Source organism: Lagenorhynchus albirostris, chromosome 5, assembly GCF_949774975.1.
Source record: "Lagenorhynchus albirostris chromosome 5, mLagAlb1.1, whole genome shotgun sequence".
Classification (NCBI taxonomy): Eukaryota; Metazoa; Chordata; class Mammalia; order Artiodactyla; family Delphinidae; genus Lagenorhynchus; species Lagenorhynchus albirostris.
This window is the reverse complement of record NC_083099.1, coordinates 25112447-25233268: the sequence shown is the minus strand read 5'-3', so window position 1 is coordinate 25233268 and position 120822 is coordinate 25112447. Positions and strand designations below refer to the sequence as shown.

The 120822-nt window shown below is 47.7% G+C and overlaps 1 protein-coding gene across 6 annotated transcripts; it reads left to right on the top strand.

The window, feature by feature from the left end:
• Positions 1 to 21709: 21709 nt before the first annotated feature.
• Positions 21710 to 90025, top strand: PXYLP1 (2-phosphoxylose phosphatase 1). Of its 6 annotated transcripts, XM_060149723.1 has the most exons (9): positions 21713 to 21769; positions 22159 to 22373; positions 22943 to 23193; positions 54222 to 54265; positions 58087 to 58218; positions 73368 to 73526; positions 74884 to 75010; positions 82832 to 82971; positions 87658 to 90025. In XM_060149723.1, the coding sequence occupies exons 5-9, from the start codon at positions 58140 to 58142 to the stop codon at positions 88593 to 88595; spliced, it is 1443 nt and encodes a 480-aa protein (XP_060005706.1). In that variant the 5' UTR covers positions 21713 to 21769; positions 22159 to 22373; positions 22943 to 23193; positions 54222 to 54265; positions 58087 to 58139; the 3' UTR covers positions 88596 to 90025. The 6 variants fall into 6 exon arrangements, with proteins under 6 accessions (XP_060005705.1, XP_060005706.1, XP_060005704.1 ...); XM_060149722.1 differs by lacking the exon at positions 54222 to 54265 and having other exon boundaries at positions 21710 to 21769; positions 22228 to 22373; XM_060149721.1 differs by lacking the exon at positions 54222 to 54265 and having other exon boundaries at positions 22943 to 23091.
• The last annotated feature ends 30797 nt before the right edge of the window (positions 90026 to 120822 follow it).

Here is a 120822-nt window from a genome sequence, read left to right as displayed (position 1 = left end):
GAATCCGAATTCTTAATAGCTCTGCAGGTGACGGAGATCCTTATCCCGGCTTCGGATAATTGGTGAACAGGAGAAAAGGTGTGGTTTGGAGTCAGACCCAGGGGCCAGTCTCAGGCCCATTCTTTTCGAGCTGTGCTGCCCTGGCTGCCCTGGGCAAGTCACTTCATCACTCTGAGTCCCAGGGTCCCACCTACAAAATAGGCATGAAAAACTCTCCCAGAGGATGGCGGAGGTTGTCAGCATGGTACCAGGCTCACAGCAGGTACTTAGCAGATGGAAGATTAAACCTGAGAATGCCAGGGGCCTTGATTGCCATTACCTACTCCACACACACAGCCTGTGAGTTGATAATAAGTCTCCCGAAGAAGAACTGGCTGGAAGTGACGTTGGGGTGAAAGAGGGAAGTCCCCAGGAAGGGCCTGCTGCCGCCGAGCTAAAATGCCAACGCTGAGATTTGGCCTGGCTCTTCCTTTGCCTGTGACACCATCCCAGCTGGCTGGCGCCGGAAGAAATGGTGGGGCAGATGGGGCTTGTCCCTGGGGCCTCACGTCCCTTCAGGGGTTCCTCCTCCCTTTTGTCTCAGGCAGTCCAGGCCTAGCTCCCAGGCACCTTCACCCATGCAAGTTTGTGCATTCGTCCTTTTTTTTGTTTTTGTTTAAATACATTTAAATGATCACACTGCCGCCACATCTCATTTGCATGAAATTCTGCACCACGTATGCTAATCATAGTAAAGTTACCACCCCGCTTCCCGGGGAGGGGAAGACTACTCTGGAAGATAATTTTCACTGAAATCTAACCAAACTTCGTTAAGTGGACTGTGACAGGATTATAAATGATATGAAAAATAACATTTTCACATTTGGCCATCAACTTAAGGAAGTGGTTTGCCTATACACATTTTTGTAATTTTTAATATATTCTATCGTCGTAGCTCGCAGGCACTCTCACCTCCCCGTCTCCCCTTTCGTCTCAGGCTTAGCTCCCAGGATCGCTGCCTGCGTCCAGCAGTTTCCCAGCATCCCAGGACCCCGAGAGCTGTAGGTGGTCATGGAGCAGCGGTTTAGGGTGGCCTGAAACAGGACCTAGAAGCAGTGTGCATCCTGAGATGCAGTGGCAAGGCAGGTATGATAGGATTTTATCACTGGCTGGGTCTAAGGAGATAGGAGGGAATTGAACGTGACACCACGGTTTCTAGTCTGGACAAAGGGTGAGCCAGGAAGGGAGGTGGGAGGGAGGGGTGGTATGGCACACAAGACGAGCAGCAAGTTTGGGAAGGGAGAAGGTCATCAACTTAATGGGCAAGAGGAAGAGAGATGTATCAGGATGCCTGCTGACTCCCTATCTCCACAGATTCAACAGGGACTTAAACACACTGCACAAGTGTTCTGTTCTCTGTGTTTGTTTTCCTCTCCCATCAAAGAAGTCCTGGTGGGCATGCAGGGCAGGTGTTGAGGCTCTACCAAGTTATCCAAACTGCTCCCGTCTTTTTAATCTACCACTTGGGGCTGCCATCCTTAAAATCGCCTCATGATCCAAGATGGCAGTGGAGTCAGGCATGACATCTCCTTCCAGTCTGTGAAAAGGAGGAAGTGGGAAGGGTAGGCGGGAGGTGACCCCGCGTGAAGTGAGCTTTTCTCAAGTAGTCTTCTTAGAAATCCCGCATAACACGTTCGCATCAGCTGGACCGAGTCACATGGCCACAACCTCAGGCAGGGGAGGCTGGGAAATGCCGTCTTTATTGCGGACCACCACGTACCCAGGTAAATATCGGGGATCCGTTACTAGGTAAAAAGCGGAGAATAGATGCAACCCGCAGTCCTGCTATAGTCATCATCCCCAAGATGCCAGCACTTTCCAGAGAGAGGCGTGGTGTGACAAATGATGGTTATGACATCAGCCTTGCTCAGCGAGAGCACCCAGAGTGGGAAGGTGCCTGAAGACGAAACCGGGCAGAACTACCCTTTCAGGGGCGGGCGGGGGGGGTGGGGGAAGGACCACGTGGAGGGGCAGCCGGAGCTGAGACGCAGGAGGGAAGCCAGCGGGGCGAGGGTAAGGCCCCAGAGCCCGAGGACCCGGGTCTGGAGCGCAGGGCATGTTCCCAGCATGGAACGCAGCGGAGAGAGAGAAGCGGGGCTGCGGGGTGGGCACTGGATTTCGCAGCAGAGAAGTCGCCCGTGGTGTAAACGGAGCAGGTTTCTGTGGAATGGAGAGAGCGGCACCCCGATGGGAGACCTGGGGCTGGGGATGCCTGGACCATGAGCAGAGACGACTTTTCCAGATCTTGGCTGAGAACTAGGGCAGCAGCTGGAGATGGAAGACGAGATTTAAAGAGGGTTCGGGTGGGCTTGGGGCTTACCTGGTGGCGCAGTGGTTGAGAGTCCGCCTGCCGATGCAGGGGACACGGGTTCGTGCCCCGGTCCGGGAAGATCCCACATGCCACGGACTGGCTGGGCCCGTGAGCCATGGCTGCTGAGCCTGCGCGTCCGGAGCCTGTGCTCTGCAATGGGAGAGGCCACAACAGTGAGAGGCTCGCGTACTGCAAAAAAAAAAAAAAAAAAAAAAGGAGAAAAAGGGTTTGGGTTTTTTTCTTTTTTTTTCCTCCCCCAAAGACTGAAAGAGAATTGAGAGTCTTTAAATCCACATGGAAAGAAGCCAATGGAGATAGTAGTTCAAACGCAGACAAAGAGGAGAAAATAGATGAGGGAGGAGGGAGCAGGCAGGAGAGGTGAGAACAGAAGACTCAGGCAGTTTGATTCCAGGGAGATGAGCATCTCTTCCATTAAGGAGGACTGACTGGGGGAAGGGGTGGGCGTGTTGGGGGAGTGGGACATGGGAGACCTGTGTCCCAGGGAAAAGAGTGGTTTTCTAAAATCAAAACTGGAGACTGCCACACTGCCAGATGGAGAACCCTCACACTTAGTCTTGGAGGATGGTTGAACTAGTATAGAATTCCTTCAGCTCTCTGAAGATGTCATGTCAGTTTTTCCTAGCATTTATTTTTTGCTAATGAAAATTCTTCTGCAAGTGCAATTCTCTGACTATCTCCAGGTGGTGTCAGTGGCTCCTGGAAGCTGTAGAATAAGCTGGTCCTCAAACAATATGATCTCACAGAAAGAGAGAAAAACATCTCTTCTTCAGCAGCCTTATCCATCCCTGAGAAAGATTCAGATTGGCTTTGTTGAGCCATGTGGCTGACAGGGTCTTGGTGCTCCCGCCTGGTGACAGGCCTGAGCCTCTGAGGTGGGAGAGCCAAGTTCAGGACATTGGACCACCAGAGACCTCCCGGCCCCATGTAACATCAATCAGCGAGAGCTCTCCCAGAGATCGCTGTCTCAACGGTAAGACCCAGCTCCACCCAATGGCTGGCAAGCTCCAGTGCTGGATGCCCCATGCCAGTCAACTAGCAAGACAGGAACACAACCCCACCCATTAGCAGAGAGGCTGCCTAAAATCATACTAAGTTCACAGACACCCCCAAACAAATCACCGGACGTGGTCCTGCCCACCAGAAAGACAAGATCCAGCCTCATCCACCAGAACACAGGCACTAGTCCCCTCCACCAGGAAGCCTATACAACCCACTGAACCAACCTCACCCACTGGGGGCAGACACCAAAAACAACGGGAACTACGAACCTGCAGCCTGTGAAAAGGAGACCCCAAACACAGTAAGTTAAGCAAAATGAGAAGACAGAGAAATACGCAGCAGATGAAGGAGCAAGGTAAAAACCCACCAGACCAAACAAGTGAAGAGGAAATAGGCAGTCTACCTGAAAAAGAATTCAGAGTAATGATAGTAAATATTTTGATCCAAAATCTTGGAAATGGAATGGAGAAAATACAAGAAACATTTAATAAGGACCTAGAAGAACTAAAGAGCAAACAAACAATGATAAACAACACAATAAATGGAATTTAAAATTCTCTAGAAGGAATCAATAGCAGAATAACTGAGGCAGAATAACGGATAAGTGACCTGGAAGATAAAATAGTGGAAATAACTACCACAGAGCAGAATAAAGAAAAAAGAATGAAAAGAATTAAGGACAGTCTCAGAGACCTCTGGGACAACATTAAACGCACCAACATTCAAATTATAAGAGTACCAGAAGAAGAAGAGAAAAAGAAAGGGTCTGAGAAAATATTTGAAGAAATTATAGTTGAAAACTTCCCTAACATGGGAAGGAAATAGTCAATCAATTCCAGGAAGCACAGAGAGTCCCATACAGGATAAACCCAAGGAGAAACACTCCAAGACACATATTAATCAAACTATCAAAAATTAAATACAAAGAAAAAATATTAAAAGCAGCAAAGGAAAAACAACAAATAACATACAAGGGAATCCCCATAAGGTTAACAGCTGATCTTTCAGTAGAAACTCTGCAAGCCAGAAGGGAGTGGCAGGACATATTTAAAGTGATGAAATGGAAAAACCTACAACCAGGATTACTCTACCTAGCAAGGATCTCATTCAGATTTGATGGAGAAATTAAAACCTTTACAGACAAGCAAAAGTTAAGAGAATTCAGCACCACCAAACCAGCTTTACAACAAATGCTAAAGCAATTTCTCTAGGCAGGAAACACAAGCGAAGGATAAGACCTGCAATAACAAACCCAAAACAATTAAGAAAATGATAAGAGGAACATACATATCGATAACTACCTTAAATGTAAATGGATTAAATGCTCCAACCAAAAGACATAGACTGGCTGAATGGTTACAAAAACAAGACCCGAATATATGCTGTCTACAAGAGACACACTTCAGACTTAGGGACACATACAGACTGAAAGTGAGGGGTTGGCAAAAGATATTCCATGCAAATGGAAATCAAAAGAAAGTTGGAGTAGCAATTCTCATATCAGACAAAATAGACTTTAAAATAGACTATTTCAAGAGACAAAGAAGGACACTACATAATGATCAAGGGATCGATCCAAGAAGAAGATATAACAATTGTAAATATTTATGCCCCCAACATAGGAACACCTCGATACATAAGGCAAATGCTAACAGCCATAAAAGGGGAAGCTGACAGTAACACAATAATATTAGGGGACTTCAACACCCCACTTTCACCAATAGACAGATCATCCAGAATGAAAATAAATAAGAAAACACAAGCTTTAAATGACACATTAAACAAGATGGACTTAATTGATATTTATATGACATTCCAACCAAAAACAACAGAATACACTTTCTTCTCAAGCTCTCATGGAACATTCTCCAGGATAGATCGTATCTTGGGTCAAAAATCAAGCCTTGGTAAATTTAAGAAAATTGAAATCATATCAAGTATCTTTCCTGACAACAACACTAGGAGACTAAAAAAAAAAAACCTGTAAAAAATACAAACACATTAAGGCTAAACAATACACTACTAAATAACCAAGAGATTACTGAAGAAATCAAAGAGGAAATCAAAAAATACTTAGAAACAAATGACAATGAAAACACGACGACCCAAAACCTATGGGATGCAGCAAAAGTAGTTCTAAGAGGGAAGTTTATAGCAATACAATCCTACCTCAAGAAACAAGAAAAATCTCAAATAAACAACCTAACTTTACACCTAAAGCAATTAGAAAAAGAAGAACAAAAAACCCCTAAAAGTTAGCAGAAGGAAAGAAATCATAAAGATCAGATCAGAAATCAGTGAAAAAGAAATGAAGGAAACAATAGCAAAGATCAATAAAAGTAAAAGCTGGTTCTTTGAGAAGATAAACAAAATTGATAAACCATTAGCCAGATTCATCAAGAAAAAAAGGAGAAGATTCAAATCAACAGAATTAGAAATGAAAATGGAGAAGGAACAAGTGACACTGCAGAAATACAAAGGATCATGAGGGATTACTACAGACAACTATATGCCAATAAAATGGACAACCTGGAAGAAATGGACAAATTCTTAGAAAAGCACAACCTTCCGAGACTGAACCAGGAAGAAATAGAAAATAAAAACAGACTAATCACAAGCACTGAAATTGAAACTGTGATGAAAAATCTTCCATGAAACTAGGCTTCCCTGGTGGTGTAGTGGTTGAGAGTCCGCCCTCTGATGCAGGGGACACGGGTTCATGCCCCAGTCCAGGAAGATCCCACATGCCACAGAGCGGCTGGGCCCGTGAGCCGTGGCCACTGAGCCTGTGAGTCCGGAGCCTGTGCTCCACAATGGGAAAGGCCACAACAGTGAGAGGCCCGTGTACCGCAAAAAAAAAAAAAAAAGAAAAAAAAAATCTTCCAAGAAACAAAAGCTCAGGACCAGATGGCTTCACGGGTGAATTCTATCAAACATTTAGAGAAGAGCTAACACCTATCCTTCTCAAACTCTTCCAAAATATAGCAGAGAGAGGAAAACTCCTAAACTCATTCTACGAGGCCACCATCATCCTGATACCAAAACCAGACAAAGATGTCACAAAAAAAGAAAACTACAGGCTAATATCACTGATGAACATAGATGCAAAAATCCTCAACAAAATACTAGCAAACAGAATCCAACAGCACATTAAAAGGATCAAACATCATGTTCAAGTGGCATTTATCCCAGGAATGTAAGGATTCTTCAATATATGCTAATGAATCAATATGATACACCATATTAACAAATTGAAGGATAAAAACCATATGATAATCTCAATAGATGCAGAAAAAGCTTTTGACAAAATTCAACACCCATTTATGATAAAAACTCTCCAGAAGGTAGGTATAGAAGGAACTTACCTCAACATAATAAAGGTCATATATGACAAACCCACAGCCAGCATCATTCTCAATGGTGAAAAACTGAAACCATTTCCTCTAAGATCAGGAACAAGACAAGGTTGCCTATTCTCACCGCTATTATTCAACATAGTTTTGGAAGCTTTAGCCATGGCAATCAGCGAAGAAAAAGAAATAAAGGGAATCTAAATAGAAAAAGAAGAAGTAAAACTGTCACTGTTTGCAGATGACAGGATACTATACATAGAGAATCCTAAAGATGCTACCAGAAAACTACTAGAGCTAATCAATGAATTTGGTAAAGTAGCAGGATACAAAATTAATGCACAGAAATCTCTTGCACTCCTATACACTAATGATGAAAAAGGTGAAAGAAATAAAGGAAACACTCACATTTACCACTGCAACATAAAGAATAAAATACCTAGGAATAAACCTACTTAAGGGGACAAAAGACCTGTATGCAGAAAACTAAAAGACACTGATGAAAGAAATTAAAAACAATACAAACAGATGGAGAGATATACCATGTTCTTGGATTGGAAGAGTCAACATTGTGAAAATGACTATACTACCCAAACCAATCTACAGATTCAATGCAATCCCTATCAAACTACCAGTGGCATTTTTCACAGAACTAGAACAAAAAATTTCACAATCTGTATGGAAACACAAAAGACCCCGAATAGCCAAAGCAACCTTGAGAAAGAAAAACGGAGCTGGAGGAATCAGGCTCCCTGACTTCAGACTATACTACAAAGCTACAGTAATCAAGACAGTATGGTACTGGCATAAAAACAGAAATATAGCTCAATGGAACAGGATAGAAATCCCAGATATAAACCCCCACACACATGGTCACCTTATCTTTGGTAAAGGAGGCAAGAATATACAATGAAGAAATGACAGCCTCTTCGGTAAGTTGTGCTGGGAAAACTCGACAACTACATGTAAAAGGATGAAATTAGAATGCTCCCTAACACCATACACAAAAATAAACTCAAAATGGATTAAAGACCTAAATGTAAGCCCAGACACTATAAAACTCTTAGAGGAAAACATAGGCAGAACACTCTATGACATACATCACAGCAAGATCCTTTTTGACCCACCTCCTAGAGAAATGGAAATAAAAACAAAAATAAACAAATGGGACCTAATGAAACTTAAAAGCTTTTGCACAGCAAAGGAAACCATAAACAGATGAAGAAGCAGCCCACACAATGAGAGAAAATATTTGTAAACAAAGCAACTGGTAAGGGATTAATCTCCAAAATATACAAGCAGCTCATGCAGCTCAATATCAAAAAAACAAACAACCCAATCCAAAAATAAGCAGAAGACCTAAATAGACATTTCTCCAAAGAAGATATACAGATTGCTAACAAACTAATGAAAGGATGCAGAACATCACTAATCATCAGAGAAATGCAAATCAAAACTACAATAAGGTATCACCTCATACTGGTCAGAATGGCCACCATCAAAAAATCTAGAAACAATAAATGCTGGAGAGGGTGGGGAAAAAAGGGAACACTCTTGCACTGCTGGTGGGAATGTAAATTGATACAGCCACTATGGAGAACACTATGGAGGTTCCTTAAAAAACTAAAAATAGAACTACCATATGACCCAGCGATCCCACTACTGGGCATATACCCTGAGAAAACCATAATTCAAAAAGAGACATGTACCACAGTGTTCACTGCAACACTATTTACAATAGCCAGGACATGGAAGCAACCTAAGTGTCCATCAACAGACTAATGGATAAAGAAGATAGAGTACGTATATACAATGGAATATTACTCAGCCATAAAAAGAAACGAAATTGAGTTATTTGTAGTGAGGTGGATGGACCTAGTGTCTGTCATACAGAGTGAAGTGAGTCAGAAAGAGAAAAACAAATACTGTATGCTAACACATCTATATGGAATCTAAAAAAAAAAAAAAAAGGGTTCTGAAGAACCTAGGGGCAGGACAGGAATAAAAACGCAGATGTAGAGAGTGGACCTGAGGACACAGGAAGGGGGAAGGGTAAGCTGGGACGAAGTGAGAGAGTGGCACTGACATATATACACTACCAAATGTGAAATAGATAGCTAGTGGGAAGCAGCTGCATAGCACAGGGAGATCAGCTCGGTGCTTTGTGACCACCTAGAGGGGTGGGATAGGGAGAGTGGGAGGGAGATGCAAGAAGGAGGGGAAATGGGGATATATGTATATGTATAGCTGATTCACTTCGTTATACAGCAGCAACTAACACACCATTGTAAAGCAATTATACTCCAATAAAGATGTTAATAAATAAATAAATAAATAATAAATAAAGTCAAAACTGGCTGTGGCTTCTTCCCCACCACCACTCTCTTATACCGGAGGGTCAGAGGGGGAAGGAATTTCTCTCCTTCTCCTGAGCCTGGCAGAGACTGGGGTACTGCAGAGACTCACAGGAGGTGCCCATTGCTTGGCTGAACATGTGGTCTTTGGCCACGTAAAAGGAGGTCTGGGGTGATTTAAGTGTAGAGGCTGGGGAGGGCAACAGTGCTCTGAAAAAGAAGTGGGGGAGGAGTGTTGCCATTGCTGGGCTGTGAACAAAAGCGAAGCAGAGGGCAAGGGAGAGTGGCGCCCCGAAGACGTACTCGAATTGGCACAAGTCAGCTAGACTGAGGGAATTTTACAAACAGGAAATTCTAACGTTCAATTTTAGGTTGTTTGTACTTCTATGATCTAAACTCCATTGGTGGCCAAAATGATCAGTAAAATCTACCATACCCATGATGCTTTGTATGAGCGGTATGACTTCCCTCTCAGATCCCCAGAGTTGGTATAAAGATTATTTTAAATTGAAAGCATTTGAGCAACAGAAGATGTGGAAAGAAACCTTATCTGACTAAAGTAGAGCCGCCCCAAAACACAGCTGCTGAATCCCCTCCCAGGGAGTTTCTTGCGAATATACAGCTGCCTAGAAGACCAACTGCCCATTCCCCATAGCATCAAAAAGCCCGGTAGAGGGACTTCCCTGGAGGTCCAATGGTTAAGACTCTGTGCTTCCACTGCAAGGGGCACAGTTTCGGTCCCTGGTCAGGGAATTAAGATCCTGCATGCTGCTCGGCACGGCAAAAAAAAAAAAAAGCCCAGTAGAATTTCCCACCATACTTTCCCACTGAAGCACTAACTCCCACTTTTGTTAAGTATATATATTTTTTAGTTTGAACTATTTTGTGAGTTTTTCCTTTACTAGAATCTCCTGCTTTCACGTGTGAAAATAAACCTTGTCTTTTCTCCTGTTGGTCTGGCTTTTCTCAGTTAATTTGCAGGCCCCCAATCATAGGACACAAGTTGGAAGAGGAAAAGTCTTCTTCCCAACAGTGGTTTTATGTGGGCATTAAAAAAGGGGAGGTATGGAGTAGGGAGGAGGGGGCAGTCAGCCGGAGGGATGGGAGTAAGGCTGAGGGGCCCACTGAGGCAGGCACTCAGGACCAGAAGGGATGGGGGGATATGAGCCCCCAGGTATATGCAGACAATTTTTGGGTGAATGTGGGAAGGGGGTTAACATTTGATGGTGTGCCGGCCGGATGCTGAAAGACCACCCCTCCTTAGAAGTGGGGGCGAAGTCACCTGCTGAGAGTGTGAGGGGAGGGGCGGGGCTGGAGCTTGGAGAGGTTTACAAAGACCTGCTGTGGCACTTTGGGGGCAGAATTCCTGCGGCATTGAGGACCCAGCTGAGTTGCATCCATGGGGTTATATGCTGCCAGCCAGAGATTGTGGGACGTTCCCCCAGAAACTCTCAGCCACAGGGAGGTGGGCACAGTGGAGCAGACACTTGGATTCCTTCAGAACTGGGGATTTGGGGGGTTGAATAAGATTACAGAGGGGCAAGGAGGTGGAGGATACCGTGAGAGGGAGGAAAGCTTGCGTGAAGGGCTGTGAAGCCTGGCGGGAGTCTACTAAATGCTTGCAGATCTCGCGGAAGTGAGGGGCAGGTAGGGGGGAGGAGGGAGGGAGAGCTGAAGATGGGCTGGGTTTAGAACGTGTAACGGGGATTCAGGGTGCTCATCGTGGAGAGCAGCTAAGGCTACGTGACGGGAGGTGTGCAGTGTGGCTATGGGAATGGGTGGCTCAGGTAGGAGAAGGTGAAGGTCCTGGGAAACATAGCCGTCTAGGACCTGAGAGGCTAAGATATTGGGAGGGTCAGCCCTGTAGGCACTGGAGCCCCCGGGCTAGTGACAGTACCTGGAAGAAGGCAGCCCGGAGGGTAACACAAGTCAGCCCTAAGCAGGGGTAGAGGGCGATGTGGTTGTATGGCAGAACCCCAAGGAGAGGGGATTTCATGCCAGCTGGTTTGGGAGTGCCAGGAGGAGTAGGAAGACTGGGGTTATGAGGCACGAAGGAGGTGAGTTACCTGCAGCGAGGAAACCTGCATGGGAGCAGTGGCCCAGGGGCTAGACAGTGAAGGCAGATGCTGGAGGAGGACTTGGGTTAGAGGGGAAGGACGAGGGGTTGTTTTCTGTGAAGCAAGGGTTCCCGGGGGCTCAGTTTGAGGAACTGGCTGGTCCCCACTGCCACGTGATTGCCTGACTGCTCTGTCGTTTTGGGGTTTTTTAACTTATTTATTTATTTATTTATTTGCGGTACAAGGGCCTCTCACTGCTGTGGCCTCTCCCGTTGCGGAGCACAGGCTCCGGACGCGCAGGCTCAGCGGCCATGGCTCACGGGCCCAGCCGCTCCGCGGCATGTGGGATCCTCCCAGACCGGGGCACAAACCCGTGTCCCCTGCATCGGCAGGCGGACTCTCAACCACTGCGCCACCAGGGAAGCCCTTTAATTTATTTTTAAAATTTTAATTTTGTTGGGGTATAGTTGATTTACAATGTTTGTTAAGTTTCAGGCATACAGCAAAGTGATTCAGTTATACATATATATATATATATATATATATATATATATATATATATATATCTTCATTCTTTTGACAGACATGACTAATGGATCATTGCACTCTTCTCTGGTGAATCCTGAAGCGGTCTCAACCTAGTTTTCCCAGAAAGTCACCACCAATGGATTGGATCAAGGGTCAGCAAACTACAGTCTGCAGACAAATCTGACCCACTGCCTGTTTCTGTAAATAAAGTTTTATTGGCACACAACCACACCAGCTCATTTATTTATTGTCTGTGACTGCTTTCCTGGGGCAAGGGCAAGGGTGAGTCATTGTGACAGAGCTGGTATAGCCCAGAAAGCCGAAAATATTTACTATTTGCCTCTTAAGAAAACTGTAGCTTGATTACAGCCTGAATGAGAGATTAAATACACTTATTCTTCCTGGATTCGAGGAATACTCTGCTCAGGACTAACTGCATTCTTTAACTTTTTCCCTATCTTGTTTTCTTTTGTGACGTTGAAAAAGGGTGACTTGAATTAAATTGCCAAGAGTGCACTATTTTTCAATGTACGGCCAATGAATTTTCACATATGAATACATTCATGTCGCCACCAGCCACATCATGATAAAGTATATGTCCAGCCTCCAGAAGGTTTTTCTGTGCCCTTTCTCAGTCAGTATCTGCCACCCTGAGGTCACCTCTACTCGGACCTTTCCTTTTCTTCACGGCAATAATTTACTAATTTACTTATTAATAATTTATTAATTTACTTATTTACAACTAGAAGGGAATGTCCATGAAGACAGCAAACTCTCTGCCTTGTCTACCAGTGTGTCCATGTCACTTAGAACATCGGTAGGGGCTTGTATTAGTTATCTACTACTGTGCAACAACTCATCACAAAGCTAGTGGCTTAAAACAACACGTATTTATTATCTCTGTGTTTGTGTGGGTCGAGAATCCAGGCATGGCTTAGCTGAGTCTTCTGCTCCAGGATATCTCATGAGGCTGCAGTCAAGGGGTTGGCCAGGGCTGGAGTCTCATTTGAAGGCATGATTGGGAAAGAATCTACTTCCAAACTCACGTGGTTGTTGGCTGGATTCAGTTCCTTCCGGGTTGTTGGAATGAGGGCCTCAGTTCCTATCTGGATGTTGGTCAGAGTCTGCCCTCAGTTGCTTGCCAGAGGGGGGTCTCTCCATAGTGCAGTTCACTATATGGCATCTTGCTTCATCAAAGCCAGTGAGGGAGAGAGTCAGCTAACAAGACAGAAGTTACGTCTTATGTAACATAATCGCAGAAGTGTCATCTCATCCCCTTTGCCCTATTCTATTGTTTAGAAGCAAGTCACAGGTCCTGCCATCACTCAAGGTGAGGGGGTGACACAAGGGTGTGAATCTCAGGAGGTGGGCATCACTGGGGGACGTTTTAGCGTCTATCTGCCACATTACTTGCTCAATAAATGCCAAATATTACTAAATCCAACGTTAAACGATGGCGCTGGGCAGGAGAGCTGTAAGAGTCAATATTCTTGCAGTTCCTCTCTTACACAATGTAGAACTTCTGTGAAATTTACTTGTTTTTCTCCCCCCAACTTCCTTCTGATACTTTGTCACCGGCCTGGTCTGCTAGCCTGTGTGGGCTGCCCCAGGTTTTGAGGATTCACTCAAGGGAAGTGACCCACACACAACCCAGGCCCTTCAAGAATCTACAACCCGAAGATCACCATTCACAGAGCTTATTCTTTATACGCCAGGACCTCTGGAATTAATGAGTTGTATCTTATTTATTCTGTGCTGGAAGCGGTGTTCTTGAATGGGCACTTTGCATTTATGAGGTCTTGTTGCTAGCCAAGTTAATAATGCATCTAATAAAAAAAAGAAAGAAAGAAACATCATTCAGTTGGGTAGATCTTATTAATATGATTCAATTTTAAAAGGGCCATTGCTTCAGAGTCTTGATGTCTGGGATGCCGTTAAAGAAAAACAATTTTTCAAGTCACCATGACAACAGAGAGACCCCCCCCCTTCTACACCCCTTTGAATCAATTACAGATTTGTCCATGTAAGAGATTGGAACACATCCAGCTTCTTGGAAATTCTTTTCTGCCTCCTTTGGCCAAAGCCCTGGCTTGTTGTCCAGAGTGAGCAGGAGCCTCAAATCCATCAATATTTACTGATGAAGTCGTTGCCATTCATGAACAGGAACAGGAACATGAACAGGAACTTGATCAGCAGACGTTTATTGATCACGAGAAACTCTGGGGGATTCAGCGCCATCACCATCTGAGAAGCTTACAGGCCTACTGCAGTGACGAGGCACAGCCACGCGAGGCAGCAGGAGCTGCATGGGGCCCGCCTCTGGGTTGTACAGACCCTGCTGAAGGACCTGGGACCTGCACAAAGGACCCTGGTGAAGAACCATGATGTCGTGACATGCACGCTGGACAGTTCTGCCCTGCGAGGCGCATCTTGATCTGTGGGGGAGGGCTGCAGTGATGCGAGGGTTGGGGAAACCTACCCTGGGCCTTGATGTTATACAAACTCAACCAGCAGATTGCTGGGTCACCCAGGCATGCCCTTTAACCTCTCTAGCCATTACTTTTATCCCTTACCTAAAATGGGATTACATTTTTTCCTGCTGAACCCACAGCGATCACATTGCGATCTGTTGCTTGTTTGGCCAGATGTCTCCCCAGACAAGCCTTGGAGGCTGTTCCGGCAGTGACGATTCACTGTTGTCTTCGAGGCCCCCAGCACAGTACTGGGCATGTCCTAGGCACTCAATAAATGAATGCATGGGGAGTGGAGGCTTCTTGCAACCTCTCCATTCTTTGCCCACTCCTCCACACTGCCCTTATGCTGGCCTCTCACTCTTCCAAAGGGACTTGGGTCCATCCCCCCTTTGGTTCCCCAGAACAGCAGGGAGCACCCCAGTTGTCCCAGGCCTGCTTTCCACTCTACCCCAGATATGGTTCAACTCAGCTTCTCTGCCTTGGACCATTTTGCAACCCAGGGAGGCTCCAAGGGCGTGGGATAGGGTGTTGGAGGCAGGTAGGATGGATAGAGAGAAGGGGCAGAGGAGGGAGGGTGAGGGCTGTGTAGCTCCTTGCTCCCTGTAAGATGTATGAGAATATACTGGGTGCTCTGGTATTGAGGGAGCAGCTAGATCTAATAAGTGCTTTAGTTTCTTGGGAAACTAAAGAGTGGAAGGACTCTTTTGAGCTCTCATCAAAGTCAGGTGGAGAGGTTTTTCACTAAGCCCTCAGCAGGAGAAATGAAAGGAAAACTACATCAAAGCAAATCATCATCTAATTGCTTAAAAGCAGTGATAGAGTGAAAATTATAAAAGCAAGCAGGAGCAAAAAAGACACATTACATAAAGAGGAGGAGAGAGAAGAATGACAGCAGATTCTTGTCGGAAACAATACAGATCAGAAGACAGTGGTGCAACATCTTTAAAGGACCGAAAGAAACAGACGGTCAACCTAGGATTCTATACCCAGAGAAAATATCTTTCAGAAACAAAGGTGAAGTCAAGATATTATTCAAACATAGAAAAGCTGGAAGAATTTATCACCATAAGACGTATAGTACAAGAAATGTTAAAGAGAGTCCTTTAGGCAAAAGGAAAATGATAATAGATGGAAATCTGGGTCTACACAAAGAAATGGAGAGCGCCGGAAATGGTGAATACGTATGTAAGCATAAAATGCCTCTTTCTTATTTTAAAAACCACCTTAAAAGATTGTTGATGTTTTAAAGCAAGAATGATAACAATATATTATGGAGTTTGTAACAAATGTAGATGTAAAATGTATGAAAACAATATTGCAAAGAGCAGGAGGGGGAAACCGAAGCATATTTTAATAGGTTTCTGATACTGACCATCAAGTGGTAAAACAAAACTAGCATGACTGTGATAAGCTAAAAATGTATACTATAACCCTAATACAGCCACTGGAAATAAAAAACCAAAGAGATATAACAAATAAGCAGAGAAGGTAAAAAGAAATAATAAAAAATACTCAACAAAAAAGAAGCAAAAAAATATAGAATGGGACAAACAGAAAACAAATAGTAAAGTGATACCATTAAACCCAACCAAATTATTAATCTCATTAAATAAAAATAGTTTAAACACCTCAAATAAAAGGCAGAGATTGTCGGATTGAATAAAAAAGCAATGTACAACTTTTTGATGCTTACCAAAAAACTACTTTAAATATAAAGACACAAATAGATTAAAGGGAAGAGGGAAGGAAAAGGATGTACCATACTAACCAAAACAAAATTAGAGTGGCTATGTAAACATCAGATGAAGTAGATTTCACATCAAAGAATATTAAAAGGGATAAAGAGATAAAGGGGCAATTCATCAAGTGTACATAAAAATCCAAAACATTTCTGCACCTAATAAAAGCTTAAAAACACATGAAGCAAAACTTAATAGGTCTGAAAGGAGAAATAAATTAGTTATAGTAATTATAGTAGACATCAACTACTCACTCAATAATTTTTAAAAATTAATTAATTAATTTTACTTTTGGCTGCATTGGGTCTTCGTTGCTGCACGTGGGCTTCCTCTAGTTGCAGAGAGCGGGGGCTACTCTTCGTTGCAGTGCACAGGCTTCTCATTGCGGTGGCTTCTCTTGTTGCGGAGCACGGGCTCTAGGCACGTGAGCTTCAGTAGTTGTGGCTCGCGGGCTCTAGAGCGCAGGCTCAGTAGTTGTGGTGCACGGGCTCAGTTGCTCCGCAGCATGTGGGATCTTCCCGGACCAGAGCTCGAACCCGTGTCCCCTGCATTGGCAGGCGGATTGTTAACCACTGTACCACCAGGGAAGTCTCTCACTCAATAACTGATAGAAAAAAAAATTAGTGAGGATCTGGAAGAGCTGAAAAACACTACTGAATTAATTTGCCTTTGTATGACATTCCACCCAATAATAGCAGAATGTACATCCTTTTCCATTACTGTGATTGATTTGGGGCAAATCGATTACCCTCTGTCTCTCTTTTTCTCTGAACATAGAATTCGACATTGGCAATGACTTCCTTTCAGCATTCTAAGGCTGTTTCCTAGCTTCCATCTTTTCTGTTTTGGGTCCTAACAGGAAGTCTGGGGTGTCAGCTGGGCCTCACTTCTCTCATGGACACTGACCTCCCGTGTTTGGTCTCCCAAGCGGCCATGAGATCGCAGAAGGCTCCACCAGATTCCCACTCTCCTCCTGTCTCCTTTCTGCTTGGCTTCTAATTGTAAAATGAGAGGGATGGGCTCCTGGCCCATTCATCCATGCATCCAATTTCTATACGTCAGTTTTTGGCACTTTGGGCACTGTTGTAGATGAAATAGACAGCCGAAATCCTTGTTGTCCTTTTACGATTTCTAAATAAGATCTGTGTGAGTTCATCTAGTGCTTGTTTGTTTCTTTTCTCCTTAGAAACATCTTTTGGTTGGGCTCAGAGGTCAGAGGACAAAAATGAATATTTAGACCTATGAATCAGCGGATGACTTCAGTTCTTTGTGATTTTTAAATTTTATTTTATTTTTTTATTTTTGCTGTGTTGGGTCTCCGTTTCTGTGCAAGGGCTTTCTCTAGTTGTGGCAAGCGGGGGCCACTCTTCATCGCGGTGTGTGGGCCTCTCACTATCGCGGCCTCTCTTGTTGCGGAGCACAGGCTCCAGACGCGCAGGCTCAGTAGTTGTGGCTCACGGGCCTAGTTGCTCCGTGGCATGTGGGATCCTCCCAGACCAGGGCTCGAACCCGTGTCCCCTGCATTAGCAGGCAGATTCTCAACCACTGCGCCACCAGGGAAGCCCCTCTTTGTGAATTTTTTGGCTCAAGGTCAGGTTTGAAGCCATCTCTTATTTTTATTTAACGTGGTTATTTTGTGTTCTGTTCTTCCAGATTTGCCTTTCTAATTAGATTTCACCCAGATAGATGGTAAAAGGAGTTTGCGCTCCCTGGCTGCTCTTAGGAGGGGCAGGGGCTTGTATAATAAGCCTGCTGGGGTGGGGGAAAGAGGTTGCAGCTGGTAGCAAGTACAATGAATCATGCACACATAAATAATAGAGCACAGACCACCCTGGAGCTGGGAGGCCAGGATTGCAGTTTTGAAAAGTATACGTGTGGTAGCGAGAGTGCAGGATTTTTGAAAGAACCTAAGAAATGACTCCTAACCTTTTGCAGGATATTTATATCCTTGAGGCCCTGGGGTCACCAATGGTGAAATGGAAACATGTATGGATTAGTCTTCTCATTTTAAATCTTAGTTTGATGTTTACTATATTATTTGACACCAATTTATTGCAGATAATTAAAATTTTCATCTTTATGTGTACTTAGTCTTTTCCCAAGTTTTCACAATGAATGGGAACTTTTATAATCAGAGAAACAAAACCCATGGTACCTGGAACTTAAGAATAACATTTGTCATCTAGATATTGCGGTGGTCACAAAAGAAATGTTTTGTACAGACGTATAACTCTGTCGGAAGGCAGGGCTGTGGGCAGCACAGACCTTTGGAACTTAGAACCTGGTGCTAATACACCACTTCACCTGGGCCCCCAGGGGCCTCCCTGGTATTGTTAAGTGACCTCAGACTCTGTCTGAGACTAACTGTCTTCCCCCAGTCAACCCTTTCAGGGTGGGAGCAGTAGCCCATTGTTCCTCTGAGTCTACAGTGCAGGACAAAGGAGGCTGTACAAATATTTGTTCAGCTTTTTTTTGCTCAACGGGTTGAAACTGAATTGAAGATGGCATCTGCTCCCAGCAGCTCAGGCAGGGACTGCTTGCATCAAACGACAGCAAGTGCTGCCTGCCAGAATATTCATGACTTGGCTGAGTCTGGGACTTTTTTTTTTTTTTTTTTTTTGCGGTACGCGGGCCTCTCTCTGTTGCGGCCTCTCCCGTTGCGGAGCACAGGCTCCGGACGCGCAGGCTCAGTGGCCATGGCTCACGGGCCCAGCCGCTCCGCGGCATGTGGGATCTTCCCGGACTGGGGCACGAACCCGTGTCCCCTGCATCGGCAGGCGGACTCTCAACCACTGCGCCACCAGGGAAGCCCCTGGGACTATTTTTATAAGATGGGAGGGTTCGACTTTGAACAAATTTTGAGTTTCCCTGGGGGGCCAAGATGTGTGTGTGGCAAGGACAAATGCTGGGAATAGAAGGGGAGACTAAGGTTTGGAACCAACGGCACTGCGCTTTTTCCTTTCTACTCTGTTTTATCGTCATCGATGGGCATAGCTTGCTCCTGTATCCGATGAACAAAGATGCTGATGGTTACTCTTTGGCAGGGACCAACGTGCCAGGAGCTGTGCTATGGGTTTGTGCTACTCAGGACTCTTGGGTGCAAGTGATAGTAGAACCAATTCCAGTTTGCTTGGGGAGAAGCAAGGATGTACTGGACATGTACTTGAAAAATCCAGGTCCTAGTTTTAGGAGCAACAGGAAGCTGCCTGTCTCTGGACTCTGTTTTCCTGTGTCGGCTCTGGCTTGGCATCCCCTGGTGCTGGTCAGAAGGCCACCAGCTGCTTCAGGCCCCATCTTACCTCAACAACAACAGAGGAAAGAGGTTTAATGGGGGGAACGGTTTTGAGATGCTGCCCAATATATATTTTCCCTGTGGAAATCTTTTTCTTTCCTGTAGCCCCTTCCTCCTTTAAGTTTCAGCCAAGAAGTGTTACTGTCCCAGGGGCAGGGAAGGGTGGGTACCGCTCCAAACCCAAAATCCACAGGGAGGAGGGAGAGGACACCTCCTTCAGAACGGAAGGGGGGATTAAGCCATCAGAGAATAGGGAAAGTGAGGAAAGAGATTGAGAGAGTGAGTCTAGGAAGAATATGACGTCTGGTTCCCTGAGGGGCCTGAGGCCATCTCCGTACCAAGTCTTGACTTACGGAGGGGGTATGATACAAAGACAGAAATCCCAGATAGGCTGAGGAGGAAGCTGTAAAGAGAGAGGGCCTGTGCCCCACTTCTTGTTTGGAACAAAACACCCCGTGCCAACACAGGAGGGCTGCAGCTAGGTGAAGCGTATTGTGGTATACTTTGTGGGGAAATGGTTAGCAATGGTGTCCCGTGTCACCTTCAGTCCCACTGTGACAGAGAAGGGATCCAGGAGCAGGCACTGGTTCCCTGTGGAGGATGAGAAGGTAGCAGAGAGGGGGCGCTCACAGTGTCTGGGAGAACAGGATGGACAGGTGACCCAGTCGTGCCAAGCAGAGTCGGGACACAGGCCTGCGGGAAGGGTGGGCAAAGAGAAGCCGTTTTTCTGCTGGCCTTGCTGCTGCGAGGTTGTGAGCCTGGATCTGCTGGGGTCTCGCATGGAGCCTGAGAGTATAGCTCACATGGAAGGAAGCAAAGCTGGGAGATGGAGAGTCCTTGAGGGCTTTGGTTTCCAGGGCCTGAAGCAGACAGTGCCCTGAGCTTTTAATTTACGTAAGTCAATCAATTCCTTTCTGTTTAAGTGAGTGTGAATTGGGTTGCCTGTCATTTAGAGCAGGAAGTGCCCTAACTCATGTAGGGAAGAGGGAGGCAGCACCGGGGAAGGGGTAGAGCCTGGAATTAGTGAGAGGACAGCCAGCGGGATCGTGGAGGGAAGGAGGAGAGGTGTTGGGTGGGGGTGGGGTGCGGTGGACTGAGAAACAGGTGGGAGAGTCTGGGGCAATGCTGAGGTGGACAGTGAAAAGATTTTGTGCTGGGAGGTGCGGTTCATGACTGGGAAGGGGTTGTGTCAGTGGTCAGGGCAGGAAGGAGCTGAGCACAGTGTGGCATCCCAGAAATGGGGAGAGAAAAGCAGGTTATCAGGATTTAGAAGCAAAGCCTCCCTGGACATTGAGCCTTCAGCTGAGGAAGGCAAACCAGGGGGCTGCATAAACGGTGAGACCATAGAGCAGATGCAATTGGGAGCTGGCAAGAGATAGAATTTGGTGCTGGGAGTGCTGAACTGAGATGGAAAGTTCTAAGCAGAAAACCAGAGAGTAGGTAGAAATATGGGTAAAGCATCTCCGTGTCGAGTGTGGATTAGGGAGCCATCAATACAGGAGTGAAAGCAGAGGCCAAGTGAGAAACTCCTCCAGAAAGTGCGCCCGGGAGGTCAATAGTAAATATACTTAGGAGCCTGTTTTCCGCAAGACCAGTTGCTCTAGGGCACGTAGGGGTCACTGCAGTTCCTGAACTGACACCAAAGTCCTGTCTGACAGTCGCAGTTGGTCAGATCATCTCACGCAGAGAAATCAGGTAGGAATCACCACCAGCTGGGACCCAACATTTGAAAGGAATGACCCCCAATACGGTATCATATCAAGTTCAACTGCACGTCTCTCGGGTGTCTTAACAGGGAGTTACAGAAATCAGTCAAGTGCTCTGTGGCTCTCCAGTAGCTCCGAGAACGCTGAGAACCACGGGACGGGAAAGGGGTGGGGAGAGACGTTGCCCGGGCCGCGACCTCCCCAGGGCGCCTGCAGGCCATCCAAAGACAGCAGGGTGACGGTCTAGAGTTGACACACAGGGCCGGATGTGGTGGGAGCCGGAAGAGAAACGTGGAGTAGCCTGCGGGGCGGGGGGGGGGGGGGGGGCAAGGTGGCGAGAATCGTGACAGTTTGTATCAGTCACCGGCAATGGTGGACCCAAAACACTCGCGTCCAGCTCAGCACCGGCCCCCGGGTGGCGCCGGGTCAGGCACACGGTCCACAGGCACCCACACTAGGGCTCCGGGCCGTTTCTGTGTACCCGGCCTAGGCGTGCGTCCATGCATCCCTGATCCCGAGTCCCGCGTCGTTACGCGCGCAGAGGCCCTGCGCTCAGGTGGCCGCGGTCCCCGCGCACTCAGGGTGCCCGTGACCGTGACTTTCACACGCTGGGATCTCTGAAGACTGGCCCATCTCTGGGGCCTGTGTTTGACCTCCTCCAATCAAGTGTCCTCTCCGCAGTCCCTCTGCTCCCTTCCGGCCGGCCGGGCCGCACCGCATCGCCGCCTCCGGGGCGGAGCTCGAGGGCGGCGAGGCCACTAGGGGACGCTGCGCACCGTCGCGCTGCCCCGAAGTCGTTGCGCGCCGCCCTCGCCTCCCCCTGCGCCGGGCGGAGCGGGCGGCGAGCGCGGAGCCGGGCGCGCTGTGGCGGAGCCGGGGCCGGGCCGGGACCATGGGCGGTGAGCGCGGCGCGGGCCGCGGTCGGGGTGGTTACCTTTGAGGCTGAGCGGAGTCTCCCGCGGAGGCTCGAGGCGGGCGGGTGTCCCGGGGTGCCGGTCTCGGAGGCCGAAGGGGTCCTCTGGACGCGCCAAGGCCGGGACGACCGGGCAGTGACTCCGGTGGGAGAGGGGTGGGGGGTCGGGGGCGCGCTTGCGAGCTCCGGGTCTGAACCCCGTTACTGAGCTCCCTCCTCCATCCCCGCCCCTTCCCCAAACCCCAGCCCCCGACTCGCTTCCACTCCCCCACGCCCACGCGCCCGGATCCCAGTCCCCGCCTTCTCATCCACCGCCCCCTCTCCTAGCCCCAGCGCCCCCTAACCCGGCCTACGATTCCGCCGCCCTTTCCCCAGGCCTTTGCCCCGCAGCCTCCGGTGGGTGCCTCCCTTCACCCGCGCTGCGTCCTGCTTCTCCACCTCCAGCCCCGCACCTCGCCTGCCTCCATCCGCGGTCCCGCCCCTCCAGCCCGCTCCTGCCCGGCCCCCGCACTCCTGCCGCCTGATTCCTGCCGGAACTGGAGCTCGCAGGATCCCCCTTCCCCGGCCGTGGCGAGCCAGCTGGTCTCCAGGTAAGGAGGCTGCGGTGACGGCAAGTTCTCTGCCGTCTTCCTCGGGGGTGGGGCCGGCTCCTGCCGGCAGCTACCTGCGCCCGGTAGTCCCGGGGCCCAGCGGAGGGGGCCGCTGCGTGCGCAGGTTAACATTCCGGGATGCTCAGGTTAGGACTGCGTGGTTTACACCCCCGGCGTTGTTTTTGCTCGTGAAATTGCTTAGGTCGCAGTCTTTTAAAGAAGCCGGCTTTGTTACACACACGAAATTGGTTGTGCTTAGAGCTGGTGGCCTTCTTGGCGGCTGCAGCGGTCTTTCAAGGTGTTAAGTGTGGGTGGTTAAAGGATTAGCAGTGCCGGAGGACGTGGAGCCATATATTCCCGCTTCGGCGGGGCGTTTCGAGGGGAGGGAGGACATCCCCGCCTGGGTGGCCAGTGGCTTCGGGAACACAAGGATGCTTTGTAAGCATTCGAAAAGTAAAATCAGGAGAGATGTGGAATCAGATCGCGTGCGAATGGGCAAGTGTGGGGTGGACGGCCAAGGGAGCCTCAAGAAGGCTCCACAACTTGGGAACATCTGTTGCTGTTTGCAGAAGTCCCGCGGGTGAACCCGAGTGTGGAGCAGGCAGTGCCCAGCCAGCCTCACAGACGTGACGTGACTGCGGACGGAGCTTGGCAACAACTCCTCCTCGGAGGTGTTGGTGCCCCGTCAGGACATCTGTGCGAAGAGGATCTAAAGCAGGTGGTTTGAAAAGCCTCGTGTTCCCTGGAGAGAGGTGGAGATGCAGGGTGACAGCCAGAAAGCCAGTGCATGAACCTGCCCCATCCCTTCTCCTGGCTTTCAGTAAGTCTTGGATTAAGTTAATTGCCTATTTTAGAGAAGGGGCTTGTAGGAGTTGTGTCTCTTCTACAGATTAGCTCCTGGCCAGCCCACCCTCACTGATGATGCTTAGGATGCTACTTTTGGGCACCAGGGCCTAGATGGGCCACCTGACCTTTGGAGCACTGCATTTGGAGCATTTGCGGAACTGCGATATCTGCAACTCTTTCTTTTTAGTGATTGGCTCGAAGAGTAATTAACTCAATATTCGTTCACTGTTGAGTAGTGAATTAGTAAGTAATTAGCCCAAGGTCACACTGGGGCTGGGTAGGCTCCCTCTGAGTGCCTACACACTCCTGTGGGTATCCCCTCAACCCCCGCCAGGTTGCTGTGTGATGACTTGTTGAATGTCAGATGCCCCACTGCCCAGGATAACCTTCAGCTGTGGGGTGGAACCATCTTTGCGGCCCCAGACCCAGCCTGGCGCCCTCTAAGTGACAGGTACTCAGTGTTTGTCTAGTAAAGAAGTGGGTGTCTTTCCTGAATCCGGGTTGAGTGCATTACCCATGGTTTTCCATTGTGCTGCACTGTTTCCAAAACATCATCCTTCGATTGATCAGATTTTAAAGAAATACCTTATCTCAACAGAGACATTCATTTCTGTGTATATTGGGGGCAGAGAGCTCAATTTATGGGTCAGGCTTTGACAGCTGGGTCTCTGACCTCAGAGGGCACTCCAGAATTTCCGTGAAGCAAAGCAGTTGTCCTTATGCCACAGCTAGGGTGAGGTGAGGGGCACGGTGGGCAGCTAAGGCTTCCTGCTGAGGGGTGCGTCCCTCACAGCTTAGCCTCTAGGGCCCTGAGCTGTGGCCGCGGCCCCCTTCAGCGTCCCTCATCCCTGCGCATGGTGGGGGAAGCCACTTGCAGAGCCCTGCTGGCTGCTTCAGACCACAGCATCTTCCCTCCAGTGGCTGCTGCCCACACCAGGGAGAGCTGGGAGCGCCTCTTCTTGCACTTTTTGGGCAATCTGATTTGCTGTGCTGTTGCGGGGGAGGGAGGCTGGTGTTTGGGCAAGATGTTTCTGTCCGTGGGAAGTGGCCGTGACCCACTGGCAGGTAGATCAAAGTCTAGCTCTTCGGCCTCTGTCAAAGGCCAGCTCTGGAGAGAACGGCCAGAGGCTAAAGGGGTGGGAGCAACCTGTGTCCCCTTTTCTCAGGAGTATGGAAAGGGCTGGAATTCAGAATGTCCCTTTGATGTGGGAACCTGCACTGCCCACAGGTTCACAGCTGTCATGGGCTTATCTTCCTCACCTGGACTGTCTGTGTTTCCAGGTCTGGCTCATACCCAGGATAACTGCAGCTGGTGAAAATCTGTTTTCTAGAAGACGTTTAATTAATGCCTGCAGTTTGTGAGTGAGAAAGAAAGGGGGGGGGAGCGAGAGAGGAAGAGAGAGAGAGAACTTCCTCTGTGGAGGGGGGTAGGAAAAAGGGTAGCAGAATAGCCAAGGTCCTGAAAACTCACGGAGGTAGACTTCAGCCCCGGGACGAGGCTCTGGGCTGGTGGATGAGGACGTGGGCCCACATGCAGGTGGAGGGGTTGCCATTCGGAGCAAAGTCACTGTGATTGGAAAAACGGCCCCACAGTTACCTGGAATAAGGTGTGCTGGGCCCACTGTTCTGCTTCCTAGAAAGCCTTGAAAGCCAGGTGAGGGCTGGGAGAGCACTGAGCCATTTGAAGGTTTGGATGAGGGTTGTGCCCCTTTGGAAAAGGTGGCTTGAGTGATGCCATGGGTCTGGGATCTGGCCTGGGGGAGGCAGCTCACACCTGAGATGCTGAGGGGAGCGTTCAGGCCGGTGGCCAAAAGAGATGCGGCTGGGAGGGTCTGTGCCCCTGCACTTAGGGGGTGGAGAAGCGGTAACAGCTGCCTTCTGGTAGGATGGTGGGCCTGTTGGCAGAAGCAGCCTCCCGCACACTCTTCTTGAGCCTGCTGGGCAGCCTTGCGGCTGGTGTAGGGCCTGCTAAGGCCCCTCAACCTGGAGATCCTGCAAGGCAGCCACGAGGAGGCACCCGTGAACCGGGAATGACCTGTAGGTCTGCTCTGAGTCCAAAAGGCAGGAGGGCCAGGGTGGCCTGAGCCGCAGACTCCAGGATAGTAAGTAGCCTTCATCCCTAGAACCAGGAGGCTGCTCTGAATCTTCTTGGGCCTTGGTTAGGGAGGCCACTGGCTTTGGAAAAGAAACAGGGCTATCAGTAACGAAGAGAGGAGACATTGCAGGAGCATGGAGGATGTTAATGATTAAAAAGGCATTGAGGGCTTCCCTGCTGGCGCAGTAGTTAAGAATCCTCCTGCCAATGCAGGGGACACGAGTTCGAGCCCTGTTCCGGGAAGATCCCACATGCCGCGGAGCAACTGATCCTGTGCACCGCAACTACTGAGCCTGTGCTCTAGAGCTTGCGAGCCACAACTACTGAGCCTGTGCGCCACAACTACTGAGCCTGCGCTCTAGAGCCCACAAGCTACAACTACTGAGCCCTCGTGCCACAACTACTGAAGCCCACGTGCCCTAGAGCCTGTGCTCCACAAGAGAAGCCACCGCAATGAGAAGCCCACGCACTGCAATGAAGAGTAGTCCCCGCTCACCGCAACTAGAGAAAGCCCGCGTGCAGCAGTGAAGACCTGACACAGCCAAAAATAAATAAGTAAATAAATAAGATTTATTAAGGAAAAAATAAAGGCATTGAGAAAGGACTTGGAGGAGCCTAGTTATGTGGTTTCTGCAGCCAGGAGGCAGCCTTCACCCATATCCTCTACTCCGCAAGGAGTATCTGGGATTCATCCCTGCATTCCGGGCCCGCCCTCCCTCCCTCCTGGTCCCTCTGCCCCACCCTCCTGCACTGCACACATTGATCGAGCCACCTCTGTACTGGTACTAGGGTGGAGGAGAGGTTGGGCAACTCAAATATCTAGTGGTAGCAACTTAGGAACTTGTAAATTCTGTGTGTATTTGCGTAGTCACTTCCCCAACGTATGTGTTCATGTTTCTGTATTATGAGGCATCCTTTTGTCATCTGCTTACCACTCTCTCTGTCTCTGTGTATAACCAACTTCCTTAGAGCCACAATCAACAGCATAGAAACCAGAGCTTTAACGAACAGACTAAGATGAAAATTATTGCACCAGGTTCTGATACCGCCTGCCCCCTCCTGTCCTCTCCTCTCCTGTTTGTGGTCAGACTCGTCATTTACACCCAATTTACAAATAGTTGGAATACTATTTGAACTACCCCTCAATTACATGGAGACATGTGTCTTGCCAGCTAACAGAAACCACAGCTTACTTTCCTAGACCCACCTCATTCTTGGACCTAACACCAAACTTCAGGCCTTCAGAGATAGAGCAGTATCATGTTGAGCTTTTTAACTATAAAGCTCAGATGAAGCTCTGTTTGCTAGTTGTGTCGGCTGCTAATATAGGAGAATTTGAAGTTAGAATAAGACATTTACTGCCTTGTTAACTATGCTTCTAAAATGAAAGGAGCAGTTGGATTAAGGTAGGGGATGTAGAAATGTCTGGAAACTCAGAAGTGATAACAGAGGGACACAGTCTTACAGAAATAAATTAAGCTGTAAACATTGTTACTGAAATGTGGAGAGATAGAAATAGGAACTACGGTAGACGTATATGCAAATACAGAATTCTGACAAGTATAGATTGATAGGTAATAGAAATTGTGGTCTGTCATTTTATTGAAATATATTAATTTTATGGTCATATATTATGCTTATGTAGTAGCTTACCATTTAAATAGGCAACTATGTCCATGATCTTGTTCAGTCCTTCTAGCAAGTCTGGGATCTTCTTAGAGATGGGGACATGGGACCACAGAGTCTTTATAAGAGCTCCCCTAGAATTCAGGTCTCTTGAGTGGAGAAATACTAAGTACGTGGATTTCCTGCTACAGTTGCTTGATAACTCAATGTGGTTACATAGTTATTTGAAAATTACAGAACATCTTTACAATGAGCCGAACAAACAAAAACAGTGTATGCTTAGCGCCATCAGAAACTGTCTGGAAGGATTTTTCAGGGTTTGTGGATGTCAGAGGTTCTCTCTTTTGATTTTAATTTAATTTTTTTTAATCGAAGTATAATTGATTTACAATGTTGTACAGAGGTTCTCTTTTGATGACTTCCTAATACAAAAGTTCCTGTGACTGTGTCCTCAGCACAGTGTAGTGGTTCAGCGTGTAGGCTCTGAAGCCAGATTGGCTTTAAATCCTGGATTTATCATTATTAAACTTGTACCCTTGGACAAGCTACTTAACCTCTCTATGCCTTGGTTTCTTCTCTTCTGTGAAATGGAGGTGATGATAAAACTTACTTCATGGTATTGTTGTGAAGCTGAAATGAGATAGTGCATGACAAGGACTTAGAACACATAGTGCATGCTTAAATGTTAGCTGTTTTTTGTTTGTTTGTTTTTTACTATTCATTCATTCCTTAACATATTCATCCAAAAAACATTTTTGGTACCAACCAACTGCACTGAGATGGTGGGTGTAGGATGACGGGTAAGATACACATAGCCTCTGTCCTCATGGAGCGGAGGATATCACACTTAAGTTCACAGCGAAGGACAGGAATAATAGCGCAGGCATTTCCCAGGCACGCACCTGGCTCCAGGCCACCTTTTATGGCCATGAGAGGCTAGGGTGTAGCCTATGAAGGGTTCACCATGACTGGGGGTGGTGGCGGGGGCTAGCACATGGTCTTCAGCGGGTACACAGTGGTGACGTGGCCTTGCCAACTCTTGAAGACAGGCACTCATTTGACTGGTCTGTGTCTGACACACGCTGGTTGTTCACGTTTTAACTATCACTCTTGGCCTCAGGTTGTTAGTGGGAAGCGTGATACGAGACTGTAAACCCAGTGTTTACTCACCTGGTTTGCCAGCGCTGTTCTTGGTCCTGGTCGACAGCACCAGATGCCCTGACCACTGTTCTGGGCTGGCTCTCTAGCAGCCCTGGAAGCCCACGATTCTATCAGAGACCCAGTTCTTTGAGTGAGGAATGGCACAGCTGCTCCCGAGGGCGGGTAGGGGACTAACCTGAGGCAGAGGCCAGACTACCGCTCACACACAAAATCCAACCGAGTAAATGTGAAGATCTAATTGGCTTTATTCAACGAGTCGTGAATTGGGCAGCATCCCATCTTGTAAGTAGAAGCCCCCTCTGAGGGGCTGCACTAAATAGAAGGAGGGAGGGGCAAGGAGGCTATCAGTAAAAGAAAGTCAAGGGTTGCTTCAGGCCAGGTCACCTTCTTCTGGGTGAGGGGCAAGGGTCTATCATGTCGTTTACCTCTACTTCCTTTGGGGGATGTGGGGGGATAGAGAGGACCCATGTGACAGATTATTTCATTGGTGCTGGCCAGAAAATTCCAGACTGGCCAATTAAGATTACATTTCTGGGGAAGGCTGAAGCTGCAATTAGGTTAGGTAATAAAACTAGGTTTGGTATCATGGGTTTTAACACAAGTGATGCCATTTTGGGCCTGTGGTTTTCTCTTTAACACTATCATGTGTCCTGTGTCTGCCATAGCTGGAATCTTCTTCATCTGAAGGTCTCTGGGAAACTGTTGATAGGCTTGGGTTTAATAACAGGTCCTGGAAAGGGAGGTCCTTCCACCTCAGACCTCACCCTTCCTTGCTCCACGTGTCCTACAAAGAAACTCCAGTGTGGCAGCCTGCCCAGCCAAGCCCTTGCCATCCTGCGGCGGCCCCCAGCGGTGGGCTGAGGACTAGAGAAACCTGTGATTGCTGCCTCAGAACTCGAGCGCTCCTCTGCCTTGCGTGATTAGCACACCCGCTGCTCTGCACTGGAGTTCTTTGTACTCATGAAACAGCAGTCAGACTGGAAGCCTGATAATCACTTCTCTTATTGGAGAGCCTGCTTATTTTATTCATTTTTAAACTTCTGGAGTCTGAAGTCAATGAGGCTTTGTCTTTTTTTCTTAAAACACTTTGCCCATTCTTGGAAAGTAAAGAAATGGCAAGTAATGCCATTCATTAAAAAAAAAAAAAAATTTGTGTGTAGGCAGCATTGAGTTAAAAGGAGGAAAACCTTTTCTCTAGTTTCCGGTTTGTTCCCTAGCTGCTCTGACTTCTCTGGTTTGGTTGCCTCTTGATTTCCCAGATGGGGTTGACTTCTGTCACCAGTTTGTCTCCATCACGGTTCTTAATGGAAGCACAGACCTGAGAGTCGGAGCTTGGACATTTATGGTTGAAGGTCATGGCTTAGACGTTTGATTCTTTGGGCTCTGTCTTCAAGGTGAAACATGACTCTGTCTTTGAGAAAGAGAGTATATTTTGGGAGATCCGAATATCAATAGGCAGGACGATCTAGGCCAGCCCGCCTCATCCTCGGTTCACGTAATTTCCAGCGTTTCTGAGTCAGCGGCGTATGCGTTTTTATGTTCTCCTCTTGTGCATCTTGCTCTAATGACTGCTGACTATCTTGAAACAGTTGCATCAATTGACGGTGTTTAGGGACTCAACACGCGGCAAGTAGTTGCAGTTGCCTGGCTGGGCCGAGCATAGCACGTTCTCGCTACTCGCTTTTTTATAGCTTGAGGGGTGTTTGCTGTGTGTGCCCAGTGCCAGAAAGGGAGTGGGGAAGTCCTTGCCTCAGTGCACACCCACCCACCTTGCCCCCCTGCCCCATCCCCAGGACATAGTGTGTCACTGCAGCATCCGTTCCCACTGCACGCAGATTGTCTGCTCAGAGGCCTTCTCCCCAGCTTGACTGGGAGCTTCTGGAGGGCAGGGGCTACACCCAGCTCACCCCTGAATCTTCATCCTTAGCCCAAGAACTGGCACGAAATAGGCCTCAATAAAGGTTGGGTGAATGAATGGTTGCAAAGCGGTTAGGATTGTGTTTGGCTGCAAAGTAACAGAAAACCCTACCTTAGTGGCTTAAGTTGATAGTGGTTTATTTTTCTCATGTAACAAGATGTTTGAAGGTAGTGGTTGCTGGCATTGGTCTCAACAGCTGATGTCTGTCTGGACTGACACTCTGTTATTTTCTTGGCCTTTTCTTCATGATGGCAAAATGGCTGCTGCAGGAAGGAGACACCAGCCACATGGGTACCTTTTATTAGGAAAGCAGACATCTTCCCCCAAACATCCAGCAGGCCTCCTCTGACGTGCCATGGCCAGAACTGTGTCACACGGTCACTCCCAGTTAAAATGGCCATGTGAGCATTTAGCAGGGCACATTGCTGCTTAGAACAGTTAGGGAGGCTCCCCGCTGAAACAAACAAACCGAATACAGTTGACCCTTCAACAACACGTGGGTTTGGGGCCCTGACCTCCCCCAACCCCCAAGTAAAAAATCTGTATGTAACTTTATAGTTGGCCCTCCATAGCCACAGTTCCGCATCTGTGAGTTCAGCCAGCCTCAGATCAGGTAGTACTGTATTTACTATTGAAAAAGATTTGCCTATAAGTGGACCCATGTTGTTCAAGGGTCAGCGGTACATTTAATGACTCAAATATGGCGGACATTTACATTTTGCTCACACAAAGTCCAAAATGGCTGTTCCTGATTAGGGAGGTAGGGCCTCTTTTCCAAAAGGCCATTCAGGGACCCAGGCTCTTAAGGCTGCCATGCTCATTTGCATCAATCAGTGGAAGAGGAAGGGACATGGAGGATGGAGTATGGGAAGATTTTATGGGCCAGACTTGAAGATGGAGAATTACTTCCACTGACATTCCATTGGCCAGGGCTCAGTCAGATGACCACACTTCCTGCAAGGGAGGCTGGGAAATGTGGTCCAGCCCTGTGCCTAGGAGGAAGAGGAGATGGGTCTCATGGTGAGCTGGCCATCTCTGCCACACTTTCCCTCCCCCGCCCCCCACCAAATCAAGATTCTGTTGGCAAGGAAGGAATGAATATTGAGGGGCAACTGGAGGTGTCTGTCCTGGAAAGAAATGCTGTGCTAAGGAAGCTCCAGCCAAAAATAGTCTCTATTCCCAGATCATGTGTCTTAAATCCTGGCCTCTGTTCCCGTCTTTGGGACCCGGACTAACAGGACAATGGAAAGTCCTCATTATCCCTCTTTCTTGACTCAGGCCATGTTCTTTTTTTTTTTTTTGCAGTACGCGGGCCTCTCACTGTTGTGGCCTCTCCTGTTGCGGAGTACAGGCTCCGGACACGCAGGCTCAGTGGCCATGGCTCACGGGCCCAGCCGCTCTGCGGCATGTGGGATCTTCCCGGACCGGGGCACGAACCCGTGTCCCCTGCATCGGCAGGCGGACGCTCACCCACTGTGCCACCCGGGAAGCCCTCAGGCCATGTTCTTAACAGCTTTGAGGGAGTGAGTCCTAGTGGATTCCCTTCAGCAGTTGGAGGTTACCCCAGAAGAAATGGCCTTCAGCCTCCTCAAGACAGAGGAGCCTCTGAGAACTGGAGCCCGTGAGAACTGCTTGCTCATGAGCCTTCCAAGTGCCCCCACTCACCCATCCTCCCAACGTTTCTCCTCCTCTCCATCCACCACCCAGCCCCCCTCCAGAGAGGAGGAGAGGCCACGGCAGAGGGACCTCAGCTTCCCACTTAAACCCACTGAGAAGTATTTCGCTACCACTTCCTGCTGTCTTTTCCCGGTTACCTTTTTGGTCAATGGTTCATTGATCTATTGGGTTTCAGTGCTTTGTTCTTGTTCAGTTTGCTGTGGGTTTCGGTGACAGGTGCTTCTCCATCCACAGCACCCTTCTTGGTGTCCTTTCTTCCCCCCGTCCCCTCCTTCTTCCCACACACATCTAATGACTACCTGCTGCTTTCTCAGCTCCGCATCCACCGAGCCCTGGGGGGAGGTAGGCGAGGAAGCTGACACAAGCCTGTGGCGTTGAGGACTATTGTGGGAGGGCTGTGGTTGCCCCGTGTGGGAGGACCTCACCCAGCCTTGGGTTCAGAGAAGGCTTCTGGGGGGAGGTGGGATTTGAGCCGAGTTTAAGGATGAGCGAGTGAACAAGGTCAAGAAGGCGTCTGGGCCGAGAGAGTGAGATGGCACAGACGCTGAGTCAGCGGAAGGGGCTCTTGGGGTTGGGGGGACCGGTGAGTGCAGTGCGCTGGAGCTGATGCACCGGGACGTGCGTCGTTCACTCATTACACACTCCTGTGCTCCAGGTCCTGGGGTTAGAGCAGTGGACGAGGCAGATAAAGTCCCAGCCCCAAGGGAGCTCGAGGTCTGGGCTGTAATGGGGGATGAAGCTGCAGAGGAGGGTGGGCTTGGCTGCTGTCCTAGACTCTGCTCGGAAGGGTTTCCTGTTGGAGTCCGAGTAGGATGTGGGCCCCGTTGCCTGTGCCCTCGCCTCTTGTGCCCTGTCCCTCTGTCTCCAACTCCCGTCTGGTCCTTTGCATGACACAGGCTGTAAAAATAGACGCTGACATCAGAACACCAGCATGTAGTTGGTGAGGAAAGCTGGAAACTGTCACTACGTATCAAGATACGCGCCAGCTAGATTTTTGGTGGCACTCGTTCTTGGAGCCCCAAGGATAACGTCCTAAAGTTTGCTTACAATTTTTTTTTTCTCCTTTCAACTCATACCAACACTTCTGGCCACTTGGCTGAGAATGAATATGTACTGGTTGTGCCGATTCCCCACCTATGAGCTCATTGAAATGGAACGTTTAATGCTGAGATCCACCAAGTGAGGACTGGCCTTGCCCTGGGCCAGCCTGATCGGAGGGGCTGAGTCATCTCCACAGGGCAGTCCATCCAGGGTTCGTGTCCAGGTGAAGACTCTGGTCAGCACTACCTGAGAAGGGACCAGCTCTCACCAGCCTGAAAGGTTTTGCTCATCTCCCCAAGGAAATGAGGGCTGAGCCAGGGTTTGGAAGAGCTGTCAGCTGCCTTTTCTGTGACGCATGGGGGCAAGCGTGGTTTCTTTCTTTCTCCCTTCCCAGCCCTGTTTATTAAGGTGGAATTGACAGTGCTGGGGGCCGGGGGCGGAGTGCAGAGAGAGGAAGCTTCATGCTAGTCTGAGCTCAGGGCTGAATGAAGGACACTTTGTTTCCAGATAGAGGGATCTCAATCTGTAGGCCAGTCCTGTGGTGTTCATTGGGTACCTTTTTGGAGCCAAGTGCTATAGGGAACGTGCATAATAATAAAATGAGGAGAAGGACATCACATTACAACCTGTGATGTTGTGATTTATAAAAAGAAATATATATTTGTTCTTCGTCACTGTTTGTGGCACGGAGCTCCTACAACTCTTGATATTTCCTAGAGGAGACCGGAAAGGTGTCTTTTATTATGTTAATGAGGTGACTTTTGGAAAGACCCCAGGTAACCTAAGGATGGGGGCTGGTTGCCCGGAGAACCAACCTTGTGATTAGAGGATTGGAACTTTCAGTCCCACCCCTGACCTCTGGGCAGGGGTGGGGGGCTGGAAGTTGAATCCGTTGCCATTGGTCAATGATTTAATCAGTTATGCCTATGTAATGATGACCTTGGTTCTTGTCTTCTTTGAAAAAAACATTTGGAAAGAGATGTAGGTTGTAAAGCAGGTAAAGTGTTTGTTAGAAGCAGAGTACGTGTGAAAGGACACACGGGTGGACGCAGAGGGAGAGTTGCCCTTTTCGGGTGACTTCAATTGCTCATATGGGGCATTTTTCCAGGTTTCCCCAGGCCAATCATCTTGCTAGTTGTCCGTATCTGATCTGATTTTAGGGCCCTGCCCAATGTGTGCGCGCATCTTTTAGCCAAGATGGATTCCAGTGTGAGGGTTTCTGGGAGGCTGGCAGGACATATTATGAGCTGGCACCTCCTCCCTTCCCTGACCCCTGGGCAACCTTTCAGTGCACATGTAATTTGGGAGGTCTCCTTGACCCCAGGAATGAGAAATACGTGGCTTCCTTTTTCACCCAAGCAGGGATCAGCTCCTGCAGAGAATTATCTTTATCTTGAAGTATCTGTCCTCAAGAGACAAATTCCAGCTGCTCAGCTGGGGCCCATCTATCTCCTCCCTCACTGATGCCTCCATAAAAACCCAAAGGACACAGATTGGAGAGCCTCCAGGTTGGTGAACGCATGGAGTTGTAGGGAGAGTGGGAGAGAGTGGGAAAGCTGTGACACCTTTCCCACATACCTTGCCATGTGCATCTCTTCCATCTGGCCGCTCCTGAGTCAGATCCTTTTGTAATACACTGGTAATCTAGTAAGTAAATTGTTTCTCTGAGTTCTGTGAGCCCCTCTAGCAAATTAATTGAACCCAAAGGGAGGGGGGTCGTTGGAACCTTCAGTCTGTAGCCAGTTAGAAGCACAGGTGACAACCTGGATTTGCGGTTGGCATCTGAAGTGGTAAGGGGACAGTCTTGTGGGATTAAGCCCATAACTTGCGAGATCTGAGGCTATTTCCAGGTAGACGGTGTCAGAGTTGAGTTTCTCGACTGAAAAGAATGCATAACCTAAAATTTGAGAATTATGTTTTATTTGGCAGACGAAGCTGAGGACTTAAGTCCAGGACACAGCATCTCAGATGCTCTGAGAGACTGCTTCTGCAGAGGTAAGGGAGGAGGCGGGATATGTAGGAAGTTTTGCTACAAAGATCACGCAGTCAGAACATCAAAAGATTACTGTTAATTAAAGAAAACCAGACATCTCAAGTTAAAGAATTTAGCGCTTTTCTACGTATGGGAAGATGCAAAGGTCAGGGCTCGTTGAAATCATTCCTTTGATACGCACCTCAGCTCTCTAGGGCCAGTATCTTGTGCTCTCTCATCCTAGTCTCCTCAGGGTGCACCTTGGAGGGTGGGGTGAACAACCAGCTGGTGTTGGAGAAACGCTTGGTGCTGTGGGGAAGAAAACCCCACACACACTGGAATTAGATGAAGAATCATTAATACCCTAAGTGCTTTCCAGGAAATATCTAATCCCTTCCACAAACCCAGGAATGGGGAATTTTACATACCCCTAGAATGTAAGCTCCGCGCGGGTAGGAGTTTGGACTGATTTGGTCACTACTCATCCCCAGTTTCTATGACTGTACTTGGCATATAGCAGATGCTCAGTAGCTGTTTGTTGGATAAATAATTGAATCACCATTTACAGGTGAGGAATCTGCAGCTCAGAGAGGTAAGGCAACTTGCCTGAGGTGCCACAGCCTGGATCTCAATCCCAGGGGAGGTATCATGAGCTGCGGCTTGGGGTTCCCAGCCCTGTTGCCCTTGGAATACAGATTACTTCTAGGATAGCGCTGCCCAAGTGCAGCACAACCGTGACAAAACCTTGAGCTGAGTGGCCCAGAAGGTGGTCTGTCTTCCTTCTGCCAGTGCCTTGTAACTCGAGGGTAGGCTGAATATGCAGGAGTGTACCCATCAGCAGATGGATGCGTTCGGGAACCTCCCGTGGCTCCCTTCTCCTACAGGAACCTAGTCTGGTCCCAACCGTTCTCCACCTGTTCTCCGATGAGTCGCTGCGTAAAGCCTGTCATCAGTCGACGGTTCAGGGAGGACTTGGCTGCCCTGCCGCCGGCTCTGTACCACCGCCCACAACCTTCGCCCTCCTCCAAATGCCTGCTCACATCAGGAGCGCCCGTTGATGTCCTCCTTGCCCTTTTAGGTTTAACACAGTTTCTGCCGCTTCCCTGAGGCCTTCTCTGGCCATTCTAGCACAAGCCACCACCATCCCCCTGCAGCCCCAGTCTGTTTGTACAGTGCATTTCCTAATGGTGTTCCCGGAACCCTGAATTCTGCAGTGTGATGGGGCTTCTGCTGAGTGGGGCATGAGGCCCCTCCTAGCATACTCTGCCTTTATCTTTCTAACACATCAAGTTCCATGTTGCATTGTGTTTTCAAAGGGGGTACTCTTTTCAAAACCAGTGGTCTCTTTATAATTTATCCTGTACCCACCTTGTGACTTCTTGCTTAACTGCACGGTAAATAAATTTTACAGCTTGCTTTCTTTTCTGATTTTAAAAGTAAGACATGTCTACTTAAGAAAATTTGGAAAATGCAGAATATTACCAAGGAGAAAAGAAATCTTCTAAGATCCCACCACCTGCTTAAAGAAATGTAAGCCAGTCTTCTGTCTTGACATTTGTTTGTTTTAATTAATTAATTAATTTATTTTGGCTGCATCAGGTCTTAGTTGCAGGATGTGGGATCTTTCATTGGGGCGCGGGCTCTTCATTGTGGTGCGCCGGCTTCTCTCTAGTTGTGACCTGTGGGTTTTCTCTCTCTAGTTGTGGCACACGGGCTCCAGAGCGTGTGGGCTCTGTAGTTTGTGGCAGGCGGGTTCTCTCGTTGAGGCGCGTGAGCTCAGTAGTTGCGGCGCATGGGCTTAGTTGCCCCGCGGTGCGTGGGATCTTAGTTCCCCAACCAGGGATCAAACCCGGATCCCCTGCAATGGAAGGTGGATTCTTTACCACTGGACCACCAGGGAAATCCCAAGATTTGTTTGTTTTAAAGAAAATTAAGATTACTTGTAATCCCAGCTATAAGCACTCGTAACATTAAGGGCATTTTTTTCCTCTTTCCTTTTTTTTTTAAATTGTTACTTGTGTTATTTTTTTAAAATAGTAATAGGTTCAAAGTTCTGAAGAGGAAACAATAAAAAGTCCCACTCCCGTCCCTGTTTCAAACCACTCAGTCCAGTTTGGTAACATATCTTCTTTATAACATAATTGAGTTCAAACATAATTGTATTAGAGCTTGCTTTTTTCATTTAGCAGTATAACATTTTCTTCTATCATTACTAATCTTATAAAATTTGTACACAACATGTTGTAAAAAGAAAGCATTAAATATGTAAGTAGATTTCGAAAAGTACACAATAGAGGTTAAAAGTCTACCCCTGTTAATTTAGGGGGCTGTCTCCTTCCAGACCTTTTTCTAGAAGTTTACATGTTGTCTTAAAATTTCCATATGTCTGTTGAGATATGCAAATGTATATTCTACCTACATGAGATGCTCCTGTATCTGTTATGCTGCTGCCAGCACCGGCTCATCTATCTTTCTCTGGGCAGTGTCTCCTGGAGGTTTGTCCACCTCCACACATACATCTACCTCTTCCTTTTAAGGCTGAATCATGTTCCATTGTATGGACAAACTAATTTTCCAGCCATTTCTGTACACGTGAACATTTCAGTTGTTTTCAGATTTTTGTAGTTATTCCTATTGCTGCTTTGTACACACAAGGGAGCAATTTGGGGAACTAGATACCCAGAATACGAATTCTTAGGGCAAAGGGCATGTGTGTTTATTGTTTTAATAAGACCACTGGTTCTCTACAGATTCTGTTCCAGTTAACCCTCTCACCAACAGTATGTGAAAGAACTCATCCCTTTCGAGACTAGCATTCACTGGAGATGAACAATCTTTTATTTTTTTGCCTATCCGAAGGGTGAGAAATGCCATGTCATTTTTTTAAAAATATTATTTATTTATTTATTTTTGGCTGTGTTGGGTCTTCGTTTCCGTGCGAGGGCTTTTCTCTAGTTGCAGCGAGCGGGGGCCACTCTTCATCGCGGTGCACGGGCCTCTCACTATCGTGGCCTCTCTTGTTGCGGAGCACAGGCTCTGGACGCGCAGGCTCAGCGGCCATGGCTCATGGGCCTAGCCGCTCCGCGGCATGTGGGATCTTCCCGGACCAGGGCTCAAACCCGTGTTCCCTGCATCGGCAGGCGGGCTCTCAACCGCTGCGCCACCAGGGAAGCCCGCCATGTCATTTTAAAGTTTGTGTATCTTTCCATCCTAGTTTTCCAAGCATATACATATATATTAGCGTCATGCAGTACATGGTTCTGTGTGCTTTTTTTCTTTTTCACATTAAGTCACATTAAACTTTTCATATTTTCTTTTCCCAGTCATTGCATTGTCCTCAAAAGCTCAGTTGTTCGGGGGTGGTGTCTTAACTGAACTATTGCAGATCACCTGGAGTTTATTTCTGTCCTCGATCTCCAAAGACCCTGGGAATGACAAGGAAGGGAAAAGAAACCCTCTGTAGAGAACTGACACAGGGTCTGTCCAGTAAACTGGAGCCAAATTGAAATCTGAATTCGATGTTTGCTCAGGGGCTCACCCTGTAGGCGTTTGGCAGGGAGGTGCCTAAGGAATCAACATGAGCTCTTGTTTCATGTAGGTATCGAATACCATGTGTCCAGTGGTAAGAAGCCTCACCGGTTTCATATGTTCCATTATAAAAAGCGCCCAGCTTTGTTTGTTGTTACAGAGTGTTTAACATCCGTGAAAATATCCAGGAGGCAGTGTAGTGTAATGGGAATAGCATTGAACTGGTGAGGCAGAGAGCTGGTTCCAGGTTCCAGCTCTTCCCCTGACTGCTGTGTAGACCTGGAGAAGACACTCAACCTCTTGGGTCTCCCGGGATCTGTGTGGTGAGGATGACCAGGGTGTGAGTAGATTTGGAAAGCCTGGTGGTGGATAGGCTAGTAGTTATAGGCCAATTCTAACTCAGTATTAATGAGAATTCTAAGAATTCTCAGCTTCTAATAATGGGATTGGCTGTTGTGGTATCATAAAAAACTTAATAGTTGGTCTTCGTCCCAGGTTCCTGGCACACAGCTCCTAAAACCCTTGGAATCTGGAGTGCCAAGAGTGTCTCTATGCTAATGAGATGACAGGTTGTGGTGGGGAGGCTACATAGCTTCAGGCTGAGGGCCTGTGTCTAAAAGACCAAGAAATGACTAAAGGGTTGTAATGCTCAGCCCCACCCCGGATTTCCCGGTAGGGGAGAGAAGAGAGCTGGAGGTTGAATTCAGTCATTCAGGGGCCAGTGATTTAATCACTCTTGCCTACATGAAGCCTCGATAGAAAACTCTAAACAGCGGGGTTCAGAGAACTTCCAGGTTGACAAACAGAAAGGTGCGGGGAGGGTGGCAAGCCTGGAGAGAGCGTGGAGGTCCTGTGCCCTTGCCCCATACCTTGCCCTTTGCAGTTCTTCTCTTTGGCCGCTCCTGAGTTGTATCCTCCATAATAAATCAATAGTAAGTAACAGAGTTACTTATTCTGTTTCCAGATTTGTGAGCTGTCCTAACAAATGATCAAACCTGAAGTAGGGGCTTGTAGGAACCCCCCTGGCTTTGGAGCCATAGCAGGACAGAAGCGGGCAGCCTGGGGACCACGACTTGTGACTGGCCTCTGAAGTGGGGCAGTCTTTGGGACTGAGCCCTTCAACCTGTGGAGTCTGAAGCTAACTCTGGGCGGTCAGTGTCAGAAGCGAATTGAATTGTGGGACACCCAGAGCTGGTGTCCGGAGAACTGGAAAATTGGTTGGTGTGAGAAAAAAGCCCCACATGTTTGCTGTCGCAACTATTGTGAGTAAAAACAGCTGAGCTGAATATCGTCCTTCTCCAGAAATGTTCTGACGTGCCGTCAGCCGGCTCTGTGCCAGGCTTTGTCCAGTTCCGGAGACACACTTGTGAACAGACAGACCCCGTCCCTGCTGTCGGGTGGCTTACGGTCAATCGCAGGTGACAGCGGGCCAGCCAGGGATTTCAGCGTGCTTGGTTATGTAATGACAGTGCTGAGAAGTGTCATGAAGGAGAAGCACAGGGTGACTTGACAGTATCAGACAGGATGCTGATCTAGATAGGGGAGTTCAAGGGCAGCTGCCCTGAGAAAGTGATCCAAGGGCTGATTGGGAGTCAGCAAGGTAGGAAGGAGGGAGGGACAGGAGAGGCAGCGTGCCGGCTGGAGGAAGGCAGGGAGGATAGATTGCTGGTGGCTGGAGTGAGCCTATTCTCTGTTCATTCATTCGTTCATGAATCTGACAAATATTGACTGAGGACCTGCTCTGGACCAGGCATCGTTCCTAGCACTGGGGATACAAGAGCAGGGAGCAGGGCTAAAGTTCCTAGCCTCATGCCGCTCACTGTTGCTGCAAAGCAAATCATCCTCAAACTGGATGCTTAAAACAACCCTCCTTTTACTCTCATTCTCATGGTTTGGAGGTGAACCAGGCCCAGACAGTGATTCTCACTCAGATCTCTCACACAGTCATTCAGGCAATGGCTGGTCTGGAATCATCTGAACGTTCCCCCACTCACATGTCTGCTGTTAGGCATCCCCACCCCTGGGGGCCCTCTCATGTGGTCTCTCCTGCGTCGTGGCCTCAGAGCTCTGAAGCAAGTGACCCAGGAGAGAAAGAGCTAGGTAGAATCTGCATAGACTTTTCTGACCTGGTGTTGGAGCTCACACAGCTTACATCATTTCTATGCCTTTCTACTCCTCAAGGCAGTCCAACGCCTGTTGCCAAGACCTAGAACCTCCTCCTGGTGGGAGATGTAACAGAGAATTTGTGGACGTGCATTAAAACCACCACGCTCTCATGCTCTGCTCTCCCGAGCGTTTCAGCCTTGGCTTCAAGCTTACCTACTTGCCGTGGCTCACTCACCAGAGTCTTCCCGAAAGAAGGCAGCCTAACGGCCCCTGGGGATTCCACCTCCCTCCTCTGCCCGAGCAGCTTCAGAAAGGTACAGTTTTCTCCACCTCAGGTTCTTTCCTGTGAGGGGTTGTGCCGCTTGTGGGACTAGCACCCCAGGCATCTGCCCAGCTGCCCCACCTCCTAATGGGTTGTCAGAGGACAGGCATGGACACAGGTCCCAAGTCTCCAAGGAGCAGGGCTCTTCTGTGGGGCTGAGACATGGCCAGGATGGCTGGAGGGCTCTCGTGTATGGGCTTGAGGTGAGGCTGGGCCTGCAGGCCACGGGCAGGGTTTGGTCATCATCCCAAGAGCATTATGGGAAGCCACTAAAGCGCCAGAGTTCTAATGACCCCTGCTGGGAAAATGAGAGAAGACTGTCCTTCTGGGGACAACAGGATTTTGGTTGAACATGGTTTTAAATGAATCTGTTAGAATGGTTCGTTTTTCTTACAAAGGAAGATATCAGGTATATTCCTAACTTGAGAAAAAGGAACAGATCTCCATCCTGGTTGGATCAGTCATAACAAGACTAGTGATACGGCAGTCTGCGGTTAGTTATCACAGGGTTGGTGGGCAAAGCCAGTCTTCCATAACCAACAGTTCACAGCACTGTTACTGAACACGATCCGCAGCAAACATTCGCACCACCGTGGTATCCTGTGATACACACAGTAGTGCCCAACGAATAACGCCACAGATTTTGGAAGATGACTATTAAGGCTCTAAATATTACAGGATAGCTCTTTGCCCTGTTTAGTAGACATACTTAGAAACTCAATTTAGAAACTCAATTTTATGGTGAGAATACAGAATAGGTATTTGCTCATGTAGCCTGAGTTTGTGGAAACTGGTGAGTAAACAGGGTTCGTGACTGTCCCTGTGCTCGGCATTCTCAAAAGCTCTTGCCTGACAGCTTCTTCCTTCATGTTTCTCATTAAGCATCACTGACTTTTCTTTTTAGAACCCCTAGTAAAGTACAAGTAAGTATGACTTACTTTGGAAAACTTGAAAGGACCTGCCATCCACTGAGTGAGGTGGCTGTCTTTGTTCCGAGGTCTCTCCCTTTCTCAGCTCCACGTTAGGGTTCAAGGCAAATGTCATATTCCAGATGACAGAGTGATTTAAAGATGTAACTAGTCCAGAAAATGTTGCCTGATAATAAGCTTAGGCGATAATCCTAGAAAATGCTTGCTCCAAAGCAAAAAAAAAAAAAAAAAAAAATTTATTGGTATATTTTCCAGTGGGTAGCAGACCCATGAGCAGAAAGGAATTAACCGTTACCGAGTTACTGTGACTCAGGTGTTTCGGGAATATTTTGCTTAATCTTTATCAAAAGCCTATGTGTATGGGAGTTCCCTAGTGGCACAGTGGATAAGACTACAAACTCCCAATGCGGGGGGCCTGGGTTCGATCCCTGGTCAGGGAACTAGGTCCCACGTGCGTGCTGCAACTAAGAGTTCTCATGCCACAAGTAAGGAGCCCGCATGTCGCAACTAAGGCCCGGCAACTAAGACCAAATAAATAAATAAATAAATATTTTTTTTAAAAGCCTGTGTATATGGACAAGTAACTGTTAGGATTAGTGTTAAGCTGCTATAACAAATAAACCCCTAAATTTCTGTGGCTTAACACGATAGATTATTTTTCCCTTACAAAAATGGTCCAGTTTGGTTCCAGGACAATGGTGTCAAGGTTGGTGGTGCGTGAAAGTGGTGGGAGTTCTGTTGCACACAGATTTGGGGCCCCAAGCTTGTGGAAGCTCTGCTTCCTTAGCATGTGACTTTCAAGTTTGCCTTTTTTCTTTTGGTTATTTTATTATTTTTTAACACTGTACATTCATATTTACTCAACATCAATTTATATTCTATCTTCTTTTTTCCTCCAGTTTTATTGATATAATTGACGTACAACATTGTGTTAGTTTAAGGTGTACAACATAATGGCTTGATACATGTGTATATTGCTAAATAGTCACCACAGTAAGTCTAGTTAATATCCATCACCTCACAGAGTTATAAAACATTTTTTTCTTGTGATGAAAACTCTGAAGATCTACTCTCTTAGAAACTTTGAAATATACAGTAGAGTATTGTTAGCCATAGTCACCATGCTGTACATAACATCCCAATAACTTATTTATCTTATAGCTGGAAGTTTGTACCTTTTTACCACCTTCACCCATTTCGTCTAATGCCCACCCTCCACCTCTGGCAACCACCAATCTGTTCTCTGTTTCTGTGAGTTCAGTTTTTTGTTTTTTTTTAAGATTTCACATATAAGTGAGATCATACCATATTTGTCTTTTTCTGTCTGACTTATTTCACTAAGCTTAATGCCCCCAAGATCCATGCATGTTGTCACAAATGGTAGAACTTCCTTCTTTTTCATGGCTGAATAACATCCCATTGTGTATGTGTGTGTGTATATATAAAGAACCTAAGTGTCCATCAACAGATGAATGGATAAAGAAAATGTAATATATGTATATAGATGTAGATATAGATATATGTCTTGGTTATTATAAGTAATGCCGCAGTGAACATGAGATGTAGATATCTCTTTGAGGTAGTGATTTTGTTTCCTTCAAACATACACCCAGAAGTGGAATTACTGGATCATATAGTTATAGTAGTTCTATTTTTGATTTTTTGCAGATCCTCCATGCTATTTTCTATAGTGGCTGCACCAATTTACATTCCTGCCAGTAGTGCATATGGGTTCCCTTTTCTCCACACCCTTGCCAACACTTGTCATCTCTTGTCTTTTTGATAATAGCCATTCTAATAGGTGTGAGATGATGTCTCATTATGGTTTTGATTTGCATTTCCCTGATTATTGGTGGTATTGAACATCTTTTCAGGTACCTGTATGTCTTCTTTGGAAAAATGTCTATTCAGTTCCTCTCCCTTTTTTAAATCAGATTTTTTTTTTTTTTTGCAGCTGAGTTGTATGAGTTCTTTATATATAGTTTAGATATTAATCCCTTATTTGATATGTGATTTGCAAATATTTTATCTCATCACATAGGTTGCCTTTTCATTTTGTTGATGATTTCCTTTGCTGTACAGAAGATTTTTAGTTTGATATAGTCCCACTTGTTTATTTTTGCTTTTGTTACCTTTGCTTATGGTGTCCATAGGAGCCAAAGGAGTTTACCCTCTATGTTTTCTTCCGGGAGTTTTATGGTTTCAGGTCTTATGTTCAAGTCTGATCCATTTTGAGTCAATTTTTGTGTATGGTATGAGACAGGGATTCAGTTTCATTCTTTCACATGTGGCTGTACAGTTTTCCAATACCATTTATCGAAGAGGCTATCCTTTACCCATTGTATGTTCTTGGTTCCTTTGTTGTAAATTAATTAATCATATATGCATGGGTTTATTTCTGGGCTCTCTGTTCTATTGATCTGTGTATCTTTTTATGCTAGTAGTATACTGTTTTGATTACTATAGTTTTATAATACAGCTTGAAATCAGGAAGTGTGATGCCTCCAGCTTTGTTCTTTCTCAAGGTTGCTTTGGCTAATTGGGGTCTTTTGTGGTTCCTTACAAATTTTAGGGTTGTTTTTCTATTTCTGTGAAAAATGCCATTGGAATTTGGATAGAATGTGTAGATTGCTTTGGTTAGGTTGGACATTTTAAGTTCTTCTAATCCATGAACATGGAATATCTTTCCATTTATTTTCCCTTCTGTTTCTTTCATCAATGTCTTATAGTTTTCAGTGTACAGATCTCTCACCTCCTTAGCTAAATATATTCCTGGTATTTTATTCTTTTTGATGCAATTGTAAATGGGATTATTTTCCTAATTTCTTTTTCTGGTAGTTCATTTTTAGTGTATAGAAAGGCAACTGATTTTTGCATATTGATTTTGTAGCCTGTAACTTTACTGAAATTGTTTATTAGTTCCAAGTTTTTGGGTGGAGTCTTTAGGGTTTTTTGTATATAATATTACATCATCTGCAAATAGAGACAGTTTTACTTCTTCCATTCTGATTTGGATGCCTTTTAATTCTTTTTCTTGCCTAATTGCTCTGGCTAGGACTTCTAGTACTGTGTTGAATAAAAGTGGCAAGAATGGACATCCTCATCTTGTTTCTGATCTTAGAGGAAAAGTTTTTAGCTTTTCACCATTATATATATGAGTATCATTGACCTTGAGGCTTGTGTTTCATTACAACTTTAAGCTGAATCAATCTAAATGGAGCTTATTACAGTGTTATTCCCTACTTTATGGGAAGGGAGCTGGGACTAAATAACAGTTCAAATTCCTTCCGAGATAAGTGTCTGTGATTCTATGTGACCGTGTTCTTAGCTCTGTTTTTGCTCTACCTGTCTCTTTATACATGCAAAGAAGCCAAAAAAAGGAAACAAACAAAAAAAAAAAACAGTTTTGAGAGTTTCTCAAAACATCTGAATCAGAGAATCCTTGGATCTCAGCACATGGCTGCTCCTACAGGTCACCCATGCCAGTCCCTCCACAGCACCTCCAGCAGGTAACTGCCCATTTGACCACCTCCCTGGGCAGGAGGGCTCATTCTGTATTGACACTGCTGCTGCCAGCCTCCCACTGACTCACCCAGCAGTTTTCTGAAAGTTTTTTTAGAGGCATGGAGTTCCTGCCCACCAGCACTGGCAGTGATGTGGACACACAGAGGACCTGGGGCCCCACGCCTCATCGTGACCGAGTCACGGGATGGGCCAGCAGTGAGCACAGGTTTTGTCAAAGCTCTGTAGGTGAGCGTGCTCCCAGCCTGAACAAGGCCTCCCTGGGAGAAAAGCCTTCATCCCTTGCATGGATGAGCGCTCCATTCATGTATCCACCCAGAGAAAAATTCTATTTCCACGTAGTACTGTTAACATAGAAAAAAGGCAGCTTTCAGAAAGCATAAGTGGCCTTGGCAACCTGCACTTTCAGGCGTGCCTGGTTCACTTTGGACAGCTGAGATTCTCAGGACAGTGTGAGCTTTTTGGGTTTTTTTTTTCCTTTAAAATTTTGACTTCCTCACTGAAATCTTCAGTTGTACATCACTTATCGTTCCAGTTTTACAGCCCTGTCTATTTAATCCTTTTGTGCTTTCCTTGACATTTTAAGAAACTTTTAATTGACACAGTTTGCTTGCAAAATAAAAAGAATCAGCTGTATTTTTTTAAGTGGCTTTGTGGTGCGTAAGGCATGCCAACTGCGTGTTCTCCCTTTTTTGTTGAGGTACTTATCGTTGCTCTTGACATTCTAAAATAAGAATGCCAGTTTCAGATGTGACGCTTCTAAAACTTAAGAAAGAGCAAAGCAGCCAAGTTGGCTGGCACCCAGACTTCTCGCCAAATGTCAAGAAAAAAATCACTGAAGAGTACATAAAAGTGAAAATCCTGGCTTGCTGAATTATTTATTTCAGTCTCTTCTGGTCCTGAGAAACGATCAGTAGCCCTGACAAGTTTATCCTTTGTCGAGCTGGAAAAAACCTCAAAGGGAAGAGTGGTGGGCATGTGTATCTCACAAATGCAGGGCAAAAAAACCACTTCATTATTTCAGGGATTTAAAAATACTAAGTCTGCAGATTTATCTGCCTCAAAATCCTTTTTGGAAAGAAACGATAGTTAAATACTTCATGCTGCATATTTCAGCACGTGTGAAATACGGAAAAAAAGTCTTGTCAGTAGAACATGTAGTCAGTAGTCTGAGGGATGCTGCTCTGCTGGTTGTACCCAAGCAAACTGATGCTCGTTAAACATATAATTATAACGACATGTGCTTTGATTGCTAGATCTGAAAAGGGCTGGTACTGTCATCAGATGACTGGGTTTGAGAACAATTTTTTAGAGTCATTGTGTGTGTGTGTGTGTGTGTGTTGTCAAATCTTCTCCAGCTGTTGGTTGTTACAGGCATCCCCTCCCTCCCTCAGTCCTAACAGAACTCCGATTCTGTTCACCATCTCCCTCCCTGCATGGGCCTCCACCAGGAGGGGAATCCTGATTGGTTTCACCCAGTCTCGGTGGTCCATTCGTGGTGCTGGTGATCAGTTTGGGGCATGGGCATGTGACACAGTTCTGGCTGTTAGACGTTTGGGGAAGTCCGCTGGAGGGTTTCTGGGAAAGGCATCCTGGCGTCCAGTAGAAATGTGCAGGATCATCCCTTCTGCCTCTGCCTATTGCCAAGGGTGATGCCTGGAGAGTGGTCACCATCTGTGATCCTTGGGTGGAGCCATCCTAGGGACACGACAAACACAGAGGATGGCAGAGAGCCCGGAGATGGAAAGATCCTGACTTCCTGATGATGCCTTTGAGTTGCTGAATTAAGCAACCCTGCTGCAGCAGTTCCTAGCACTGTGACTCATGTGAGAATGTCGATGGGTCCCTTTGCGTTAGCAGGGTTTTCTGTTACCTGCAGCCAAGCCATCTTCACAGATATATGAATTGTTTGAGATAAAACAAAAAATATAACTCAAAAAGAACAAAGGGGGGCTTCCCTGGTGGCGCAGTGGTTGAGAGTCCGCCTGCCGATGCAGGGGACACAGGTTCGTGCCCCGGTCCGGGAAGATCCCACATGCCGTGGAGCGGCTGGGCCCGTGAGCCATGGCCGCTGAGCCTGCGCGTCCAGAGCCTGTGCTCCGCAACGGGAGAGGCCACAACAGTGAGAGGCCCGCATACTGCAAAAAAAAAAAAAAAAAAAGAACAAAGGTTACCCCAGCCATGTCTCATTTATATCACGTCTAAGAGTGATGTTCAGCCTGGTCAGTGATGAGCCTAATGCAATTAATCAGGAGTGTGTGTGCTTATTCATCACACCCCCCAGAGGGAGCCCGCATGGGGAGGACCCATGTTCTTTAGAGCTAGTGGTGAGTTCTAGTTAGGGGATTGCTCTGGCTGCTTTAGCAGAAATGACAATGACTTTTTTTTTCTTTTTAATTTTTATTTTATATTGGAGTATAGGTGATTTACAATGTTGTGTTTGTCTTGGGTGTACAGCAGCCTGGTTCAGTTATACATATCCACGTATCCATTCTTTTTCACATTCTTTTCCCATATAGGTTATTACAGAAATAACAATGACTTTAAAAGACTGTGAGATTGATTCTTCTCTCCCAAAACAGTTTGACATGGTAGGCAGTTAAGGAGATGGATGACCCGTGGGGCCATCCAGGGTTCTTCTCTGTCATCTACAAGGATGTTGTCTCCATGGACATCGAGAAAGCTGGCTCACCACCATGCCAGGGTGGGGGGTGGGGGGAAGGAGGAAGGGCAGAGTCGGGTAGTGCAGGCAGCCTCCTTTTGACCCAGCCTTGCACATATTACCTCCAGTCACAACTCATTGACCAGAACCTGGTCACATGATGACAGCTAATTGCAAGGGAGTCTGGGAAATAGCTATCTCTAGCTGGGTGGCCACGTGTCCAGCTAAAACCTAGAGGATTCTGCCAGTAAGAAGGCGAGAATAGACACTGGGCGACAGTTAGGAGTGTCTGCCACATACGTGCCCTCTACGGTGAAGAGGAAGGAAGTGACCAAGGCAGAGTGCTGGCGGCCACTCTCTGGTTGTGAAGCAGGGGTGCATGCCAGGAGGGCCAGGCTCCCTCAGCAGCCTGGAGCCTTGTGCTGGTCGTGACCCGCCCTTGGCCTGTCTTCCGGTCAAACAGGGGACTTGAGCCAGGTGGTGTTTAAAACCTCTTCAAACTGACTTGGTCTGTTTGCTGCAGTGCAGGCATTTATCTCTAGGGTGGGCACGGAGACAAGGCGGCAGCAGGGTGAGGACCCCACGTGTGGGTGGTGGGTATTAAAGCCATAAGAGAAGTCACTGCTGACACTTACTGAGAGCTTATTAGGAGCCCGAAACTGGGCTGTGTCCCTTACAAGGATTAACCCCGTGAGCCTTACACACCCTGTGAGATGAATTGTTCCCATTTCATAGATGGGGCAGCTGTGGCTCAGGAAGTGTTAGAGCAGGGCTCTAGACCTGGCCAGCTGACCCCGGAGCCCACATACTTAACTGCACATCGTGGGAAGGAGGACTGGGGCCTGCAGTGGGATTTGTGGGGTGTGGCCAGGTCATAGTGAGCCCGGAAAGCAGGGCCAGAGAGCGCTGGGCCTGATGCTGCCCTTATCCAGGGCCAGCTTCGGGCGTGATCTGCAGCGTTGATTGCTCCCCGCCCCCGACTGGTGACCCCGTAGCCAAGGAGGTGGGTGTTGCCACTCCGTGTCACATCTGGGCATGACGCTGTCTTGGGTTACACCATCCCTCCCCAGCCCAAGGTAGAAGACAGGCTGTCCTTCAGGAGGAGAGTAATGTGGGTGAGAGAGGCGTCCGGGAGGGTTGGTGTGAGGCACAGCGCAGAATGCTACAGGGGCGGCACGTTGCGTGGCTCTCAGGCATCCTTTCAAGTGTCACCCCTGCTGAGAGGGGCAGGGAGGCCTCAGGGCCTGCTCCTGTCCTGTATTCCCAGCAGAGGCTGGTGCTGGGAAGAGAGAGAGAAGCCCAGCCCTAGAAGATGAGGGTCAGTCCACGAAGTAGGCCTGTCCCTCACGCTGGCACTGCTTGGTGGCCTGGCTCCTGAGATCAGACCCCTCCCCTTGCTCCAACCTGGAGGTCAGTGGCTTTGGGCCCTGAGGGGACTCCAGGAAGGGAGTGGGCATCAGTGGGTGAGCAGTCCAGTCCCTTGGTGGTGGGATTCCTTGGGGTCCATTGATAGGTTGGCCTAGGTGGGGGGAGTGAGGCCCTTGTAGCCACCTGCCTGTCGGCGCCGGGTCACAGGCAAGCTCCCCGTGGAGGAGCAGACCCGGGTGAGGTGAGGGCTCCCTGGCCCAGCCCTGGTGGGGCCTCTGGGCAGCCGGCTGTCCCCGGGTGCGGCAGACTCACTGCAGGTGCAGCTGTGGGGTGGTGCCCGGACTAATCCACCTCCCCGCTCTGGCTCCTCTCACACACAGAGATACAAACCCTCCTAGAGTCAGGACAGTCTTCCTTAGTGCAGTTTCTTTGGTTCGTTCCTAAAACGCACATGTTTTCCTAAAATGCAGTTGTGAACCCGTCAGCTCCAATCTGCTCTTGAAGATTGAGCTCAGCTCGGGCCCAGCTTTCTCCACAGGAAACAGTACCACCCGCTCTGGGCCTAGGTGGGTCCCCTCCCCTCCCCCGCTCTGCTCCCCCATCATGGTACTGGTTTCACAGGCCAGATGTTCTATTTACTCATTGCTCCACTGATCAGACTGTGAGCTTCCTTTTTTTTTTCTTAACACTTAAATTTTTTTTAACCTCAAACATACACAAAAGCACGGAGGATCATATGATGTGCCCTTAGGATTCATCACCCAGCTTCAGCAATTGTCAGCAGTTTGCCAATCTTGTTTCAGTAATTCCTCCTTGACTTTCCCCCGCCGCTCCCCCTTCCAGAATATTTTAAAGCAATTCCTAGATCTCATATCCTTTCTCTCATAAGTACATTTCAGCTGTGAGCTTCAAGATGGCAGAAACTGTGTCCTGTATCCTGTGTCCTCAGCACTTTCGATGGTGCTCAACACATATTGGCTTTGGGGAAATATGTTGTTTTGAATCAACGGATTGACTGGATGAGTGAATCGGTTTCGGCCTTTAGAACCCAGCCTGCAGGTTAGCTGGAATTTGAATAACTGGAATGTGAATGACTGCTGGGAGCTCACAGCCCCCTTGGTGCTGTCCAGGAGGTCTGGAATCTATCAGGCTCTCACTCATCAGACTTTAAGGTTGGTTTATTCTTAGCCAAGCGTCTTTGATTTTGCAATTAGACTCCACTTTGAGGGGACCTTGGAGAGGGAGGATTACGAAGATGTAGCTTTTACCTTTGCTTGGTTCATATTTCGTTCACAATTATAGACTCGAGGGCTTTTTTGTTCCTTATAATGCTGGATTTACTTAGGCCAAAATGATTAAGACCGAAAAAAAATATACCAAAGTATAGAATACATCTAAAGCATTTTCTTTCATACCGTCTTTCTATTCCTGGTAATGGTATTTTAACTACACATATGAGATAATTGAATGCATATTTTTCTTTCAAATGGTCATGCTCACGTTTCAAACCCCAAATTCTGTACACTTTGAAGGGGACTCTGAGACCGGAGTCACCAGACGTGGCATTTCCAGCTTTTACAAGGTGAAAATCAGGCCAGGGCTTGGGCTTTGGCAGTCTCTGGTGGTAGAATGGTACCTTGTAAAAATGCCTTTGATATATTCCTTTTTCCTCTTAATTCAGAAATGGTATTTCCCGTAATAGAATAATGGGAACTGCCTATTTACTGGTGCTTTTTTTTCAGAATTACATTCTAAAATATCTTCTTTCACTATTCAAACCTGTTGTAAAGTTGAATTAAGTTAACTGAGTTTTCTGTTTGCTTATTTGTTTTCTTTCTCACTGCTTTGTCAGGGATTCAGAGTAATAATTCTATTTCTGGATATCAGATATTTTCACCATGTGGGTTTAGCAGTGGGAACTAAGGCTGGGCCCAGTAGACATTCGATGATTGGTAACTGTTAATGTGTTCAGCCTGCAACATGAAACAGTGGTTTCCACGGAAGTATTTACAGGGATTGGATTTGCTCATGATGTCATATTGAGTCAAGAGCCTCTTGCATGGAAGGTGATGGGACCTGAGAGATGTTTGACGGTTAGGAGAGGGGGGAGCTGTACTGAAGTAGGTCGCCATCCCGCAGCATCTCACACTGCCGATGTGGCAGTGACTCTTGCTGTGGACCTTGCTTTCTGGGCTGTGAGCAGGCTGTGGGGTTTCTGCTGTGGGCCTGGTCCTGGCTGTCTCTTGGCGTGACTTGGACAAGTTCAATGGGTTATCTGGAGGAGCTGCAGTAGATCCCAGGGGTGTGCATGCTCCCAACTCCTGTGGAGGGAAAATGCAGGAATATGACCGGAAGGAGACCCAAGGAATGCTTGATGTCTTGAGTGGCTGAGAGCCTCCTCGCTAGGGATGGGAAAGGAGAAGGGGTCTCTGGAGAATGGGGCTGGAGCTTGGGCCAGAGAGACGGAGAGAGCCCGTTGGCTGGTAATCCTGGCTTCTTAGGATGGGGCCCAACAGAAGCTGAGACAGATGTTCCAGGCTGGAAAACCTGTGGCAGGGCGGGACACCACAGCTGAGTCAGCCCCAAGGAAGGCCGGCATGGTGGGGCGGGCCAGGAACGGGCTGCAAACGTGGCCGCCTGCCCTGACGGATGGGGCTGGGCTCGTGAATAAGGCAGTGGCCCGTGGCCAGGGTTTGGAAGGGGAGCCACAGCATGGGGCAGAACAGCAGCTCCGGGAAAGGTTGACTGTTTGTGTTTAGTTGGTGGGCAGAGGTCTGTGTGACTTCTCCAGAGCTGGGGGTCACACACAGCACATCCCTACTGTGTGCCAGGTGCTCTGCGTATTATATTTACTCCTGCTCTTTATTTTATTTTATTTTTTTAATAAATGTATTTATTTGTTTATTTATTTTTGGCTGCATTGGGTCTTCGTTGCTGCACCTGGGCTTTCTCTAGTTGCGGCGAGTGGGAGCTACTCTTCGTTGCGGTGCGCGGGCTTCTCATTGCGGTGGCTTCTCTTATTGTGGAGCACGGACTCTAGGCGCACGGGCTTCAGTAGTTGTGGCTCGCGGGCTCTAGAGCTCAGGCTCGGTAGTTGTGGCGCATGGGCTTAGTTGCTCTGCGTCATGTGGGATCTTCCCAGACCAGGGCCCGAACCCGTGTCCCCTGCTTTGGCAGGTGGATTCTTAACCACTGCACCACCAGGGAAGCCCTACTCCTGCTCTTTTACGCTCTTATCCCTAATCTTATTTAAAGATCAGGATCCTGAAACTCCGCAAAGTGAAGTCGTCAGGAGGACACAGAAGAAAATAGCAGCAGAGCAGGGAATTGACACAGATATGCTGGTCTCTGAAGCCTCATGTTTTCCACTATATCAGGGCTCCCCGGATCTCTTCCACTGAAGAAGTGAAGAAACACCCCAGGGCGGAGCCATGCACCGGGTTCTCACATTGGGGTCCTAGCTCCAGCTGCAAATGCAAACTTCAAAGCCATGTAATTATATCGTTATTCTTTAGCCGTTTAAAAAAAAAAAAGAACAGAGCGTGACCTTCCTTTCCATGTATTCTAGGAAAATTAGCTCCAGGAGAAGGCATGTATGTGTTTATCCCAGGTTCGGTGTTAATGTGCTGCCCCCTTCCCCCTCCCCCCGGCCCCTAGGCTTTGTGCCACCAGGCTGGTCCTAGCACAGTGGCAGTAATGAGATTCTGACCATTATTTGCCATTTGCAGTCTGCCAAGGGAGAGTCAGAAGGTAGGGGCACCAGAAACCCAGAACATATCAAGGGGAAACGGTGCGTGTCCTCTGATGGAGGCCTGTGTCATCAAATGAAAAGCCACAGATAACGTGGAGACGTCAGTAGCCCCAAAACTAAAAGCACTACGGCAGTCATATGATCCCAGCCATCTGGTTAACCCAACATATCCTCGGTATTTTAAATCTGGAACTAAATATAGCTCCTTTCCCCAAAAGCCCTCAGCATATTGAAGACTGTAGATGAGATGAAGCTTTTGTATAAGATGAGGATATAGGGATCTGGACCCTGGCTTAGAGTTTCCTGGTAAAAACCCAAGGTATTTTCTCTTTATTGGATCAGTTAGCTTTTGCTTTACAGATCTCAAGCTCCCCAAACTTAGTGGCTTAAAACCTTTACATATTTGCTGTGATCTGGGGGTTGGCTGTGCAGTTCTTTTAGTCTGGGCTGACTCTCCCGATCTGCATCTACAGGTGGTAAGGCTGGGCTGGATGGTCTCGGATGGCCTTGCTCACGTGTGGGGTGATTGGCAGCCTGGTGGTCTGAAGAGAGCCTCAGCCAGGACTGCTTGCCTTGGCCCCATGTGGTCTCTCATCGTCCAACAGCTCACCTGGGCGTCTTCACACGGTGGTCTTGGTGTTCTAAAAGCAGCCAAGGAGGACGAGCCCTAATGCATAAGTACTTTTCATGCCTCTGTCTGCAGCTCATTTGCTGTCGTCCCATTGGCCAAAGCATATATACCTTGTCCAAGCTTAGAGTCGGTTTGGGAGGCATCTACACAAGGCCGTGGACACAGAAAGGCATGAACAGACTGGGGGCCGTCACCGCAACAAATCAAACCTGTCTATGAGCCTGAGATTTAACTTAGCAAAAACAGTTGTTTCCACCTGATGCCCACCTGAAGACGACTCTGAACCAGGCTGTGACTCACCCTCGTGGAAAGAGGCAGTTCTAGTGGCCTCATCTGTCAGTAAGTGCGGTGGAAAATCTCTCGAGAGCCTGGAGGCAGGAAGTGCTTAAAGGTCAGACCCAGCCCAGCACCAGAAGAAAGTTCTCACCACCCACACCCAAATGCAGGACAACCAAGAGGCAAGTCTGGTTCCCGAGCTGCTAAAGCAAGAGACACCACCAGCCTCAGAAATCAGTGGTGGGTGGTTTCCCCCGGGCAGCAAGGCTGCATCCCAGGCCCACAGTGAGAGGCTGAAGATGGCATCTGAGCCAGAGTGACAGAGGGACGGGTGGGGATGAGAACAGGTGACCATTTTAGCACTCACATAGCTGGAGGAACCAGCAAACAGGTTGAGAAACTCTTCCTCTTTCCCAGGAGGAGGGAGGAAGCAGCAGAGTGAACTGACAGAAGATGAGTAGGTAATGAAGCCATTTTCATTTTTTTAAAAATTTATTTATTTTATTTATTTATTTTTGGCTGCTTTGTTGCTGCACGCAAGCTTTCTCTAGTTGTGGCGAGCGGGGGCTACTCTTCCTTGCGGTGCGCAGGCTTCTCATTGCGGTGGCTTCTCTTGTTGCAGAGCACAGGCTCTAGGCGCGCGGGCTTCAGTAGTTGTGGCTCGCAGCCTCAGTAGTTGTGGCGCATGGGCTTAGTTGCTCTGTGGCATGTGGGATCTTCCCAGACCAGGGCTCGAACCCATGTCCCCTGCATTGGCAGGCAGATTCCTAACCACTGTGCCACCAGGGAAGCCCACATTTTCTTTTAATATTTATTTTATTTATTTATTTATTTTCCTTATGTTTTTTGGCTGCGTTGGGTCTTAGTTGTGGCGCACGGGATCTTTGTTGAGGCAGGAGGGATCTTTTCGTTACGGTGCGCGGTCTGCTCAGGTTTCTCTCTAGCTGTGTCGTGCGTGTTTTTCTCTCTCTAGTCATGGCCACGGGCACCAGAGCGCGTGGGCTCTGTAGTTGGTGGCACGCGGGCTCTTTCGTTGAGGTGCGCGAGCTCAGTAGTTGCGGCGCACAGGCTTAGTTGCCCTGCGGCATGTGGGATCCTAGTTCCCCAACCAGGGATCGAACCCGCAACCCCTGCATTGCAAGGAGGATTCTCTACCACTGGACCACCAGGGAAGTTCCTGACAATCATTTTCTTTTGAGCATCTACCATACGCTGAGGATTGTACTTAGCCTCACAACATCCCCGGGTAATTAGTCCCAGTTTACAGATGAGGAAACTGAGTCTCAGAGAGATTAAGTAACTTGGCCCATGGTCGCCGAGCTCGAGGTTCTGACCCAGCTCTGTCTGCCTCCAGAGTGCCGTGTGCCCTTTCTCTGCACGTGCTGCCGATGTGGTCCCACAGAAAAGCAGCAAGAAAAGCAGAACCCTCCTAACAGAACTCTGAAAGGCCCCAGAGGCCACCTGCTGGGCAGGAACGCTTGAAGATGTTCGTGTAAAGGAAATGGAGCCCTTCCAAAGGTGGTATTAGCCTCAAAAGAAGGTGGTAGCATAACAGAAGGGACAGGAAGGCATGAAGGAAAGCCCCAGGATATTTATTTTGGGGGGAACAGGGACACCCAAAAGGAGACATCGCTCTGAACCTTCTCCACATTCTGTGATCTCATCTCCATCCACACACCCCACTCACCTTCCCCAAATTAAAAGGATCCCCTCCTAAGAAGGTCATTGTAAAGTAGAATAAATCCAATCGGGAACGACTGCGTTAGTGAGAGGGTTCTGAAATCCACAGGCTGGTGAGCCAGAAGCAGCCAGCCGTCCTCAGGTAGCAAAGAAGCTGGCGCACGCCAAGAGTTAACTTGTTCTGCGTAGATACACGGGTTGCAACTAGAATCAGCATGTGGACACGTGGGGATGACACTGTAAGGCATAAGAAAGAGCTTTAGAGGCACAGATCTCATTTCGTATCTTGTCATCACCACTTAATAACCTCGTGCCCTTGCGCTTCGATTTTCTGCTTGCATGTTAGAAATTACCAAGCCTGTCCTCAGGGCATGTCACGGGAATCCTAAGGGAATGGATGGTTTTGAGAAGTTAGAAGTTCCTGGTTCCCGGAGGAGTGGAGCAAAGGTTGGAAGCTGCCCAGGGGAGGCTGCTCCGGGGGAACGCTGACATTCCACCCGGGTGGGGTATATTTTGGAAATGTTTGCCAGTGTTTGCAGCTGAATGTCGGTGCCTTCCATGCTCATCCTTGCGGAGCTTGGCCAGGCAGCAGAACCTGTCCAGGGTGAGGGGTAGAGAGACTGTGACTTGGATTTGACTTAGGTTGTTTTCCTTTGGTCGGGGAGGGGGACGGTTGCTGTTGAACCATCAGATGAGCATTGCCAAGGACACCCCCAAGGTCGAGGATATGAGAGAGTAGACTATGACGCCTCCCAGACACCCCAGGCAAGGAACTCGCCAGCCTGGATCAGCGGCCCAGAGCCACCCAGCCTTGATGCTTTACATCTGGGATTGGGGTTTGTCCACATGAAGGCTTCACCGTCTTTGTTGCCTCAAGAGGGAACAGCTACAGAGCCACAGTCAGATGGACCCACATCCTGTCTCTCACTGTGACCTCAGCCACCTTGGGGGTTCAGTGCAGAAGTCCTGGCCTTGGCCCCTCACCAAGTGTAGATTCTGGTGAGCTGCTTTCAGGGTCTGTGGGTGTCCTTGGAAACACCCCCAGGGGGAGGCCATGGGGAGTTTGAGTTTTGGAAACAGAAAACATTTATTTGGGGTCCTAAATATATTAAATCCTGGGTGGGATCAACCAGGGTTGTGTGTGGTTTTAGCCAGAAACACCAGAGAGCTTGTGGGGCTGGTGAGTCCCCACCAGGGCAGGGAGGTGAGTGTCCCCAGGAGGATAGATCACCTTGGGACATGAAGTACTGGCCCCTGGATAGGAGCGGTGACTAAAGGGACAGAAGCAGTGCTCATCTGAAGGTATAAATTGGGATCCATTTGTTAACAGAGTTGCCGGACGCTGGACGTACAGGCTCAACTGTGAGGTGCAAGTGTATTTTCGTCAGTCTTTTAGCCACTGTTCTCTTGTGATAGAAAGTCTGACAGGTCTTTTAAAGGAGTGGTTTCTCAGACTCCCTTGTAGGGCTCTGGGTGTGGAGGTGGGTGAGTTGGGGGAGGGCAGCTGGGAAGCAAGAGACCCCAGGGCTCTGGCTCCTGCGTCGTTCCCTGCACATGTGCTCTTTTTTTTTTTTTAGCAGCTTTGTTGAGGTATAATTCACATACCAAACAACTCACCTGAAGGGTATAATTCAGTAGTTTTTAATATATTCATAGAGTTGTGCAGCCCTCACCGCATTAGCAGGTGAGCTTTTATCTGATTGCTTTTCTATTGTATTTGAAGGAGGAAAAGATTCTGCCACTAAAATCAGGTTTGAAATAACTGTTATAATCTTGCTGTGGTTAAGAACCTTTTGCGAAGAGGCCGTGCTTTTCAAGTTCTATTTTAAACCCCAATGAGAATCAGGAAATAAATTTGGTATCTAAGACTGATGGGGTGAAACCCATAGCAACCATTCACGTTTTTCACAGGAGGGACATTTAGAGCCTCGTCCAGCGTTTTTTTAAGTCCTTTTGCACAGTTCTAACATGGTCAGAGAAAATTAGAATGGTGAGTGGGGCTGCAGGAAGACCCATGGATGCAGCTGAAATAGGCCCAGTGGTCCAGGATCGGGGGAGGTCTCTAATTAGCAGATGTTCCTGCTTGGCGTAGGAACAGATCCTCGACACAGCCCAGCTGTCCCTAAAGGCATTAAAGTGGGGCATGAGGCAGTGATTGACATTCAGGGTAACGATCGAAGTTAAAGAAGCAGGGTCATTGTAGCGAAGTGTTCATCAGAAACGGTTGAAGATTTAGAAGTCGGGGGTCAGAATGGGTGAGCATTTGCTGGTCCTTGTAAAGACTTCCTGAGTCTGGCACACTGTAAGTGCTCAATAAACATCCTGTCCAGTTTTTCTTTGGAAAGGCCATGCTGTAAAATCTCCTTCTCTCTTGAGGTCAGATAAACGAAGCATTCACAGACTGTTCCCGTTTGTTAATTTGAAGGGCACCTTCTCAGCTGGGCTAGTTTGGGGGCGAAGACATCAGCAACAGCGCAGGAATGTTCTCCGAAGGGGATTCACACTTCCCTGCCGGAGGATGGGGCTAATTAGATTATTTCCGGTTGACAAACTTGGTTTTCCACCTTGGAACACATGTTTCTTGCCTCTCCTCTCTTCACAGGATGTGTTCCTGATTCGAGGTGAAACCATGAAGAGAAGATAAAACAAATAATAATGCTTTTCCGCAATCGCTTCGTGCTGCTGCTGGCCCTGGCTGCGCTGCTGGCCTTCGTGAGCCTCAGCCTTCAGTTCTGTGAGTGTGGCTGGGCTGGCGGGTCCCGGCTGGGGGAGTGCTTCTCTCTGAAATAGAAGGCCCCATGGGGAGGAAGCACGTAGGTCCCAAAGCCTTTGTTCTTTCAGTGAACAGTGAGGTTTCAAACAACCCAGTCTTTTTATCGTTGGCCCTAGTGGTGGGAGGCTGTGATTCTGTGCCTGTGAGGAACAAGAGCAATCGCTAAGCCTCGTGACGCGTTTTTGGCTTCTCCCTGGATTCCTAAACTTCCTGGTTATTCCTGGATCTTTAGTTCAGGTTCCCAAGGTGAAGACAGTGAGTGGTCAGCTCGTGTCCTCGTGCCAGGTCGCACAGCAGAGGTGCCTGGCCCACCAGTTGGTTCTTTGGGGGTTGGGTGTCCATTATTAGGGAGGGTAGGGGGATTAGGTCCCAGTACCAAATGCAGCCCCTGGGCGGCAGGGACCGTGCATGGGAAACCCCACATGGCAAGCACAGCTGAGGAAGCCAGGCCATGGGCCTCACCGCCTGCACTCTGCCCTTCACTGGGAGCCTGTGCTCAGGCTGGGCCCCAAATCTATGTGCCCCACTGCTCCCTGAGGGAATTTGTCCTCAAATAACAGATCTGGTCTGGTACCTTGTTGGTTGTAACCCTTCAGTGGTGGGTCCCCGGGAGGCCACTTGCCTTCCTGGGGCCCCTCTCTCACCTTGAACTTTACGCCATAGGCTTGTCGAGTGGCTTGGCATTCTCTGCACATCCAGGTTGTGCTCTGTGCCCAGATCCTGCCGGCCCCTCCGCCTGGACTGTCCTCCTCACCTCCCTTCCATCTTCTCCTCCACATGGTTCACTCAGCCCTTTCTTTTTCAGGAACGTCCCGTGACTCCCTAACTGGGTCTGGGCTTCTTGGCTCTACTTCTGGGGTGCCCCGAACCTGCTCCCCTCCTGCACTAGCCTTGCGGCATCATACTTTTCAGTTCTTGTGTCTTTTCCATCTACAAGACTGTCTGCTCTTTGAGAGCAGGACCCACGTCTGTTTCCGTCTTTATCACGGGAACCAGCATTGCCAACCACACAGGAGGTGTCTCAGGAATGTTTACGTGAATGAATGAACCTACACCTGCTCTGGAAAGCAGGCTGACCCTAATTCCCTGTCCTTCTGGTGCTGTGTACTTGAAGCCGAGAAAATATCTGGGCAATGCCGGCAATTGTGTTTTTGCTGCCACCTACCTGCCCTCCACTTCCCCCCTCACCCCGATGGGTGGGAAACAAGGGCTTGGCCTCCATCACCGCCTGGGGCATCTCTGTGAGGAGGTGGCGTTGCCGTCACTGTCTGCCTGATGGAAGGAAGGGCAGGTGGCTGCGAGAGCAGGATGTTCTGAGTGTGCTGGGGTACGTGGGAAAGACTTGGCATTTGGAATAAGTGGTTTGAAGGCAAGAGGCTTTGAGCAAGTTTCTCCGTTTCACCTCCAATCTGTGACATATTCCATGCACACATCTAGTGCATATGATAGGCACTTCTAACAGTAAAGAGAATTAAAAATACTCACTTTGTCCTTCCAGAATAGGGAAAGAGGTCAAGAGAAGATACTTGTGTAAAGTTTAAAGGTTCTCCAGATGGTTAATAAACTGTTTTTTTTTTAAAAAAAGAATCTTTTCCAGAAAGTTAGGACTGTCATTCATTTAGTTGTTTATAACTTTTCATTAAAAACTTTCCATCCTGTCACTGGAGAGGTAGGATGTTACCATCAACCTTGATTGTTATTCTGAGACCCTGACAGGTTCTGAGACGTGAACGTGGGTTACTTGTGTTTGCTGGCTTTCTCTTGCATGAGGTGGTTTCCGCATCACTCAATTGGCCTGTGTGTTTCGCTTATGTAACTCTTCTGAAAGTACCTTCTGTTTTAGGAGAGCCGCTTTTCAGCCGTACTGTTTTTCGGGAAAATTTTGCAGGGTAAATTGGCCTGCCTGGGTCTGAGGTCTTTATTCTTGAATACATTGGAGTTCAGGAAGACGTTAAGATATGAACATTCTTTCTGCTCTTCTGCTTCTAGGTAAACTGTAACTTTGGAATTTATTTCCGTGTGAAAATTGAGTTACATTGCTTTATTTTTTAGTTGCTTTATTGGTTGCTAATTATTATGGTGTAAGAAACTGGACTAATTCGTAATACAAAGGTGTCTGCTTAAGTAACGCTTCTATTTTCATCCTTACCCTGAAATATATGGACTTTTTTCTTTACCGTTTCTTTTGACTTATTTTTGAATACCGGATTAGCTCATATAATTGTCTTAGGTGATATATTTGAGACAATCAAATAGAACTTGGTTTTCTCATGTTTTAAATGAACAATATTGTTTTATTTGTTTTCTGAAATGATTGTATATTTTATTTTGTCTTGTTGATAGTTTTCTTTTTCTGATGTTTTGAATATGAGAAAGTTATGACCCAGGTTACAATGAAAAAAATCAGGTTGTTTAAAAAAAAGCATTTCTTCCTCTCGGTACAGAAAGTGTGTATGTGAACCCACATATATTTATTAAGTGCTTATGTGTGTTAGATATTTTTCTACACTGTCGGGGTAGAGGTGGTAGGGAAAGGATACAAAAAAGATTAAAATACAGTTCATAGTTTCTCAAACTACGTTTATTTTAAATGGTAGTGATGACTCCTTGTATGGTAGTAGACACTAATGAAAATCATTCATTTTGTGTTTTCAAGTCCTTGATGTTTTTGACTTTGGAAATAGAGGGATTCTGAAATTCCTGATATTCAAATCGAAGAAGGGAACAAGTAAGGTATATACATCATTAGTTATTCTAGTTAAAATGTGTGCAAGTGGAAAAATATCTTCTCAAATTGAGGGACTCCTTCAGTGCGACAGGAAAAGACCACTGGGTTATGAAAACCTGTGGATGATTCGTTATTTTGCTGCTTTTTCTGCTCGTCTGTAATCGTCCATTTTCCTGCCGCGACCCACTCTTTCCTTCATGCTTATCCTGTGCTCATTTCACCACGTTCCAACCACCATTCCCCAAATGGCAGCGTGGCAGGAGCTCAGCTCGCAGACCCTGGAACCACAGCCTTGGGTTTGAATGCTGCTCTGCCACTTAGCAGCTGTGTGCCCTCGGCAGGTGTGGCCTCCTGGAGCCTCTGTTCCTTCTTCTGTAAAATGGAGTTCATTGTTGCTACTTTGAAACCTTGGCGTGAGAACGGAGATTTTGTGGGAAAACCCTTGGCTCGGGGAAGCACAGTCAGTGTAAACAGTAGAGTCCTGTCATGATATATCATCACCAGAATCCAGGGCTCTTGGTGTCCCAAAGGCTGCTTCAGCCACTTGTGGAGAGAGCTTTTGAAACAGTATCATGCATTTCTTTCTTTTTGATCAGAGTTCATTGGCCGTGATAGGAGTCAGTCTACACTGGGCACGTGTATCTTGGGCAGGGCCCTGGTTGACCAGAGCACGTTTCTAAGGGAGATGTCCAAGGTGGACTGGAAACGCAGATCCCCAGGTAGAAGAGGGGAGGGTTAACCTGCCAAAGTGAAAGCCAGAGTGAAGGCTGTCTTCAGTCTCTGAAGAGCCCTATCTCTATCTAGTATCTGCAAGAGGAGTGAGACCAGCTCTGTGTGGCCTGGTGGCCAGGGAGACACATTTTAGTTAAGCATCAAGCGAAGCTTCCTGAATGTCATCGTCCGGCGGAGGTGGAGTGGGCTGTGTGCATACCCTGGAGCATCGCTCTATGAAGAATAGGACAGTAGGCAGGTCACTGGACCTGATCCCATTGAAAACCTCTTCAGACTCTGAGGTTTTGGGAATTTTATCTTTCCTTGTTGATCCAGTGCCACGAGTTTGCATAGCTTTGTCCTTCAGCAAACATTCCACGGTGTGCTGGGCCAGGGCTGGGCGTTTCACCTCCTAGGAGCCACAGGAGCTCTCTGTCTGGTGGAGGAGAATCCTGAGCAGATACTTGGAACACAGTGTACAACATGCTAGGACAGGAAAGAGGCAGCCCCACGAGGAAGTGGGAAAGAACGTGGACTCCAGAGCCAGACTGCCTGGGTCGAGTCCCTGTCCTGCCACCTACCAGCTATGTGAGGTCAGGCACGTTACCTACCCTCTCCGTGCCTCGGTTTCCTCATCTGTAAAATGGGGATAATGAGAGTTCCTATTTCATTGGGTTGGTAAAGGATATTTATAACACACCTAGAACAGTTCCTGGCACGTAATAATCCCTCTATGCATGCTTGTTAAATAACATGAAGGAGAGATGACTCGTGACAGGGTGACACGGGCGGAGGAGGGACGAGAAGCCGATCCAGCGTAGGAGGGCAGGGAAGACTCATTCCCGGAGGAGGTGACATCCGAGCTTCAGCCCTGAGGGATGAGTTGGAGTTGTCCAAAAAGGAAGCTGGGAAGGGCATTCCTGGCAGATGGAGGTGGGTGTGCAAAGGCAGGGCAGGAGAGAGCAGGACCAGGTTAGTCACCGGTGGGTAGCTGTGAAGGTGGACAAAGGCCTAGGCCACCTCCATCACTGTGTATATCCTGAAAGTATGGGGAGCCACTGAAGCAGGGGAGACAGCATATCATTAGATCTGTCTGGGAAAGACCACAGTCTGGTACAGTGTTTGCAGAAGAGCCGTCTCCTGGGCCCCTTGATTACAGTAGCCCCGGGCGTCTGTTAAAACGCGTGTTCCAACACCAGAAAGAGAGCACATCTGTGCCCCTCCCCAGAGAACCAGAGAATTGTGGGAGGAGAACTCCCTGGGGCTTCTAATGTACACAGAATTTGGGTGCTGCCCGTTCAGAGGCCGGTGGGAGGCTGATACTGAGAGACGACTCGGGGCCACTTTCCTCCTCCAGTTAAAGGCTGGGAGTGGCTCCGAGGAAGGTGTTGGCCCCGAAAGGAAGGAGCAAAGCTGAGAGCATCAGGTGATTCTGTGGACTTTGAGCTAAACGGTCGGGCGGTGCAGCGGGCCCAGGGTGAAGAAAGAGAAGGGAAGGCTCTGCCACGCCGTGTAGGGCTCAGGTGGTGCAGTGGGCGCTGCCTTCATTCGCGCATCCACGCAGCCGCTCACACAGACGGCCCCTCCACCTGGCTTAAGTGTGCCGAAGGCCGAAGGCGGTGCCCAGCGCACATTCTGGGAGGTCGCCCGTGTGGAGCTGTTGGCGGTGGGTGAGGAGGCCCGGGGAGAGCAGTCTGAGCAAGCGGAGAAGCAGGGCAAGCCCAGGCAGCCGGGTGGGAGCGGAGCAGGGCGCAGAGCTGGGGCCTCCGCCTGCTGCCCTTCGAGCTCGGCTGCTGGCATTTGCGGCTCCAGCTCTTCGTGGGCCCCCCCGAAGGTCCGTGGCGTGTGGTGGCGGGGATTTTGCTGAGGCACAAATGCACATAATCACAGCTGTGAGTGGGCACCTTGGGCTGTGTCCCACCCTGCAGAGCTGCGGGGCCTTGTCATTCCCTCTTCTCTGTCCCGTGTACATTTTATGGAGGAAAGCATGTGTCCGGGTGATGTGTGTAAATTTGGGGGATCCGTGAAGATCTTGATTTGTTTTGGTGGCAAAGGTTTGGGGATGCAACCCTTAGGATGCCAAGGCTCTAATGTACTGTGTATTTAAAAAACACAATAAGGTTCCTGCTGGGTTTTTATTTTGGTGAGTCGAAGTCCAAAAAACGAGAAATTTAAAATGAGGGCTTGCATTTTTAACCTAAGGGTTCATAGGATCTCAATAAATTCTTTATTTAGTATTTTTTAAATTAATCTTGATCCTTTTCTTGGAGATTTATTTTCTTTGATTTCTGAGAGTTTTAATGTTGCTTTTTCTTTGAATGTTTCATGGCCAGCTACCACATAGAGTTAAATATCTTTGGGTAGGAAAAATTCTGTAAGTAAATGACAAAATTAAGTCTGACAAATCAGCTTTTATCATAACATCTTAAGCTCATGTCATGGTTATTACTGGAGGAGGTGAGAGTATCATGTACCACGCAGGCCCTTCCACGAACTAAAAATGGGACACATTTATGTCCGTGGGTTCTTTCTAGTTTTCTTCCGGGGTGGGAACATTGTTTCTGTCTCTGTCTCTGTCTCTCTCTCTCTTTTTCTTTCTCCCCCACTGCTTCCCCCTCTCTCCCTCACCCTCCCTCTCTCCCTCCCTTCCTTTCTTCCTTCTTTCCTTCCCTCCTTCCTTGTTTCTGATCTTAGAGAATTTCTCCTAAGAATAGACAGAGGACAGAGATGTATGCTCAAAGATGTTTATTGCATCACTGCTTATAATAGGAAAAAGGGGTAGACAACCAAAGTGTCCAACAGGAAATACTGCTGCATCCATTATACCATGTTTACATAGACCTGTCTATATTGACTTGGAAGGTTGTCCATAATATATCTACTAAAAGGACATGTGGTATTGTGTGTGTGTGTGTGTGTGTGTGTGTGTGTGTGTGTGTGTGTGTGTGTAGTCAGCAATATTGATAAGAAGGGGAATCTCCCATTTTAGAGGAGAGGAAACTATCCAGGCTAGTTAGTAAAACTAGGAGGTGTTAGTAAAATGAGTCAGTGAATTCAGGAGAACATGTGCCAATCGCCAAGACTGTATGAGGAGAGAGACAAAGTAGGAAAGGAAGCTGCAGGATGTTGACACTGGAGTACCCACTGAGTGGAGCTGAGCCAGGGATGCAGTGGGAGTCTGCCCAGGTAGCGTTTGCACTGATCAGCTTGGGCCCCACTCCTGTTGTCTTGGCAACAGGGCTCCAAGCTGATGACATTAAACAAAAGGAAACTTGAAGTGAGGTAAGTGGTCATCAGAGGCCTAGCCTTGTGGTCTTGGTAGCATCCCACCAGGGGGAAAGGGTTGGAGGGGGAGGTTTTTGAGACTGAACAGCAGTGAGGTCTTGGGGGACAGAATCTGAACCCCAAATAAGAAGGTGAAGTCAGGAATGCACACAGAGAGAGCTCTGGAACAGTCTCACCATCCTTCCTGCCAGCGTGGCCCCGGCACACGACGCCTCACTGGGGCCCGGCAGAGCCAGGCCGCCCAGAGTGGGAGGGACAGGGAGTTCGCCACAATGCAGGGCCCTCTCTGAATTAACTGTTTTGGGCTCCGGCATCACCTCTTGCCCTCCCTGTCTCCCTCCCTCTTTTTTCTGTATCATCTGAGGGGCTGGACCCCACTGGCCAGGGGTTTTGCCTCTTGGGGAACCTGGAACCCCGCTCTGCTTCTCCCCGGTCTCAGGTATCTAGCAGAGAGTGAGATGGCCAGTCTCCACAGCGTCCAGATACCTGAGGCCCCCTTGCCCCCCGCAGTGCGTGGTCTCTCACTGAGGTGGCCTCCCCAAGGCTCTCCCACCCACCTGACGGCTCTTCCCTTTGACCCTTTTCACAGAAGCAAATGACCAGCCTTGACCCACCTTTCTGAGCAGGTGGTTTGGTGGCCTCCGTGGGGTGCAGACCTTTGAGACACAGAAAACTTTTTGCTCTTGGGGAAGGGGGAACAGTGTCCTTGGGCCATAGTGACCCTGTCACCATTCCCACCGGAGCAGGGACAGGAGCACAGTTTCACCTCTGGCAGGACATCCAGCCACACGCACATTGCACCATTCACTGTGGGTTCTCTGGGTGGGAAGAATATACGTGACTCACTTCTTTTTATACCTTAGTATCGACGGCTATTTTAGGATGAACACGGGTTTATATGAATTGTAAAGATCCCTTTTCATTTTGTAAAAAGAAAAAAAATCTCTTCTCGAGGGCGTTGACATTGGAAACCTACTTCCAGGTACACTGAGTTCTTAGCCTGAGTTCATGGATATCTGCATTGTCTCACATGGCTTCAGGGGTGCTGTGAACCCCCAGAAATCAGATTTAAAAGTAAGTGTATGCAGTCCTTTTTCAAGGGTGAAGATCATCGGTAGCTCTTATCAGATTCTCAAAGGTAAGGTAGAGGGGATCCAGGCCCTGAGTTGGGTAAGGATGTCTGAGGTTCTTTTCGTAGCTCTGTTTGGGGACCTGTCTTGAACATCTCTCTGATTTCTAGTCTCTGTCATGATTTGTCCTTGGTGCTCGCAGCATCTACCCCAGGGGACCCGGTTAGGTCAAGGCCAGTTTCCAGTGGTCCCATAGGAGTGTGAGGTTTCCTGGCTCCTCCAGGAGTCCGCAGCTGGGCTCAGGCTCAGGTCGCAGTGGGTCTCCTGCCCCTGCAGTCTGGCCGTCCTGTGGACTTGGGTCTCAGTTGTCAGAAGGAGGTCAGGCAGGGAGGAGATAAGAGCTTGCAGACAGCCTAGGACAGGAACTGAGTCCTCAGCCGCATGAGGCCCCACCCTGTTGTGGGCTCTAGTGGTGTAGTTCTGGTTTTTATTTGAGAATTACACACATTTTTATATTCAGTGCAGGCTGGAGACAGAAAGGGCATTAAAGACGCCTTAGTGGATTGAGGAACACAAAGGGAATTGTGAGAATTACCTGTCAGAGCAAATCATTCTTCTTTGGCAGGCCAGTGAAGGAGAGAATTCAAGAGCCTTTTGGACTATTGGGAGGAAGAAATCGGAGACATCAGGTGACAGGACTAGGGGTGTTTAACTTATGAGAAGGCACCATCTTGGATAAGCAGAAGTATTTAAGGGAGTTGTGGCCTCAGGGCTGACTGAGGACAGACTTGAGTGGCACAAGGAAGAGGTGACTCTAGTCACCTAGGCAGGTGACCAGCCCGGGGCTGAGGTCCCAGCAGGCGTGAGGCAAGCTGTGGCGCCAGGAAGGTGAAAAGCAGGTGCCGGGGCCACACGTCGGCCCCACAAGGTTCTTTGCCGGCGCAGTCAGTGGTGAGACCTCTGGGTAACCTCTGGGCTGTGTAATGTCACAGCCGTGGAGACAGAGGTCAGCCAACACTTGCCCACCTGCCCTGGGACACCTGTGGATCCCTGACACCTGTCTGCAACCTGCCAGGGTGTCTGTGTAATCAGAGGAAGAGCTGACAACTAAACAACAGCAGGATAACTAAACAACTAAGGCAGGGATGGCAGGAGGTGCGGGTTCCGAGGTCACCTGACTCCCTGTAAAACTGACTCTTCCACATGGGGAAGTTCTCTCTCCTGGAAAGGGCCTTTATTGGCACAGTGGGCTAGTTGCCAGGTCCCATCCCTGGGGCCATCAGGATAGCAAGGGGAGGGTCCTGGAGGAGGGGCATGACCACGCCCACCACAGCACAGGATTGGCATGGGAGAGGAGCCACCCACTGAAGGGAAGGAGGGGTGGTGCCCTGATCCAGGCGTGGGCCCACGGTGCTCCGTCAAAATCTTCCTGTAAAGGCCTGCATACAGCGGGTTATTCAGGCTAGAGCTGCTGGGAGAAGGTCAGGAAGCAGGTGGATTCTTGTCCTCTGCCCTGGGCCAGAGCCCCCATATGGAGTGAAGAGCTGGAGGCCGTGGGCACTGGCTTAGTGCCCTGGAGGAGAGGCACTGGCCTGTCTTCGTGCAAGTCAGAGTGACTCCCAGGGAATGAGCTGGCTGCACACACCTGGCTGTAACATGACCCGCTGACTGTGTGCATCGCTGGGCATCTGGAAGTAACTAAGGGGGCCTGAGGCCCGAGGCCAGACAGGAAGGAGCCCTCTGCCTAGCGTCCTGTGCTAATTAAGTCATGATCTGACCCTGACCCTGGACTCTTTGTTTCTCTCCTTTCCTCTCTTCCGTGGGGCCGTCAATAGAATAAATAAAAATTAAAAGAAGCAAATCATCGTTGGATGAAACATCTCTCTCCAGACACGTTCATAGCATTGGCTGCTGGGCAGAGACTTGCTGGTAGGCCGTATTTCACCTGAGGCTCTTCTCGAGCACTCTTAACACCCTCCCCAACTGGACTGTAAGCTCCTGCAGAAGGGCAGAGACCGTAGCCTTTTATTCTCTGAAGACTTCCCAGCAGGTGCTCCATAAATGCTGGATGGCTGGATGGGAGATGCATAAACGCCCGGCCTGGCAGGTCAGCAGGCCTGGCTTACAGGCTGTGGAACCCCAGGCCAGTCCCTTGACCTGCCTCTGCCTGAGCTCCATTGCCTGGTGGATGGTTGCTCTTCCTTGATGAAGTCCAAGGCTGGAAAAAGCAGCGTGGGCCAGTTGGCTCGAATTCTAGTCACAGCTACAGGGATGTCTGCTAATGAGGCACATGGACCCATCCTCTGCACATTGGGGAGGGTGCGGGTGAGACGGGGAGGGCCTGCGTGAAACAGCACCTGATGGTTTTACTCTGCTTCTAAGAAGTTTGCTAGTTGCCTTTACGACTGAGGGGGCCCAGGGAACTGCTTTTGAGGTCTTGTTCTCGGCCATTATTTGACATAGAGACCTCGCTGGCATCTTCGTATACAAGAAGGTTTATGGATGTGAGGACAGGATGAAAATGACAGTAGGTGAGATGAGCAGGTAAAGCAGACGTAAATGGGAGAGACTCGTATCCACGGGGTAGCTTATGAAGTGTTCTCTTCTGCTGGGAAATCGCACCACAAAGCAATTGCGTGCCCATTGGTGCTGAGTTAATTATCAATTAAAGGCGTCTCCTATTCTGTAATTCATGTTGGCCACAGTGATACTGGGGTCCCAGGGCACTCATCTAGGTTCATGGGGTTTTTTACACCTACATGATGAAACTTGTTATCCTTCCGTCTGTTTGCCTGCCCGCTGTTCTTCTGACGCTCCCACAGTCCTTTTTTCTTCTGAGCTGCTGTCATCTGCGTGGGATCAGCAGAGCTCCTAATTGTCCTGAGGGCATCGGAGGAGCTGGGGAGGCCTGCCAGGAGAAGCAGTATCCTGCAGCGCCAGGCCCCAGGCGTGGAATCTGCTCCCCAGCCCCCGAGTCTGCCCCACAGCCCGCTCTGAGATGAACAAGGCAAGCCCAGGACTCCTAATGGGCAAGTCAGGCAGCAGCCGGGGCAGAGGTGCCTCCAGCCCAGGTCTGCTCCTTTGCAGCCGACCTCTCCCCGGATCCCTGCGCGTCAGCCCCGGTGGGACCAACCGGACCGGGCTTCAGAGGTATCTCGATCCTGCCTGCTGCCTCTTATCTGCTGTGTTTGTCCTCCCTCCTCCTCCTCTCCTCTTCCCCGTGTTGCCAGCTTCATTTCGGCCTTTCAGTCCCAGCTTGGGTGTCTTCTCGAGGAAACCTGCTTGGACGATCCCCAGCCCCCGGGCTGGTCAGGTGACTGCTTTCCCTTAGTGTTCCCACATGAGGATTCAAGAAGGTATTTCACCAGAAGCATGGAGCACAGTGCCTGGCTCAGGGCAGACCTTTAATTCAGCAAGTACTTATGGAGGGCCTTCCCTGTGCTGGTTGCTGGGGGAGTATAAACTTGAAAGAGGCATAGTTCTGGCCCTCTGGACATTTGGGTTGGTGAGTTGATAAACTGTGGACACCTCTGCTTACATGTACTATAGTGTGAGCTAGGAGGGCAGCAAGAACCAGGTGGGCTCATAGAAGGGGGATGTCCAAACTACTTGGGGATTCGGGGTGGGCTTCCTGGAGGAGGTGACCCCTGGGATGAGTTATGGAGTTGGCCAGATCTGGGAAACAGAGGTTGGGGTGAGGTTAGAGGCATAAGCAAGAGGAGGGAAACATCCTGAAAAGCATCCTGTGGGAATGGGGGCAGCTCTGAGCAGTTCAGGACAATGAGAACCAAGGTAGGGGAGGGGACGTAGGGAGATGGAACTGGGGAGACGTCTCACCCCATGGCCTCTATGCATCAGAACTTCCCCTGATTGTCTGGCATCTCGAGGACCCTTCAGAGGACCCCACATGGACTGACGCTGTGTCCTGGTGACTCAGGAAGGTGCGAAACAGTGGAAGGTAATTTCAACAGCTAGTGGGCGAGGTTGACAGGCCCAGATGCCAGAGGAAGCAGCAGATAAAAACTTTCTGGATGGAAGGTTTCTTTACCTGTGGCTTTCAAACCATTGCTTCCTTGAGTTGCGGGTGGTTCCTACCTTAGTCTGTTGGGCTGCTAAATAAAAATACCGTAAACTGGCTGGCTTATAAACAACAGAAGTTTATTTCTCACAGTTCTCGATGCTGGGTAGTCTAAGATCAAAGCACTGGCAGATTTGGTGTCTAGTGAGAGCCCACTTCCTAGAAGGCATCTTTTTGCTGTAACCTCACATGGCAGAAATGGGGGTGGGGGAGATCTTTGGGGTCTCTTTTATAAGGGCACTAATCCCATTCATGAGGGCTCCACCCTCTTGACCATATCACTCCCAAAGGCCTCTCCTCCAAATACCATCACCTTGGTAGTTAGGATTCAACATGTGAATCTGGGGGGACATAAACATTCAGCTTATAGCAGTTCCCAGGCGGCAGCCCCAACAAGCCTAACCCCATGTGCTCTCAGATAAGCCAGCAAACTGTGGGGACTCTGGGATGTGCAGGGACCCATGCCCCTCTGTCCCTGTGTCACTCATATTATTAGCATGTCTCCTTAGCTTCGCTTTTCCCTGGCCCAGACTCAAAGGGAGTCTGCCCACAGGCATGGCCAAGGGGCCAGAACCTGGTACCACTTTATAACAGAGCAGAGTAAAGGATTGAGGGGTGCAGCACAGCCGGAAGGGCTGGGTCATTGACATACTGCCTTAGGACATCTGCTTCTCATCATTCTCTTGACTGGCACAAATCCTCCCATGGTAAATGACCTCTGGACACCAGAGCTAGTATTAGCAGTTCTGGGGCCTTCTAGCTGTTAGGAAGAAAGTGCCTCTAGGACCAGTCAGAGGGCTAATTTGAGTTGGTGAAGGGCCAACTCTAGCTCTGTGGTTGTTGTTTTATCATAAGTAATGAACGAAAATATGCTTATTGAAAGAAAAGTATATCGAGACATTATAGAAATATGCATATATTTCTATACCTATAGAATATATGTAACATATGCTTATTGTTAACCCATATCTACATGTGTACATGCGTGGATTTGTAAAACAATATAGACAGTTATAGAAAAACAAGTGAAAATACTTCTTCACACCCCATTCTACCCATTCCCCAAAGGCATTGTGATAGATGTCCTTGTAGACATTTTTCTGTTCATTTACATAATAAGAGTGCCTGTATATTCATACGTTTATGGTTAATTTTTTCTTTCCACAAAAAGGCTTGTATAGATACCCAGTGACTTGGCTTATTCACTGCATTTATCTTTGATGCTTTTCCATTCTTTTTAACTGTGGCAGAATATTCCACTGTGGATGTAACATTCTATTCTGCTGATGAAAGATATTTAGGTCATTTCCCTTTTTTTTGTTGTTGTTATAAACAGCGCTGCAGTGAACCTCTTTGGCCATACGTCTTGGTGATGGGAATTGATATCTTTGTCGAATAGATTCCGAGAGGTAGAATAATGGGGTCATGGATAAAGCACATGTAACATTTTAGTGGCGACCGCCAAGTACTCCTTCCGAAAAGTCCTTCCAGTTTCCTCTCTCACTTGCAGTATATGGAAATGTAGGTTTCACACCCTTGCCAGTACTGATATTATTGTTAAAATGTGAATTTTTAGTCTGGTGAGGTGGGGGTGAATCATATCCTATTGTTTTATTTTGTATTTCTTTAAGTAGGTATAATGTTGAACATTTTTTCATGTGTTTATTGCCATTGGTATTTATTTTTCTTTAATTAGCCTGCTTATATCCTTTATTGATTTTTCAGTTGTAGATCTGTGCACTTTGGATATTAATAACTTGTAATATATGTTGCAAATATTTCCCTCTCAGTGGATTGCTTATCTTTTACTTTTGTTTATGACATCTGTTTGCCAAAGGGAAGTTTTAAATATTTACAGAAGAATTTGTAGGAGTAGCTAGGGAATTTAAGTGGACTTAGATGGGGGATTGGGCCCTGTTTTAGCTGTCGTTCAAATGTATGCATATATATTATATGATGATTAATAAACCTTTTAGAAGGTAAATGATTCATGGGCACACCTATTTCTGTGTATTTCCTCAGTTGGCGATGCTAAAAGTCCAACTGTTATTTTGTAGGGAGTTCCAAATTGGGAACTCTTAGAAAGACTGGGGACCACTGACCCAGAAGATGGACTTACATCTGCTTATAAATAATTGATAAAGTGTATGAACCAGGACTCATTTCGTTGAAAGTAACAGAAACCCAACTCAAACTAGCTGAAATGAGACGACTTTCTCGACTTACAGAACTGGAACATCTAATGGACACTTTGACCACCTCTGGACCCAGGGGCTCGAAGGGTGGATGTCCTCAGGTCTTCCTTCCTCTTTCTGATAACTCTCTTCATTTGTTGGTCTGGCTTATCTCTACTTAGCCTCATTTTCTTCCACTGCAGAGGCTGCCCATGAGCGACAGATGGCTGGGGCAGCCCCAGGTTTCCATTCTTAGAGATCAGCGTCCGGGAGAAAAGGAGCCCCTTTCCCCGTGATTGTAGTGTACCTCTCTCAAGGAGGCAGGACGATGTGATTGACAGTTCACCCGAACCACATGCAAGGGAAGGAGTGGTTCACCAACAGAAAGAGCAGTAGATGGACAAACAGAACAGACTGCAGGTCCAGCAGACAGTGGGGGAGAACCTGGTCTGGAGGCAGAGGGGTGAGCTTGAGATGGCTTTCCATCCACCGTGTACACCTTGGGCAGCTGCCTCAGCCTCCCCTTGGACCCCTGGCTCTCTGCTCTGTAAAGTGGTCTCTTGAGGATTAATGAGCGGATGCCTGTGCTTGGGCTCAGGGGCCCACAAACGGCAAAGCAGATGATATTAAATGAGATACGTCAGACACCTGTCCAGCACTTTATAGGCACTCAATAGGTGATGGTTTTCCTCCTTAGTATTTACCAGAATTCAGAGGCTGTTCAGAACGAAGTAATCGGGTTGCATGAAATTAGTGTGTAAGTTCTTCCTTTACCACCATGGGTGAGGCCCCCTCTCTCTGGGGGGCCCACCTGGTGTTGCGTAGATAATTACTGATAAGGAAAGGATAATGGCATTGAGAGAAAGAGGCAGGGCTTGGAGGGGGCTCAAGAAACAGTTGAAGCTGACTTTTTGCTACATTGAAGTCCAGCCTAATTCTGAGGGAGTCTATAGTTACGGTGAAAATCCAGCTGCCCTCTGGGCCTGTCTAGCTGGCCTGTGCACCCTATCGCCGCCCCCCACCCAGGACCATGTGTGTCGTGACCTGCTTTGCTTTCTCTGCAGTCCACCTGATCCCAGTGTCGGCAGCTAAGAATGGAGTCACTGGCAAGAATCGAAAGAGGATCATGCCTGACCCGGTGACGGAGCCCCCCGTGACGGACCCCGTTTACGAAGCCCTTTTGTACTGCAACATTCCACGTGTGGCCGAGCGCAGCATGGAAGGTAGGCCTGGCTGCGCTGCCCAGCGTGGTACCATCTTCAACCAGCATCTAAGGAGCTAGACGGCTAGGGCCCAAAGCTTGCAGTTGCCACCAGGCTGTGTCCTTGAATGAGTTTCCAGGTCTTAGTTTCCTTGTCTGTAAAATGGGCATAACTTGCCGTCCCTCCTCACAGGGCTGCTGGGAGGATTAAGTGACCTCTTTGAGCAGCACGAGGCTCATGATGAGCCCTCCACAAATGTTTGCCATCATCCTGATTATCAGTGAGACAGCAGTGAGATGGAAAGGTGGCCTTGGCTGGCCCTAGGGTGTCATCCTCAGCTAACTCCTTTCCCGGGCGGGCTCTCTCTAGGCTTAGGACCTCCACAGCATGCCCTGCTGGTGTCTTGAAGTGAAGGTGTAGGAAAATATGATTTCTATGTTGAGTTTTGCTTTGTTGAAAGTGTATCAAAGAATGATGTTGAATATTTATCTGTTTGTGGCCTGCTGTGTTTTACGAGAGTGAGATTTAAAGCAGAAGTCATTGTTTCCAGTACTTCTGTGGGCCTCCCCTAGTCTGTGGATGTGTGTGAGGCTACATGAATAGTCTTTTTTTTGCTTTACAATGTTGTGTTAGTTTCTGCTGCATAACAAAGTGAATCAGCTATACGTATACACATATCCCCATATCCCCTCCCTCTTGTGTCTCCCTCCCACCCTCCCTATCCCACCCCTCTAGGTGGACACAAAGCACCGAGCTGGTCTCCCTGTGCTATGCGGCTGCTTCCCACTAGCTATCTATTTTACGTTTGGTAGTGTATATATGTCCATGCCACTCTCTCGCTTCGTCCCAGCTTACCCTTTCCCGTCCCCGTGTCCTCAAGTCCATTCTCTATGTCTGCGTCTTTATTCCTGTCCTGCCTCTACGTTCTTCATGACCTTTTTTTTTTTCTTAGATTCCATATATATGTGTTAGCATACGGTATTTGTCTTTCTCTTTCTGACTTACTTCACTCTGTATGACAGACTCCAGGTCCATCCACCTCACTACAAACAGCTCAATTTCATTCCTTTTTATGGCTGAGTAGTATTCCATTGTATATATGTGCCACATCTTCTTTATCCATTACATGAATAGTCTTGCCCACGTTTCACTGGAGGTCAGGTGACCCCCACCACACCCCAGAGCCTCCCCATGACTTCCAGGGGGCTGGGGCATAAGCAGCCCTCTCACGTTCCTGTGCCCTGCCCCGTGAGGCTGGTCAGAGGCCTCCCACCCAGCACAGCACCCTTCCACCACGGTCACCCCTCCCCTCCTCTGCGAGGTCAAAGGGATGGACATTTCCTGGGTGATAACCAGACAGTGTGCTTCTCTCTCGCAGGTCACGCTCCGCATCATTTTAAGCTGGTCTCAGTGCATGTGTTCATTCGACACGGGGACAGGTACCCACTGTATGTCATTCCCAAAACGAAGCGCCCAGAAATTGACTGCACTCTGGTGGCTAACAGGTAAATTGCAGTTTTCCTAAAAGTCATTTTCAAGAATCTGTTGCCTCTGTTGAAATTAAAAGGCTGACCGGAGAATTACAGAATCGGGGAGTGGCCTACACTTGTCCAGTGAGTACTGCTTGCCAGGAGTCTGATCGTCAGAACACTCCTGCAGGGGAATCCCATTTCACAGTTGAGAGGATAGAGGCCCAGAGAGGTGAGAACACCTGCCTAAGGCCACACAGCAGATAAACTGAGATTTCAGCCCAGGCCAGCCTGCTATCTGCAGTCTTCAGTTTGAGAGACAACTGGGACGGGGTGCAGTGAGCACTGGGTTAGGAGTCCTCGGACCCTGGCGTGGCCGTTCCATTGAGGGGAGCAGGTATGTCCCTTAGGCTCTCTGAGCCTCAGCCTTCTGTCTCTAAAATGGGGATGACGCTGCTGACCGGACAGGGATGGGGTGAGGAATAAGTGGGTTGATAAGGAGATGCACATTACCAGTTGCAAAGCCACAACCGGAAGACATTTATTTCAACCTTTTCATTCTTCACAGGAGTAGAGACAGCCTGCCCTTGGTTGAGAGCCCTTACGATGAAAAATACTTGAAAAGAGAGTAGAAATTGCGCATGTGGACATGGCGTGGCTCTACAATGAGAGGCACAGTTAGCAATAAAGTGATGGGCCAGGCCTCAGCAAATGTGTCAGGGGACGCATAACCTCCCAAGCAGAGTTTACTGAATGAGGAGCGGAGGCGGGGGAAGTGCTCTGTGGGGATGACGTTCTTTTGATGGAATGCCTTGGGTGCCAGCCCGCCCGGGCAGCGCCAGCCTGGTGGAACCATGGATTGCCTCCCTGCAGCCAGGCTGTCCCTTCACAGTGGACTACAGTGTGGACCCGGGAATTCCAGGTTAACCCTTTGCATCTCAGCCTTCTTACTGTCTAATAACAAGGGGAAGATGAAGTGAACCATTTTATGTAAAAACATCACGAAATACCACGTGACTCTAGGCTTTCATTTCCTGCTGGAGGCCACGAGCCTCGCAGCCTGGGGATTTACGTCTTCTTTTCTGTGTTCAGCAAATACGGATGCATGTCCTTGTGTCCCATGGGCTGGGAAACACCCTGGATGGAGTCCAGCCCGTGTCAGAGCACCGGGCAGTCCCTGGCTTTCTTCCTCGTCTCTAGCCCTCTGTGCTGGCCTTTCTGCTGGGACCCTCGGCCCCTGCCAACCACTGCCTGCCAGCCCCTCACCCTTCAGGCCTTTGCACCTGCCGTTTGGCTTGCTGGCCCCCTTCCAAAGCTCCTTCGAGGCCCCCTGAGATGGTACGCCTTCTAGGAGACCTCTCCCAGTGCGTCAGCGGGGATTCTCTGCTTGTATCAGGCACCACCACTGCCTCAGTCAACCTGAGAAAGGGGGACGTAGGGAAGAATCTCAGAACAGAATACGTAAGGACCAGACCTTAACTGGCTTAGGACTAGGCAAGGGTGGAGGCCACTTGCTGTGCTGGGTATTAACCCTTTAGTTTCTGGGCTGGAGCATCCAGGGTGGCGGGAGGACACAGGGAGGGCAGCTGGGGGGAGTGGCTTTGCTCCTTCGGGCGCAGCAGAGTGTCAGCGTGTTAACAACTGGCACAGTCCTGCCGTTGTACAGGACTTTGAACAGCCCGGGGACAGGCGGGCCACTAGGCCGCTGAGCTGGCCGGACCCAGAGCAGCCTCAAGGGCTTTGTGGGAGGTACCACGCTTCAGCCGGCAGCTCGCAGCTTCTACTCCCCTTTCTCTGGCTGGGCTTCAGGTACCCAGGCGTGAGAATGGGTCTGCCCCCCCAGGCCAGTCTGCTGTTGCTGGAGAGGTCCCTGAGCACCGCGAGGCCTTGAGGGCCACCTGGCTCTTCCCAGGGAAGGGCCCAGTGGGCAGGGCCGCCGGGCGGCGTGCAGGCCTCCAGTGGGCCTGCTGGTGCTCGAGGACTTGTCCTCTCAGCATCATTGTCTGTGCTCTGCCTGCACCACCGGCCCCTCAGGGCACTGAGTCTTATACCTTCCATATCACTGGTGCCCAGCCCGAGCCTGGCACGTAATAGTTGTTGGACTGGGTTGGTTGCAGAATGAATTCAGGAGCCCAGTGAGAATCACAGGTCATCACTGCCTATCGTGTATCTATCGTAGGAGATTTGAGTCTTGACCATGAAATCCTCTGAGGCCGTTGTCACCGGTTTGATGTAGGGCAAATCCCTTCACCTCTCTGAGCCTCAGTGTTCTGTCTGAGAGCATGTGGATAGTAATACGGTAAGTCCCCTGCATACAAACAAGTTCCATTCTGAGAACGCGTTTGTAAGTCCAGTTTGTTCGTAAGTCCAACAGAGTTAGCCGAGGTACCCAGGTTTTACAGATGACACCAGACACGTGAACTAACTTACGTGATCGGACATGCGAACGTACGTTCGCATCTTGGAAAGCTTTGGAGGATCGTATGTAGGGGACTTACCGTACCTCCCCTAAAACATCCTCGTGAAGTCTACTAAGGTGATGGAGTAAAGCGCCGAGAGCCTGGTTCCCGCTGAGAGCTTGAGAAATGGTGTTTCATTTACCAAAGCAGCCTGGAATCTCCCAGGCCCGGCCTCTTTTCCTCTCTGAGTGGTCGTGGTCACAGGGCCAGGTCGGGTCCCGGGGTCCCTCGTTCTGCCACAGCCCTGACGGGGCCACTTCTGGAGCTCCCGGCTGAGAGGTGCAGTTCCTGGGGACCAGCTGCCCCCGCTGCCTCTGCCTCATTTCCCCCTGGCCTTGGTCTTTTGGTCTAGTTCTATTTCATACAAATACATTCTGTATTTTTAGGAGCTACTTTGAATCGTTGATAGAAAGTGGGTGGAGTATGCATGTTTAATTAATTAATGGCATTTAATGAATTCCATCTTTTATAACAAGAGAAGTTGACTTGTCGTTATAAACGCACATTTAGTGTAAGAGTGAGCAGGACCCCCAGCTAAGGGGACCCACTCTGGGCCTCTGAACCCCCTGGGACTGTGGGATCTGGGTCACCAGCTGTGCCTGCTGCCTTCCCAGGTGCCAGTTCGGCTTCACGAATTATTAATTTTTATGGCCTCCTCAAAGGCGGAGCGTCCTGAATTGTGCCCATTACTCCCGTCTGGGCTGGCGGCGGGCGTGCAGTGAGCTGAACCAGCAGGAGCCGGACACCCCAGTGTTTCCCTTCCTAAGGACACCTTCCACGACTCTCAGAGTCTTTGTAGTGGAAGCTGCCTCCTCGTGAGGAGTCGTGGGGCTCAGGAACGTTGTCTGGCCGGGAGGTAGAGGTTGACTTGAGAGTTTAGCATGTAGATGGCAGCCGAAGCTGTGGACTTGAACGGTATCACATACAGAGCCTCTGGAGTGAGGTAAGGGCCGAAAACAGAGCCCTATACGAGCACCAGCCAATTACAGCACGGAGAGAAAGGAGGGTCCCAGGAGGAGATGGAGAAGTTGCAACAGGAAGGAGGCAGGAGAGTGATGTTATGAGAGCTGAGGAAGCAGAGTTTCAGGAAGGGGGAGGGGGTGGGTAATCACCTCAAACAGAGCGAAAAGGTCCAAAAAGCTAAAGACTGAGAAAGGTATACTAAGTTTATCTTTTTAGAATTTCGTTTTATTAATAATATAAAATAGTAAATTCTTTAATTAGCATAAATTGTAAAAATCCATGCTATGAACTTGTTATGGTTTCTAGCCATATAAGCTTTTTTGAATTGTGTTTCCTGGTAACAGTGTCACTGGTCTTATACCTCTTCTCTGCTTGTCTTAATGATCTGTACAGAACTCAGTAGTTGCTCAGATTATGGCTAAAGCACAGTAAGTTTTCTTACAGGTGTGTAGATGAGCCTTGGGGTTCCACGTATGCTTTGTGGCATAAATAGGTGTGAAAATGCATATAAAAATGTAAACAAGACCTCTGAAGTGAATGGTTTGAAGGCTCAAGATGGTAGCACTGCTGGTTCTTTCCATTTTCAATATGAAAATAGATTTCCAATGAGAATACAGTAACGTGGGTTTTTCCTGAAGAAAACTTCATCATCACAGATATAATCATTTCTGTGTTGGTCAGGGTAAGGCTAGGCTGCATGCTGTTATAATAAAGACAACCAAGGAGGAATTCCCTGGTGGTCCAGCGGCTAGGACTCGGCATTTTCACTGCTGTGGGCCTGGATTCAATCCCTGGTCCGTGAACCATAACCATAAAAAAGAGAACCAAGAATGCATTGCCTTAGATAATAGAAGTTTATCTCTTGCAGGAAGGTCTGAGATGAGTGTTCCAGGTTGTATAACTTGGCTTTGCCTGGTCATTCAGGGCCCCAGGTTCCTTCCAGGTTGTTGCTCCCACCATGCCCTAGGCATGTCTACGTGACTGAACCTGGGTTGCTGCAGTGCCTGAATAGCGGCCAGAAGGAAGGGAGAGAGTGTGAAGGGGGCACGCCCGTGATCTGAAAGCCTAAACACAGACTGGCATACATCCTTCCATTCCACTGGAGAATACTTAGTCACGTGGCTCTGCCTGACCCCTAGGACTTCAGAAATGGGCTCTAACCAAGTTCCCAAGAAGAGGAGGATAGATTTTAGTATATAGCTGTTAAAGAAAAAACAGAGCCAGAGAACAGATAAAGTGGTAAAAACAGATCTCATTCAGGAGTTAATGCAGAAGGGTAGAACTGGACTCAGTTCCAAATACAGCATGGACAAGTGGGGTTTTATAGCCCAGGAGCAGGGTGTGGGTCAGTGGATGGGGAATTACTATGAGGAGACATCAGGGGTCAGGGGGTTCTGGCTAAACTCACTCCACGGGACTCTTGCTGAAGGCAGACCAGGGTGGGGTGATCAGACACCACCGGGGGTGAGGAGTTTGATCAAGTATCAAGGGTGATCAGATATCAAAAGTGGGAGAGTCTGGCTAAAGAGACTTAGCAGGATTTTTGCTGAAAACGGGCAATGCAAAGACAGATATAAATCCAAAGAAAATGAAAGTCCAGAGGTCAAGGCTTGGATGGGAAGAGGGTTCAGAGGAGACAAAAATTTGGTCAAAGAGAGTCTGTTACAAGTAACAGTCTCACTCACAACAGCCTTTATTTTTAATATTTCCATCAAAATCTGGATACTTTAATAAACACTATGAGAACTTGCCATATTCGTTGCTACAGATTAAGAAGGCTTGGACTTCTCTTAAAGCATCGAAGGTTGGGGCACTTCCCAGTTGAAATCATTTCCGTGTGCTTCTGAGGTATTTACCATGCGCTGGGTACCCTCTCCACTGCAGGGATGGAGTAGTAGATGCAGTAGGCGGGACTAATCTCGGGTGGTTTTGGCTGTGTCAGCCTGAAGTGGGAATCTCAGTTGCCTGACCGGGGATCGAACCCAGGCCACAGTGCTGCCCTGGCCTGCTTTGAAGAAAGAATTCAGCAAAGAGACAAAAAGTAGTGAGGCAAGTAAAGTGTTTATCAGGAGAGAAGATAGGCGCGGAGAAAGCACGGGCCGGCTCAGAGAGAGAGAAAGAGAGCCATGGGCTTTTGGGGTGGGTTAAATCACTTATATGGAGGCAGTTCTGCGTTTCCAATCGTCTTGCTTTGTCTGGCTTTGAGTCCATATCTCGTCTGGCTCAGGGCCCTACCCTGGGTGCACGTGCATCTTTTAGCCAAGATGGACTCGGGCGCTAGGTTCCCTGAGAAGTTGACAGAACGCATTATGGTCTAGCGCCCCCTCCCCTGAGGATCCTTTCTGCACATGCGTAGCTTGGGGGTCTCCTTGACCTCCAGGATGAGAAATATGTGGTCTCTTTATCTTTGATCTCGGCAGGACTCAGCTCCTCCTGGCTCCCGCCATTGTCTTTATCTTGGAGTATCTGTCCACAGGGGACAGACTTCAGCTGCTCAGCCTGGGGCCCGTCTGTCTCCTGCCTCAGGGTCTGGTCATTCAGATCCAGGACAGGCCCAGGGACTCAGGTTACCTGGTCCTCTTCCTGATTAAAAGTCTTTTGTTATTCTCTTGCGTAAGTGAAGTTTTTCTTCCACGAATCGTCATATTTCCATATCAAAAACGAGTTTCCATGAATACAGTTAGATATTAATGCACCATTAAGGAGTCAGATTCCCTGAAAACTTTCAGTAGTGAAATTTCATTTCTAAAGCTGGTAGCAAAGCTTTTCTTAGCTCCTCAAACATCACCAACCTGAAATAATGGCCCGGAGCAGAACATTTGACTCCTGTTGATGGATAGCCTTTGTTTATGTGGATTTCTTTTGGCGGCCTCATCATCAGTCTGGACATTTTATTTCACAGTTTGCAAATATTTATGTGTTTTAGCCTCAGGGAGAATAACACATTCTCTGTTTTTATGGAAAGCCATAATGCCCTCTAGCAATCCAGGGTGATTTATTAGACTATATACTGTATGTCAGGATTAGCATCCTCTAATTTTAAAACATATTTCTGGAATGGATTTTTTTTTTTAGCTTTATGTTTTTGAAAGATAAACCCATTTTGGCAGCCATTGTAAAACACTGCCAGAGTTAATTAGGCTTTCAGACAGCGGGGGTCTGCCGTTAAACCATTTACCTTTGCTTCTTTTCGTGCTGATTTAGTTTAGTCGGGAACTACTCTATCTGTCCACCTCTGTTCAGCTGGAAATGTATAAACGTTCACAGGCCATTTCATTATTCAAAGAAAAGGTGTGTGTACTCATAGGTCATCTCATTATTCAGAGAAAATGTGTATATGTTCATGGGTCATCTCATTATTCAGGGAAATTGTGTATATATTCATGGGTCATTTCATTATTCCAGGAAATTGTGTCTTAGTGACTAGAACAATAAATCTTGATTTACCATGTGTACTTCATGGCAGAAATGTAAGTAATGTCAGATCTCATAAATAACCTGGTGTGTTGTTTTTTTTTTTCACTATTCATCCCCACCCCACATGCAGTGAGATACCATATGTGCAAATTGCACAGTGAGCTGTAGAGATCTGGGTTATCTTAATCAGTTAATTTTCTTCACAGGAGATTTTCCAGAGGTCGTATAAGTTAAGGATTAAGGGTTACCCCAGTGAAGGTCGGGATGCATTTTCTAGGAGGAAGAGGCAGCATGTGGAAAGTCTTGGAAGCATGAAAGAACAGGTGTGCAGGGCCCACAGAAGGCAGATGCTGTGCGTGGCCAGAGCACAGCATTAGGGAACCCTGGGCCTCAACGTGAGGCAGGGCCAGAGTAGACTGACGGCTGTGCGTGGCTTCTTGGGAAGGTGGCACCGTGGAAGAGCAGTGACAGTCGGGGTTGCCTTCTACGTCGACCTCACTGGCTGTGGAGGAGGCAAGAGGTGACTGCAGGCAGGCCAAGGAGGGGCCCATGCCATCCAGACAGAGGCTGACTGAGGCAGACCCTGCTCAGGGATGCAGGGATACAGGAGAGAGGGGCAGAGAAGCCCAGGAGGACACATGTGCAGGGCGCAGGGGAGGGAGAAATTGAGGAGGACCCGCAGCCTCAGCTTGGCTGCCTCGGGTCCGGGGGTTGGTGGCCTCCTGGAGGGGGAGACAGCAGTGGGGCCTGGGGAACCGGGTGGATGAGGTCAATGCTGACTCCCACGGTGCTGAGGATGATGGGCACTTCGGTGGAGGGCGGGGTCTCGGGCTGGCCTTTCGGAGTGGGGATTTTATGTGCAGGTGGCAGCGGGCAGGTAATCTTGAAACTGGACTGTACTATTATTGTGGGTGAAAAAGGTCTTGGCTCACTTGGGATCCTGCTTGCTGAGGCTGAAATCGTCACGGACGGCTTTGGAGCACGCTAACCACTAACTCTCTCTGTGTTGCCTCTTTAGGAAACCGTATCACCCTAAACTGGAGGCTTTCGTGAGTCACATGTCCAAAGGATCTGGAGCCTCTTTCGAAAGCCCCCTGCACTCCCTGCCTCTTTTTCCCAGCCACCAGCTGTGTGAGATGGGAGAGCTCACACAGACAGGTATGTGGGGCTGCCCCTCCCCGACTCAGTCTCCCACCCGCTCTTGTATTTGGCGGACGCGTATATCGGGGCCTCCTGGGAAAGACACTGTGGGTGCAGGGGTGAGTAGGGCCAGCACCTCAAGCAACTGTGTGCTCACCAAGGTATCTGATTCAACATGTGATTTCTAAATATTAAAAATAACCTTTTGGGCTTCCCTGGTGGTGCAGTGGTTAAGAGTCCGCCTGCCGATGCAGGGAACATGGGTTCGTGCCCCGGTCCGGGAAGATCCCACATGCCGCGGAGCGGCTGGGCCCGTGAGCCATGGCCGCTGAGCCTGCGTGTCCAGAGCCTGTGCTCCGCAACACTCTGGCCACAACAGTGAGAGGCCGACGTACCGCAAAAAAAAAAAAAAAACAACCTTTCTTCTTATTACAAAAGCTATATATGTTCATGGAAGAGAAAGCAGGAAGGACAATTAAGCAAAAGGAAGAAAATTTAAAGCACTCATAATCCCACCAAAGAAATGAATAATCTTTCTTCCTGTGTTTATATCTGCATGCACTCGTGGGCGTGCACACACCCACACACACACACACACTCATTCTCACAGGTGGTATCTTCCTAAACACTGTTTTGTAACCTACTTTTTCACTTAACAATATGTTGAGATCATCTTTCCCTATCAATAAATGTTCATCAACAACGTCATTTCTGACAGCTTCATATTATTCCACTATGAATGGGCCATGACTCATGTAACCAGTCCCATGTTCTTAGCTACTTCAGGCAGAACAGCTGAAAGGTTTCAATGCAGCAGATCTCAGGGAGACACGCAAATGGCAGAGCCCCACTGAGCATGGCGTTTGTCTGGCTTGTGTGTTCCTCACAGAAACCCATCTCTCCCTCCGCAGCCCTGTTCATACGGTTGTGCTGCCAGTTCACTGTCAGCATAGGTTGGTGATTAACAGTGGGGTCACCTTTGTCGGTACGAGAAGGAACTGGTGGTCCCCTAAGAGGTTCCAGCTTCCTACTTCCTCAGTCTGGGACCTTAAAGAACTTTTGTGTGGCCACCAGCCTTTCTGGAGGAATCAAGGCGACCGATTGGCCACGTTCTGTTTCTTGATCCACCAGCATCTTAGGACCTCAGCTTTGATGGAAGGAAGGTCTCTGTCCTGTACTTGGCCCTGTTGGTTTCGCCATGTTTTGAAAGCCATTATTATTGGGGATACAGAGTGACGGAGTGGGGCGAGCTTAAGCCTCTGGAGGACTAGCCTTGAATAAGGAGTTTTGTCAAAAGCTTTTGCTAATTAGTTCACGTGCACAAGCTCTGCATTAGTTTAAAACAGGAGTTCTCCTCCTACCAGATCCAGCACCCCCTTTTATTAACAAGTGTTTTGTGGTGCTCCCTGAACTATCCTGAAGTGAAATTCGAGTATAACTTTTCTGTATACATAATTTTAAAAAACAGTTATGTCAGGCACCCTAATTGTAATATGAAGTAGAAACAACAGGAAGCTAATTTATTACATAATTCTGTATGTCTCAGCATAAATGCCTGAGCGCACCTTTGTTAGAAAATAGGATGAAATGATCAATTGCTTGCACTTCAGTGTAGACTGATGTGTGTCACAGCTACAAATGTAGACTGATCAAGGGATGTGTATTGGTGACTACTACTCCGTGTCAGGACATGATTTTTTTGACAAGTTGTGATCAAAACAAAAGACACGTGTCCCTTAATTTATATTGCATTTCTGGAAAATTCAGTGGATGTTAATGTTACGCAAAAATGGTTTTGTGTTTATAGACACAAACGACCAGATTTGAGATTGAAGTATTTAAACAGGGTTTTCACATGAGGGAATGTCTTATACATTCAAAAGTTACGTGGAACAGAAAACAGTTCCTTGTGAAGACTGTCTGGCCCTTGGACCCCACCCACGAGGGATGGGGGAACGTACTTCCGCATATTATTGTGATAACCCAAACGCTCCCTGAGGGCAGAACCGTGCTTGTCTAGAACCACTGATTGCAAGTAATAGAAACCAACTCAAGCGGAAAAAGGACATTTATTATAAAGATTCAGGGTGACTCACAGACTCTTAAGGGCAAGAATATGACCAGACCTCAGAGACTGGTACCAGCAATAAAGAAGCTGTCTGTCCCTACCTCTGTGGTTTTGCCGTGTGTCTGTCAACAGAGACAGTCCTAGCCACGTGTAGATGAATTTACACGTTCAAGTTCCTGAGGGAACCTGACGGGGTCCTTGAGGGTCAGTGTCCGTCAGCTGGCTAGGAAGTCAGGGTAACTGCATCGAGCAGCTCTTCATGCTAACCTTTCTTCTCCATTGACCTGTGATCATCATCGTTTTCTAAATTAGTATTACCCTAGAAATCATTTTTGCGGTTGTTTGCTCCTGTTCCTGCGTTCTCTCTTAGTGGTCACTTTTATCTTCTATTTGAAATTTCTTCGCTGTTAGAATCATCATTTGTAAGTGGCACACTTTGGGCACCGCACAGGAGCTGTGTAAGATGCGACTGACCATAAGTGCCTACTCTGTCCCAGATGGCTTTGGCAGCTGCCGCATGTAGGGGAGGGGCGGTGGCTGGATGACTGAGGTGCTGTCCTAAAGGAACCTGCAGCTGCAGTGGTACAGCGCATGGAGACCCCTGAGGGTGTTGCTGCGAGTCGCAGGCTCTTACAGAGTAAACACGGGTTTTGGAGTAGACAGACCTGTGAAACGGGGCTCATAACATCTTCCCGACAGCACTGGTGGCAAGCTGCAGTAGATAGCATGTGTAAAGCGCCCAGCACAGTGCTAGCATATGCTAGGCTCAGTGTACGCAGCTGTTGCCTTAGCGGTCCAGCGGCCTGTGCAAACAGGAGGGAATGATTAATTGGACCTCTGGGGAGCAGGGGAGGAGGAGGGAGACAGAGAAGGTAGTATTGGAGCCAGGATGAGGATTCCACTGGGAAGAGAAAGGGAAGGGCGTGAACAGAGGCATGAAGATGCAGGCCGTGTTTGGAGAGGAGAAGCCCTGAATGGGTAGTGTTTCTGCAGGAACATGTAGGGAGGAGGTGACGTGAGCACAAGGTTGGGCCGGGGCAGCGGCTGGAGTTCTGCTCGGCCACGTCTTAACTGTGAATGGCTTGGGCCTCAGTTTCCTCATCTGTAAAATAAGGAAAAGGGGGATAATGATAATATACCTTCTTTGCTGGGTTTTCGTGAGGATTAAAGGAGAAAGGTTGGCACACAGTAAGCGCGCCAACCTTAACGTACATAGCCTCAGAATACAGGGTAGGCCCAGAGGGGAACGGGGGCAGACACAGATTCTGGATGTTTGTCACTCATGGCTGGTCCCTTTTTGCGGGTCATTTGGAAATGCGAAGACCTGCCCCAGCCCAGATCTCTCAGGGAATTCTGCTGTCAATACTCTTCATTCAAAGTAGGACCTACACATCCTTCTTTTTTTTTTTTTCCTGAGCTATTCCCCTTCCTGGGCCAACACCGTTCCCTCTGTCTCACGCATTTCAGCCTGAAGTCTTCTCATCTTTGTGGTGGGGCTTTTCAAACCATTCGGGCATCTGAATAAGTGGCATTACTGGTCATAGGGCCTGCCTGTGATTGACACTCTCGGAGAATGCAGACCTTGCACTGAAATTCCATCCCAACATCCTGTTGGCTGCAGGGTGAGCTTGCTTTCATCTTGGACCACCTTCTCCTGCTCGAAGATAAGACTTTTGCCGTTTTTTCCTTTTTTTTTTCAAGATACTATACTGTGGTATAGTTCCTGTGTGTAGTTCGAAACTATGACAACTAAAGGGTAAACTTAAAATTCACGCTCCTACCCATGTTCCACCTCCCCCCCCCATTTCTGTGCCCCCATCATCCCCAGGTAACCATTGTGCATCCTCGCAAAATTTTCTGTGCAAAACACAGCTGCCAATACACGTTCTTATTTCCCCCTCATTTTTATTTAAAAGCAGCATAATAAACATACTGTTCTGCAGTTTGCTTTTTTTTTTTCCCCAAATATTCTGAGTATCTGGGTGATCATTCCAGATCCATACAGAGATAGTATCCTTGCTGATGAGCAGGTAAAGCCCTAGCAGGATTGGGCAGAATGTACCCAGAAGGTGAGCAGAGAGCCTTCAGCTGGGACAGTAGGGAGGATGGTGTGAAGGAGGGGACGTCCCCAGGGTGAGGGGACTAGGCAGCCAGCAAGTGACTTGTTCTCCTTGCCTGACAGATTTCCATGTACTCCCCGGGCACACCGAGGAATGATTTGTCCCAGCACAGGAGGGAGAAAGCTCTCCTTAGGCCCCTGCCAGTTACCTCCTAGACGTCCACCAGTACGATCGTTCCTACCCTCTGAGCCCCGCCAGTCACATCCCTCCTCCAGGGGAGGGACCAGTCAGAAGGGAGGAATCAAGGCAGATAAAGGGTCCTTGTGCTTCCCAGAAAGGCGTGGGTCCAGAGGACCGGGCCCCGCTCTGCTCGTCCCTTTGTGGATAACCCTGAGGGGCTCCTTTGGCACGCTGACGTGAGCCCGTTCTCGGGGCTTCCACGCACTGGGGGCCAGGCTCGAGGACGTAATCGTTCGCCGTCTAAAGCATTCCAGAGTTGGACGGGCCTCGACTCCCCATGCTGTTCCTTCTGCTAAGCTGGTAGCAAGGCAAGCGTGTGGTACTCTTGTGTTTCAGGGGTTGTGCAGCATCTGCAGAATGGCCAGCTGCTGAGGGACGTCTACCTGAAGAAACACAGACTCCTGCCCAGTGACTGGTCCACAGAGCAGCTTCGCTTAGAGACCACTGGCAAAAGCCGGACGCTGCAGAGTGGGCTGGCTCTGCTTTATGGCTTTCTCCCAGATTTTGACTGGAAGAAGATTTATTTCCGGCACCAGCCCAGCGCTCTGTTCTGCTCCGGGAACTGCTACTGCCCGCTGAGGAACCAGTACCTAGAAAAGGAGCAGCGTCGGCAGTACCTGTTGCGTTTGAAAAACAGGCAGCTGGAGAGGACCTACGAGGAGATGGCCAGGATCGTGGACACCTCCACCAAGCAGCTCCGGGCCGCCAACCCCATAGACGCCATGCTCTGCCTCTTCTGCCACAACGTCAGCTTCCCCTGCACCAGGAATGGCTGTGTTAACATGGAGCACTTCAAGGTGATCAAGAGGCATCAGATAGAGGACGAGAGCGAGAGGCGGGAGAAGAAACTGTATCTGGGGTACGCGCTCCTGGGCGCCCACCCCATCCTGAACCAGACCGTGGGCCGCATGCGGCGCGCGGCAGAGGGCCGGAAGGAAGAGCTCTTTGCTCTCTCCTCTGCTCACGACGTCACTCTGGCCCCGATTCTCAGTGCCTTGGGCCTTACAGAAGCCAGGTTCCCGAGGTTCGCGGCCAGGTTGATCTTTGAGCTCTGGCAAGACAGAGAGAAGCCCGGCGAGCACTCCGTCCGGATTCTCTACGACGGTGTCGATGTCACGTTCCACACCTCGTTCTGCCAGGATCACCACAAGCGGTCTCCCAAGCCCATGTGCCCCCTCGAAAACTTCGTCCGCTTTGTCAAAAGGGACATGTTCGTGGCCCTGGGTAGTGGTAGCACTAATTATTTTGACGCGTGTCACAGGGAAGGATCCTAAAAGGTACGTGGTGCGGCGCTAACAGAATCTATGCCAATACAGAGGGATGGGAAAGGTCCACTTCTAGTTCTTTTGGTTGCTAAGGGTACAAGGTGATTTTTAAAGGCCGGAAATCATGCTTGGGGGCCACATAGATTTAGGGTTGAACAGTGAATATGTTGCTGTAATTGGGTACTTGAGTTACTTGGTACACAATGGCCAGTTCACAGAGAAAGGAAGGTACTTTATCATAGCCAGACTTTGCTTAGGATGCCAGAACAATGCGGCAGTACCCAAAGCTGCTAGTCCACATACGTGTTCTTCTGATCTGCCTTGGTACTGTATGATGGAACCAGCAAACCTCAGCCAGAAGCTTCTTCATCTGGGACAGTCTTACCTTGTCCTTGTTCAGTGAACAATTTCCTGAAGTGATTTATCTAAAATAGGAGTAGGCAAACTTTTTCTGTAAAGGGCCAAATAGTAAATATTGTAGACCTTGTGGACCCAAAGGCCACATATAGCATCTGTCACAGCTACTCGGTTCTGCTCTTGTAACTTGAAAGCAGCGACAGACAGCATGTGAATGAATAAGCATGGCTGTGTTCCTAGGCCGCACAGAACAGGCACTGGGCCAGGTGTGGCCCGAGGGCTGTAGTTTGCTGATCCCTGTTCTAAAAGCTAGGCTCTACTACAATTGCACTTTCAGCACTTTGCGAGAGAACCAGTTGAATACCCAGAATTATTCAGTGGTGCCTCCAGTAACTTCTGCTAGAAACACAGAATCTGGTCTGTATCCGACATTATAACACAACTTGAGGGGAAATAAACATTGAGTCAAAATGAATCATAGAAAAATTATTAGAATATTCCTTGATGTTCATGATGATGATGGTATAAGATAGTTCTGAGTATGTCTTAAATATTTGTCTGCTGTAGTCTATTTGCTGTACATGCTGAAATTTTTGTATTCCATTTAGTATTTTTATAGTCTAGGGAAATATTTTCTAAGACGAGTTTTAGATGTGCTCTGATTCCTCTGAAATATTCAGTTTACTGTATCTGCCTGGGGCTTAGAAGGGAGCCAGAAGCTGAATTCAGGCACTTTCTTCCAGTAAAACTAATTATGGCTCATTGCCTTCGACGAGCAGTAGAATTGGATCGATTTTTAAACCATTTTCGTGTTTCAAATGGTACATTGAATTGAGTTTTAAATAAGTTTTTGGAAGAAGTTTGTTACTAGATAAATAATCTTTATAAGGTATTTTATATATTAGAAGCAATTATAATTAAGTCTGTGATTTCTGACTAAAATGGTGCTAGTTCTGTGCAAAGAAATATAAAGTGAGATTCCCCGATGTCGCTGGTATTCCAGCCTTTTCTGTTTGGTTTTTGTCCAGTGTTGCATTTGACTACATCCGTTTCTATTAATAAATTTTTGAAGATTACTCGTACACACAACTCATGGTTTGTACCTGTAAGTCACTTTATTTCCTTTCAAGTGAGTTCATATGTTTTTTTAATTTACCTTTTTTTTAATAAACAAAAGCATTTTAAATTAGAAAGCTCTACAGCAGGGGTCCCCAACCCCCAGGCCACGGACCACAGCCTGTTAGGAACTGGCCGCACAGCAGGAGGTGAGCTGCGGGAAGGCGAGGGAAGCTTCGCCTGCTGCTCCCCATGGCTCCCCATCGCTCACATGACCGCCTGCACCATCCCCCATCCCCCCACCCTGTCCGTGGAAAAACTGTCTTCCACGAAACCAGTCCCTGGTGCTAAAAAGGTTGGGGACCGCTGCTCTACAGTACATGTGGGTAAGGGAGTGCCAGGCCCCAGCCTAGTGTGGCCAGCCACAGGCCAAGCTGGGCCCTCAGGGGTGATGGGAAGGGACAGCAGTCCTGCACTGGGCCACAGAGGGGCTGCAGCTTCCTTCTCTGACAGCAGCATCAGGGCTCGGTGGCCAAGAGGATGTGTCACAGCTGGTGGCCTTGGACTGGGTGAAAATTTATCCCCAGAGTTGCAGGCCTAGCCGCTCCTTGGCATGTGGGATCTTCCCGGACCGGGGCACGAACCCGTGTCCCCTGCATCGGCAGGCGGACTCCCAACCACTGTGCCACCAGGGAAGCCCCCCAGAGCTGCTTTTATTGCTGAAAATTGAGTGTTATCTCTCGAGTATTTAAAGCCTAAGCAGGTTTTTTTTTTGTTCCCACTCACAATCTATCTGAATCAGAACTGCTACACACAGCTTGAGATTTAAAAATAAAGGTGAATCAGAAGATGTTTTAAAAGTCAGTTCGCAACATCTGTTGGTAAAGGTGGATATTTTGCATAAGAGCCAACATTAAAAGTGTAGATAGAGGTTTTGCCTCCCAAGACATTGGGTATGCATGGCATTAAAGTATCCTCCTCAATATCAACTTCTGAGACATTTCATTTCCATAAACAAACACTGAGCACCCAGCTGAGGTTTCCTTTAACAATATGTCTTTTAGATATATTTCTCATTAAGCTGCTTCCCATAACAGTATATCTTGGAGAGTTCCACATTGAGAGAGGGTGGTGGGGCAGGGGAGAGAGAGAGAGAGAGAGAGAGAGAAAGGGAAAGGGAGAGAGAGAGACGGTGGGGGGGAGGGGGGAAGAGAGAGAAAGGGGGGAGAGGGGGGAGAGAGGGGGAGGGGGAGAGAGAGGGAGGGAGAGAGAGGGAGGGAGAGAGAGGGAGAGAGAGAAAGAGCGAGAGGGAGAGAGAGGGAGAAAGAGAGAGGAGGGGGGAGAGAGAAAGAGAGGAGAGAGAGAAGGAAGGAAGAAAGAAAAAGGAAAAGAAAGAAAAAGAAAGAAGGAAAGGAAGGAAGAAAGGGAAGGAAGGAGAAAGAAAGGTGGGCAGCTCTGGGCAGCTCTTTTATAGCTATAGGCATAATTCATGATTTCATGATATAGATGAGACATATTTTTAAATTTTCATTAAAAAATGCATGAAATTAAAATGTAACACCAAGGTACTAACATAGGACTACAAGGCTTTTGAGGTACACGGAACAAAGTAGAGAGACCAGCAATTGTATGTGTTGATTAATATGAGTAGAGTACATATTCTTTCTGTAAATTCACTAAGAAATAGAAATGAAGAACTGAAATGAAGAAATGAAGAACAGCAATCCTTAATTGCTGTTAAGCCTATTTGAGGGTCTTTGTAGCTATAGCAGAATTAGACGTTTGAAAGATTTGAGTGATTCCTTTTTTCTAGAACTCACAGAGACTGACACGGGATAGGCAGGGATGCTTCCGTTTCTCTGAATCTTTAGAAAGCCTTCTGGACAGGTGGAGCAGTCAAAGCGTGTTTAAACACAACATAAGTAGAAAGCGGAAGACAGCTGGGGTTCACGCTGCAGGCCGCGTTGATCGGGGCTCGCTCAGAGCTCTGGCCCGGGCACCAGTTAGCTCCCATTGCTCGAGGCCCCTGAACTGAGCGCTGGGTTGCACCCTGGAGACCAGTGCCTGCCCAGTGGCCAGTTCAGGCTTGACACTTCATCAGAGCGTCCGGTCAGGCCTTCCGGGCCTGTGAAGCCCTACAGCCAGCTGAGAGTGGCGTTGATGAGAAGGTATCCCCGGGACAGCTCCTCCCAGGGCTGCAGAGCCCCTCACGGAGGGGTGGCCTGAGGCCTGGCTTCTGGAGAACTCAGTAGTAAAGGCAATATTTTGGGGGTCCTGCTTCCCTCGGGGAGGGCCACCCCACAAGCATCTATCAATCTAACCCTCCGAGGGAGGTCCTATTACTCCTACTTCAATGAGGAAACAGTCTCATCAGGGTGAAGTCACTTTTCAAAGGAAGAGTCAAAGTGCAGATTCTAACCCAAGTTTAAATGACATCAGTGAAACTTACAGCACATGGACTGTGACACACCGTGTCAGAGGCTTTCCTACACTCATTTAATCCTCCCAATAACCCTACAATATACCATATTTGCTGGCGAGTATCAGTGAGTACTAAAATATAGTGGGATTACAACAGCTATAAATTTAAATCTAAATGGTTAGGAGAATATTCCAACTCTGCTTCTGACCAAAAACTGGTTACAGTTTTTGTTAAGAAAAAACTACTTACATGAATAATTTTACAAACGCATTTTTGCACTGATGTTATACTATACTCAGCCACTAGGGGGCAGCATCAAATATAATGGTTAGACTTCGTGACCCAGTCTTCCATTTGTAAAGGAGGTAGGTATTTCGGGAAATGTTTTAATAGGGTGACCAGCTGTCCTGGTTTGCCTGGGACTGAGGAGTTTCCCAGGATGTGGGAGTTTCAGTGCTAAAAGTGGGCAAGTTCCAGGCAAACAGGGACAAGTTGGTTACCCTAGTGTTACATGAGACACGCATTAGGTGGTACTGTCATTTCCACTTTTATAGAAAAAGGGAAGTGTGATGGAGTGAATTCTCTGAAGTTTCACACAGCTAGCTGTATGCAGCAGAGCTGAGGCTCAAAGTTGTCGTCCATTAACCCAAAGGCCCATGTTCTTAAGCAGAATATGATTACGCATCTCTGAACCATCCAGGACTGTTTGGTCACGTGCAACAGAAAACTGTCTACAGTGATTAAGCAAATAAAGCCTTCAGTGGCTTTATTTCTCCAGTGGCTCCACCATGTCATCAGGAACCCAGGCTGCTATCTACATCTTACTGGCCAGAATGGGGTCCCGTAAGCCACTGCCACTGCAGAAAAGTCTAGGAAAGGGAGTATTTTTATTGGGCACATTGCTGTCTCAAGCAAATCAGGCCTTCTTAATAAGGAAGAAGGGGGAAAGTGGATACTGGTTAGAGAACCAGCAGTGACTGCCACATTCTCCAAAGCCACCCCTTAGAACTGAAGTGTGGCGGATGCTATACCCTCCCCAGATTCCCCACTTCAGGACTTCTTTCCCCAGTGGCTGGGAGTGTGCAGGCTGGCAGTGCCTCTTTCCCAGGCAGCCACACCCACTGACTGGGCAGGGCAGGGATTGAAAGACCTGGGGACAACCCTGAAGGGCCATCCCAGCTTTGGTGCTCCCCACGGGGTTTGTTGAGGCCTTGGGACTGCACTGCAGCCCATTTCTTCTGCCCTGTCCTGCTTCCTTGCCCTCCTTCACAGTGTCGACCCCAAGAACACTCCCCAGTAAACTTCCTACATCTACATCTGTCTCAGAGTCTGCTTCCTGGGAACTGAGCTGCAGTGGAAGGTAAGCAAATCCTAGGGACTAAGGCCTCTGCTAGTCTGGGCAGTAAAGCTGGAGTCATTTATCTGAAAGAGACAATGTAGCTATTGATCACAAATTTCTTCTATCGCTGCCTATGAGAGGCTTATCATGTCATTGCGGAAGCTAAGTAAGCACACGTGAAGCGACAGGAGACACAGAGGGCTGTTACAGTAAAACTCACCGTTTATTGAGCACATGTTAGGGGCTGGACACTAGGCCAAGCACTCAACTGACAGAGTCTCTGTCTCAGAGTATGAGTAAGCATCTATGAGCTCCGTTTTACAGGAAAGGAACAGAGGCTCAGAGGCAGACACCTGCCTAGGATGGCGTAGCCACTAGTGAGTAGCAGACTCAGGACTGGGCTGGACTACAGAGCTCTCCCAGCTTCCTTAGCTCGCCCCTTCCTCTACCCTCACACAAGTGAATAAGTAAAACTGGGAACTTGGGGTGTAGGCAAGAGTTTACCCAACCCCAGGGAATGATCGCTGTTCCAGATGTTCATGTTTCTAGCAGTTTCTAATGCAGCATTTCAAAGAAATTAGGATCATCTTATAATGGTTATCTTAGCCTGGGTTCCTTTGAAAAGCAGAGTCTGAGAAAAAAACCTTAAGTGTAGGTATTCAATAGGAAATGTGGTCCCCAGGAGCAAAGGTGAAGGACAGAGAAGGGGAAAAGGGAGGGGAAAGCCAGCGCGAGGATGCACACTGAGCTGACCATGGTGATAGGCCATCCAGCCGAGGGACCTCCCAGAAGCCCTGTGAAATGCACCTCCTCACTGGTCACCCTCAGCTCTGTCCACAGCTGTCTCCCCCTGGCTTCTGGGTGGAACATGCATGAGTGGGTCCACCTGAGCATCTGAGAAGCCCTCGGGCAGGAAGCAAGAGAAGGAGATGCTGCAGATCAAAGCCTGCAGGGCCCGGTGGTCACACAGTGGCTGGGAAAAGACACGAGGCCGAGAGGACTGGAACTGGAGCAGGCGCTGCACAGGGTGAGACAAGCCAACGTTCGTTGAGCGCTTTAACGTGTGAGGCGCTGTGCTGTGTTTCACAAGCATAACCTTGTTTCATCCTCACAGCAACCCTGTGGCTTAGAAATCATCGTTCTCATCTCTCATTTGTAAGAGGAGGAAAGGAACAGAGAAGAGGTCATTTGCCAAAGCCTCATAGGCAGGAAGTGACAGAACCGGGAGTCAAACCAGCCTGACCCCTGAGCCCTCGCTCAGGATCACTGTACCATTATATTAAACATTCCTCCTGGAGCCCCACGTGAAGTACGTGTGAGCGCTTACTAATATGAACTAAATACCTGCTCAGTATTTCTGCCATATATGGATTGTACCTTTGTGTCAGTGCAAATCAAATCATGCCACTCCTTGTTAAAAACCCTCCACTGCCTTGTAGAGAAAATCCAAGCTCCCTAAGGTGACTCACCAGGCCCTTCATGGTCTGCCTCCCACTTAGCACTTCAGCTTTATTACTTGCAATAGTACGTGACTGAAGGGCTTGTCCACAGAGGGTAGTTGTGATGTGTTTTTTTGCACACCTGGGAGAGAGAAAAAGGGTCTTTGTATCACCATGTGGGATGTCAGGTTTGCAGAGTCTCTGAAAGGCACAGTCCTGTCCAGAGCCACCCCCAGCAACTCTCCCTCAGGACCTAGCAACCCCCAGTCCTTCACCGTCCTCCCCTTCCCCGCCTGTGTCCCCTTCCCCAGATCCCAGAAAAGGAAAGCACTTTGGAACCACACAGACCGAGTTCAAACCCAGTTCTGTATCACTTCCCAGCTATGAGGGCTCAGGCAAGGTATCTAGTCTCTCTAGGCCTCAGGTGCCTCACCTGTAAACCAGGATGGCATCTCCCACGAGAGAGTGCAGGTAAAGCCCCGCACACGTGGGTCACCTCCACAATGGAGCCTCCATTACTGCCCCCACTTACGCTTCCTTTTAACTGTGCAGAGTCACCGAAACCAGCTAGAACCAGAATATTGTCCCTGCCCATTTTTTAAAGCCAGGAAGCCCACCTGGAGGCACAGCATCACGCTCTACACATAACTGGGAGATAACAACTCCCTGAGCTCATGCACTTCTCTTTGGGAGAGGAAAGAACTTGAATCTTCTGAGTCCTGCCTTTGTGACAGTGTCGTACTTGGCACCTTATATAAACATCTCCATTATTTCTCAAGGGAAAGGAAGCTCACTGCTCGTCCTTTCCTCATGTTTCTGTCATCATCTATGTCTAACCTCCAGCCTCCTGCTTTAGTTAGAGTGGCTGTCCGTTGCAGAAGCAGCAGCTGAGCACAGCGTTCAGCAAAGGAATGGCAGTCTGGAGGCTTTAGGCCATTGGTCTGGCCCCTCCATGGCCCCTCGAGGCACTGAAGGAGAAGCAGCCCGGGAAGTGACGTGCACCTCGACAGAAGACAGATCCTGCCCTGGGTGGCTCCGCTGTAGGAAGCTGCACCCGTCCCTGCTCCTGGGGCCCACCAGTGAGGCACTCCTTCTCCATCCTCCCTCCTCCCCAGTGCTCAGGAATGGCAAGTCCTTTTCCTGGTGGGCAGCTGGCTGCTTCCTCCCAGCATACAGCCAAGTGTGTCTTGGCTAGGCACTCCCCACATGTTCAGGAGCCTTTCTTCAGAAGCTGGCCAGAGACGGGGGCTTCCACAAATGGTCAGGGGCACCCTGTGCCCGTGAAGGGGCACCACAACGCCCTCTAGTGGCAACTCCGTCTGGCCCTGTTCCGCAGTTTTCCCTCTTTCCCAGCAAACTGAAGCTCCCTCTGGTGGCCTAGGAGTCAACTCTTCTCTCCACCTGTGTCCACAGTCTTCAAGATGTAAGTAGAGACACACTGTCTCCATATGGTCTCACCCCAACTGCCCTTTTGTCTAACTGATGAACCAGCTGTTTAGCAGTCTCATAACTGGCTCCCTGATGGACAACTGTCCATCTGAAAAATTAATCCTGACTGGCTGGTTGGCTGATTAAGTTTCTAAATCACAAATCATTTGATTGACCTACAGTCTAACTGACCTACTAAGCCTAAATAACTCAACACCACCTGATAAGCTTTTTTTTTTTTTTTTTTTTTTAGGTCACACAGCTTGTGGGATCTTAGTTCCTGGACCAGGGATCAAACCCGGGCCCCCTGCAGTGGAAGCACAGAGTCCTAACCACTGGACCACCAGAGAATTCCCTACACCTGATAAGCTTGAACTGCCTGCCTGGATGACTCACCCACTAACCAGCAGAGGACTGGCAAGACTGACAGCCTGGCTCTAACTAGGGCTAACACTTGGTTGGGAGGAGAGGCTGCCCCTTCCTCATACCTTGATTCCTCTTCGGGCTTGGGGGCCTACTCTTCTCCCTTCCAGAGCCACCTGAAGACTGCAGAAGGGGCAACCAGGAAACTGACCTTCTGATCTACCTCTAGTGAGGTTCTTAACCAGGGCTCCACAGATGGGTTTCAATTCTGTTTTCCAAATAGCATGGCTATAAAGATGTGTGCTATCTTGGAAGAGGGTTCACAGCTTTCACAGGATTCTCAAAAGAATCCAGCATACACAGGTATCTTCAGAACTACTGCTCGGGGAAGATCCTCAGCAAACACATTCAGATAGGCAAAGCCCTTACCTAAATTCAAGCCCCATTTCTCTCTCACATCGGGTCAGGGTGGCAAGAAGGTAACTAGGAAGACTGGGAGAGTCATAGTGGACATGGATGTAGTAGGGTGGAAGAAGAAAGGCTGAGCTGTGTGTGAATTTTCCAGAGAGAGGCCCAAGGATATCAATGTGTGTCCTTTTGGTTTGTAGGCTACCCTTAGCCCAAGATGCTGGGCACCCTTCGCTCTGGGCAGAGACTCTTTGAGCTGAGACAAAGGATACATTTACTAGGGCCTTTGTCTGGGGTAGGGAGTATGTGGGAGAGTGTGATTACGAGCTATGTGGCTGTGTGTATTTACACACCAGTGTGCTCACAAGGGTGGGCCTAACAGAGCCGTGTTGCTATGTGCGTGAATATCCTTTGGGTCAGTGTACACCTGAATAGTTTTGTGACTATCTACACATGTGTGCTCACTTGTGGACCCCCTCAAGTCTTTAAGGGAGGTTGAAACATTCTGGTAAGAATTTCACTAAGTGAGAATATCTACAGACACGCCAGCAGCCCACACCAGAAATCCGGGAATCCTCTGCTCCTCCCCATCCTTGAACCCCCGTCATCCCCTCAGTCCACTGTCACCATCGGCTCCCATCACCTCTCCCTGGACTACTATTCGGTCTTCAATGCCCTCCCCTCGCCACTCCTCCGAACCGCAGCCACAGTGACCTTAAAAAATGAAGTTAGGATGGCAGTGCGCCCCACCCGAAACCGACAACAGATTTACACTGTCGGGGGATAACGCCCATCTCCTCCGTGAGACTCGAGGGTCCCTGCATGGCCGTAGCCCTGCTCACTGGGAACTCTGCGCTCTCAGGCCCCGGGCTTTAGATGCGTCGCCCCTGGGCCTGGTCCTATGCCACACCCCGAGCTTTGGCCCTTAGGCCCTGCTCCTAACCCTCACATCGCGGAGATTATCACTTGCTGCTGCAACTGCCCAGTTACAATTGGCAACTGTAATTGACAGAGAACCCAAGTCTGTCTGTCACGTCCCACCTCGGGTCCCCTACCCACAGGACAAAGCCTAAGCCGCCGTAGGTCAGAAGCCCGCCGTAGGTCAGAAGCCCACCACGCACAAGTGCACACGTCTCTCTCCCGGGCCGCGAAGCATTGGAAGCCGGGACGTGCAGACGGAAATGCGCGTGCGCATAAGGACCAACAGGAACTACGACCCCCAGAATCCTCCTGACCAACACTCCATTTCCCACAAAGCCTCGCGGGGCCCACCCCGGAACTGCGCTCTTTTCCTGAAAGCGGAAGTTAGGGTGAGTCCGGCAGTGGAGTGGGTTTCGGAGGGAGTAGAACGGTGCGAGGTTTTGAGTATTGTCTACCTCCAGGGGTCGTTCGTGAGTCAGAGAAACCGGGACTTCAGAAGGAAAGGACCTGGCGAGATCCCTCAGTGCATTGTTCAGTTCCCTCTGGCGCGCATGGTGAGGCCCGCTGCAGCCTTGCGCTCTGCCCGCTGCGGCTTTGTCGCCCTCCCGCCGCTGCGTGCTCTCTTCCCACCTCTGGACGTCTCTGGGGATAGAGGCCGAAGGCTAGATGGTCTCAGGTACCCCTTATTCCCAATCCTGCATTTCCTGTCTTCCACTGGGAAGAAGTGAAGACCTTGGCCGTAAGGGCATAACCCACAGGGCTCCCCCTGTGGGTCCCACAGCTGTTTTGCTTCTTCCAGCAGTAGCTGCAGGAGTCGAAGCTGTGGGCAGTGGGGACAGGTGTGGACAGTAGCGGGGTGGGGGGTGGTGGAAATTAGTGGTTCCTGACCTGCTGTCCCCGTTCCCAAGAGGATAACTTTCCTGTGGCCCCAGCCTTATGACTATATAGGGTCCGTCCAGCACATGTCCTTAATTGCTTGGATTCTGGAGAAAGTCAGCCTCCTTTTTCAGACCCTCCAGTCCCAGCCTCATCCCTCAGACCCCAGCAACGCCTGTCTGGGCCCCACTGCCGATTGCACCTTTTCGCATTTTCGAAAGTGTGACTGGAGCTAGACTGTCTGCTGCCAGGGTGGCACACTCACATGGCTGTTGGCAGGAGACTCAGTTTGTCACCATGTGGACCTTTCCATAGGGCTTTGAGTATCCTCGCAACATGGCAGCTAGCTTCCCCCAGAGCAAGTGATCCAAGAGAGAGGGAGCAAGACAGACGCATTGATGTCTTTTATGATCTACCCTTCTAAGTCACACTCTGTAATTTCTACCACATTCTATTCATTAGGAGTGAGTCATGTGTAAAGCCCATACTCAAGAAGAGGGAAATTAATCTCCACCTCCTAAAGGGAGGAGGACCAAAGAATACGTGGACATATTTTAATAGCACTACATTTAGTGAGCCAATATTTTCCAAATGTCCAATGCATGATGTTACAAAACCATGATGCATGGGTAAAAAAAATCTATTTCAATTGCAAGATAGCCCAGCTGGTTTTTAATGTAACAGAGTATGAAAAGTTCATTGATGTAGCTACTAAGCTTTAAGAAGCTATCATTTGTTGAGTTTTGGTATAGTATCAAATAAGAATATCCAAAATTATCTGAAAAGGTTATTAAAATACTACCTTCATTTCCAACTACTTATCTCTGTGAGGCCAAATTTTCTTCATATACTTCACCCAAAACAATATAGAACAGACTGGAATGCAGAAGCAAGTATGAGAATCCAGCTGTCTTCTATTAGGCCAGACAGATTTGCAAAAATGTAAAACAGTGCAGCCCTTCTCAGTAATTAATTTTTGTTTTTTTCTTAAAAAGTGAGTGTGTGTGTGTGTTTGCATTAACAAGTACTGGATTTATTATTGTAATTTTTAAATGACTTAAATATTTTAAAATCTTCTCAGTTTCAATTTCTAATACGGTCATTACTGATAGATGTAATCCATATAAACAGGGGACTTCCCTGGTGGTCCAGTGGTTAAGACTTGCCTTCCAATGCAGAGGGTGCGGGTTTGATCCCTGGTCAGGGAGCTAAGATACCACATGCCTTGCAGCCAAAAAACAAAACATAAAACAGAAGCAGTATTGTAACAAATTCAATAAAGACTTTAAAAATGGTCCACATCAAAAAAATCTTTTAAAAAAATCCTTATAAACCAAAGCCTTTTGGCATCCTCAATAATTTTTAGAGTGTAAAGGGGCTCTGAGACCAAAAAGTTTGAAAACGACTGTCTAAGCAATCACAGTGGTCCTGGTCACCCTTGAAATGACATGTTTAAGTATGGGCATGCGGTGCAGTTCTGGCCGATGACACATGAAGTGAGGTGTAGGCATTGTGTTCAGTTTTCAGGTCAGGGTATTAAATGGAAACATACATAGGGTCTTCAAAGGCATTGGTAATATTCTGTTTCTTATGCTAGATGATTGATATATGATATTTATTCACCTTCTTTATCTCTTACATATTAAATTATTTTGTATGTGAAATATTTTATAACCAAAAAATTAAAAGAACACATGTAAGAGAAGATTCCTCTTCCTCTATGTAAGCATTGTGTCTGTTTTGCAGCATATTCATCTGGTATATTGGGCCCAAGTATGCACTGTTGGGCTCTGAAGAATTTTGTGTGTGTTTCATGGCTCTCTGAGCCTGTATCAACAACATATTTGTGATATTTGACTTGTAACCTGAGAGTCCCCAGACCTCTCGCCACATACGCAATCTCACCACATTCACAAGGCTGTCAGTTCAAGTTGTACAAAGTCCCTCATAAAAAGACCTTCCCTGCTCTGGTTTAGTCTCTTCTCCCTTAAGGTCAAACAGGATACCAAGGTCTGTCATGCATCACATCTTTGCCAAGTTCTCTCACCTAAGGCCCTTACAAGAGTAGGTATCAACTGGGCTTGCCAGCTCACCAGTTCTGCAAACTACCACACACTGAATCCACTTTAGACCCCTTTTAGAATTTGTATGAGCACCTTCTAAATGGAACCCACAACAGGTACAAAGGCAGGCTCACTACACCGTTGTTGAGTGAGTGGACCCTCTCCCAGTGTGGCCACCCATGTGGTTCCAGCAACCCGCAGTCACACTGAAGGACCTAGAGCTATGAAACCATAGCTCTGGTTTCTGGGTATCTTCTACCCCTCCTCTTAATGTAACTTTCTCAGAAATTCATGAATCAAGTAGTAAATTAGAGAATTAAACAATCCAATTAGGTTTGAGTGGATACCTGCACGAAATCTGGGCTTGGCTATCATGGGTGAAGGGGGAATGCCTATTGGCCAGGTACAAAACATGTCTGCTACAATTGTCTACATATATATGTATATTTTAAATCTTTCTACAATAAAGTGTATTGCTGTGTGACTAAAAAAGAAAATGAATAAAGGTAATGAATATGAAGGGGAAATAGACAAATAAAACAAAGAAATGCAGCCACATTTTGAGGTATTGAAACAGATACGCTTAGAGGAAGCAGACCCATTTGCTGAAGCCCAATTTACTGATCAATGCACCATATTTACTTGCTGCTTTTGCCTGTTTATACAATTTACAGCAATTCATACTGGATGGAATTTTTTTGTTTGTTTTTTTGTGTGTGTGGTACGCGGGCCTCTCACTGCTGTGGCCTCTCCCGTTGCGGAGCACAGGCTCCGGACGCGCAGGCTCAGCGGCCATGGCTCACGGGCCCAGCCGCTCCGCGGCATGTGGGATCTTCCCGGACCGGGGCACGAGCCCGCGTCCCCTGCATCGGCAGGCGGACTCTCAGCCACTGCGCCACCAGGGAAGCCCTGGATGGAATTTTTAAAACAACCTTTGAACATTTCTAAGGTTTTGGAATACTGGCCAAAATCTAAGTAGGCCAGTATTCCATTATATCTGCATAACAGCACTTTAAGGGCTCTTCAGTCTGTCACAGCCCGGTTAGAAGAGAAGAGATGTCTAGGAGAAAATATACATGAGACTTATAAAAGATAAAAGCCATAGCCCACATATATAAATCAATAAGAAAAAGGCAACCTAGTTAAAAAATGGACAAAGACTATAAACAGGCAATTCACAGATTCAGAAATACAGTTGACTGAAATACATTTGACAAGGTTTTCAACATTAGTAGTAGAAAATACAAGATAAATACAAGCTATGACAGCAGGAATATGCTTAATTTTACAACATATCAGCTAAAAAGAGTAATAGGGTTGGTGAAGGTGTTTCTGACATCAAGAATTTTCATAGAGTTCAATGTTGATGTGAGTGAAAATTGGTACAGAATTTTTGGTAGGCAATTTGGCTGTAATCAAAACAGTGTGGTACTGGCACAAAAACAGAAAGATAGATCAATGGAACAGGATGGAAAGCCCAGAGATACACCCACGCACATATGGTCACCTTATCTTTGACAAAGGAGGCAAGAGTATACAATGGAGAAAAGACAGCCTCTTCAATAAATGGTGCTGGGAAAACTGGACAGCTGCATGTAAAAAAAATGAAATTAGAACATTCTTTAACACCATACACAAACTCAAAATTGATTAAAGACCCTAATGTAAGACTGGATACTATAAAACTCTTAGAGGAAAACATAGGCAGAACACTCTGATATAAATTGTCGCAATAACTTTTTTGAGCCCTCTCCTAGAGTAATGGAAATAAAAACAAAAATAAACAAGTGGGCCCTGATTAAACTCAAAATCTTTTGCACAGCAAAGGAAACCATAAACAAAATGAAAAGGCAACCCACAGAATGGGAGAAAATATTTTCAGATGATGCGACCGACAAGGGATTAGTCTCCAGAATTTACAAACAGCTCATGTGGCTCAATATCAAAAAAAAAAAAACAAAACAACCCAATCAAAAAATGGGCAGAAGACCTAAATAGACACTTCTCCAAAGAAGACATACAGATGGCAAAGAGGCACATGAAAAGATGCTCAATATCGCTAATCATTAGAGACATGCAAATCAAAACTACAGTGGGATATCACCTCACACCAGTCAGAATGGACATCATCAAAAAATCTATAAACAATAAAGGCTGGAGAGGGTGTGGAGAAAAGGGAACCCTCTTGCATTGTTGGTGGGAATGTAAATTGGTACAGCCACTGTGGAGAACAGTATGGAGGTTCCTTAAAAAACTAAAAATAGAGCTACCATATGATGCAGCAATCCCATTCCTGGGCATATATCTGGAGAAAAACATGGTTCAAAAGGATACATGCACCCCAGTGTTCGTGGCAGCACTGTTTACAATAGCAGAGACATGGAAGCAACCTAAATATCCATTGACAGATGAATGGATAAAGAAGATGTAGCACATATATACAATGGAATATTACTCAGCCATAAAAGGAATGAAATTGGGTCATTTGTAGAGACGTGGATGGACCTGGAGATTATCATACTAAGTGAAGTAAGTCAGACAGAGAAAGACAAATATCATATGATATCGCTTATATGTGGAATCTAAAAAAGAAAATGATACAAATGAACTTATGAAACAGAAAGAGACTCAGAGAACGAACTTATGGTTACTAGGGGAAAGGATGGGGGAGAGGTATAGTTAGGGAGTTTGGCACTGACATGTACACACTGCTATGTTTAAAATAGATAGCCAACAGGGACCAACTGTATAGCACAGGGAGCTCTGCTCAATATTCTGTAATAACCTAAATGGGAAAAGAATTTGAAAAAGAATAGATACGTGTATATGTATAACTGAATCACTTTGCTGTACACCTGAAACTAACACAACATTGTTAATCAACTATACTCCAGTATAAAATAAAAATTTTTTTAAAAATTTTAAAAATCACCATTAAAACACTTGTGTTTCCTTTGAGGTAGTAGAGGGAGCTAGGACAGAGTGGGTGAGGCTAAGGAATGACATAGTGGGAGGGGCTAAAGGACTGGAGTGTAAGGGGAGGGATCTGTGGGTCTGGGAGTGATTTGGCCAGACTGGGATTGATGGGTGAGGGGGAAAGGGTCGAGGGTTTGGAGGAACCAAAAGGTGCTTGAAGGGGTGCTTGAAGGGACTGGGGGAAGTGAGAACAAATGGCAGTGGGAGGACTGAGACGTATTAGAAACAACTGAAGAAACTTTAGTTTCTTCAGGGGAACGGCTGAAACTGGCAGGGACTAGGAAGGTAAAATGGAAACAACTGGCTTTCAGTGAATTGACCCAGAGCCACTGGCAAACAGGACCTGTTAACACTGAGCAAGGCTCCTGTGGAAGAAGGAGGTTTGACGCAAACAGGAAACACTAATTTTCAGAATTCTACCAACTGTGCCTTGCAGAGTTCTTTTACTTCCTCTTGTCTTGGCTCTGTTATTACACTGTAGTTTGCCTCTAAATCAGCTGAGATCTTTGAAGACTCCTCTATCTGACCGTCAAAGGTGTGACTCTTTCCCACGTGATCCTAGGTACAAAATAGACATTTCAGCTGCAGAAACTTCCTCTGTCACTCTTAAAACTTGGGAAGTTGCTTTAGATCCTGGGAGGGCATGAATGAAGGCGCTCTCTGCAATGGAGTGTAGGTATGCATAAGGACATGCAGATCTTTCTCTTCTCTCTTGCTTTGAGTCATGCATTCTTTTAACAAGTAGAGGGCCCTATGGTCACTGGCTTTCTCTGTGGTTCATGCTATTTTCCACACAGTGAATCACAGGGCAACCAAACAGCGAGAATCTTCAGGGGGTGGAGGCGTGGGGTTATGGGCTGAATCATATCCTCCCAAATTTCATATGTTAAAACCCTAACACCTGTTACTTTATAATGTGACTATATTTGGAGATGGGGCCTTTAAAAAGGTGATTAAGTTAAATGAGCCCATTAGAGTGGCTCCTAATCCAATCTGACTGGTTTTATTATATAAGAAGAGTGAATTTGGACACACAAAAGACACACCAGGGATGTGCACACACAGAGCAAAGGACACAGCAAGAAGCTACCCATCTGGAGGCCTGAGTATAGATGGTCCTGAGCCTAAAGATGTGGATAGTGATATGGCCTTGCGAGGCTGAGAGAATGACAAAGGGGGGAGACAACCTCAGACTAGGGAAAGGATGAGGGAGTAGGTGACAGCTTGTTCTGCTAGAAGTTTCTTTGAACCCTGGTATTCCAGAGAAACTAGCCAAACTCAGCAGACTCAAGGTTTTTGGTTTTTTTTTCTTTTTTATTAAAGTAAAGTTGAATTACAATGTTGTGTTAATTACTGCTGTACAGCAAAGTGACTCAGTTATACATATATACACATTCTTTTTCATATTCTTTTCCATTATGTTTATCACAGGATATTCAATCTAGTTTCCTGTAATATACAGTAGGACCTTGTTGCTTATCCATTCTATATATACCAGTTTGCATCTGCTAATCCCAAACTCCCACTGCTACCCTCTCCCACCCACCTCCCCCTTGGCAACCACCAGTCTATTCTCTATGTTCCTGATTTTGTTTCTGTTTCATAGATAGGTTCACATGTGTCATATTTTAGATTCCACATATAAGTGATATCATATAGTATTTTTCTTTCTGACTTACTTCACTTAGTATGATAATCTCTAGTTGCATCCATTTGCTGCAAATGGTATCATTTTGTTCTTTTTTATGGCTGAGTAATATTCCATTGTATATATGTACCACATCTTCTTTATCCATTCGTTTGTTGATGGACATTTAGGTTGTTTCCATGTCTCGGCTATTGTAAACAGTGCTGCAATGAACACTGAGGTGCATGTATCCTTTCAAACCATGTTTTGATGTGGATATATGCCCAGGAGTGGGATTGCTGGATCATATGGTAATTCTATTTTTAGTTTTCTGAGGAACTTCCGTACTGTTTTCCACAGTGGCTGCAGTAACTTACATTCCCACCAACAGTGTAGGAGGGTTCCCTTTTTTCCACACCATCTCCAACATTTGTTATTTGTAGACTTTTTAATGATGGCCATTCTGATTGTTGTGAAGTGGTACCTCATTGTAGTTTTGATTTGCATTTCTCTAATAATTAGTGATGTTGAGCATTTTTTCATGTGCCTCTCGGCCATCTGTATGTCTTCTTTGGAGAAATGTCTATTTAGGTCTTCTGCCCATTTTTTGATTGGTTGTTTGTTTTTTTTTGTTGCCGAGTTGTATGAGCTGTTTCTATATTTTGGAAATTAAGCCTTTGTCGGTCGCATCGTTTGCAAATATTTGGTCCCATTCTCAAGTTTCAGCATTGCCTTTTTCTTTGTATAATGCCTACCCAAATTCCAGCCAGTTGCTCATTGTGCCTCCAGCAGGCTCCTGAATTTCCAGCTTGTGCTCACTGCTATATCCTCAGCACCATCATCTAGAACAGTGGTACGCAACAAGTATTTGCTGAATGGATCAATAGGTGTATGTATGGGTAGATGAGTGCGTGTATGAATCTATCTGGGTCTAAGATGCAGTACCTGCTCCTACTTCCCACAGCAATTTGTGATTCTCTTTGTGGTGGGTCCATTTCTCCTTCCACCTGCCCCCTGATGGCTCTAAAAACCCTTAGTCATTTGGCTCAAATGCCCTAGCTTTGGAGACCAGCTACTTATTAACTAAACCGTTGCACCACTCGCTCTTATAGCCTTAAATTAATTTGGGTTAATTCTTAACTGTTTCCTTTCTGTGCATGTGTCATTTAATGGTTTGCCTTTATCTGATTTTCCCCAATTTCCTGTGCATTTGTGGTTTTCTACAGGAGCTCTGTACCAGAGGCCTCATGCGGCCGCACCAAACGAGTGTGGACACCTAAGGTTTCCAGGAGGGTCCCCCTGCTGCTCTGGGTCTCATCCAATTGGTGTCCATCCAAATATTCCCAGCCAAGGTTATTTATGCTAGAGGAGGAAGCATGCCCGCCCCAGAGCCAGTTCTTTGGGGAAAGAAGAATTCTTGATATAGCCTGAGCCCCCAAAGAAGAAAGATTTCTCTGCAACAGCTAAAGGTTGGTGACATACTTTTCCTCCAGCTCAGTGGAAGCTGTCCATGTTTGCTTTCTTTCCCATGCATTTCATTAGTGTGTTTTGTCCAAATGACCTTTGGAAGAAACAAGAAGGAAAAAATTTTAAATCAACAGAGTAAGCTTTATGGGGGACTGAGAGTTTATCCATCATTGATTCTCAACATCTAGCATAGTGCCAGACGGGCAGATACTTAATAAATGTTTGATGAAGAAAGGAGAGAAAGATAGGAGGGAAGGAGAGAAAAAGGAAAGGATTGGAGATTGCCATGAATGGAAAGAATGCTAATTTATTATTTAGAAATAATATGGTGATAACATAGTTGTGTTTTCAAAGCTAATTAGTTGCATTGTCACTGACACCTTGCATTTTATTGATTTTAGAATCAATAAAACAAATTAAATCACTTTACAAATTGAAGGATGTATTTATAAAGATAAAATAAATAGTAGACAACCAGAATAGCAACAACAACAAAGTGCTCTTTGGAACTTAAGCATAAACAGCACTGCTCATATTTTAAGATAAATTCAAAACTCTTTAATGTAACAGCCATTTGTTCTGTCTATGCCCAATTCTCCAAAGCAAATTAAAACAATCAAGGACTTTATTGATGGATAAATGCAAGCCAATCATGGAGGTGAGAGAATTGACTGTAACTGGTCAGTATGGTATTTAGAAAAGGTCAACTAATCAGAAACTAATCAGAAAGGTCAACTAATTTAGAAAAGGTGAACTAATCAGAAACTAATGTGCACTAAATAAATTCACAAATATCTAGACTTCCTGCTGTTGAGAGGGATTAACCACTCAAAAGTATTTGCTTATGTGTCAAGGAAAAACATCTCAGTGCAGAAAAAGAAAAAGATTATGGAAATTAGCGGGTTTTTTAGTATCAATCTTTCATTTATTTAAGATCATACAGCCTACAAAGTTCAGGTCCAGCAAAATAACTCTAAATGACACATACATGGCAAAAGAACACACCACCGTGATGGAGGTAGAAGGGGAATAATTAAGCTATATCGTTTTTATAAAATCAAGATCTCAAAAGGGATTGTTTCTTCAGCAAGTCAGATAGTGACGTATATTAAAGTTCTCAATGTTAGGAAAAGTCACTATAATTTTATATCATTTTAATTTGGGGAAAATAAAGTATAACATAGGAGAAAAATCTAAAAACATTTCCAAAACAAATTCAGAGAAACATCCATTCTGATACCAGTCTTGCAAAGATTGTATTAATGAGGCATGTAATTTGTTTTGAAGGATTTGCCAGAGTGATTTAGACTATTAATGATCAGCGCAACTGTATTATAAAAGAAAACTGTTGGTAATGTAGGTAGGATGATGACTGGTGACTGCCAAAGAAAAAGAAAAAAAAATGTACTATCTTAGCTGCTGTGGGGTGTTCCCAAAGTTATAATAAGATGATTCAGGCTTTTGTGTCAATAAATTTCACCTGTGAAACTGATTAGTGCAAGGGTTCAGTGGGTCCCAAACTTCAGTCAGTGATCATTTTTGTTCTGCTTTTTTGCCACTCATACCGCCATTTAACATGTTTTTTCCTTTAAATTAAATTATTTTTTAACTTAAATATATTTAAAAAGAAACTTAGTGGATATTACCACCTAATGTCATCTGTGATAGGCATTCTTTGGAAAACTCTTCAATAACAAAATAATAATTATTAATAATAATAATTTAAGACTATTTCAAAACTAACTCTATGAGATAGAGACATACTGGGAGAGAAGAAATTAGAATCCTTAGAACTCATGGGAAAGAGTTTGGATAAATCATATGCTCAGATTACAGTTTGCTTTTTGTGGCTTTATTTAAGAAGCAAGTTAATGTTTATATGACACTGAACTTCAAAGTCCAGGCAATAAGGAGGAAAACAGAGAGAGAGAAAAAAACAGTTGGCTTGTCACTTCTTGTTTTTCCTTACCCTGTGGCAAGGCCCCGGGGGCAGCAGCACACAGACACTGGAGAGAAGCAAAGCAGGGGGATGGGGTCTTGTCTTACCAGAGTACAGTACTTTTCAATTAAGTTATAAAAATTTATTATGCTAAGATACAAGTGCTGTGTTTCCTGACTCACGTGGCACTTATTCCTGTTGGAGTTTCACTATGTCTTTAAATATTAATCTTCTTTTCTACAGTCTTGTAAAATTCTTTACCTTACCTCCTTTGTACGATGCAATCTCTGACCATGTTGTGTATCTTTACTGTGATACTCTTGGTCTATAGATGTGAGTGCTGTTATTGTAACAAAGTAGGACTTTTTCTATATAATACAATGAAACAGCATAATTCTTTTCAAGTACTTCCTTTCTGATTCTTCCCTCTTGTGGGGGATTTTCACTTATTCTAGCCTCGTACGTAGAAATGTCAAGTCCTAGAAAAGGTCCCTTTAAAGTTGGACTCCATAGTTGACAGGTCTGTGTGCTCCTAAAAGAGTATCTGAAAGACAGGAAAGGAAGCTGAAGAGGTTTTCTTCAAATGAAATGCAGGATGAGATTTCAAGAGCTAACTGTCTCGTCCCTCAAAGACAGGGAACATAACTCTGCACTCCTTAAGTGTGGGCTGCACAGCATGACTTCCTTCCAAAGGGCACAGTATGGAAGCGGGCAGGGAGTGACTTTACAGTGGAGAGCCCTGACAGACACAACCTCAGCCAGGTGACCAAGGTCAGCAGTGATAACTCATGTCGATAGCGTGCACCTTGATGTGAGGTGATGAGAAGGGCACTTTGCCTCTGTGGTCGTCCTCTCCAAAACAAATGACCCCAGTCTAATAATGAGAAAAACATCAGACACACCCAAACTGAAGGAAATTCTATAAATATCTGACCAGTCCTCAAAACTGTCAAGGTCATTAAAAAAAAAAAAAAAAGTGTGAGAAACTATCACAGCCCAGACGAGCCCATGGAGACATGACAACTAAATGTAATATGGTATCCTGAATGCTTCCCTAGAACCAAAAAAGGAGATTACCTACAAACTAAGGAAATCTGAATGAAGTATGGACTTCCGTTAATAATAATGTATCAGTATTGGTTCATTTGTTATGACAAATGTACCTACCACACTAAGGTAAGGCGTTAACAGTAGGGGAAACTTGGGTGTTGGGTACATGGGAATTCTCTCTGCTATTGTATCGACTTTTCTCTAGACCTAAAACTATTCTAAAATAAAAAGTTTATTTAAAAAAATGCTAACTAACTGACAGAGAAACCACAGGTTGGAAAACTACTGAGACTCTTCCTGACTTCCAATATTTCCTGAAAATCCAAGAGAAACTTTGTAACCACATCAAGAATTAGGTGCTGCCTCTGGCGGCTGTTACCCCAAGATGAATGGGGACAGATTCTAGTTGTACAGTCTAGTGCTTGAAGTTACCTCAAGAGGGAGGAGCCAGGAAGAAAGGCAGGGATAAATCATTTAATATACACATTCATTCATTCACACACACACCCCTGTGATGAAACAGTGACACTGTCTTTCCTGGTCAACTCTCCCAGTCTCCATGGACTTCTCTGTGTCTATCCATCCTTACAGGTGGTGTTTCTCATACACTTTCATGTACCTACTGCCCTACATCTTTCTGTCCTCGGCTTCATCTACCACTTACTTACCATAATTCTCTCACCTGCAAATAGATCCACCTGTCTAAAACGTCCCCACATGCACAGCACGCAGTGGTGCTCAGTGACCCTCAAAACTTGCTGAGCCTGTGCTCTTTTAATCCCTCTTTTTGTGAATGATGCCACCAACCCCTCAGGCACCCCGATCAGGAGCTCACCCTGTGCTGAGCTATCCCACAAAGCCCCTCGGCTACTGAATTGTGCAGATTCTACCTCCTAAATGTTTCTCAGAGCTGAGCCCTTCCTCCAACCTCAGAGCCTTAGCTCGGCTTCTTACCATGTCTCATCCCAGAGACAGCCTCTGTCCCCTAGCCAGACTTCCACCTCCAGCCCATCTACCCCTCACCCTGCCCACACAGGGGTGTCTCTAACACACAGACCTGACCGCGCCATTCCCCTGCAGACGCCCTCCAAGATTACCTGTCACCCCTGGAATAAAGGCCAGATTCGTCAGCCCGGCACACAAGTCCCTTTGTGAATGACAAGCCTCCTCTTGTCATTCTCCCCTCATCTCATGCCATGTTCCCAAACTCACCTTCTGCTTCTACCATATGACTGGGATTCTCTTGCCCAATTTCTTTCCGTGCCCTCCTCCTACTTGGGCTTCAATATCCGACCCAAATTCTCTTTGGCAACGTTCTCTGAGACTTCAAGCCTGAGGCAGGCGCCTTAAGGGCTCCTCCTTAGTGTTCTAAGTGCCCCCCTACCAATCCAGTCCCTATTCTGCCCCCCACTCCACCCCCACTGTGCATAACTCAGGCATCGAGCTCAGTCATTAATTCAGTAATTGGCTAAAGACTAAAACTACAGCAGTGAACAGAACAGAAAACAAAACAAAAAACCCTGTCTTCTTGGAGTGTTCACTCTTTGCACACTGCCTCTGATTTTCCTTCTCCCTAGGGAGATTTTGAAGGCGAGAACTGCTCTTATATGCATCTTAAATACTTAGCATAGTACGCAGCACATAATTGGTGCTCAAAAAACACAGATGAATAGTCCATGAATGGAGGCCCGTGATTTTGTTCCTCCCATCCTTCATGCCAACTCAAGGATAGGAGTTAGAGGAATGCCTTCATCGTGCCACGGAAAAACAACTTAAAAGCCTCACTCCATCCCTTCCCCAATCCTCCCAATTAGTTCATTTCATTTCCCTTAGAGCAGCAGCGGTTTAGTGGCGCGTCTGCTTGTTCTTCTCTGAGGGTGTCCACTTGCCTCTGGAAGGAACAATTCCTACACAATCAGAATATCATAAATGCAGGTTGTTTTTAATTTTAAGAATCAAGCTCTAGATGAAGCACAAACAATTCTATTTCTAGAACAGAACAAAGACGTTTTAAACTTTGTTGCCATGGAGCCATGATAGTCAGGGGGCGGAGCTTAGGGATGGGGCGGAAGAGAGCAGAAGTGGAAGGACAGGCAAAGTGGGTTAGTTTCCTCGGCTACAAAAACGGAAGTGCGGAAGTGTCGTGAAGCTGCCTTGCACCGATGTGTCAAGAACTAGAAAATTATCCTCAAACCTCTGTTGCTTCTTTTTATTGGACAGCCTGTGGTACCGTTTGAGACTTTTTTTTTTTTAATTAGGTGCACGCTATTATATTTGTAAATTTAGGAAACTAGTTGGATTAGCAAACCAGTGAAGGAATGGCATGCATATTGTGGAAGAGGCATTTATACTGTGTGTGTGGCATGCAGTCACCAGGAGGGTGGTTTGTGTTCCCTCCTCGCGGGGACGGGCGTTGGGAGGTGAACGAGCCCAGTGTTGACTGCAGCCGGTGACCTCAGGGAGCCTTGGCCTTCCCGTCAGTGCTGAGTCACTGGCTGAACTAAGACTGACATGCTGTCCTGACTTTAAGGCCACCATGGCGGCCTCCCCTCGGCCCCCAGAGCCTCAGACTCCTAGGAATTCAGCAGAGGTGCTGGGAAATCTAGCACAACCTTCCGGAAAGCCTTCCTCCACCCGATGGGGGATGTACGGTGCCGTCCTCCTTCCTCTTTGTCCTCTTTTCTGATGATGTCATTCTCGTCCATCCTGTGGAGCTGTTGGACAGAGCACAGCCTCTGCACCTGGAGGGCCAGGATGAGTGGGGGGACACGTACCGCCTTGTCCGGGAACCCTGTGCAGGATACTCAGCTCTATACCTCATTTCCCTCCCATCTTCCCCACATCTGTGGATTCTTGATTACGCAGGGGACACAGAGGCAGAGAGAGCTGGCCAGACCAAATGTTTTACCATCAAACTGTGCCTGGTGAGGGAGCATCTTAAACCGTCATCCCCAGGGAAGTTCGTAGCATCAGGGCCCTTCCCTTAGGGCAGGCCGAGTGCAGCTTGCACCTTTCCAGGACTCGTTCATCACTGTTGCTCGTGTCTGCTCCAGGAATGCCTGTGCATGTCAATGTGTGGATGTTTCACTGTGATGGCCTTGGAGAGGCTTCAACATAAGGCTGTCCTTCTCTGAATTCCTTTGGCTGTGTGTCGTAAGCTGAGGCTATAAGCTGAGGCTGAGCTGGGAGAGAGTTTGGGGGTTCCCCATTCCTGGATTTGGGCAGAAAGAGGAAGGTCTGAGAAGCACAGATCTACTGGGAAACTGTTCTCACTGGCCGCTGCACAAGTGTCTGGAGATCATGTGTTCTTACTGGAGAGGATTCTTCTGGGAAGGCCTGTGAGTCAAGACCCCTGGAGTCCTCAGCTGGGTGACTTCACATGAGTCACCACGCTGCTTGATGTCTGATGAATAAGTGGAGATAATGCATTTTGCCTTCACTGATCTCAAGGCATGTGACTCTTTTGGGGGAGGGTCAGCAGCGGGAAATGTGTCATCGTTTCCCGTTGCTGACCGCTCTCTTTTCCTGCAGACCGTGTTAAACAGCACATCTGAGCAGCTCGACGTCTGATTCTTGCTCTTATCTTGTTTTTCTTTTTCCTAATGTTTTTTTTTCTCCTAAGTTGAATCATTCACAGCTCTTCGTGGCCTCTGAAGTGAGCTGAATTTTCCTGGCCTTTCATTCGAACTCTGCCTCCTTCCCATTTTCCCATTCCAAACGCCCTGTTCTCCAACCAAATTCATCAGCTAACCATTCCCTGGACACCTCACAGATATTTCCACCCTTGCCTGTGCCTCTTGTCTGGATGCACCCATCACTCCCACCCCTCAGATTTTACTTTCTCTTCTTATGTAAATACACAGAAACCCTGCCTAAGCCCCACCTGGTCTCTCCTCCCATCTCTGAGCCCGTAGCCCTAAGTGTACTTGTGACACCCTTGTACCGGGCCGAGCTGATGGCTGCTGACATCTTATCTGCCCTGCCTCCCCTTTGTGCTGGGGACAGGTCTTTCACTTTGCTGTGTTTCCAGAGCATTTCCAGAGCTTGGGGCAGGCTATAGTATGTCTATAATACGTAACGGGTGCTCCTTGATGTTTGCCTGAGATAAGGATGAAACAAGCTGCCGCCCTGAGCACTGCACCTAATGTTTGTTCCCAGGGCCCTTGGGTTTTAGGGGAGCCTGCAGCTGAGAGTAGGGGAGGGGCTCAGACAGAAGGAACCCAGAGCTAACTAGCCTTATAGCTCTTCTGTACGGAAGTTTCAAGTAACATTAAAAAAAAAAAATCTGTGCTGAAACTTTGAAAACCATTACATCCCACTGTTATTATTTCCATGGCTTATGTGATAAACAGTGGGGAAAAAATTCATGCCCACCATTGAACAGTGCACCTGTAACACTGAGAAACCATCAGAAAAGGAATGGTTTGGCTCAAAGAGTGGGCATGTTACACAGAACCAGGAGAAAAAAGTCTGACTTGTAAGAAAGAGACAAATGAACTTGCTGAGACCATCTAAATTCTAGAAGTGTGCATTTTGGGTCACCAGAGGTCACAAGTGATGGAAGGTCTGACATGAATCATCCATGTGGCTATACCTGTCTCCTCCGTGCAGGCCTCTGAGGCCCCCAGGGGTTGGCGTGAAGCCAGGGCCGGCGAAGCCTTGGGTGGATGCGGGAGACAGAACGGAGAGCACCGGTCCAATGAGAGGGGCAGGCGGTGTGAGGCTCAGGGGAGGAAGGCTGGGACAGCCACCCACCCGCTCGGTTGCTCAGCTCAGCCTCCCTCAACCCCAACTTCTCTCTGCCGGCCTCTGCTTGTCAGCCCTTCCTTGTCCTCGAGGTGGCCACCAGCCCAGAGTCCTTGGGTCCTCCTGGCGCCAGAGCCTGCGGCCCTCTGACCCACTGCCCCGCAGGTCACGTTGTAAGAGGGAGACCCTGGGGCTGACTGGGTCCAGCCGGCACTGAGTGGAGGCGAGGGGTCGCCAGGGGGTCAGGCTGGCCACAGGAGGCCCAACAGGGCAAGCGGCCAGCAGACCCTGCGCTGTAGTCTGCAGTGGTTCTGAGCCCACATGTCCATTGTGCGAGCACAGGGGTGTCGCAGGGGGGAATTGCACTGTCAGAATCCATCAACGACTGTGAGTCTCTTGCTTCCTCCGGAGGCTGCAGCCTCGTTTCCTCTCGCCCAGGGTGGACTTTGCAGCATGGGACAGGGTCTGGTTAACAAGCTTCTCAGCTTTGGCAGTAGAGGAAGTCAGAACACAGGAGGCCTTCCTACACAGTGCGGTATCTTACATACAGGGCAGGGTCTGAAGCCAGCCCGTGAGATGAAAATACATGTCATCAAAACGTCTCTGGAAAATCCTGTAAATCACCCATAAGGTATGGGACCCATACGTCTCTCAGCTCACCCGACACAGACGGTTTTTCCTTTAGCACCAGAGCAGACTGTGTTTTTTGGCTGACAACCAGGGGATGTGATTACTGTGCATTCAGAGAGCCATGTGTTATGAAAAAAAATCTCTAAATGTTAGATCCATTCTCAGCTAGAGAGCTCCATGGGCAAGTGCATGTTCTCTCTGAGGCATCTCCTCATACGAATGTGGGGGGAATACCTCACAACCTAAGATCATCCCCTGTCCTTCCCTTCTCTTCCCCAACCTCCTCTCCCCGGCTGCCCCTCCCTCCCTCCCGTCTTTCTTTCTTCCTCCCTCCCTCCCTCCCCCACTCTCTCTCTTTCTTTCCTTCTTTCCCTCCCTTTCTCCCTCCCTCCCCTTGCCTCATTTCTTTCTTTCTTTCCTCCAAGGATATATTACGGTTACACTGACCTCAGTTATTTGTTCCTGGGATGGGATGTCGCTGTAAAAGTACAGTACCTCTATTTGTCCCCCATTTGGCGCTTGTTATCTTTTCTCCACACGGGGACAAGGTGCTTTCTGAGGCAGGAACAATATCTTGTAGTTTGCAGCATCTCCCCTGTACCTTCCCCAACCCAGGCACCAGCAACCCCGGCCATCTGCATGTACCTTGTCCTGCTTACACGTGCCTTGGTTAACTGGTTGATTCCACCCATGCTTAGTTCCTCTACCTGAGACGTGAATGTTAACTAGGAAAGGGAAAAGGTACCTTAACACAAAACACGTAGCAGATTTTGAACAATTAGCTAACAATGGAAGGCTCACCCTTCAGGTCATTTCCCTAAAAATGAACAGATGTGCTGGATCGGTGGTCTTCAACTTGGCCATCCGTAAGAATCACTGGAGAGAAAAGATTCTGATTCAGTAGCCTGGGCAGGTCAAGAATCTGCATTTCTGACACCACGGCCGCTGCTGCCATGTCCCCCAGCCCAGTGCTGATGCAGGACCACACCTCACCGTCACGGAAGGGGCTGTGATGGGAGAAACAGCCCCACATCCTCACGCAGGAACTGAGGATAATACTCTTCCCCAGGGCCTGGTATATAGGTTTGTCGTGAGGACAAAATGGCTTAACGTTCGTGAAGCACTCAGAGCAGTGCCTGACACAAAGTAAGCGCCATAGAGGTGTTTATAGGTAACAGTAACTTGGAAAATCCCACGCTAGTTGTCTGCCAGTACACTCTACCTCTACACCTCCTAAACAAATGAAATCAACTTCTCAGACGCGGGTGAAGTCCTGGGTGGAGACAGCTAGGAAACAAAATAAGAAGTGTGAATATTACTCATCATAATTTTCCTTGCCATGGAGCAGGTAAAGGTGTGGTCCACATCCGCTGTCCTAGGCGGCTGGGTTGGAAGAAAAGCCCCTACAGACACATGGCTGCCAAAGCCAGCACAGTTATTCTTCCCAGGGCCCAGCTCACCTCCTCAACCGGCCTCCCCACAGAGGTCTCTGCTGGACTCTGTCATATGTTGACACCACCCCTAGTCTCTGTCAATCACATTACCCCTTGTTATTTCACCCTAACAGTCATCACTATTTTAAATGATCTGATTTACGTATATCTGTTTAGTTATGATGTCTTCCCTGCTAGAACGTAAGGATAGCTGTCTCATTGTCTGCTATACCCTGCGCCTAGCGCAATGCTTGACACCTAGTAGATGCCCAACTAATATTTATGAATGCATGTACCACAACGGTGTCAGAGAGTAGGAACTGAAGGGGAAAATATAACACATTCGTTCTTTTTTACCTATCGTTATCTTTCTAGCTCTCATTACTGGGAGCTGGGAGCTGCTTCCCAAGGGCTGGGCATCTGAGGGCAGCCCGTCCTGTATGGGAACACTTAACCCCTGGAAAAGGACCCCTGCCAACTTTCCCTGGAAGGCTGTCATCCCTGGCCTGACTGCAGACCGGTGGGACACTTGTCTTTAGGCCTCAGCTGAGTACAGCGGCGCTGGCTGGTGCCTTAGACAACCCTTATTCTCAGAAATATTCACGCGCTCTACATGGAGACGTAGAACCCGAGCCATGTGGGCTTCCCGGCCAGAGCCACTGGCGTACTTTTCAACTTCCTTCCCTAGCCTGTCAGGTATAACATTTACTGTTTTAGATATCCAGATGGATCATGGGCTGGGTATCTCGGTAGCTCAAATCAAAGACAGAAAATTCCTAATGGGGAGTCACAGATGAATTTATAAGTACAAGCAATCCAAGCTTTTGTAGTGTCTCTCACCAAGACCGCTGTTGGCATTTGGGCCGGGATCCTACGTTGTGGTGTGGGACTTTCTCACCCACTAGGACATTTACTATCCCTCGTCCCTGGGGAACTAAATGACAATACCCTGGATGTCAAAAAAGTGCCACCAGGCATTTCCAAACACCCGCTGGGGGTAAGACTGACCCATCTGAGAACCGCGAGTTGGGGAAAGTAAATTGCTTCATTTGACCTTAAATGTGGTATTTTAGCATCAGCTTGTTTGGGAAGTTTTAAAAATTAATTTCTAATTACAGAAGTAATGGTCTCTTTGTAGAAATTTATTTTAGATAAAGCTGAAGTCTCCGTTGACACCTACTTCCAGTTTTAGTCGCCTGCCCACTTCTCTGTGAAAATGAGGGTAATGGTTTCTGTCGGTTTCTATGTGCTTCCATACGTATATAGAAACCTGTATACGAGTCTAGTAGAGCGTTGCTGGTGTGTGTTTGTACACACGCATCTCATCTGCAACTTGAGATTTTCGCTCGGCAACGTGTGTTGGAGGCCTTTGCGTGTCAGCACGCTTAGAGATGCCTTCTCCATTGCAACGGCTCGCAGTATTTCACCGTGTCGGTGGGCCTCTTAGCAGACAGCAGCAAAGGAAACTGCTTGCTCTGGTCCTGTGACCGGACCACAGGACCAGATGAGACAAAGGCTGAGGTCGTTTTGAATCATTGTCCGCAGGACAAAGCAGTGCCTTGGCTTGAATTTGGAAGTAGTATCTCTAAGCCTGGCTACTCTGGCTAGTGGGTAAGCCCAGCTCTCTGAGTCTCCTGCACTGCAATGGATTCCTTTCCTTCCTCAGCCTCTAACGTACCATTTTCCATCCATAAGTTGTGGTTCTAAGAGAGCAGGTTTGATGATCAGCTTTGTCCCTGAACGAAGCAATGCATGAAGAAGGATGTTTATTTTTACGAGTAATTGTAGGTCTATGCAGTGAGTGCCTAATACCAGTTTCATCCCTTATCTCTAAGCACTTTCATCCCTTATCTCTAAGCGCCACAACATCCTTCACAATAGGTATCACTAGCCCATTTTTACAGATGAGAAAACTGAGACCTAGAGAAGTTAGACAACTGGCCCAAGCTGTTCAGTTGTCGAGTGGAGAGTTGGGGCACAAACCCAGGGCTTGCTCTCAGATGATAAACTGTGATACCAATGATTTACTTATTTAGTCAACAAATCTGTAATGTGCTGGAAATGGTACCCAGCACCAGGAATACAGCAGTGAACAAAGCAATAAACAAAGAGGAGATCTTTACTGTCATAGAGCTTACCTTCTAGTCGGGGAGACGATTAAGAAGTAAACACACAGATACTGTAACTTAGAGGACGTTAAGTACTGTGAATGAATGTAAAGCAGAATAAGGGGACTGTGAGTTGCAAAATGGGCTTCTTTTTTTTTTAAGATTTTTTTTTTTTTGATGTGGACCATTTTTAAAGTCTTTATTGAATTTGTGACAATATTGCTTCTGTTTTGTTTTTTGGTTTTTTGGCCGCGAGGCATGTGGGATCTTAGCTCCCCAACCAGCAATGGAACCTGCACCCTCTGCACTGGAAGGCAAAGTCTGAACCACTGGACCGCCAGGGAAGTCCCAGAAGGGGCTTCTTTAGAAAGGGTGTTGGATAAGGCCTCCCTGAGGTGGTGACATTCAAGCAGAGACCTGAACGAAGCGAGAGAGCGAGCCATGCTGCAATCTCAGGTGAACCAGGGAGACATCAGCAGGTGCAAAGGCCCTGAGGTGGAGCATGCTGAGTATGTCTAAGGAGCATAGGGAGGTCAGCAAGGCTGGACTGGAGGCAGCGAGGCAGGGAGATGTGGAGGTCAAATCAGAGAGAAGACAGGCCCTGATCACTTGAGCTTTCCAGGCCATGGTCAGGACTTTGGACGGATTCCAAGTGTGATAGGAAGTCATTGGAGAGTTTTGAACACGGGAGTGGTATGACGTGGCTTAAATTTTTAGAGAATCATCCAGGCTCCTATAGGAAGGAAGATTGAAGGCAGGGTAGAGTAGATTCGAGGACATCAGTTAGAAGGCCACTGTAGGAATCCCAGGAAGACAAGATAGTGGCTTGGCCCAGAGTGGTAAGCTGGGGAGAGGGTAAGAGTGGGCTGATTAGGAGTATGTTTTGAAGGTAGAACCGATAAGGCTTTTTGATGAATTGGATAACCCTTAAGGGGGAAGAAGAGCACTTAAGAATGACTCCTGGGTTTTTGCCTGAGCACCTCATTGGAGATGGTACCATTTACTGAAATGAGAAAGCCTGGTATGGGGCAGGGAGTTAGGGAGCAAATCTGGGGAGGTGTGGAGAATCAAGAGTTCTATTTTTGACGCATCAGCATTGTGATGACTGTTAGACCTGAAGACAGAAGTGTTGAATCAGCAAATGGATACATCAGAAAGAATCCACATTAGAGATACATTTGGGAGTCATTGATACATTTACAAGTGTGGCGCTTAATGAGTTTACTGGGAATTGAGTAGAACTATTCATCTAGCTGATTATCTACTATGTGTAGCTCACAGTGCTTTGTGCTTGGAATATAACAGCAAGCAAGACAGATGTGGTAATTACTCTAAGTGACTCGCTTTAAGCCCAGCATGCCACCAGGAATGGTCTTGACCTCTTTTATTGTTAAATTTGTTAAATGTTAGAGTAGAAGCCAGCTTAGGCATGACCAAGTTCAAGCTCCCAAACCGCTCTCCAATTTACAGCGGAGGAAACTGAGGCCTGGAGAGGTCAAGTGCTTTGTTAAAATCTGTTGTTTAGAAACCACTTACATTTTAAGGGACTTCCCTGGAGGCCTAGTGGTTAGGACTCCGCGCTTCCACT

Excerpts from the sequence above, each read along its gene's own strand:
- PXYLP1 (XM_060149722.1), top strand. The coding sequence starts at position 58,140 with ATGCTTTTCCGCAATCGCTTCGTGCTGCTGCTGGCCCTGGCTGCGCTG. Across the intron at positions 58,219-73,367 it reads GAGCCTCAGCCTTCAGTTCT|TCCACCTGATCCCAGTGTCG; the intron begins GTGAGTGTGGCT and ends CTTTCTCTGCAG. Across the intron at positions 73,527-74,883 it reads GGCCGAGCGCAGCATGGAAG|GTCACGCTCCGCATCATTTT; the intron begins GTAGGCCTGGCT and ends TCTCTCTCGCAG.